We start from the raw sequence: 102,558 nt of genomic DNA, 5'->3' as shown, positions 1-102,558 counted from the left end.
TCTAGGTGATGCTAATAACAGAACTCCACTTATGAATAAAAAAGGCTATGAGGTTTGATAATAGCATTTTCTTTCTCGGAAAAAGGTTAAGATTTTGAAGAGTGCCCATTTTCCACAGAACACAGTTGGAATGAATTAATCAACCTTAATTCTTTGTGGAGATAACACTTAGAGTGCATTTCTGGGGAAAGGATTTGAGTGTGTCTCAGGTGTTCACATCCATGCACACTAACATGTAAAATAATATTATAAAGCCGCAGGACCAGGCGGCCTCATCAGATGCATTTGCAATGTGAGCTGTAAGAATACTGTTAAAGCTAGAGGTTCATTTAAGTAGTGAAGGGGAGGGAAGATGAACTATAGACAGTTCACAAACATATTTATATTTCTACTGTCATATAGAGAGAGGCCCCAACCCATTCATCAGATTCAAAGAATTCCAGGATCCCCAAAAGTTCAAGAACTAACTATACTCCACACAGTAAAAATAATCTCTACAAAAGTGATTGAAACACTAAATTCAGACCCTGCTTTTAATTTCAGACAAATCACAGTTTCTCTGGGGTATAGTTTCCTCATCTGAATATTCTTTATCCTGTGTACTGTGTAGAGGTAATATGACAATGAAGAAACAGAACAGAAAAGAGAAACTCTGATAAAGGGCTATCATATTATTAATATTTTAACACTGAATTGTATTTCCACCATCAGAGGCAATACAGGAAAGGAAAAAAATCTGTAACAGTTTGAGTAAGGTGTGTCTGAAAGCCTCCACAAACTACAAAATAATGGAAGATCATCAAAGAAGAACTAAAATCAAAGCAAAGTTCTCTGTCAGGCAAGGTAAAGATAACAATTAGGTTATTTGATGAATCCATCTGAACTGAGGCAGGAATTCATTGATCTTAAGTACCTATTGCAAAACATCAACATTTTAAGTGAAAATGGCATTTAAGTTTTGCTCTTTTAAAGTAATGTTAGTAATAGTCCAGCTATCCATATATATTTTCAAAGAAAACACATCTAGCATAATGGTGGAAGCTTAAGAATACCTTCAATTACAATTTGTTATAAATGATAATAGCTCTGTGGCCTTGCTGCTCTGAAATAGAAACCATTCACTAACAGTGCTATTCAGAGAATAAAGCTGCTTATAAAATAAAAGAGTTGATAGCAGTTACCAAAGGTGGGGGAGGGCAGGTGGGGAGGCAGGGAGAAGGGGATTAAGGGGTATTATGATTGGCACACATGGTGTCAGGGGGGAACATGGGGAACACAGTGTAGCACAGAGAGGGCAAATAGTGACTCTGTGGCATCTTACTACACTGATGGACAGTGACTACAATGGGGTATCGGGGGGACTTGATACTATCGGTGAACGTAGTAACCACACTGTTTTTCATGTGAAACCTTCCTAAGAGTGTACATCAATAATACCTTAATTAAAATAATAATAATAATAAGAGTCGAGTGTCTACCACTACCAGACAGATTTCATGCATGGTCATATTTAACCCTGTGAAACAGAAATTATTATTCCTGATTTACAGATAAGGACACCCAGGTTCAGAGAGGTGTGACTAAGTTCATACAACCAGTAATATCAAAGAGAGAATTAAAAGTCTGGTCTCTTTGATTCCAAAATCTTTCCCCCTTCAACACATCTGCTATTTCTAGGATTTTTTTAAAAACTAAAAACAAATGTTTGTGGTGATATAATATGAAATCTAAAAGTGTTAGTACCTGAAAAAAAGCTTACAGTAAATTTTCAATAAAACATTTCTATAGTTATCCCCAAAACTTATTTCATAATTGTATACATAGGAGAAATTTCAGAAGGAAAATTACTTTTAACACAAGTACCACTTAGTGAGTGGCAGTGTAAGTGGTAAATGAAAGAGATAATATAACTCATGATTTATTTTTTTTTCTTTTTGTTGATGTGGTATATGATGTTGATGGATTATCAAATATTGTACCAACCTTGCATCCCTGGATATAACTCATGATTTAAAACTTAATGGCTAATACTTATTGTTTGACTGACAATACACCAACACTAAAAAAATGCAAATGTTATATTTAATCAGATGTTCCCTGCTCAATATTACCTATTTTTATACTGATCTTGAAATAACACTGGCAAGTTCTGTATTTTAAAATGAGGTTAAAGGATGATCTATTTTCCTCTAACCTTTGAGTCCTTTTCAAGAAACTTTTTTACCTTCATAAGTTCTGTGAGGATACCTCACAAATCATTCATTTCAGCTCTGATAAACAAAGCATTCAAGGAAGGCACTTCCTATTATTTATTCATCAGCAAAAAAAAAACGAAATACCACCTTCAAAAATACCTTTCCCTGAATATCCATCCACCACTAGTTCTTCAGCGAATGAGTGAGATGAGAGCCCACACCAGCCTCCTGGGGAGAAACTCCAGTTCTGTCGGGTGATCCTTCAAGCCTGAGACCCACAGCACAAATAGGAGCCAATGAGGAGCTCCCCCGGGAAATCAGGCTGGATACTTGTGAATGTGAAGAATTACCCGCTTCCCCAAAGTCCATATGCCATTCCCTTGTGGAGGCATGGGTCACTTGAGCAGCTTAAAGATGCGGGGAAGCCCCACAAAGATGAGGAAATCACAGGAATCTTAATCCTCTCAGCAAAAGGCAGAGGTCTGCGGCGTCCCGCCCGCAGGCCCCAGGCCTGAGCAGGGACAGCTCACCTGGGCAAACGGGCTGTCCAAGAAGAGAGAGCCCCATCGGGCCAGCTCACGTGCAGGGCCCACTTCAAAGCTCAGAGCACCCCCTTCTTTGATTCCCCAGGCCTAGTGGCCTTATGCATCTTTCTTTTCTGTCTTCCTCTGCGATACACCCAGCCTCCCAACCTCCCCAAGCTTCTCTCCACCGAAGCCCAGTACGAAAATAGCTTCCCTCCCTCTGCCCTGCCAGTCCAGTCCCAAAGCCACCTCCGAAAAGGGAGAAGCTAGAGCATAGGCCTGAAATTGTTTCAGTTCCTCCTTCCCTGCAACAAGTGGGCGCACTCTAGAGCACGGTTAAGAATGCATAACAATGAAAGAACGAGCAGACAGCTCTGCTTGGGCTTTTTTCATAAAACGCAGCTACCTAAATAATGTTAACAATGGTCACGGCTCCTGCTGGTGACAAGAGTTAGGTAACACCCTCCCTTCTGGTTTTCACAGAAGCAAGGGAATCTCTTGGGAGAAAAAATGATTTAGCCGTATTTTCCTCTTGAATTTTTGAGAATTTTTGTTATGATAACAACATTTAACATGAGCTCTATCCTCTTAACAATGAAACTTTAAGCCTGTTGATTAACAACTCCCTATTTCCCCTCCCCCTGGCACCTGGCAACCACCATCCCATTCTTTGATTTGTGATTATGACTATTTTAGATACTGCTAGATAAGATACCTTTAGATAAATGGAATCATGCAGAAAAAATAAAAGGCAATTATTGGTGAGGATGTGGAGAAAGTGGGACCTATGTGAACTGTTGGTCCGAATGCAAACGGTGCAGCCAGTATGGAAAACAATATGGGGAGTCCTCAAATAATTAAAAATAGAACTGTTACATGATCCAGCAATCCCACTTTAGGGTATTTATCAAAAGAATTAAAATCAGAATATTGAAGATATATCTGCACTTCTCTTTTTCATAGCAGCATTATTCACAATAGTCAAGAAACAGAAACACCCTGTCTGTCTGCTGGGGGGTGAATGAATAGAGAGAAGGTGCCACATACATACAATGGCATATTATTCAAAAATGAAGGAAATTTTGCAATCTGTGACAACATAGATGAACCTGGAGGACACTATGCTAAGTGAAATCATACTGCATGATTCCTCTTGCATTTGACATATAGAGAGACATCTGGAAGAATAGTGGAGGACAGTCGCCAAGAGGCAGAGTTGGACATCAGAATCTGGATTGCAAAGGGGCCCACTGGGGATGGCTGAATCAGTTAGTTTGCCTTAGTTGATAGTAAATGAAAGCAACGCAAAAAGGTTTGCACAGCTAAGAAAAGTGATTAATACATGTTATCGAGAAGCCCCAAGGAAGTGGGACTCCAAGGAGATGTGCTGTTTCAGCACCTACAGTTGTCATCTTGGACCATATTTCCACTTCTGCCTCACGCGCCCAGCACTCTCCTCTCTTCTCATGTTACTCCCTCTCAGGGTAACTTTATTAGTTTGTTAGGACTATCATAATAACAAAGTACCACAGACTTGGTGGCCTAAACAACAGAAACTTTGTGTCTCACAGTTTTGGAGGCTAGAAGGCCGAGATCAAGGTGGCAGAGAGCTGTGAGGGACGCTCTGTCCACGCCTTTCCCTTAGCTTCTGGTGGTTTACTGGCAATCTTTGGCATTCCTTGACTTGTAAAAGTATCACTGCAATCTCTGCCTTCATCTTTTCATAGTGTTCTTGCTGTGTGCATATCTGTAACCAGATTCTCCTTTTTTATAAGAACACTAGTCATATTGGATTAGGAACCCACTCTACTCCAGTATGATGTCATTTTAACTAATTACATCTGCAATGACCTGTTTCCAAATAGGGTCTTATTCTGAGGTACTGAGGATTAGGACTCCACTGTATTTTTTTGGTGGGAAGACACATTTCAACCTCTGTCATTAGCAAAGTAGCAGCTCCAGACATCACACTAGCTATGATGTCCCAAGGACATAGAGGTTCTCTCTTCCTCACTGCTTTTAAGAAACTTGTCTTATCTCAGTGATCAGAACTGTGTCATATGCCTACCGCTAACCAATTATTGGCCAAAGAGTTGTAATTGCAGATAACTGGAGGTGAAATGCTCCAGCAAATGCAATTACTACCCTGATTGATACACAAGAGGAAGGAACACAGAAAGTGTTGTGCATCTCAGATGCTCTGCTCTCCTAAGTCTTCCGGACCTCTAAGTTGTGAGCTTTGCTTCTTTTTTCTAACTGCACTTATTACCCTATTAAGATAAATGTTGGCTGAAGAAAATTCAGCAAGTATTAAAAAACATTTTTGAATGATTCAAATCCCACCGAGATTTCTTCTTCCTAAAGCATTGATACACATATTTATTGAAGGAAATTGTAAAATGTTAATATTTTACAAACCAATTAAAACAAATCTGCTCAATCCCAGAGGGACAGCCCCTACTACTACATGCATTAGAAAATATATTTCCCATCTGTATAAATTATACATACATACATATATAAATACACACACACACACACACACACACATATATATATGTTTCTGGGATTATAGAGTGCATAGTGCTGAGTAGACTGCTTTTTACAGTTAATATTAATTTGTTTATATTTCTAATTGTAGCATAAGAGTAGTCAAATTATCTGAAACACCTCACCTCCAACATAATTACACTCTATAGTGTAAATGATACCAAAAGGTGTACATTTGGTATCAGTGGATAGCCATCAAATAAATATAGTGTAAATGGGAATGTGTAATGATACCAAAAGTATCCTTCTGGTGATACCAAATGTGTTATTTGCTATCATTAATTGCAGTAGAGTTCCGTCTCAAGTTAAGTCACAGAATGAAGTTCTTGGTTCCAGCCATGGGAAGGGAGAAAAGGTCTGGTCAGAAAGGAATTAAACATTTCACTAAAACCAGAGTCAAGTCATCAAACGCTACCTCCTCTGACTCTCTCACTAAGGAGGACTCTCCCACTTGTGCTCAATTACTATTTGTCTGTGTTTCTGTCTTTCTGACCCCCTGTGTCTTCTATCATAACCCCTTGAATAGTGCTATCATTGGTTTTTTACATGACAATCCCCCTAAGAGCAGCCATGAGTCTGGCCTGCTGGTCTGAACCTGACATCAGTAGATACCAAATACGTGTTTTATTGAGCATATGAATTCATTCATTCATTCACAGGAAAATGAGCTCAGATTTTTGTTTTCTCATTCCCCACAATGATTTCCTGCAACTACCTTACATTAAAAAAGATAAAGTTTGAATGGTTAATTTTTAAAGTATCACTTGGAAGAAAGTTAACTGTAATTATTCCAACACTGACCTGGATATTATGCTTAAGTATTAGTGAGACATGTGCCTAAAAAAGCCAGGTGTCTATGAAAATCAAGTAATAACCTGACAGCCAGGTGATGGTTGCTAAGAAACTGCATTTTTCTGTGAACACATGGTGTATGAAGCATGGCCTAGATTCATATCCTACATAAGACGTCTTCCTTAGAGTTACCGAAAAAGTCTGATTTTGCATGGCTTGTCAAGGCATGCGTTACTCCCTCCACCATCCTGCTCCTGATATTCTGTATGTTTCTATTCCTAGAATGTCATTCAACACCTTTGTTTGTCTGAACCCCAGGTTATGTAGATTACAGACTGAGGCCCCCTTCAGCTCCAAAGCCTTCCAGTGGCCTTGAGTGTCACCCTCTCCCCGAGTTACCTGAGAAATCAGCCAGCACTTCTGATATACCAGCCGCTAAACACAAGAATTAAATATCTACGGTGTTTCCATTCCAAAGAGAAATAAAATAAATTGGATATCATCTGCAAGTTTTGAAGACTTTTGCCCACAAGTGGACCGTAATGGAGATTTTATTATACTCTGCTCAAATAGGAAGTTGACCCCAACCCTTGACAATGGGAGGTCCAAAAAGTACTTAGGGACTGTGCTAAATTCAAGAGCTAGGAATTGTTTTTTAAATAAACATCTTAATATTTAACTGTTGTTAGGCACAAAGTTTTTATTGCAAGTAACAGAAACTCAAATCAGATTATCTGAAGCAAAATGCTAAAAGGACTTTTGGAGACATCAGAATAACTTGAACAATGCACAAAATTGAAAGGATTGCAGAAAAATCAGAAACATACTGCGGATGTCAGGGGCTAAAACCACTGACACTAGATAATTCTCCCTCCACCCTTGTCTCCAACCTTATCATCCTCTCCTCTCTGGTCTTCAGTCTCATTTTCTCAGGTTTGTACCCAGGCCAAGGAAGTAAGTGCTGGCAACTTTAGAGTCACTCCCTGAAGACAGGAGCTCTGGCTCTTCACCCTGGTGTGGGAGGCTCTGTGGCAAGATCATGACTATCCCGGCGCAGGTGGCTTGTCTAGCTGTGGCACAGGGGTGGGGTGGGTGCAGTGGTTGACAGGCCTTCTGGAACCACTGTGGGTGGGCGCACCCAGCATCTAAGAGGAAGAGTGAAGCTGTTACAAGATGAGTAGAACCCAAGATAAGCAGGAAAAGTCACTAAGTCCATTACTTTAACCATGTTGGAAATAATTTTAATATCACTTTCATCAATTTGTCACTGCAAAGATACAGGGTAACCTAACCCCCATATTATACAACATTGTCTCTAATACTCACTATTCTAAAACTGTTTAAACTTTTTCACTTTGAAACAGCAAGGGATCACTGTGACAATGTAGTTGATTATTCTTACACATGTCCTTCTCTAAAACACTCACATAAAATTCTAAGATTTACTTTTTACCAATTTAAAGAAGATTTTTTTATGGAAAGACAAAAAGCAAAAGTGGAAAAGGAGAAAGATGCATATGAAGCACCTCCCCAGCAGTTTCTAATAGTTCTAAAATCATTGTTTCCAAGTTCTTAACAATCTCTCATTTAATTACAAGAGTAACAACATTCAGGCTAACAAATGTAAGGAATCCCAAAGGAAAAACGTTGTGGGTTTGCAGGTGTTTGCCGCAAACTGCAGGAGCCTCTCAGCTTTGTGGTTACAGCTGGAGTCCCTGGGTTCTCATTCACCTGTGCCTCCTAAATTCATAGTACATTTGCAGTGAAGGAATATGACACATCTATATGGGAAAAGTTCTCTTAAGGCACAAACTGTTTATTCAGTAAGTATTTATAGAAATATATTCACTCTTTCTCACATAGAAATCTATGTCTGTATTTTTTTTCAAAAATTATGTTTAAGGAAGTGTTACCACACAGCTAGTTGGAATTTTTCAGCTGTTCATAAAATATTTATGTACCAGAAGTGTGGTAAGTCCACTTCATCGCTAGTCTTTCAAAACATCCTGGATATTCTTCTCTGTCTGAATAGTTACTCATACAAATTAATCTAACCCAATTCCATCCTGTTAATTTAAGAACATTTCATGCAGGCCTTCTAATCATCTCTAGCCTCTGCAAGTTTTCGGTTTGCTTTCAAATTGTACTAACTCCAGTCCCATTTATCCACTTTAGTGTCTTACTCCTGCAAATTCGCATAGAGTCAACTCCTCTTCCAGGATTAGACATTTACTCCTAATCAGTCACAATCACATGAAACAAATGGCCCACTGAAACCAGCATAGTGTGAGGTGAGTTCATTTACTTACAAAGCTTCACATTCCCAATATGCATACGGGAGGTAGGGAACCCAAAGATGTTGTGTGAACCTGGGGCTTCCTGCAGAGCTGCTGTTACCCCTAGGCCAGGGGGAGGGAGAGTGATGCCAGAAGCAAAGGCTAGGAGTCCGCAGACCAGTGCAGATCCAGTAACTGTCAGATGAGTTGGGTACCAAAATCAAAAGTTTACTCTGAAATGCAATTTTATAGAATAATTGTGTGTTTGTTTTATCTAATGATGAAAATGGTTTGGATTATCTCTGTATTTTAAATTTTATTTTTCTAGTAATTCCTTTGCATTCTATTTACAAAAGTACCAACCTGTGACAACCTGTGACAAGCTGGAAATAAGAAAAATAAGCTGGCCCTTCACAACTGATAGTGTGAGAAGCTCTGCTCTGGAGAAGGCTTTCTGGAGAGGAGCTGCCCTTCAGTCACACAACACAGACAGTGCAGGGGAACCCAGTGGGAAGACGGGCAAGGAACTGGGTAACCTGTCCTCACCCACCTCCCTCCTCTAATCTCCTGCTGAAATTCCCATTGGCTAAGACCTTTGATGTCCATACAGGTCAGTCCTCTGGGACAAAGGGTGGAGAGTGAATCTCCATTCTGTACAATTGAAAGTTCATTTCCCCAGTATATCAAACGCACAAAATCCATCATCACAGAGCATCATCATTTTGGGCATAGCCCCTGTGCCTCTCAGCCCCACAGGACTCTGGGGGAACACAAAGCCTTACAACCACCTCAAGACACAAACACAGTGTCAGGTCAGTTGCTGAAAGCATCCAGTCCAATATGTCAATCAGTACTTTCATCTTTAATTAGAAATAAGCCTTCTGAGAGGGAATCTTTCTCTTCTCCTCTCTTACTCCCCATTGCTAATTGTGGCTTCTGGCCCCTCCAGGGTTAAGTACTTGGGTAGACGAGGGCGTAGAGGGTATAGAAAAGTTCTTGCTTGCCAGGTACAGTAAAAAATATGGTGTCTTGCTCTCTGGACTGACAAGTGCTTAAAAGCAACCCTTTCTCTTGTCAACACTTTAGGTTCTCTGGAGGGGCTCCTCCCCAGGACTCCTCTAGTTCTCCCTCTGTCCCGCCCGACTCAGACCTTGGGTTTCTGGAAGTCCACTCAGTACTGTCTTTAAGATGGTACACCTCTTAAATGATTTTTAAGTTGTTCCAGACCAGATTTCTCACCCCCATGTTTCACACTAGACTGAGGGAATAGTCATGTGTCCTTCGTCCCAACGAACTCTAGGACTGAAGGTCAAGCCAAGGCAGCCACAACACTCCTCACTTGATCCCCAGCACCATTTGTCGGCACCTCTCAGCCTCTCTGTTTCCCGGGAGAGGGTCAGACACCAGTCCGCTGTGCCTGTCCTGCCTGCCACAGCCCCTGCCAACATTCTGCGGGCCCACCATGCAGCTGGCTGCAAAACACAGGATGAGACAGCTCTTATCAACTTCCTCAGCCTTTTCAGGGAGGAAAATATTTCTGATTTGAATTCTTCCTAAGAGACTTTCCCCTGTAATTCATAATTTTACATCTTTACTTTTCTTTCCAATGAGCCCTGCTCAAACATCCCTTTAGTGACGGCAAGCACGGTGGCAAATAATCCACATGTTGCTTTGCGGGGTTTTTCCCGCAGATGAGGCTATAGAATTGTAGGATAACAGGCACCACCACTGAAATAGGAATGAGGCCATTACATAAAGTTTAAAAAAACATGAAGGACCTACCCGCTACAGTCACTCTTTGATAATCTCCCTGTGTACATCCAAACTAAACAACAGCGAGATCTGAAATCACCACTAGCCCATTTTATTATCTACAAACATCCAATAACAACACTTAAAGGGCCATAATGACCCTTACAGAGAGAGGGGGGAAAAAGAAATAAACAATTTTTTATTTTATTTTTGTCAATTGCTGCTAACAGTACTTAGTTTCACAGTTCTAGATAGGAGCCGGTTAATCAGAAGAATTTTAAAGAGAAAGATCAGAGTCTGTAGAAAAAAGAGCTTGTTTTCAATTTCCTTAGAATTTAGGCCATCCTGTGAAAAACATAGAATGTCTTCAAGGCAAATAGTGCTCCCAACAGGCTGAGACAAAGAAACCGTAAGTACGATTGTGTAGGAGCAATACTGTTTGTAGGGTAAGACTGGTCAAGGTGGACGAGTGTAATTAAAATAGTCATAAAGTGACAAGAAGTAAACTAAAATGTCATGAAAATCCCAAAGAGAAGCAGTTCCCTGAACTGACCACGTCAGAACCAATGAGAAGAATAAGTTCTCCAATGAAACAGGTGCAAACCCCTCTATACCTGAGAGGGCCACCAGTCTAACGAGGTGGAACAAGACCCTAATTTTATTGGTGGTGGTGTATCCAGCTAAAAACATTTCCCAGCTTCTTTTGTAAGCAGGTGTGTCTGCGTGTGTAATTCTGTCGGTGAATACAAGTGGAGATTGTTGTCTATGACTTCTGAGAAAGCTCTTGTAAGAGGGATGCAGAGAGCTGGGTGTGAATTTTTTTTGTTTTTCTGCCCATTCCTCCCTCCTGCTATCTGAATTTACACTATAAGGCTGGATCTCTCTAGCAAAGATCTTAGAACATGAAGTAATCTCGAAGTCAGAAGCCATGACAGAGTAAAGGAGGCTGGGTTCCCACCAGCCACGGAATAGCCATGTCACCCCGTCCTGCTTCTTCCATACTTTTTTATAGGAAGCAAAGAAAACCCGACATGTTTAAGCACCCGTTATTATACTAGTAAATCCCAAACACGATCCTGGCATCTTCTTGGTCTTAGCAGATTCCAACAGGTGATTTTCATTTTCACTCAACTTCAACTACCTCAGCAATGCCGCCTGCTTGCCCGGTGTCATTGGTTCATAGACTGGCAGCCTGTCACCTGGAAATGTTAAATATGGGGAGAAAGTCTGTCTTAGAATTAATGGAAGAGGTATTCAGTTTTCAGTTTATCTCACTGCCTTAGCTTACCTGAACTCTTACTAGTAAAGTCAATGATTATGAGACATACAGAAGTTGGGTACCTCTGATACGGAAAGCGAATGGCTGTGAGAGAATGCTTTATGCATATTCAGCACAGAAAGGGAGGGGAGCGACATGCAGTCTGACATGGTATTGCAACCACAGCTGAGGAAAGGCAGTGTCCCCGAGAAGGCGGCTGAGTGTTAGGGAATCCACTTATTCCCAGGCGAAGAACCCCTTGTACTGTATCGGACCTTAAGTAAACACAGAGGGTGTCTGTAAGTCATGGCAGCCAACTGATGAAAACCAAAGTGAGACCCAAAGGAAGACAATGCCAATCAGAGCATGGACGGCCACCTGGCAGCTAATGGTCCCCTGGCACAGGCCATCAGTAGTTACCACACCTACGCCAATGAGATGGTAAATTCATAGTGCTGCTTCGGTTCTTCTCAATTCATTCCTCTTTTTAATTTGAGCTCCTAAAGAAACCTTTTTATATGTGGTTGGTCAGAAATACCTTTGTAAGGCTTTATGAAGCATCTGGAGTTCATTGTAAAATGCTCTTTGGGGACTGTTACACAACTGGACTCTCATGCTGGCTATGCTGAGCCACTGCTACAGAAACGAGCATGGCAGGATTTAGGTGCACAGTCTGAAGACACAGGTTATCCTGACTCAGGTCATTCAGTGTCACATCCACACATCTACACTAAATGACTTATACTGGTAAAAGAAAATAACATTCTCATAAAAAGGAGCAAGCATAAATATTAGAGTTCAAACAAGGAAGTGGTACTGGAAGTTTTGGGTGAATTACTATTGATATTTGCTGTCTCTAGAGACTACTTAAGATAGATTGAATCCCTCTGTACTTCTTCACTCTCCCCCGTATTAGAATTGCCCATCTGTGCCCTTTGCCACATGACCCACTGCATGTCCTACTGCCGTGGCCCCAACCCAGATGACTCCCAGCCTGATGCTGAGCCTCCCAGCAGAGCTCTGGCTAGATCGGCTGAACTTCCTCCACAGACCTGTGAGCCTCAGGTTCTTGGTGTTCTTACTCTGCATTAGTATGGTAACAGGATCTGCTTTGGTCTGAACTCTATGTCCCCCGAAATTCTTATGTTGAAATCCTAACCCCCAAAGATGATGGTATCAGGAGGTGGGACTCTTGGGAGATGCTTAGATCATGAGGATGGAGCCCTCAGGAATGACTTGTGCTCTTATGAAAGGATCCAGAGAGGTCCCTGGCCTTTCCACCATGTGAGGACACAGAGAGAAGTCACCATCTATGAACCAGACACCAATCTGCCGGTGCTTTGATCTTGGACTTCCGGCTTCCAGAATTGTAAGGAGTGAATTCCTGTTGTTCATAAGTTACCCAGTCTGTGTTAATTTGTTATAGCAGACTGACAGACTATGACAGGGTCTCAGCTACTAGTAGGTATTTTTAAAAGATCAATAATGCAAAAATAAAAATATATAAACTGATATAGAATTCACTGAAATCATTTTTGGTTTGTCACAGTGGCATCTTTAAAGTCTGCAATTATAGAATACCCAAATGGTATAAGGAGTGCTCCAGTGTAAGGTATCCTGGTGTAATGACAGGTTTATACTTTTTCAAACAGTTATCTAGGGATAGAAAGGACAATTTAAATTTAATCTCAGCTTTCCATATCCTACCTTGAACCTGCAACCTGAGTGTCGAGTAAGTAGCAATTTTCTTTTTGCTTTTTGGGCCTTGATGCCCTCCTGCCTCTGCTCCCTTGAGACTGAGGAAAACGGCCAAAACAGCAACACACAGAGAGAGTGACATGAAGCACCCCGACAGTTCGCACATGCACAGTGATCTACCGATGGAGGGTCTGTTGAGCAATCTTGTTTTTATATCACATTGTAAACAGCTTCTTGACCCAGACATACAATCTGGGCTTTAAAAAGGCAAAGATTATTTCTTAAGATTCAATGTAAACAGATGAAATGATAAAAACAGATTCTATATTTACTGACTTAAATGAACAATGATTAGTCTCTACAGTATTTATTTGCTGTAAATACCCTTGAAATAAACACATCACCAGTTTCCTGTTTCTCTTTCTTCCCCATAAAACCAGGTACATGGAAGTCACTTGAAAAGATACACAGTAAGATGAATAATGAGTAACACAATACATGGTTTCAAAGGTTTTTACTAGTAGGTCAAACAATAATTTTTAAGTTGTCAGTCATAAAGTGAAATGTACATAAAATGTTAAATATTCATAAAATCTGCATTATTGCTATGTGACACCACTTTATGGTCCATGGGAAAATACAATTCCTGAGATCATTATTGGCTTTTATCAATCATTTTCCTCACTGTCCCATCATCTTTCCTTAAGTGACTTGGGAGTGTGAATTGGGGTCAGGATGTTCAATTATAGACAACTTTCTATATCTGCTAAATGAGAAAACAGGTTCTATCTTTTATGAAAGGTAGAAAAATAACCACAGTGTGCAGAATTTTTCTTCCAAGGAAAGCCATATAGGGAAAATGTAGACCGAACACAAAAGAGGTCTTTCCTGAATGACTCTCAATCACCCATAAGGAATCTATGCTTTCTAGTTCATCAGTCCTTGACTGACAGCAGTCCAGCTATTATTTTGCATTTATTTAAAATATCCCCTTCTAAATAATTGTGTTCATCTTTAAAAGATAATTGCTTAACATTACATTCAACTTCTTTCTACAAACCAACACATTCTTTGCCTTCACAGAGCAAATGCATTGTATCGTGAAACTGAGTTGTCAGCTTTACATACTCTTCAACCATCTGTCATGGTACAACCACAACAGAAGTCATTTTACAGAAGCAATCCTGGCTTTTTATGGAATCTGGCAGAGTTTATACTTAGAGATAAAGTATCAGACAAAGTCTGAACTTAGTGGGGCTAACAAACATTTACTGACCTCATAATTCATTCATATTATCTTAGGCTGGTTTTCAAAACAATCGTACAAGTCCCTAACAAATACAAAACAGTACAAAAGCTGTGAGCAATCTTTCTTTCCTGGGTTCATTAAGGCCTTGGAATCATTTATATCTGTGTTATATATGTTTTGATTCCATTTCTCTGGTATAGAAATACAAAATACATTTTGATGTACTTGCTCGTGAAAGCAAGAGAACAAATTAATTGAAAGAAAACCAGTGTGAGACCACTTGGCCTTTTGAAACTACCATAGAGTTTTAAAGGCTTATACAACCTAGCCTGTATTCTTTTCTGGGTCTTCGTGTCCACATGATTATAGAATAAACATTTCTTTCTTTGCAGTGATTTTCTAGTACGCATGAAACATGGAAGAGTGGGTATTTACTAAAGATCTCATATACCAGGCTTTTCAGACTGGAATTGAAAACCTTTTGAAGCATTTTAAACAACAAACAATGGCTTATTCCACAGATCTGAAACCAATAATCAGTTTTCTTGACCTACAGTTCAAAAAAAAATGATCTTTCCACTAAACAGGATCAGCTTAAAAATCCCTTCGGAGATGTTTTTATTCGCTTGCCTTCATTAGCAATGCCTCCTTTCATTTCCTATTATTCCAATTCAATTTCTCCTGCATACAAAGTAATGAGCAGAATGGCTGTGAATCCCGTTAACATTCCAGCATTCTGAATCATGAAGAAGGTGAAATCGGTTTTTCTTCCAGTTACCTTCTCTCTCAGCATATCGTTCATCTCTGGAAACTAGAAGAAAGATATATTGTTAGATTACTGTTGCCCCCTTGTGGTAAAACATAAAACAGCCATGCATAGATTTCTGTGGAGATGGGGAGATGACCATTTATTTCAGATGTTTAAATGTTTTGACATAGATAGCATAATAGAGACATCTAGCCCTCTCAGACATAAAATAGAGTTCCCCAAGTGACTATCCCCAGTGGGATAGGATTTACCTCATTTTATGTCCCTTTCCGTCTCTTTCTTACTTTCTGTGCTCCATCCACACCATTCTTTCAGGACCTCAAATACATCCAGCCTCTCTCCATCCTCAGAATCTTCAAACCCATTAAAATCTCTATATGAACTCTTCTTTTTCCAATTTTTCAATGAGCTAAAACCTTCAGGTTTCAGCTTAAATCATATTTTTCTGGAAAGACTTTCTTAGACCCTCCTAACTTACATTGGATTCTCCTATTATCATCTCTCATCATTATATATTGCTCTTCCTTTTATTTCACAGATTTGTTTTTACCTGTAACTATTTAGCCATGTGTGTGTTTGGTTTGTCTGATGGATCAGACTTCACTCTTTGTAGATGGAAAGACCCAGAAAAGGGAGACCGGGCCTCTCTTGCTTGCTCCAGGGTCCACAGTACCTTACCAGTTCCCAGGCCTGGTATAGAAATGTCGGTCAATAGTAGCTGAATAAATAAATGTTTAGACATCACTATACATCTAACACCTGTTCTCTTCAATTCGTTTCCTTTTGCTTGCTCTGCCCCTCACAAAATTTTAAGATTTTTAAAGAAATTCTGCACTGTTCTAGGATTGTATAACAACCTCATTACAGTGAGAGAACACCAAGTTCTATACTTAAAAGCTACTCTTTCTCAGCAGCTAACATCTATTGAAAAGGCTCCATAAGGAAATCTGTAAATGCTAGCTTTTCAAAAGATACTCCAAAATGATTTGCTATACATGCAGTGGTGCACTGTACCAAAGCATCCCAGAGGTCTCCAGAATTCAGTCAATCCCTGTGCCTAAGTTAAGAAAACTGTTACTAGGATAAAATGAGTCAAAGTTAGGAAACCATTCTGAAACATGCTGCTATAAGTCCATGCAGCTCCAGTTATTAGTATTACTTATTTAAACCAAGCAACTCTAACAGATTCTGTTTTCATCAGAGAAAGAAGTGATAGCCTAGTATAAACATGGCGTGAGACACGAATTCTGCAAAGAAAAACATAAACGCAGTGATGGTTCTAAGAGATGAAATCCAAGTTACTGAACAATGGACATGAAGTTAAACAGTTATTTGAAGCTAAGAATGCAGATGAAGGAAATTAAATCATTAAATTATATATGTAACACATATTTCATTCTATATAGAAAAGATTCGCATACACTTAGCACATTTTCATTTTCTAGAAAGCTGCTCATGATTCATTTGAAAATGTGCAAGGCCATTGATACTCTGTTATACACACACACACACACACAGAACAGACACACAAAGACCTAGACTTAGCTTAGACATTAACAAAGCTACAAATATATATTGACCCAAGTAAATATTGCCCAATTTAAATTTACAAGTTTTAGTTTAACCCAAAAGTCTCTCACTCTTTAGAACTTTGACAACACAAAATGCTATTTAATCTAACAAGTTAATCCCTTTCAAATGTGACAGCCTTCACAAAAGAGGGAGGGAACCCCTCTGAGGACATATTATAGTATACAAGGTTTACCCACCCCAGAGCCAAAAACCTGGGAAAATATCTCGATTTAAGCATATCTAAACTTTAAATTAAAACAAGATAACATTTTTAAATTTCTCACCATATCTGCCAGAGAAATATAGAGAAACATGCCTCCAGCAAGGGCAAATATAATATTTGGAGCAAAATTGTTGCCCACCAAAATGCCAAAAGCCATCCCGACATAACAGGAACAGGCAGAGAGGAAATTGAACAACAGGGCTTGTCGAGTGCTCATTCCGGCATTGAGGAGGATCACAAAGTCCCCTGAAAGAAGAAGAAAAAGATCAAGTGAATAGCTTTTTTCTATTTGGGGATGAGATCAAAGAGAATCATCAATATCCAACAAGGGCTCCTTCACTTTAATGCACCCATAGGATTTTTAGGAGTGTGTCACCTGAAATGCCTCACCCCCCTGAAACCAAGTGAGCGCCTTGGACAGGGTGAGCTGAGCCCCTTACCCAACTCGTGAGGAAACTCCTCACACAGGATGGCTATGGAAGTGCTGAGTCCCTGAAGAAGAGACAAGGTGCAGGAGGCCCCAATTGCCAGGCCATCGATGAAATTGTGGAGGGCGTCACTGAGGGTTATCATCCAGGCAATTGTCCCTATTTCTGCCAGTTTGGGCCCCTTCAAACAGGTACATGAACTGGGCTCCTTTTTTCCATCCTGTAAAATAAGAGAAAAGCAATCAATAGGGGAACCAACATTTCTTGAACATCTAAGAGATACAGAGAGATAAGAGATATGTTATGTATTGAGAGAGACAAATAGTTCCAATTTTCAGAGTGGATGTCCTATTGCCTCTGGTCTCATCATGGTTGAGGAAAGAAGAGAATATTGTATATATAGAATGATATGTAGCAGAGCGAGAAGGGAAAAGAACAGATTGGCAGGCCTTGAACAAGACACATAAAACACACTTTTTGTTTTTCCCTTAAACCAATCCTTTAGAATGAACAAATTCTTACTATTGCCTTCCTAAAATGTAACAGGTTCATTGAAGAATTTGATTTGCTCACATATTTTCAAATAAAGGAATTTTTCAAAGACTAAATTTAAAGTCTTTTCCATGTTACGATTTAAACGTGAAATTCACATTTAAAGCATGATGACATCAAGAATCATTTATTCTAATCCCTCCTATTTTCTATCAACTTAAGTAAATTTCCACTGTGTTCCAGGTGGTGTTCAGGCTGTAATGATGTGGTCCCTGCTAGCCCTAAATTTCAATAATCTGCTTAACAAATTTCAGGAAGTATGACCGAGACATGCTTGTCTTTACACTAGCATTTTTTTCCATTTTGAAGCAATAATAAAACCAGAAAATCCTACAATGGACCCTTTGTTAGAATTTAGATTTCTGTAAAATTTACAAAATTGTATAAAATCAAATGACAAATGCCAACTAAAGCATTTTCCAAAAACTATAGAAAAACACAGCAAAACACGAATTTATTTTTAAGTAGGGAAGCAATTTGCACTGAACTGGGGAACATTTTATTCCTAATTCTATTAAATCTCAACTCTACCTCAGCAGCTAATCAACATATTCATTAAACATCTGCGATTTGTAAAACAGTGTTAAGGGATGCTATGCGAAGTACGTAGAAGTGGGAAATACAGCTTATATCTTCAAAGGGTGTACTTAGTTGGAGGAAGAAGAGGTCAAGAATATGAAGGACTTTTTAAAACACGGGCAGTGTATATCCGACTGACAGGGCCTTCCTTCACAGAACCACCCAAGAGGTTCTACATTTATACCAACATCGGTATTTGCTCAAACCACTTCTGGGACTGTTTCTTCAGAATTGACTTAATGATTTCGCACTACATCTTTTCACTGTTTCCTTAGTGGCAAATCTTTGGAGTATGTTTTTGTTTATAAGCACAGATGGGTTGTTAGTTAACAGTAGTAGTTTAAAATAACAGCAAAATGGTCAGAGCAAAGGTATATAGTATATATTACATGCCAGACACTGCTCTAAGCACTTTGAATATTTAATTCCTTTAGAACAATTCTGAGTTGAGTACTACTATTATCATCACTTTGTAGGTGAGGGAACTCAAGTGCAAAAAGGTTTGTGAGCTCACTCAGGGATGCAGATGTGGGCTTCTTTTAGTAACTGTTCTACTACTCCACACCTATGATGCAAGGAAGGACTGCTCCTTGTTTGTCTTAGGATCTGAAGGCAGTTTGCAAGAACACCCCTTCCTCTCAAAAAGTTCTTCTAAATATTTGTAACAATGGTGCAATAAGTGTTTAATCTCCTTTTATTTGAAAAGGCAAATCTCATGAGGATAAACAAAATTCCAACTGGTCTTAAAATGTGGACTTTCATTTTATACTGTTAAAGATAAACTGGGGCAAATTAAATATTTAAGACTTTATTTGAGCAGAAATAAATCAAATCAGGCAGCATCAAACTGGAAGTGGTTAGGAGTGTTGTCAGGCAGCTGCATCTGAAGCGGTCTCTGCCTGCACAGTAGGCAAAACCTCAACCCAGAAGGGAGGATTCCTGATTCTGATAAGAGAAAATCTTGACCAGGTTGGATGAGTATAGGTAAGGATGGAATTCATTAGAGCAAGTGTAGTTGCGAATGGCAGCAGCCATGCGGGCAGCAGAGAGCAAGGAAAAGCAGAACAAGGAAAAGGAAGTTCACTGAACTCCCTCTCAGCACAGGACAGATCCCTTGCCAGCTCCTGAAGCCAGGGTCACCCGGAATTCAGTGTCCATTTGAATCTGTGCTGTGTGGGAACTAAGCCCCTACCACCCCAGGATTTGGGGGAGCTGCAGAGCACTAGATGGAGTAAGATTATGTTCTGAGAAATTCCCAAAGCAAAGAGAGATTTTCATCAAGGAGGCTACTAAAAAGCATGATCATATAGTTGCAGTCCTGTCTGGATCGCCCAGATGAAGGGAGCTTGCAAGTCCAAGTCAGAGATCTTAGCCCTTCCTTACTTATCTGAAGTAGGACAGAGAGAGTGAAGACTTGTACTTAAGTCTAGAAAATTGAATTAAATAGCAAAGTAACAAAGATGCTTCCCATTGGGAAAAGAGGTCTCTTATTTACCTCCCAAGAGCCTTGGAAAAGCACAGAGATAAAACACAGTAAGTGAAGTAGCAAGAAGTCATTATTTAAAGCAAAGTACACACTCAAAGAAAGGGAAGTACTAGCAACCTCAGAGAGGAGGCCCTCTTAAAAGCTTAGGATTCTGTCTTTGAGGGATTTCAAGTATGGGGCAAAGGGCTGGAGGTGGGGTGGGGGGTCACGTAGGTTTGACATGTGGTCTCATGATGTCTTTCTCTGGTGAAAGACATGTTATTATCCATAGTCAGTCCTCTAGATAATTCTGTAAGAGAAACTTAACACAAGACATCTTTTGATCCTGTTCTCTAAGATAGTGGTTAACCTTAACCAGTGGGAACATATCATTTAGGACTACTTGCCCTGCCTTAATTGAGGGTTGGTTATTGGCTGATTACCATAAAATATGTTAAGAATCTTATCTCCTAACTCCCTGGTTTTTAAGATGGAATCTTAGCCTTAACATGGAGTTGCTTCTGTTCTTACTATACTATTTATATCTCGGCATTTTTCATTATAGGCAGGAAAAACTAATCATGATAGTTTGTCCCATGTCCCTGCCCTACCTCAGGAGTGAGCCACCAACAGAAGCCCAGGGAGAGACTTACAGACAAAAGGCGGAAGCAAAGTGAGAAAATTATTGATTGGCTATAGCATAAAACCTCACTGGCTTTTTGAGACTGTCTTTGGGTTCCAGTTTGACACCCCTGATGCATTTATGGGCTTGGATTTTGGTTTGCTTTTGCGTGCAGCCATGGCATTAGAGGCACCATAGTCTAAAAGCCTCTTTGTTTAATTAATTTAAGAATTGATATATTTTAAATGCATTCATAATTTAATACTTGTCAAATGGGTGGCTTGGGTGAGAAATGCCCCAGAGCAGGAAGGAATTACTGCCAAAGGAGAAAAAAAAGGGTCATGTGAAAAGCTGTCAGGACCTTGGCTTTGCAAAAACTAACTGCAAGATATGAGTAATAAGACCAGTTGTTTTCATCTTCTGACCTGGTTAACCTAATCACACATTTATAATTTCTTTATTTACTTGGAATGATTTAGGAAAAAGATTACAAGACCAAGTCTTAACTACCTGATATTATATACAGAGTCTGTTTATAAACTACTTTAATTCTGAAAAAGAAGTTAAGTTAATATATCAGATATGATTCTCTTACCTCTAAGTACAGATATTATTAACTCTATTTATTATGCTTCCTTTTAGCTTAGGTCTTCTTTTAAGCTTAGGTTTCAAACAACACTGTTGGGTAGGTCAAAAGTCATAGATTTTTAATAGGTTTGGAACAAATGAAAGTAGGCAAATGCTCACAAAGAGCTCTTTCTTAATTCACCTGGAACCAAGTCATGAAGCAGAGAACACTAAATTCAAGTTCTTCTAGTTAAGTTAATGAGTAGTCTTCTGTCCCCCTTTTTTTTTCTTTTTTTTTTCAAATAGACTTTATTTTTTATAGAAGTTTTCATTTTCACAGAAAAATTGAGTGGAAGATACAGAGATTTCCTGTCTTCACTTAGGCACATCCTCCTACATTAGTAACATCCATTTCCAAACTGGTATATTTCTTACAATCGATGAATGTACATTGACAACAGCATTATCCTCTAAATTCATAGTTTACATTAGGTTCACTCTCGGTGTTATCCATTCTGTGGGTTTAGACAAATGTATAATGACATGTACCCACCATTACAGTATCATGCAGAGTATTCTCACTGCCCTAAAAACCCTCTGGGCTCTGCCTATTCATCCTGCCTCTCTCTCACCTCTAGTCCCTGGTAACCACTGGTCTTTTCACCCTATCCATGGTCTTGCTTTTTCCAGAATGTTATATATCCCTTCCTCTTTCTATCCACTATATATTGCACTTAACTCAAGTCTCCTTTCAACATCAAAATTTGGGGCGCTATACCCTTTTCTTTTTATTTTGTTGCTATTGCTCTTTGTTTGCTTGCTCGCTTGTTTGTCTTGTATGCTGAATGTTGGCCGTGTCTAACCTCAGCCATGATGAGACAACTCCATCTAGTGAAATGACCTCAGGTCTGAAAGTCAGGAGAACTGAGCTCTAACTTGGCTCTGACAAGAATCACTTAGTAATCATCAGAAAGGCTCCTAACATCTCTCACCTTAGTTATTAATGGAAATGAAAGTCAAAGCAAAGTGCAGATTAATTAGAATGGGGGGAGAAAGAATATCATGGAAAAGCTGTAAGAGCAGAGAAGAGACTAAAATAGAATCCCAACATAAGCATGCAGGGGAAGAAGCAAAAAAGAAAGGGGGGAAAAAAAGGCACTAAGAAATCAAAATGAAGAAAGCAAGTGGGCTCACTGCAGAATATTTCACGTTTAAGCAAAGAGGAGGAAAAACAAAAAGAGGAGGTGGGCATGAGGGGAAAGGAAGAGGAAGACAAGGAGAAGGGCATGAGGCGGGAGGAGGAGGAGGATAAAAAGAGAGAAGAAGAAGGAAGGGTAGGGGGTGAGAAGGAGGGCAAGCAGGAGGAGGAGGAAGCCTGGGGAGGAAGAAGATGGGAAAGAAAAAGGAAGGACTTGACTGTCCTTCTGTAGGATGCGGGTCACGTGAACACGGCTTACACCTGCAACGAGATAGTATGCAGAGTACTAGAGAAGATGGACATATTTTCCACATAAGATGTCCAAACCATAGTGTTTAAGTAAAAAAAAGAAAAGTTATAAAACAACATATCTAGAGGACACCTTTTCATAAAAATAACAATTATTGTAGTTCCATGACGGTCTAAGCACAAATATATTTGGCAGGATATACACAAAAAATGCTAATTGTGGTTTTCCCTCGGAGATGGTACTGTGGATGATCCTTGGGATTTTTCTTTGGCCTTTCATGGGTATTCTGGATTTTATTTTTTGCACTTGCTATATATTATTTTACACAAAAGAAAACATTGAAGCCATGGGAACCAGCAAGAGAGAAAAGTCCACCTGTGATGATCAGCAAATGAGGCAAAGCTGGAGAAGCAGGTTGTCTGCCAGGTCTGGTCTGCTTTGGAAAAAGGGTGTATCGTCCTACTAAAGTGAATCTTTTTTATTAGGTTAATGGTGCAGAGACCAGCATGAGCATAGTCAGACCTAATCTGCACTGGGGGAGGCAAGATGAGCCATGATTAATGAAAATGTTCTTATGGTTTATTGTCAATATGTTTTATTGATAAGAAGGTAAAAGTAAACAACCATTGCAGGTTAAAGTTAAATTCCAAATTCCACATCCCATGATGAAATAATTTTGCAGAGGAAGAGCTCTAATAAAAAGAAACCCAAGCCAAAAAGGAAAGTAGCAACCCACAAAAAACACAATGATCATGGAAAAAGGAGTAAAAATGACAACAGAAGATGAAAATTATATAAAATGAACCATATAAAATATCATTGTAAGAAGCTTAAAATAAAGGCAAGAGGGTGCTGAGGTTTAAGGAAAGGAACACTGAATGCAAGTAGCTTAATGATTAAAGGTATGTGCCTTGGCATCATATGGGCATGAGTTTGAGTAATGGCTCTGCTACTTAAAAGTTATGCATCCTTAGGAAAGTTCCTTGGGTCTTAGCTAATGCAGTAAGACAAGAAAAGAAAATTAAAGACATATATACATTAGGAAGGAAGAAGTAAAACGGTTTTTTTTGGCAAATGACATGATTGTCAATGTAGAAAATCCAAAAGAATCAACAAAAAAGCCCCTAGAACTAATAAGCAATTAGAGCAAGGTTGTAGGACACAGGGTGACATGCAAAAGTCAATTTCTTTCCTATATTCCAGCAGTGAACCAGCGGAATTTGAAATTAAAATCACAATACCATTTACATTAGCACCACCCACAAAATGAAATAGTTAAGTATAAATCTAACAAAATATGTACAACATATATATGAGGAAAAGCACCAAACTATGATGAAAGAAATCAAAGAACAACAAAAAAATGGAGAAATACCCCATGTTCATGGATTAGAAAACTCAATATTGTCACAATGTTAGTCTTCCCAATTTGATCTATAAATTCAGTGCAATCCTAATAGAAATCCCAGCAAGTTATTTTGTGGATATTCTGTGATCCTAAAGTTTATATGGAAAGGCAAAAGACATAGAATAGCTAACACAACATTCAAGGAAAGGAACAAAGTTGGGAGACTGACAGTACCTGACTTAAAGACTTATTGTGAAGCTACAGTAATCAAAACAATGAGGTATTGAAGAAAGAGTAGACAAATAGGTCAATAGAACAGAACAGAGAGCCCAGGAATACTCATATAAATATGGCAACTCATGTTTGGCAAAGGAGCAAAGTCAATGAGAATGGGGAAAGATAGTCTTTTCAACAAAAGTGCTGGGACACTTTTGTTGTGTTGGACATCCACATGCCAAAAAGAAACAAATATAAACAAAGAGCTGATACCCTTCACAAGAATTAACTCAAAATGGATCACAGACCTAAATGTAAATGCAAAACTATAAAAGTCCTTGAAGATAACAGGAGAAAACCTAGATAACCCTAGATATGGAAATGACTTTTTAGATATAACACCAAAGGCACGATTCATTCAACAATAACTGATAACCTCAACTTCATTAAAATTAAAAACTTTTTCTTTAAAAGACAATATCAATGGAATGAGAAGACAAGCCACAGACCGGAAGAAAATATTTGTAAGAGACATCTGATAAAATGCTATTAAACAAAATATGCAAATGTCCATGTGACATTAAGTGTTATGAGATCATGCCCAACATGAATTAGATCCCACAATGACTCTCTACTTTGGGGGATTATGATGGGTCAATGTAGGTTCATCAATTGTAACAAATTTATTAACCTAGTGGTGGATGTTGATAAGAAGTGAGGCTACATATGTGTAGAGGCAGGGGATATATGGGAAACTATATAACTTTTTTCTCAATTTTGCTGTGAACCTAAACTGTTCTAAAAAAATAAGGTCCCTTCCAAACAATAAGAAAACAAACAATCTAATTAAAAAAATAAGCCAGACATTAACAGACACCTCACCAAAGAAGATACACAGATGGCAAATATGCATATAAAGAGATGCTCCACATCATATGTCATCAGGGAAATGCACATTAAAACAACAGTGAGATACCACTATACATCTACTGGAATGACCAAAATCAGGAACACTGACAATACCAAATACTGGTGAGGATGTGGAGCAACAGGAGCACTCATCATTGCTTCACATCATTGCTTCACATGCAAAATGGTCCAGCCACTTTGGAAGACAGTCTCTTTGGCAGTTTCTTAAAAAGGAAACATACTCTTATCATATGATCCTGCAAGCATGCTCCTTGGTATTCACTCGAAAGAATTGGAAACTTATTTTCACAAATTTGCACATAGACATTTACAGCAACTTTATTCATAACTGCTAAAATGTGGAGCAATCAAGATATCCTTCAGTAGGTGAATGGATAAATAAACTGTGATACATCCAGGCAATGGAATATCATTAACCCTCCACAAAATGAGCTATAAAGCCAAGAAAAGACACAGAATAATCTTAAATGGATTTTACTAAGTAAAAGCCACTCTCAAAAGGCAACATACTATATGATTCTAATTATATGACATTCTGGAAAAGGCAAAACTGTGGAGACAGTACAAAGATCAATGATGGCCAGGACTTGGAGGAGGGAGAAGGGTGGACAGAGACAGAACACAGAGAATTTTTAGGGCAGTGAAAATACTGTATGTGATACTACACTGATGGATATATTACATATTTGTCCAAACCCATGGAATTTACACCACCAAGAATGACCTGTAAACTATGGACTTTGGGGGATTATGATGTGTCAATGTAGGTTCATCAATTGTTAACAAATTTATTAACCTAGTGGTGGATGTTGATAAGAAGTGAGGCTACACACGTGTGGAGGCAGAGGATATATGGGAAACTCAATAACTTTTTCCTCAATTTTGCTGTGAACCTAAACTGTTCTAAAAAAAAATAAGGTCCCTTTAAAAAAAGTTACTTGGAATCTGACTTCAGATTCTTTATCTGAAGAAGAATATTCTGAATGGAGAAAATAATACTACGAACTTCATAGGATTGCTGTAATGATTAAATGAGATGTTTGAGATGTTTATAAACCACTAAATGCTCCATGAATGATTATTATGTCACATAGATCATTTTCTCTAACAAAGTGCAGATAAACACAGCACTATCACAGGGAAGAAAAAAAAAATTACCTAAGAGAAAACTGCATAAGACAAAAGATTTCTCATGCACGATCCCTGAATATATTCAGAAGTATACTGATCATGATTATTGGAAAAAATCTACTGAAAAAGAGCTTTAGAAAAGTGAGGGGGTGCAGAGCTTTGTTAGCAAGAGAAAAACTTTTAACAAGGGTTCTTGAGCTTGGGCATAAACATACTCTTGAAAAAAGCTACTGAACTTTCAATTACTGAAATTCAAGATATATGAAAGAGTCAGGAGAATAATTAGCCAGAAAGTAAAACCCACTATGAAAGTTTTTAAGTTAAAAAGTTTTTATGAATCAGATAGTTGACTGGATATAGGAGGGAAGGAATCTTAAAGAGGTAAAGGAACATCTTGCATATTCAGCACTTGACAGTTTACAAAGCACTTCCATATGTTAGTGTCTTCATTTTCTTCTGACTTTTACAACATCCTCACAAGTGAAACAGAACAGATACTGGAATCCTAACTTTAGAGATGAGGAAAGTGACAACCCATGAATATAAATGACTTGCTCAAAGTCACACTGGAACTGTTGGGATTAGGCTACTTAATTATTTACTGAACACCTATTTTATAGCAGACAGGAACAGTGCTAATATTTGAGGAAAGAATGTAAATTTTTAAAAATCTCCATCTTATTGGAACCCATAGTCTAGAAAGGAACACCCAGGATTCAGACTTCAGGCCTGCGATGAATGGCTCCTGTCTGTCCTTCCACAATGACTCTCTACCGTCTCACCCAGCTCTCTGCTCTGAAGCTGTCTGGAATGGGCCACCTCTGTAGGCTCCTTGCTCTCTGGCTTCCATCTGAGATCGACCAGAGGGGAGCCCTAGAGGGAGTCCAGGGAAAGAGAAGTGGAAGAAGACAGAGCACTTATACCTCTGATACTCCTCAGACTGTCCATGACCATCCAGTGAAGACCATGGCTCTTCTCAAGACAACTAACTCTCTTCCTAGGCTCTTGGAACTGCTCTTCCCCTCCACCCTTTGTGTCCAAGGGTGCTAACAACTTTGCCATTATTGGTCCTTTGTTCAAGCACTACCCCTGTGGTTCTCTTACACCTCACTCACGCCTTGTAAATAAATCTTCCTGAAATTATTCTAATTTCAGTGTTCCATCTGTTTCCTATTGGGATCCAACTCATACAATCATTCATGCTGGGGGTGGCCATAAGAAACACCCTCAAATGGGATTTAATTGGGTTTTTCACATATTTTAGTATGGGAAAGTGGGACATTGGTTAATAGGTGGGCTGCATTTTTCAGTGAAGCCCAGAACATGGTAGGGCTCTGCAAGGTCTAGGCTGCGTTGCAAGCTGTCCTGTTACTTGGTTCTTACAACGCAGCAGACCCACTGGAATTGGAAGGGTCTTTGTCAGACAGAGATGCAAAAGGAGACTTCTGACAAGCCCTGATCAGAGAATCACAGTGCAGACCCCTAAGACGTTAAGATAAAGCCATGTCCTCTTTTGCTGTTAACTATTCTTTTTCCTAAAAGCAGGCTTTTACTCATTCCTGGGTCCTTGTAGAGACTTATCTTGTGTCCATGTGACATTAAGTGTTATGAGATCATGCCCTTAGATGCCATAAAATCAGCTGTTCACATCAGCAATTCATTATTAAATTGTAAACAAGAATGGGCCCACGCCAGTCTTGAAGACACAAACAAATTGCAACAGCAGGTGCTTCAGATTCCCATAGTATCTAAACCTGAACCTAAAGCTTCATTTCTTTTCCCTCAATAACAATAAGGCTTCATGGGAAGTTCCCTATGGCCAGTTAACTGCAAATAGATCTGCATGTCAGCACCAGCCAGCTACACAATTCTGCTCCCAATGAACTTAAAGTACAGCAATAAAGAGAAATCCTCGAAGTGGGCAGAACTTTGATTGTAGTGTGCAACTGTGTAAGACATGGCCTAAGATATAGATCTACACTAACTCATGGTCAGGTGCTAAAAAGTTTGCCAGGTAGTCAGAGGCTTTCAAAAAATGAAACTGGAAATTGGTAGCAAAGAGATGTGGAAAGAAAGAAATAGATGGACCTCTTATAAAAGGCACAGAGTGTGAAGGTAATCTTACTTCAGTAATCTCATAAAAGGCTGTCACAGAGGATAGTCTCATTTATAAACTGAACAAGAAGACCTGACTATAAACGCCACTTGTTCTCTTTCATCAGCCATCCCCTTGTTTGCTTAACAGACCCATACACAAAGGGGTCAAAGTGGTGGGGTGGAGACTATTCATGGCTTCAGCATTCTCTTCCTCTACCAAGGCTGATCTGGCTTACCAGCACTGAAGAAGTTCCATTCTGTCAATAAGCCAAGGCTGACACTGAACACCAAAAAGGTGCCATCGCCCAGTGGGGCAGGAGGGCCCACCTGGCTATATGTACTAGCAGGATGATTACACTGGATCCTTCCCATCGTAAAGAAGTACTCTTTAGATTCACAAAGACAGACACATATAATATGCTTTACCTGATTTCAGTGGTTCTGCCAGCACCAACAGTCACATATTTATAGTGTGCCTGAAACACACCCACTAGAACCTGCATAAATTTCCTCCAAACCATTTTTCAGCAAAGGAAGTGAGACGATAGGCTCAATCTTTAGAATTTGCATGTCACTTGTTCTCACACAGAAGCAACCAGCTTGACAGAACTGTGGAATGCTCAGCTGAAGCCTCATCTAGGGTGGACACCAGGCCACAGCACAGAGTGGTCGGACTTCTGCCACAGGATGTGGTTGTATACCTTACAGCCGCCGCCAAATATACAGGCTGCCACTGCTATGGAGGATGCACAGGTCCTGGACCAAGGGCTGGTGCTTAGCGGGGCCCATCTCATGTTCACCTGAAGAATTCCTCCTTCCTTTGCCCAGCACCTTAGACTTGGTAGGTCTGGAAAGGTCCTAACATACAAGGAAGTAATTTTTCCACCAGGAAATATGACCATTTTCTGATTCATTGGAAGTGTAGTAATACTAACCCCTGGAAATTTAGGGTTCTTTATGTCCCTAAACCAACAGGTAGATGAGGAAGTCACTATACTGACTGAGATAATGGCATCCCATGCTTTGGAGGCCCTGAGTTTCTGCTACAGAAGGAAGACAAAAATAATGCTTGGAACTCAGGGAGCTCAGAGGGGACATATCTTGTACTCCCTTCCCAGCGGACACAGTCAGGGAAGAATGGCAGCAACCCAGTGAAGACAAGGCCACAAGGACTCAGATGTTGCTGGAATGAAGGTCTGGGCCACCCCAACTGTCAGGGGATGCTAGACAGTGATGTAAACACAGAGTGTGTAGTGGGAGGAGGCGCCTACAATTACCAGCTTAGGCCTTATAACCAGCTATACAAGTGAGGAGCAGCTATAATTTAAATTTATGTTCTTTGATTGCATCTTTTCTCCATCTCCCTTTCCCCCATATTTTACAGGAAGAATACCAGTGGTGGCCAACATTTTAGTTTTAGGTTGCAACATTACTGAACTGATGATACAGTAGTTGATGAGATGGTAGTTAAAGGGGCTTTGTGCATTCCCTGTGCTGGGGACATGAATTTTTCATGCATATGAAGGAGAAGAGTAGAGGCTGACAAGAAAAAGAAGTGGGGGTGGGGGTGGAATATGCTATTATTTCATTCCCTCTTTCAAAAACAATTTCCACCCTTCTATTCCTAGTTTTTTGCTCCATGAGACCTGTATGCACTTTATCAAAGGGTTCCATGTGCCAGGATTCCAGCTGGTTCCAAACAAAATGCTCTAACATAAAACTGGAGAGAAAGACCACAGTACTTATGCTCTTGGCTCTGTCCATGAGGGGTAACTTAGGCTTGCTATGTCCCTAATTAAAAGTCACTGCTCCACTTACAGTGGCTTTCTGTATAAGACTAGCTCCTAGGTTCTACTAACTTCCTCCTTCCTTTTTCCCTTTGGACATAATACATTTCCACTACTCGAAGTTCCAGTCTTACTGCAGTCTCCCCCAGGTTTCACCTACACATTGCACAGAGTTCTGTAAATTGTCTCTTTTCTGTTTATAATTTATCCTTCTCTGAATGTTCCCTCTCTTTCTGGAGAGGACATGACTGATTCAAAGTCTAATGCTCATTCCACATACAACTCTATAGATACCATTAAATATATTTTAATGGAATAACTTACAGAGAGGATTACATAGATGTGAAGATATTACAGAGTTAAAGGCACTACACAAAGAAAAAATTTCTATGGGCTTTGCATTTTAAGGCTATATTTTCCAGTGAGCTCAATGTACTTGACAGCTGGTGGTCCTTTTGTCCTATGTCTAGCCCTGAAGAGTCAGTCTTGATCTACCATAACCAAAATGAAACTTCAGATAAGAAAGTAGAAATTAAAGGGGGCGGAGCCAAGATGACAGCGTGAGTAGAGCAGTGGAAATCTCCTCCCAAAACCACATATATTTTTGAAAATACAACAAAGAAAACTCTTCCTAAAAGAGAGACCAGAAGACACAGGACAATAGCCAGACCACATCCACACCAGCGAGAACTCAGTGCCTCATGAAGGGGGTAAGATACAAGCCCCGGCCTGGCGGGACCTGAGCGCCCCACACCCCAGTTCCAGGTGGGAGGAGAGGAGTCGGAGTAGGGAGGGAGAGGGAGCCCAGGACTGCTAAATACCCAGCCCCAGCCATCCGCACCAGAGTGCAGACGCAGTGCATGCGTGAGGTGCTGGAAACTAGGGAAACAGGATAGTAAGACCTGTGAGTGGGTCCATGCAGATGTTGCACCCGGGACAAAGAAAAGAGAGTGCTTTTGGGAAGTCTTAAAGGGACAGGGACCTCACAGCCCAATGGAAATGTCCTGAGACACTTAGTACAGCAGCAGGGAATCTGAGGATCTCTGTGCACTCTAAGCCCCTGGGCAGCAGGGAGCATGGAGGCCCCTCACAGAGATAAAAAGCCTCCCAGCCGTTCCCCCTCCAACACAGCTCCACCATATAGGAGCAGCAGCCCGAGGCAGGCCACACCCACAGGAAAAGTGGAGATAAACTCCATAGCAGCCAGGCAAGAATCAGAAGCCCTTTCTGCAAACAGCTGCCCAGCACAAACCACTAGAGGTCACTGTTCTCCCAGGAGAGGAAGGCCACAAACCAACAAGAAGGGAAGTTCTTCCAGCTGTCACTCATCCCAGCTCTGCAAACTATCTCTATCACCATAAAAGGCAAAATTACAGGGAGACAAAGATCACAGAGACAACACCGGAGAAGGAGACAGACCTAACCAGTCTTCCTGAAAAAGAATTCAAAATAAAAATCATAAACATGCTGAAGGAGATGCAGAGAAATATGCAACAGCTAAGGGATGAAGTCCAGATGGAGATTACAGATGTCAGGAAGGAGATCACAGAAGTGAAACAAACTCTGTAAGGATTTATAAGCAGAATAGATAAGATGCAAGAGGCCATTGATGGAACAGAAAACAGAGAACAGGAATGCACAGAAGCTGACACAGAGAGAGATAAAAGGATCTCCAGGAATGAAACAATATTAAGAGAACTGTATGACCAATCCAAAAGGAACAATATCCATATTATTGCGGTACCAGAAGAAGAAGAGAGAGAAAAAGGGAAAGTGTTTTTGAAGAAATAATTGCTGAAAACTTCCCCAAACTGGGGGAGGAAATAATTGAACACATCATGGAAATACACAGAACCCCCAACAAAAAGGACCCAAGGAGGACAACACCAAGACACATAGTAATTAAAATGGCAAGGATCAAGGACAAGGAAAGACTTTTAAAGGCAGCTAGAGAGAAAAAGGTCACCTATAAAGGAAAACCCATCAGGCTAACATCAGACTTCTCGACAGAAATCCTACAGGCCAGAAGAGAATGGCATGATATATTTAATGCAATGAAACAGAAGGGCCTTGAACCAAGGATACTGTATCCAGCACGACTATCATTTAAATATGATGGCGGGATTAAACAATTCCCAGAAAAGCAAAAGCTGAGGGAATTTGCTTCCCACAAACCACCTCTACAGGGCACTTTACAGGGACTGCTCTAGATGGGAGCACTCCTAAGACTAAACAGATGTCACCAGAGAAAATAAAATCACAGCAAAGAAAGCAGACCAACAAAATACTAACTAAGGCAAAAAATAAAATCAACTACCCACTAAAAGCAATTAAAGGAAACACAAAAGAGCACAAAATAAAACAACCAACATATAAAGAATGGAGGAGGAGGAATGAGAAGGGAGAGAAGAAAAGATCTCCAGACAGTGTATATAACAGCTCAATAAGTGAGCTAAGTTAGGCAGTAAGATACTAAAGAAGCTAACCGTGAACCTTTGGTAACCACGAATCTAAAGCCTGCAATGGCAATAAATACATATCATTCAATAGTCACCCTAAATGTAAATGGACTGAATGCACCAATCAAAAGACACAGAGTAACAGAATGGATAAAAAAGCAAGACCCATCTATATGCTGTTTACAAGAAATTCACCTCAAACCCAAAGACATGTACAGACTAAAAGTCAAGGGATAGAAAAACATATTTCAGGCAAACAACAGAGAGAAGAAAGCAGGGGCTGCAGTACTAGTATCAGACAAAATAGAATTCAAAACAAAGAAAGTAATAAGAGATAAAGAAGGACATTACATAATGATAAAGGGCTCAGTCCAACAAGAGGATATAACCATTCTAAATATATATGCACCCAACACAGGAGCACCAGCATATGTGAAACAAATACTAACAGAACTAAAAGAGGAAATAGAATGCAATGCATTCATTTTAGGAGAATTCAACACGCCACTCACCCCAAAGGATAGATCCACTGGGCAGAAAATAAGACACGGAGGCACTGAACAACACACTAGAACAGATGGACCTAATAGACATCTATACAACTCTACATCCAAAAGAAGGAGGATACAGATTCTTCTCAAGTGCACATGGAACATTCTCCAGAACAGACCACATAGTAGCTCACAAAAAGAGCCTCAGTAAATTCCAAAATATTGAAATTCTACCAACCAACTTTTCAGACCACAAAGGTATAAAACTAGAAATAAATTCTACAAAGAAAACAAAATGGCTCACAAACAAATGGAGGCTTAACAACATGCTCCTAAATAATCAATGGACCAACAAACAAATTAAAATAGAGATCAAGGAATATATGGCAACTAATGACAATAACACAAAGCCCCAACTTCTGTGGGACACAGTGAAAGCAGTCTTAAGAGGAAAGTATATAGGGATTCAGGCACACTTAAAGAAGGAAGAACAATCCCAAATGAATAGTCTAACATCACAATTATCGAAACTGGAAAAAGAAGAACAAATGAGGCCTAAAGTCAGCAGAAGGAGGGACATAATAAAGATTAGAGAAGAAATAAACAAAATTGAGCAGAATAAAACAATAGAAAAAATCAATGAAACCAAGAGCTGGTTCTTTGACAAAATAAACAAAATAGATACCCCTCTAGCCAAACTTATTAAGAGAAAAAGAGAATCAACACACATCAACAGAATTAGAAATGAGAAAGGAAAAATTATGACAGACTCCCAGAGATACAAAGAATTATTAAAGACTACTATGAAAACCTATATGCTAACAAGCTCGAAAACCTAGGAGAAATGGACAACTTCCTAGAAAAATACAACCTTCCACGACTGACTAAGGAAGAAACAAAAGTTAAACAAATCAATTACGAGCAAAGAAACTGAAGCGGTAATCAAAAAACTACCCAAGACAAAAAACCCCGGGCCAGACGGATTTACCTCGGAATTTTATCAGACATAGAGAAAGACAGAATACCTATTCTCCTTAATGTTTTCCAAAAAATAGAAGAGGAGGGAATACTCCCAAACTCATTCCATGAAGCCAACATCACCCTAATGCCAAAACCAGGCAAAAACCCCACCAAAAAAGAAAATTACAGACCAATATCCCTGATGAACATAGATGCAAAAATACTCAATAAAATATTAGCAAACTGAATTCAAAAATATATCAAAAGGATCATACACCACGACCAAGTGGGATTCATCCCACGGATGCAAGGATGGTACAACATTCAAAAATCCATCAACATCATCCACCACATCAACAAAAAGAAGGATCAAAAACCACATGATCTTCTCCATAGATGCTGAAAAAGCATTCGACAAAATTCAACATCCATTCATGATAAAAACTCTCAGCAAAATGGGTATAGAGTGCAAGTACCTCAACATAATAAAGGCCATATATGATAAACCCACAGCCAACATCATACTGAACAGCGAGAAGCTGAAAGCTTTTCCTCAGAGATCGGGAACAAGAAAGGGGTGCCCACTCTCCCCACTGTTATTTAACATAGTACTGGAGGTCCTAGCCATGGCAATTAGACAAAACAAAGAAATACAAGGAATCCAGATTGGTAAAGAAGAAGTTAACCTGTCACTATTTGCAGATGACATGATATTGTACATAAAAAACCCTAAAGAGTCTACTCCAAAACTACTAGAACTGATATCGGAATACAGCAAAGTTTCAGGATACAAAATTAACACACAGAAATCTGTGGCTTTCCTATACACTAACAATGAACCAACAGAAGGAGAAATCAGGGAAACAACTCCATTCACAATTGCATCAAAAAGAATAAAATACCTAGGAATAAACCTAACCAAAGAAGTGAAAGACCTATACCCTGAAAACTACAAGACACTCTTAAGAGAAATTAAAGGGGACACTAACAAATGGAAACTCCTCCCATGCTCTTGGCTAGGAAGAATTAATATTGTCAAAATGGCCATCTTGCGCAAAGCAATATACAGATTTGATGCAATCCCTATCAAATTACCAACAACATTCTTCAATGAACTGGAACAAATAGTTCAAAAATTCATATGGAAACATCAAAGACCCCAAATAGCCAAAGCAATCCTGAGAAAGAAGAATAAAGTGGCAGGGATCTCACTCCCCAATGTCAAGCTCTACTACAAAGCCATAGTAATCAAGACAATTTGGTACTGGCACAAGAGCAGAGCCACAGACCAGTGGAACAGATTAGAGACTCCAGAAATTAACCCAAACAAGTATGGTCAATTAATATTTGATAAAGGAGCCATGGACATACAATGGCAAAATGACAGTCTCTTCAACAGATGGTGCTGGCAAAACTGGACAGCTACATGTAAGAGAATGAAACTGGACCACTGTCTAACCCCATACACAAAAGTAAATTCAAAATGGATCAAAGACCTGAATGTAAGTCATGAAACAATAAAACTCTTAGAAAAAAACATAGGCAAAAATCTCTTAGACATAAACCTGAGTGACCTCTTCTTGAACATATCTCCCCAGGCAAGGAAAACAAAAGCAAAAATGAACAAGTGGGACTATTTCAAGCTGAAAAGAAAAGCTTCTGTACAGCAAAAGACACCATCAATAGAACAAAAAGGTACCCACCCTATAGTATGAGAGAATATATTTGTAAGTGACAGATCCAATAAAGGCTTGACATCCAAAATATATAAAGAGCTCACCCACCTCAACAAACAAAAAACAAATAATCCAATTAAAAAATGGGCAGAGGAACTGAACAGACAGTTCTCCATAAAAGAAATTCAGATGGCCAACAGACACATGAAAAGATGCTCCACATCGCTAATCATCAGAGAAATGCAAATTAAAACCACAATGAGATATCACCTCACACCAGTAAGGATGGCCACCATCCAAAAGACAAACAACAACAAATGTTGGCGAGGTTGTGGAGAAAGGGGAACCCTCCTACACTGCTGGTGGGAATGTAAACTAGTTCAACCATTGTGGAAAGCAGTATGGAGGTTCCTCAAAATGCTCAAAATAGACTTACCATTTGACCCAGGAATTCCACTCCTAGGAATTTACCCTAAGGATGCAGCATTCCAGTTTGAAAAAGACAGATGCACTCCTATGTTTATCGCAGCACTATTTACAATAGCCAAGAAATGGAAGGAACCTAAGTGTCCATCAGTAGATGAATGGATAAAGAAGATGTGGTACATATACACAATGGAATATTATTCAGCCATAAGAAGAAAACAAATCCTACCATTTGCAACAATATGGATGGAGCTAGAGGTATTATGCTCAGTGAAATAAGCCAAGCAGAGAAAGAGAAATACCAAATGATTTCACTCATCTGTGAAGTATAAGAACAAAGGAAAAACTGAAGGAACAAAACAGCAGCAGAATCACAGAACCCAAGAATGGACTACCAGGTACCAAAGGGAAAGGGACTGGGAAGGATGGGTGGGTAGGGAGGGATAAGGGGTGGGAAGAAGAAAAGGGGTATTATAATTGGCATGCATAATGGGGGGTTGGGGAAAGGGGAGGGCTGTGCAACACAGAGAAGACAAGTAGTGATTCTACAACATTTTGCTATGCTGATGGACAGCGACTATAAGGGGGTTTGTGTGGGAGACTTGGTATAGGGGAGAGCCTAGTAAACATAATATTCTTCATGTAATTGTAGATTAATGATAACAAAAAAAAAGAGAAAGAAAAGGGGTATTACTCCCTGATAGGATAAAACTAACTGCAAATCAACAATTAATGCATGCTTTACATATCCTTAATTTTTACTTTTAAAGGGTGTCAGATGATCAGCTATGGAAGTACACTTTTCTGATAATATTCCTTTCTCTTAAAAAAAAAAAAAGCAGTTCCTGGTGCTTTCCAATAGGTGGTCCCCAATAGGTTCTTCACAATTGTATAAAGGTTGTATCAAAGTGTGGGCAAAGGGTTTGTTTGTGTTTATACAGAGGATCAAAACCTAATTTGGCTACACAGAAAACGAATTAAGATACGATATGAAGAACTTCCAACATCAACATCCTCTGGAAGAGTCATTCCAGAAGATGAACATCAAAAAACTTCAACAAAGATCCTGGCACTGCTGCAGTTGTAGCTGCATTCATCCCACCGGTTCCTGGACTTGCCATTGGAATGAAGAAGGAGATATGTAAGCTGGCCTGTGCATACAGTAAAACAACAAATTTGACTGGATCTATACTGTCCGAACTCAACCAAGAATTAGGAGAAGTGCAAGTTGCAGTGCTCCAAAATCATGCGACTATAGACTATCTACTGTTAAAAGAACACACGGGATGTGAACAATTCCCAGGAATGTGTTGTTTTAATTTGTCTAATTTTTCTCAAACTATTCAAATTCAGTTAGACAATATCCATCATATCATTGATAAGTTTTCACAAATACCTAGGGTACCTAACTGGTTTTCTTGGTTTCACTGGATATGGCTGGTAATTGTAGGTCTGCTTTTGTTATGTAGCTGTATTCCTGTTATGTTAATGTATGTGTGCAATTTAATCAGTAGTTTAAAACCTATACATGCTTATGTTACTCTACAAGAAGATGTCAAAGAAATAATCAATCTTCCCATGTTTTCTTCCATCTGCTACTTCTATAGTGTTTCTTTTTCCTTCCTAATTACAGCCCTTTAGTAGAATTAGTGCCTCATATTGAAAATTACTGAGTATCACAATTCTTCCAAGTGGTAAAGATACCTCAAGATAAATGCTGGGCATAGAAGCCACAGGGCATAAATCTGCAAAGAAGTAAAAAGCTAACCTTTTCAAACAATATTGCTTCTCTCTCACTTACCAACTTTACATTTCCCTGTATGGCCCCAGAAGGTGACTGGTTAGCCAGAGACGGGCAAGATTCCTCAAGGGAGGAACAACCTAAGACAGGCACAGTCGCAGGGGGGCCATCAGGAGAGAATTTGGGGACCAACAGAGGGGAGGCTTAGAACCTCACTCCCCCCCCTGTTTTGAGAGATCTCTTCTGCATCCGTGGATGTTTTGTTGCCCTTGTCTAGCTTGGATTAATATTTAGTCTGTAGGCACAGACCTGATCATCTACATTTGCCCTCTTACAAGACTAAATTATGTTTTCTACCTTTATCTTGCATCTACCTACCACTTAAGCATTTTATTTAAAATAATAATAATAATAATAAGGGAGAAATGTGGGACTCACATATAAATCAAGTATAAAAATCAAACGAATAATCATATCTGACTTGATTGTTTATAGTTCATGATGCGTGATCAAAACTGAAAGTTTCTGTGATATGATTGCCCTTGCACTGTTCACCATGTAAGAATTTATTCACTATGTAAGATCTTGTTCACCATGTAAGAATTTGTTTGTTATGCTTCAGAAGATTGGAGACTGTTGAGATATAGGCGTGGGGATGATTAATGACTGTGCATTGAGTCCCCTATACAGAATTTTATTGTTGTTAACAACCATTTGATCAATAAATATGAGAGATGCCCTCTCAAAAAAAAAAGGCAAGTATCAAAAACTCTTAAAAAAAAAGAGAAAGTAGAAATTATAACACACACAACCAAATATTATTCAAATGCACTTAGTCTCTAAGCATTTGGTTTCAGGAAAATCTCGCTATTTCCAAAACTGTCTTTGCTAATGAAAATAACCACTAACAGGAAAATAACAATTTCCAGAAACCTTGAAAATTGTTTCCTCTCCCTTCATCCCTTCTGTAGAATATGAGTAAAGTTGTTTTGGTGTTTAAGAGTTAAATAACGGCTTTTCATTTTCAGTTTGGGGCTGTATCATTTTACTGTCTTGGTAAAATAATTAGGGAGAAATCTGGGCTTTTTCAAGAAATATGCTATTATTTTGCCAATGGAATTTAAAGTGTGTACTAATTGCGTATTTACAGTTATCCTAATGGACTACTTGCACAACTTTAAAAGGCTTCCCACTGCTTCCACAGAGGAAGGTAGCATTAGTGCTTGAGTCATTTGGGAAGCAGATACCACTTCTCATAAAAAGCCTGTATAATGTACTTCCTAGTCACACAATTCTCATCATTACTGAGAAGTCTTAAAGGGAGTCAGAAGGCACTGGGAAATTGGTTATATTTTAATGTAAGTTGGAGAAACTTATCACTAGGCTCTTAAAAACTAGTGTTGCCAAAATGCAGAATATGTCCATTGCTGAGCATCAAGGCTTCCAGGATAACTCCGATGAACAAAGAGGGGTAGGGTGGCTGTGGTGGAGGCACCAAGCCCCTGCAGCCACTGCCTGTTGTATAATCACCACTTGACATTAATTATGTCAAAAGAACTGAAATAACAGAAAATCCTACCCATTGTACTACCAATGATTGATTAACCAACCCTGCAAAAGATGGAGGGCTCTCTGATTGGCAGAGAAGATCTGGAAAGGCAAGCTTCTAAGGGCAAGAAGCTTGGGGCAAGTTCAGGAGGCAAAGAATGACGGATAGCAACAGGGACCTAGGCAGTGCTAACTGCAGCCGCGGCCATGGAACAGACAATCAGGACACCACAGTGGGGAGTGAAGAACTAAGTAATCTGCCAGTAAAGAAGAAAGTGAGCAACTGAGAGCTAGAAATAAAAAGCCCTTCTCTTTAAGGTGGCCACCAGCACCCTGGTCTATATTTCAATAGTTTAGAAAAACAGAGGCCATTTCCAATTTGTGTACAGAGTGAGGGGTGGGAACTACACGGGGGTAAGGGTACCAGGACCTCATTCCCCCTTAAAGGTGTCACTGTGACACTCTGAAGACCTGCTCACCAACTTAAGAAAAGGAGTTTTATAAGGGGGATCTGAGCATGAAAAACATAGGATCAAACCAGAATAACAATGACGATATTAATAGTATAAGTCATTTAATCTTTCTAACCACTCTGTGTGGTTATTATTTCCATCTTAAAGACAAGGAACTGAGGTAGAAAGAGGTTAAGTAACTTACCCAAAGTCGTATCTATAGAAAGGAGCAGAGACAGGATTTGAGCCCCTATGTCAAACAAGCTAGGCCTGTGACCCCTAGGAGATGTGAGATCTTTCTTTCTTGCTCACTCCTATTCACCAGTACCTAGAGCTACAGGTACTCTGGATATTTTTGTCTAAATAAATGAAGGAGCAGCAACAGGAAAAGTGTATTTTCTCTCATGACAGGGTCACAAATCATCATCACAGAAGGCATCTATTCCGATTTTCCCAAGGAGCAAGCATGGGGGCATTCACACACAATGTAAAAAAACAACATAAAAAGTGTTCACTGATCAATTCCAAATGGGTTCATCACATGAAAAAAACTCTTGACAGTGCAGAAGTGTTTTTTGTTCTTTGTTTTCTTGCCAATTCTTTGTGACTGAAACTTGTGGCAGATCAAAAGCTCCTGGAAGACAAGGATTTTTTATTTCGTTTCAGCTCAGAGTTTAACATTGGTCATTAGCTCACTAAATGTTTCTTTCAGATGGGGAGAGGGGACTTGTTTTGCTGAACTGAATGGAGAAGGGAAATGCCGAAATGACATTCTAGTCAACAGATTTCAGAGCACGTCCATCTGCATTCCAGGGGCCACTAGACGGCAGATTTTTAACAGCAGCCGTCTTACATCTAGTTTGATGAGATTTACAGATTTTCCATAGGATTGTTGCAAGAGGACAGCAAAAAATAACAGTAGTAGAAACAAAGGTAGCTCACACTGTTGAGTGCTCACTGCTTGCCCGGTACTGTCCCCCAGGCCCTGAGGGGAGTACTTCTAACATCCTCATTACAGACGAAGTCACGAGGGTCCTGGGGATGAGGACTTGACCACACTAGAAATGGAAAAGCCAGGTTTCGGACCCAGGTGCTGGGACTCCTAAGCCGTGCAATACAGGCAGTAAAACTGCTCAAAAGAACTGAGTTTTTCAGATAAGAAATTCTGAGTTCAGTTGCTTATTGCCATAATAATGGATTGTTTTATTGCTGTTGCCAATCACCACCTGGAAGGTGCCGTGATTCAAGTACATCTACTTTTGAGTACAACACACGAAGCTGATATTCTCAGGTTTGCTAAAATTTCAAACACACTTAAAACAATACCTCCAATCATTGAGGGGAAAAAACACCATCCTTGGGCTTTCAAATCTACTCCATGTAATCTATTGTTTACAAGCTATAGCATGGATGGGAAAATACAGTTATTTTCTTGACTCTCTTCTTGTGTGTATTACATTTAATAAAATGTAATTTTAAAACCAAAGACTTATTTGAGATTATGGATACTATTTAAATATTAGAACATAATAACACTTACTTTGAAGAAAGAGTTCTACCTAGAATTTTCTCCCATGTCATTTTTTACCAGCATCCATTGTGCCTAAGCTACTCTGACCCTCCTTCTATTGCTAAAACCCACCAAACTCTTCCCTGCCCTAAAGACTTTGCACTGGCTGTTTCCTCAGCCATGATCTTCTTTTCCTTGATGTGCACAGATGGCTGTTTCTTACAGTGCAGGCTTTGGCTTCATGTGGCCCTCACCATCCAAACTCAAGTAGCCTCCGAGACAGCATCATATCACCACATTTTATTTACTAAGGCAGCATTGGTAAACACAGGATGTTGGCCTGTGTATCCACTGGGATGCAAAAAGTATCCAAGAACAGAAACATTTCCTTCTGATTTGCTGTGGTATCTCCAGGGAAAGAGATAGAACAAAGCCTGGCACTGGCAGGTCATCACAGGATACATGACAAGTGAGTGAATGACAGAATGAATAACTGAATACCATCCTCCTGCCATTTAATATAGCTTTACTGAATTAGCCTATAGACCAGCATTTCATTCAGAACATGAAATCATGAAAGAAGGCCCAATTTAAGATTGCCATTATTGTTTTAATACATAAGTAGCATGACTGAAATTCTGGTCACAAATACTACAAAGAATTTAGAGAAACTGTGGACTATTTCTGTAAAAGTGATGACTTCCTAGTAAAGGATTTTTGTGATTTTACTTTCCAAATGTAAAACAATCTCTATATTTGGGTGTTTGTTTTGCAGCCTAGAAAACAGAAAACTATTTATGACGATCCTTCACTTCAGTTTTTCTGACATGTATTTTACACCCTAGTAATAAAAGTAAAGAATGAGAAAGCATCAGAGCACAGACCTGCATGGTTTACTGGACCTTCAGAGGTAATCTTTATTGGTGCTTCTTGGCTATTGATTCTCTTTTTACTTTAATCTGCCTTCTCTAAGTTGCTATAAAAGTTTAATAAAATTGTGTTGATGAAAAAATTAGATATTCCTAAATAGAAAAGATTCAATAAAATAAAGTTTGTGGGGTTTTTTCTGTACTTTTAATATTCTGATATCTGATAACAGAAATAAAAAGCAATAATGACCCAACCACTTTAGAAATAACTGGGCCCACACATTGGGCTCTCTCCTTAGAACTCAAAACTTTCATCTGAATAAACTGAGCCTTATTAACATGGTGAGCAAAGTTAAAGACAGGAGAAAGTTATTTCCTAACTAAAATACATGAGGAGTCATTAACTTGATTGGATTGAGATCCAAAGAAAGGAACTGAAAAAATCCCCTCTCCAAAAGAGTAGACCTCTAGTAAAATCAAATCTCACCACCCAGTCAATGATCTGACTCTAGCCTCATGGTACATTTATAAGAATGAGCACTTAATTCAGCCTTCAAAGGCCTTTATATTCTTTTATTCACTAAGATTATCAGGTAAGTATTAATAGTTATAAAAGTGATATTTGTGATATGGACATTTGCTTCAGAAATAAAACTGAATAGAAATAAATATAGAGACAGATGCATACCTACAGGTGTGTATGTGTGTGTGTGAGAGAGAGAGAGGCAATCTGCTAATTCTCCACTGCACAGTGCAGTAATGTCAAACTCAAAAAGCATTTTGGCAGAATACACTTCATTTGCAAATTGACTTTGTTTTGTGAACTTTCTAATTTATCATACTGACTTTGAAACATATAAAATAAATATAGCATGGTTTTTTTGGATTACAGATGGCGGTGTGAGAGGAGAGACAGAGGCTTCCTCCTAAAACTGAATACAATTAGAAAATTTAATTGGCGCAACTAATCCTGAGAGAGCAACAGGAAAGAGGACGGCGTCAGACTGCACACACCTGAAGAAAAGAGCAGACCTCAGCGAACGGGGTAACATACTGGAGCTGTGGCTCCGTGGGACCCGAGACCCTCCCCCACCCCAGCTCACCAGCGGGAGGAAGACAAACGGAGCAGGGAGGGAGTGGAAGGCCTGGGACTACTGAATACCTAGCTCCGGAGATCTGCGCTGGGAGCACAAACCTACATTTCATGGTGCTTTCATAAGACTGGCATGACTACTGGGTTTGAAAGTTAATACAGGCAGAGTTCCTGGAGAGACTGGGATTCCGGCTGCTTGTGGAAAGCAGGGATCCATATCTGGCTGCTATGGGACAAAAACTTATACCTGTGTGCCCGGCTCACTGGCTCAGGCAGTGGAGACAGACACAGGAGCCAGGAGGCGGGGAACAGCTCTTTCCTACCCTAGTACCACTGCCCTGCGACCCCCAACATTGTTTCAAGGGCTCAGCAGCTCCAGAATAGAGCTTTCTGGACACTAGAGGACACCATATACAAACATGAAATGCCAAAGGAACCTTGTCCAGAGTAAATTTGTTAATACAACTCCCGAAAAAGATTTAAATGATATGGACCTGTGACTCTTCCTGAAAGGGAGTTGAAAATAAAAATAATCAACATCCTAATGGAGGTACAGAAAGACATTCAAGAACTCAGGAATGAATTCAGGTCAGAGATCCAATCATTAAAGAACACGATGGAGGGTATTAAAAGCAAGTTGGATATGGTGGAGGAGACAATAAATGAAATAGAAACTAGAGAAGAGGAATATAAAGAAGCTGAGGCACAGAGAGAAAAAAGGATCTCTAAAAATGAAAGAATATTGAGAGAATTGTGTGACCAATCCAAGCGGAACAATATTCGCATTATAGGGATACCAGAAGAAGAAGAGAGAGAAAAATGGATAGAAAGTGTCTTTGAGGAGGCAGTTGCTGAAAACTTCCCCAATCTGGGGAAGGAGATAGTCTCTCAGGCCATGGAGATCCACAGATGCCCCTACACAAGGGACCCAAGTAAGACAACACCAAGACACATATTAATTAAAATGGGAAAGATCAAGGATAAGGACAGACTGTTAAAAGCAGCCAGAGGCAGAAATAATATCACATACAAAGGAAAGCCCATCAGACTAACAAAAGACTTCTCAGCAGAAACCTTACAGGCCAGAAGGGAGTGGCATGATGTATTTAATGCCATGAGGCAGAAGGACCTGGAACCAAGATTACTTTATCTGGCAAGATTATCATTTAAATTTGAAGGGAGGATTAAACAATTTCCAGATAAGCAAAAGCTGAGAGAGTTTACCTCCCACAAACCATCTCTGCAGTCTATTTTGGAGGGACTGCTATAGATGGAAGTGTTCCTAGGGTTGGATAGCTGTCATCAGAGGTAGTAAAATCATGGTAGGGAGGATGGAGCAGCTAATTGCGAGGCAAATGCAAAATTAAATAGACTATCCCCACAGTCAATCAAAGGATAGAGAAAAAGTATAGAATGTTATACCTAATATATAAAGAATGAAGGAGGAGAAATAGAAAAGAACATTTAGATTGTGTTTGTAACAGCATACTAAGTGAGTTAAATTAGACTCTTAGATAGTAAGGAAAGTAACCTGGAACCTTTGGCAAGCACAAACCTAAAGCCTGAAATGGCAATAAGTACATACCTATCAATAACCACCCTAAATGTAAATGGACTGAATGCACCAATCAAAAGACATAGACTCACTGAATGGATAAAAAAACAAGACCCATCTATATGCTGCTTACAAAAGACTCACCTTAAACCCAAAGACATGCACAGACTAAGGGATGGAAAAAGATATTTCATGCAAACAATAGGGAGAAAAAAGCAGGTGTTGCAGAAGTAGTATCATACAAAATAGACTTCAAAACAAAGAAAGTAACAAGAGATAAAGAAGGACATTACATAATGATAAAGGGCTCAGTCCAAAAAGAGGATATAACCATTCTAAATATATATGCATCCAAAACAGGAGCACCAGCATATGTGAAACAAATGCTAACAGAACTAAAGGAGGAAATAGAATGCAATGCATTCATTTTAGGAGACTTCAACACACCATTCAGTCCAAAGCACAGATCCACCATACAGAAAATAAGTAAGGACACAGAGGCACTAAACAACACACTAAAACAGATGGACCTAATAGACATCTATAGAAATCAACACCCAAAAGCAACAGGATACACATTCTTCTCAAGTGCACGTGGAACATTCTCCAGAATAGACCACAAACTAGGCCACAAAAAGAGCCTCAGTAAATTCAAAAAGACTGAAATCCTACCAACCAACTTTTCAGATGACAAAGGTATAAAACTAGAAATAAATTGTACCAAGAAAGCAAAAAGGCTCACAAACACATGGAGGCTTAACAACACGCTTCTAAATAGTCAATGGATCAATGACCAAATTAAAACGGAGATCCAGCAATATATGGAAATAAATGACAACAACAACACAAAGCCCCAACTTCTGTGGGACGCAGCGAAAGCAGTCTTAACAGGAAAGTATATAGCAATCCAGGCATATTTAAAGAGGGAAGAACAAACTCAAATGAATAGTCTAACGTCACAGTTATCAAAATTGGAAAAAGAAGAACAAAGGAGGCCTAAAGTTAGCAGAAGAAGGGACATAATAAAGATCAGAGAGGAAATAAACAAAATTGAGCAGAATAAAACAATAGAAAAAAATCGATGAAACCAAGAGCTGGTTCTTCGAGAAAATAAATAAAATAGATAAGCCTCTAGCCACACTTATTAAGAGAAAAAGAGAATCAACACACATCAACAGAATCAGAAATGAGAAAGGAAACATCATGACAGATCCAACAGAAATACAAAGAATTATTAGAGACTACTACGAAAACCTATATGCCAACAAGCTGGAAAACCTAGGAGAAATGGACCACTTCCTAGAAAAATACAACCTTCCAAGATTGACCAAGGAAGAAACACAAAATCTAAACAAACTAATTATGAGCAAAGAAATTGAAGCGGTAATCAAAAAACTACCCAAGAAAAAATTCCCTGGGCCAGATGGATTTACCTCAGAATTTTATCAGACATACAGAAAAGATATAATACCCATTCTCCTTAAAGTTTTCCAAACAATAGAAGAGGAGGGAATACTCCCAAACTCATTCCATGAAGCCAACATCACCCTAATACCAAAACCAGGCAAAGACCCCACCAAAAAAGAAAATTACAGACCAATATCCCTGATGAACATAGATGCAAAAATACTCAATAAAATATTAGCAAACTGAATTCAAAAATATATCAAAAGGATCATACACCACGACCAAGTGGGATTCATCCCACGGATGCAAGGATGGTACAACATTCAAAAATCCATCAACATCATCCACCACATCAACAAAAAGAAGGATCAAAAACCACATGATCTTCTCCATAGATGCTGAAAAAGCATTTGACAAAATTCAACATCCATTCATGATAAAAACTCTCAGCAAAATGGGTATAGAGTGCAAGTACCTCAACATAATAAAGGCCATATACGATAAACCCACAGCCAACATCATACTTAATAGCGAGAAGCTGAAAGCTTTTCCTCTGAGATCAGGAACAAGACAGGGATGCCTACTCTCCCCACTGTTATTTAACATAGTACTGGAGGTCCTAGCCATGGCAATTAGACAAAACAAAGAAATATAAGGAATCCAGATTGGTAAAGAAGTTAAACTGTCACTATTTGCAGATGATATGATATTGTACATAAAAAACCCTACAGACTCCACTCCAAAACTACTAGAACTGATATCGGAATACAGCAAAGTTTCAGGATACAAAATTAAAACACAGAAATCTGTGGCTTTCCTATACACTAACAATGAACCAATACAAAGAGAAATCAGGAAAACAACTCCACTCACAATTGCATCAAAAAGAATAAAATACCTAGGAATAAACCTAACCAAGGCAGTGAAAGACCTATATCCTGAAAACTATAAGACACTCTTAAGAGAAATTAAAGGGGACACTAACAAATGGAAACTCCTCCCATGCTCTTGGCTAGGAAGAATTAATATTGTCAAAATGGCCATCTTGCCCAAAGCAATATACAGATTTGATGCAATCCCTACCAAATTACCAACAACATTCTTCAATGAACTGGAACAAATAGTTCAAAAATTCATATGGAAACATCAAAGACCCCAAATAGCCAAAGCAATCCTGAGAAAGAAGAATAAAGTGGCGGGGATCTCACTCCCCAACTTCACGCTCTACTACAAAGCCATAGCAATCAAGACAATTTGGTACTGGCACAAGAACAGAGCCACAGACCAGTGGAACAGATTACAGACTCCAGACATTAACCCAAACATATATGGTCAATTAATATTTGATAAAGGAGCCATGGACATACAATGAGGAAATGACAGTCTATTCAACAGATGGTGCTGGCAGAACTGGACAGCTACATGTAAGAGAATGAAACTGGACCACTGTCTAACCCCATACACAAAAGTAAATTCAAAATGGATCAAAGACCTGAATGTAAGTCATGAAACAATAAAACTCTTAGAAAAAAACATAGGCAAAAATCTCTTAGACATAAACCTGAGTGACCTCTTCTTGAACATATCTCCCCAGGCAAGGAAAACAAAAGCAAAAATGAACAAGTGGGACTATTTCAAGCTGAAAAGAAAAGCTTCTGTACAGCAAAAGACACCATCAATAGAACAAAAAGGTACCCACCTTATAGTATGAGAGAATATATTTGTAAATGACAGATCCAATAAAGGCTTGACATCCAAAATATATAAAGAGCTCACCCACCTCAACAAACAAAAAACAAATAATCCAATTAAAAAATGGGCAGAGAAACTGAACAGACAGTTCTCCAAAAAAGAAATTCAGATGGCCAACAGACACATGAAAAGATGCTCCACATCACTAATCATCAGAGAAATGCAAATTAAAACCACAATGAGATATCACCTCACACCAGTAAGGATGGCCACCATCCAAAAGACAAACAACAACAAATGTTGGCGAGGTTGTGGAGAAAGGGGAACCCTCCTACACTGCTGGTGGGAATGTAAACTAGTTCAACCATTGTGGAAAGCAGTATGGAGGTTCCTCAAAATAGACTTACCATTTGACCCAGGAATTCCACTCCTAGGAATTGACCCTAAGTATGCAGCACTCCAGTTTGAAAAAGACAGATGCACTCCTATGTTTATCGCAGCACTATTTACAATAGTCGAGAAATGGAAGGAACCTAAGTGTTCATCAGTAGATGAATGGATAAAGAAGATGTGGTACATATACACAATGGAATATTATTCAGCCATAAGAAGAAAACAAATCCTACCATTTGCAACAACATGGATGGAGCTACAGGGTATTATGCTCAGTGAAATAAGCCAAGCGGGGAAAGACAAATACCAAATGATTTCACTCATCTGTGGAGTATAAGAACATAAGAAAAACTGAAGGAACAAAACAGCAGCAGAATCACAGAACACAAGAATGGACTAACAGTTACCAAAGGGAAAGAGACTGGGGACAATGGGAGGGTAGGGAAAGATAAGGGCAGTGAAGAAGAAAGGGGGTATTATGATTAGCATGTATAATGTGGGGGTGGGGGAGAGGGGAGGGCTTTGCAACACAGAGAAGACAGTAGTGATTCTACATCTTACTATGCTGATGGACACTGACTGTAATGGGGGTTGTGGGGGGCACTTGGGGTAGGGGAGAGCCTAGTAAACATAACGTTCTTCAAAAAAACATAAATAAATAAATAAATAAAAATGAAAAAATAAAATAAAATGTGAGAGATGCCACACATGCTGCATTACTCAGGTTGTGTTATTAATTTAAATGTTTCTTAACTAATTATAAAGACTAAATGGGGAAAAATACATAAAATACAATAAAAAAATAAATATAGCATGAAATAATAGAATGTAGAATAAATTCTACCTTCCCAAATGCTTCTCTGAGACATGAATTTCATTTATTATAGTAAAATACCTCATGCTTTGGCAAATTTTCTATCATGCAATCAATCCACTGAGTAAAAACTACTCACCAGATCTTGATCCAGTATTCCCAAACTGCAGGATGTAGCATGTAAAGAATATAGCACCATATAAATATTTCCAAATGAGCAAATAAGAGAAGAGAAAAGAAGAAGAGAAGAAGAGAAAGAAAAAGAGAAGAGAAGAAGAGAAAAAAAAAAGAAGAGAAAAAAAAAGAAAAGAAAGAGGCCTATTTTGGCAAGTCTAATATTTATGACATGGACATCCTTTATAATGCAACCCTTAAAAGAAAACTTGAAAAAGCTGATGTTAAAGACACACCAGCAATAGAAATTGTATTTAAATTTTTCCATTGCTTATGCTGGCTTACAACACAGGTTTCTACAAAATAGAATTCAGCAACTCCTTCTGATGCCCAGAATAATTTAGTTGAACCTCGTAAGTTTTTTTTCCTCATTTATCAAAAGAAACATATGTTGGCATTCATTCTAAATTGTTTTTAATCAATCAGCATGCATAGCACTTCTTCATATACTAATAGTGGGAAAATTAACTTGACATCAACCCTAATCAAACCTCACTAATTCTTCTAAACAGCGCTAAGTCCTGCTTGATTAGTGAAAACAATTTAGTACAGAACATGTTTAGATAAATACACTTTTACTGCTTTCCAGAACTCACACTAACAAAAGGCTCTCCCAGCAAGCACATGGTGGTGATTGAGGTCCTTAAGAAAAAACGCCACATTGTATGGATAAGATTAACATAAAGTACCAATTACATATTAACAACTTGGTATTTCTTCAGATAACTTAAAACTTTAAGTGCATCTTGCCTACCAGTTGTTTCAAAAGCAGTTTGTAGATACTGCCAAGATGCCCTATAGCCCAGCCTATACACAAAATATAACAAATCATAATTTATCAGCTATGATAGACTAGTGGAATCAAAATTATTAAGGTTTCATTATGCAGGCAATCCTTAAGTCACTATAAATTGTATTCCAAAAGATTTTTTGCAAGTTATTAGAAATCAGAACTGATCAGAGCAATGTTCACATTAGGAAGTCAGTGTCATGTATATGGAAAGAAGGTAGACCTGGGATTCAAGAGCCTAGGAGGGAAATGTCATCATAGTTTTGCCATTTATTATCTGTGTGAATCTGAGTGAGTTACTTAACTGAGTCTTTATTTATTGGTCTTTAAATAAACTTTTCATACTCATTTCATGGGGCTGTTGTTGGAAACGAACAGAAAATAGCTGTAAGGCACCTACTACGATGCATTTACTCTTACCCCTAGGTATTAATTTTCCTTTTTCAAGTACCTCTACATCAGAGAGGGTTAGCTAGGAAGTTGTAGAGGCGCTTCAGTAGATTCATGAGCCCCTCTAAGTTATATGCAATAGTTGGTGGTTCTGTATATTGTTCTGTTGCAGAAGTTAATGTGCTTCATTAAACAGCTTCCTGAGGGAAATGATGAAGAATCACTGCTCCATGGAGACACTTCCCTCAATTTTTCAAAATTAGAGATTGCCAAACGTGTAAAAATAATCACTGGAGCTATCCTCTGCACTTAGGTTACTGTTTCACCCAATCTTATTTACCTAGCAACCTCCCACCCATCCTTCAAGATGGGGACAAGTATTACCTTCTCAGGAAAGCACCCAGAGCCACTTCACTTGCATCACTTCCCAAACCCAGTTTGTGACATATCTTTCTCAACACAGCAACCTGCGTATACTTTCACTATAAAACTAATCATTCCATACAGCAACATTTTTTACATTTCCACAAGTATCTTTAAGGAATACCAAGTGCATAATGGATGCTTGTTGAGTGGTTAAGAACTTTTCTCACAAAAATGTATTTGGATTTGGATTTCACTGAAAGCAGTCATTTTTGTGTGTGAGAAACATGCAAATGCTGAAGCAACTTAGCTTTCTGCAAAGAACTTTGAGTGTGACCACTCTAAGTTCAAATAAATTCTGACCACTCTAGAACTCAGTTTCCTCATCTACAAAATGGAACTCATCACACCTACCAATCAAGGCTGCACATGAATAATATTCATAAAGTATTGAGTGTATTCTCTGCACATGACAGGCACCACCACCGTCACACCACCAGCCACCACCATCACTGTGATGATGTTAATGATTCAGGAAGGACAGGTAACAGAAATCTGGCATGCCGATTAACAGGTTTCCCTACCTGACACTGACAAAGGTTTAGAAACCAGAGAAAAGAAAATCTGTTCAGAGACAGACTTCCAGAAGGTGCAGGACAAAACGTTTCTGGACCTTTGTACACAAGAGCAGACTACCTTCAAACGTGACCGTCTGGACCCCTGAACCCTGCAAACGTTGCAGGCATGCCATTCTCCCCATCTGCAATGGCTGGGCCTCTACCCAGATGCACCGTCACTCTGCGCCTCACATCTGTGAAGAGTGGTGCCCAAGCTGGTGGGCTCCAGGCTGTAAAGATCAACATTTCCAGCCTTGAAAGTAAAGACACAGGCTCAGGGCTGATCAGCAACCATGTACCATCCTTAATCACCTCCAAAAGGCATTAACAGAGAGCCCAACCCAAGCCTTTCCACTTTCACCACCCCACTGTCCTTCAGAGTGAATCCCCCTGCCCAGAGGCCACCTGACACACACTCCCTCTCCCCCAACACAGACACGTTCTCCACCTTCCACTCCATCTCAAAGAGCCCTTCTCCTTTTCAAGATCCAAAGCTCCACGTGTTCAAATTCTTTTTCATTTCTTCTCTAGGAATTTGCTGCATCAGACGCCCTTTCCATGACATCTGTTCTCTGCTGCATCTACCTTTTCTTGTCCCCTGGGCCTTGCTTCCCTGTCTGAAATCTTTCTTAGATCAACAAAATCCCAAAGAATCCTGTTGTCCCACTGAACTGCCATCCTCCCTCATTTTTCTTCCCTTCACTGACAAATTCCTTTAAGTAAATTCACCTTTCTAGTTCTTATTTTCTGTATTTATTAAATTTACTCGATCTGTATTTTTCTATTTATTAAATCTTAGAGCCCATTGGAGCATAATAATGCCTCCAGAAGTAGCTGTATCTGACTTCAGAAGCATTGAGAATTTATGTATTCTTTTCTGAAGCCTTTTCAACAACAGAGGGAGGGGTTATTCAGCATACACACATAGCACCACTTTTAAATACTTCTCAGACTACTCTCCTTGCCCAGTGTCAGCCTTCAGGGCACATCCTCTCAATCTCCTCTTCCCTGAAAATTCTTCCAAAATTTTGTCTCCCACCCTCCACAGTTCTCCATCTTCACGTAAAGTCGTTATTATGGAAGCTGATCTATGATTCTCATGCATTACCTTATATTGATGGATGTAGACAGAGACACACTTATCAAGTTGGGTCTACTACATACTGGGGGCTCCGGGTTTCTGCTATTCACAGCTGCAACACAGCACCACCCCAGTCCAGCTGCTGGCCACTTTCTTCTGCTTTTCTTCTCTTTGCCCCTGAAGACAGCAATGCCTCATGCACCAGATTTTGGCTACCAAAGTCTCTTCCAAGGAACCTTGACACTGGGAAATTTGTTCTAAAGTGAAAGCTAATCAACATCAAAACTCAATCCAATTGCCTTCATAACACTGTGTTCAAACTTGCCATTCGGTTTTATTCTCTGCCAACTGCCGTGAAAGCTGTGTTCTCCTCATCTGGTCTGCAAAACTTCATTAATATAACCCCAGCTATAAACTGCTCCTGCACTAAAATCACCCATCCGTTTTGGAATTTTTTAAATGTTCCCCACAGTATCTTCATAGAAAAACCACTTCATAAATGCTTTCCTCTTTCCAGTTGACATGCTTATAAACCTGGCATATGATCCCACTGCTTGATACCACGTCTCTCCTACTCTTTCAAAAGCAGCTCAAAATTCTGTCACTGAAATAGAGGACGTTCTGGCTTTGAGTCCATACACACTTTGGCACTGTTACTCTCACCTAGTACCGACTGCTTCTCAGGAATATAGTGGCATTTGATAGTACAATAGTGGTAATAGTAACAGTTAATACTCACTGCTTACTTACACTTATTCATTACCTTTATATTTCATTGTCTTCGTAATAATCCTAACGGGTAGAGATTTTTGTCAATTTATAGATGATGGGAAGTAACATGATTATTTATCAGTCAAAATAAATTCATATCTGACTCAAGCTCCTTAACAAAACAGAGTTGCTTTAATTTTCATGTTACTAATCAATTAATAGCTAATGAATAATACTGTAGATATGACACAATTTTTGAGAGAAAATATGCTTATTTATTCACACTGCTTTAAGGCTCCCCAATTCTACAAGTAGAAAAATTAACTGAGTATAGATAGTCCATACCTGGTTATAGCATAGAAAAAGAAAAAATGCCAATAATATTCAACACTGAGAAAAATACTTAGAAAATTCTGAATATGAAGGAACTTCCCTAATTTAATTAGAGCATCTATTTTTTTAAAAAAAACTAAAGCAACCTATTGAACTTAGAAGCTTTCCCATCAAAGTCAGAAACAAGAGAAAATGCTGACAATCACTACTTCTAGGCAGCATTATCACGTGAGTCCTTACCAATGGAATAAGACAAGAAAAATAAGAGTTATAACAATTGGAAAAATTTTTAATGTGCTCCTTGATGTCCACCTGGAAAATCCAAGAGTAAGCAAGCAAAATACAAACAATAGTAGGAAAGTTCAGCAATACTACTGGATACAAAATCAATATACTGAAATCTATGCTCCTACACATCAGTAATAATCAATTAGAAAATAAAGCAGGAAAAACAGATAGCATTTAGAATACCTTCAGAGCTACAAAGTAATTAGGAATAAATCTGGCAGAACAGTTTAAAGACATTTATTTGGGAAATTATGAAACAAAGAAAACCTGAAATATAAAGATGTCAGCTATCCCTCAACTGATGTCTAAGTTCAGTGCAATATTAATAAAAATCCCTAAAATGATACTGTTATGGAAAAACAAAGATAATTTTCAAAGAAAAAAGAAAGTGAGGAGCTTGTCTTGGGAGATTCAATGTTTACAAAAAACTATAATAATTAAGGTAGTGTGATATTAGGTCAGGAATTTTTCTTAAACAGACAAAAGAGAATAGAAAGCCTAGAAATAGACAGTGATAAACAGAAATGATATAAGGCAGAGATAAAATAATATATCCAATTTAAAAAGCTAGGATAACTTCTTACCTATACAGAAGCTAGAGAAAATTTAATTATTTTCCCTCCTCTTCACTTGCCTCCCTTTCCAGGGATCTTTCTTGACTGCCCATTTCTGTTAATCACACCATATTTTTTTCTACAAACCAGGCTCCTGTACTCGTTTTCGGTCTTTCAATCCCAGCAAACCAACTCTTGCCAAGACCAATGAATAGTAACTGGAACTTTCACCAAATTTGTCTTTCCTTCTTTCCCACCAACATCAAACAGACCTTCTATTTTCTGTCTTACTCTACTTTTATAAATCAGTTTAGAAACCAAGAAGTTTTTGGCATTTTATCCTGATAACTCAAAAGGCTTCTGTTCACTGTAAGTAGAACTCTTTGAGTACATTTTTAAAGATTCTTTGGTAAACATTATGTGGAATAGGAACTAGTCAAGATTTCTCTGACGATTTCTAGGAAGACTGAGAGGATTTCTCTTGGAGTATCTTGTCTTCGAACACCTTTCTTTCTTTTCTTTTTTACTTTAACATTCTTTTATTCAATAGAAATTAAATTGAATTTCTCTGTGTGTGTGTCGCTATATACAGAGAGAAAATAAACCCTAAAAATCTACAAGTTATACCAGAAGTCAAATTCAGAACATTTTAAGTATGTTTGCATGGACCGCCACCTATCAATAGATTAAATAGATAAAATTAATAGATTAAATAGATTAAAATTATAAGCTCCACAAAAAGCTTATTAACCAATTAAATGTTTATCAGATGCTTAACTAAAATGTTCCCTTTTCATTTGAATATCATAAACAGTCCATGATTGAAACCCTTAGGCAACTGTCTGTCCTTCAAAAAGATTAAATGGTACAAATTTGGGTACATTTCAAAGCACTTCCATATACATTCTCTTATTTGATTCTCCCAGCCAACTAGTAGTTGGTAATACTATTGTTTTTTTCTTTATGAATTTTCTCTGTCAGTGGTGATGTTACCAGCCTCTGCGTGTGAGATCAAGAATGTCCTTGCTGGTAAAAGGATTGGCTACTTTTAGAAGTCAAAACACATAGCCCTAAGTCCCTCGTCACTTTGGGTGTCAAATAAAATACTTTTGTCAAAAAAAACACAGTTTTATCTGAAAATGCAAAAATTGTTTTTAATGGAGAATTTTCCTTTCTGGCAAGTTGCTCTGGACCATATTCAAACCTTTCCATTTTCATTCTCATTTAATTTAGATTAAATGTACTCTCTCTAGTAGTGTGATTTTATTCACCAGTATTCTAATTATGAATTTTCATATTCTAATTATGAATTCTAATTATGAATCTTTCAAATTATGAATTTTATGTTTTATACCACTGAATTTCTCATCTTTATAATTAATTTGTATAAAATTTCTGTATCCAGATTTAAAAATTAACAGCACTAACTGCAACCCTTAATTCACTTTGAAGAGATTTTATGCACCCCAATTATTTCAATAATATGAGAATCAAGTACCTTTTGCACATATTTAAATGTACTTTCAAATGAACTGAATGTGTCAGAGTGTAACAGGTATCACTGGGCTTATGAGTGCATAGATGAACAACTCTATAGAGAATCTGTTGTACAAACACTGGTATCATTCAAATGGCAAATTAAATTGGTCTTTAAAGTTTTATTCCATTAAGTGAGAGTAAATGTTTCAACTTCTCTTAGTCTCTCTGACTGAAGGTCAATGGCAGGCTGTATGCATTTACACTCCAAAGGCTGTCTTCATTATCAAATGGTCTTCAAGTTTTAAAAATCAAACTTTGATTTCTAGGAAAAGTACTCAAGTTGTTAAAAAAAAAAAAAAACAGGTGAGTAATAGACATAAGAAAGCATGGAATTTCATGTGTTCCAGCCTCTCATTGTGTTACTCAATCCCAGTGGAAAAACACAAATAGATCCAAAAGCTTTATGACTTACTATGAGAAACTCTCTTCTAAATGGCAATCTACAAATAATTAACCATATAGATTTAGAAGTCATTCCCAGAGGAGTAAAAGTTGAAATGGCAGGACTTGATGAGACCACTATGGTTAAAAACTAAGGAAGAAGAAAATAAATCAGTGAGTAGAAGAGGGAGGGAAATACCTATTTATCACACACACACAATGTGTCAGGCACACTGTTACATAGATGACCCACTAAACAAATCACTAAGTGTTTACTGAATAAATGAATGAAAGCCTGTATACTAACCCTCCCATCCAAAGTAGAGTAAAAATGGCCTTTTGATTGATAGTCCTAAATTATGTAAAACAGGATCATGTCCAGGAGCCCATATTTGTCATGGTGCTTTTATTTACTGTAAACATGTATTCTGGCCATAGTGAATCATAAGCCCTAAACTTTAAAACCAAAATCAAACTTTTGAACAGTTCAACTTTTTTTTTTTTTTGAGAGGGCATCTCTCATATTTATTGATCAAATGGTTGTTAACAACAATAAAATTCTGTATAGGGAACTCAATGCGCAATCATTAATCAACCCCAAGCCTAATTCTCAACAGTCTCCAATCTTCTGGAGCATAACAAACAAGTTCTTACATGGTGAACAAATTCTTACATAGTGAATAAGTTCTTACATGGTGAACAGTGCAAGGGCAGTCATCACAGAAACTTTCGGTTTTGATCACGCATTATGGAACAGTTCAACTTTTTGTCCTCAGAAAGAAACTCCCTTGGGCCAAATTATCTTTGTCCCCACAAAAAAAATTAATACTTATTAAGTCAATGTCATCATCTTGATTCTAGTAAAGCAGAAGAAGGCAATCCAGCAAGACATAGAAGAGTGCAGGCTTTAGCAGCCAGCGGCCTCAGTCCTGATCCAAGCTTCACCATTTAAGAGCTGTGTGTGCTTGGGTTTGTTATATAGCATCTCTAAGCTACAGACTCCTAATTATAACACTTTTGTCTACTAGGCTACTATGAAGGTCATTTGCCTAAAGTTCTAAGCATAGTCCTTGAGCATTTAATAAATGTTAGCTGTAAATATTATAAGAAATTATCTATTTGAACATTTCCATATTCTTTGCAAAATCTTGGCTGAAAGCATCATTTATTACATTGACATGAAATAATTTCCCCTCTTAGTTTAGTGCTAACACAACACAAAACTGTCTCTTCAAACACACTTAAAAATTTCCTTAATCAAGTGGGGAGAAGTATACAAATAATCATGTTTTCTACCAGAAGAAAACTCAGGTCATTTGCCATAATAACCTCTTCCAGATATCTTTTTAAACAATTTCTTTTCTTAGCTGGCTTTCCTTTTGATTTCATTTTTAATTTTCCTCATTATATTGTGTTTAACTTTGTAGTTTGTGTATCTTCCATTTACAAGCAGAGTGACCCCCAGAGAAGTTATTTAACATCTAAAGCTCCACTTTCTTCGTCTGTCAAATGAGAATCGTCATGGACATCAATGATACTGTTACCTCAGCACCTTTTTTCAGTAACCACTCTTCTCTATTCCACCCATATTCCTGTGGAGCCATATAAGGGGCCTGATCCTCTAAGCACTTAGATTAGTCTAGAATAGACATCTAATTCAAGCTGGACCAAAGAGACACTTACCAGGAATTTTGGTTTTAGGACTGAAAGAGCCAATTCAATTTCCTTTTGAAACTATAAACTGAAATTATAAGCCATAAACCTCAGGGGTTGCTAGTAGCTGTTTTCAACTTAGGGAAGGAGACAGTTCACAGTGAAAGAAAAGAATGACTCTAAGACACAGGGAGGAGAAGGAGGGGTCAGTCCTAACGGTTCCAATGGTTCCTAGGCTCTTGCCCTTCCTGCAGCTTGGCTGTTCCACTAGACAGCCCACTCTCTTTCCAATAAAGTCTCTTTTTTGCATGCATTCAGGTTTGATTTCCATTACCTAAAACCACAATAGCTCTAATACATACAAGATAAACCCTGCTCTGAATAGTTGTTGTAGAAAGTAAATGAGATAAAAGTGCCTAGCATATCACCTGGCATGTAGTATTCACTCATGAAATAATACATAGTAATAATATTTAGAAGATGGGAATACAAATTCTAAAGCAATTAATTAATGAATACAGTTTTAATAGCTTACAAATCTTTTTTCTTCTTGCTGTTTCAGAATCACTCAAGGGGGTTGTTTGGTTTGGGATCTTGAAAGGATTGTAAATAGGAGAAATGCTCTGATTAATTTTGCTACATATTATTGTATAAATCTAAGTAACTCTTATATAGTTAAACAATCTTAGAGAACAGTGAAACCTCAGACCCAGTAACCCACAATTTCTTGCTTAACTCAATTACTGAAAAATATGGAAAGTAGAAAAAAAATTTAGACTTACGTACACTTATCCCCTATATAAGAATAAGTCTTGACACATTTAAATGCACAAAATACGAGGTTGGCTGCATTTACAGCAGCTTTCACACAGTGTAAAGGATGCCCTATAGTAAAGAGAAAATGGAGTCCTCATACCTGTAGAGACACCACACTGACATTATCAAAGTGGATATGTCCATTAGGCTCTGTAACAGCTGGATTTGCATAGCATGTCACACCATTGATCGCAGGTAAAGTTTTAGGTTGATGAGTTTTTTGCTGAGGAGGACCAAAGTCATCATTTGCAAAGTGGGTGTGATCATTCTACATGAAAAACATTTAAAAAGGAAGAAGAGGTTATAAGAAGAAAAGAAAAAGATGGCTTACATAAGCAAGAAAATAGAGTGTAAGTGCTTTTTAGTTATAAGAGAAAAATTGAATGTCTGTTCTATGTGTAATGTAATCTTTATAAATTTATCAATGTATCCTCATTTACTAGATTCTGATGTTTTTCTTTCTTCATTTTAGGGCACATATATCTTCTTATTTTGATGGATATGAATGGAATACAAATTATGTTCATCTGTTATTTGACATTAAATTGTTAGTACTTACTCCAAATTCTATAATACAAATCAAGTGTTTCTCTAATACATCATTATATTGAAACTTTTCTTTTTCCTCACAAGTCTGAAAAACAGACTGGTCATGTAATTGTCAGAATAAACTTCCTACCTTTATTTGCCTACATAAAATAGCTTTAGTGGGTCAAATATTAAATACTTTAAATAAAGTCCATTTACCTGGCCATACGTCTTTAATAACATCTTAAGTACTCTTTCAAAAAAGAAAAGTACGTAAAATCCACCAAACACAGCAACTGCTTTCTCAACATAGTTGTCAATTTTGGGATTGAATCCAAATGCCTAAGGGAAAGAAAAAGGTGATTCAGGTAAAAAAATGTAATAATAATAATAATAATAACCAAAATTTTTCAGTATACAATTTTCACCAAAATCCATCTTTACATCCAGGTAATATTTGGAATTTACCTGCTAAAAAACCACAAACCAAAAACTGAAATTTGGGTAACCAAACTGTAAGAAATGGCAAAGAAGTCATAACCAGAGGAAGTTCTATTAAATAAAGTCCCAGAGTGCCTTATACTTTCCTACCTACAACACCTTCAGAAATAGTTGCCTTGAAAGAGTAAGTTTCTAGTAGTATGGAAGCAGCACTGATTCCCACCTTTAAAGATAGTATTTGATTTAGATAAACAATAAAAATGAGATATTGATTACCCATTTTCTCTAAAAGCAATGTATTTGCCCATAATATCCACGGTCAAAATGTTTAAAGCAAACATATAGGCAACTTGTATCACTTCTTCCAAAGAGAGATCCTTTTGAACCTAGAGGATCCTGTTAAGGCCTGAAGAGATAAATCAATCAAGGACTGGGCTCAAGAATAAAGAAGGAAAGAAGATTTCTTACACATACAATGATGAAAATGAAATAATGCAGTGTTTCAAGGACATAGAGCAAGAGCTGGAGTTTGAAATCATAAAAAGAGGTCAAGGTATCCCTAACAGACAAGAAACACAAACATAAATAGCAGGAGAGAATATGTGAAAAGCCACATCCACCATTCCGGACATTGTAAATCTTCCCTCTGAACATCAGTCTAGAATAGAGCGCACCTGGATTCCCATCCTGCATCTGCCTCTGGAGAGATGGCATGGCCACTCTTCATTTGAGTGACTTCTCTGTGCCCATTTACAGTGTGTGAAAATGGTACACAAATACCTACTCCATATACTTAACACAGAGATTATGGCTAAAACAAAATAAAATAAGAGAAGGGAAAGAATTTTGTTGGAGAAAGAAATAACTGTCTATGGAAATTTGAAGTAGTATTGCAAAGACAGATTCTTTAGGGCTTATATAATTTTCTGATCATGTCCATAATACTTAATTATCACAGAAAGGCAAAAGAGCATTCCTAAGTGCTGCTGAAGAAATTTCTTATTCTCTTGATCGACATTTCTTATGTATTACCACATTTGCAATAAAATAAAAAATATCAAAATCATGAATGTGGAATCTCCAATCCACATACAGTATCAGTTTGTTTAATTTAATTTGATCCATAAATCAAATGAGTTAATATACATTTATATGTACATTAAATATATCACATGTATAACACTGCATGTAACACATTTTTTAACCAAAAAATTTGTAATGTCATCCTAGCTTTGTTACTAGCTGATTGTATAGCTATAAACAAGTTACTTAATCCCTCTGGATTTTAATGTTTTTTTTCCCATCACTAGAGCTGAGGGTTTGAAGTAGCCTCCTGGGTCCTTTCTAGGTATAATAATAATAATAATGAGTCTAAGAAATTACATCCCCCCCTTTTTATCTAGTTGTAAAAACTAAAAGAAGACTTCTCTATAATTTCTAAAAGTTTTAAGATAAGGGTGGTACTCCCTAAAATACTATTTACTCTTCCTTGGGGCTTGCCCCTCTGTCTTTGGGGGTGCATGGGGTTGGGGGACACAGTCCATGTGTATGTGTATTTCCCTGGTTCCCCTTTGTGGCTCCCTCCTATTCATGTTTCTTCTCCTTCCCCTCCCTTTTCCTCTTACTTATTCACCTTGCTCTTTCTCTTTTCCTTATATGGCCACAATATAGATTTGAAATAAAACATGTATTCCTTGTTGGTTAACTGAATAGCACACTATTGTTCATGTCAGATCTATAACACATTTTGTTAAAGGAAAAAAATAAGCTGCTGCTTATTGGCCCTCAACTGACTTTTCTCAGTCAAAAAAGAAATGAAAAGGTTTGTCAGCCAGGCTCGAATTTAGCCTTTAATCTTCTACAGCTGTAGTAAAGATATGAGAAAATTCTTTGGTATATCTTCACTAAATTTGACACTGCAAACTCTTTATAATAAATAAATAAACAATAGAAGTGTGAAGACCAATTAAATAGCCCAAATGTGAGACAGAATAAAGTTTTAAGGCCCTCAGAGGTGTCCCAGAACTGTCTGAGCACGCCCCGGTGACTGGCCTCATAGAATATTAATTTTATCTTGAAACTGACAGCCCTGTAGCTTGGGATAAGCTTTTTCATTCTCTGTGATTCTGCTTTCTCTTTTTCCAAACACCATAAACCAGACTATAAAATGTGAGAATTATGGAGGCTTAAAATGTACAAAGTGCTAAAACATTTAAAATAAACAGTTATTCACAGAAACAAATAGCCAACATCCTTACCTCTGGAATAAGTTGGAAAATTGCATTGGAAAAAAGAGTCCCAATAGCCAGCCCTACAAAATAGGTCAAAATCTTAGGGAAGTAAGATTTCTTTATCAATGGAGTCAAAATGAGTCCAAGGAGAGATGCCAAATTAATAATTGTCACTGACAGGAATCCATATCCCCAAACTGTAGATCAGAGGGAAAAGAATAGAAATTAATCACAGCAAAGGAACTAAATGTAATCTTACTGTACATCAAGGTGGAAAGAATTTTTTTAGTAACTTGAAACAGGTATCTTCTTTAAAATAAAATCTTCTCAATGAAAATTATAAGGAAAACTGAGAACATAAATACAGCATAATAAATTAATTGTAACACTGCCTATGTTTTCATCAGTCCTAAATCATCATTATGGGAACAAAGAATTTCATAGCTTGTAGGAAATTTGGAAAAGATCTAAAATGGTGACAAACAATCTGAGACCCACAGGCTCCAAGCCGCCTAGTTTCATCTATGGCTCAAAGCCTACCTTAAAACTCAGCCTTTCAGAGGAACACTGAGGCAGTGTGTATTTCAAGGTGCAGGAGGATGGGGGGAGGGTCAGTGTGGAGATGGGTTAGCTTCAAGGTGACCACAGTTGCTGACACTAAACTTATCATAATCCCTTGTCTGCAGGAGCCTGGAGCACACTTCTTTGGAAAAGGTAGGACCTGAGCCCTCCAGCAGGGCCTCCTGGGTCCTGGGCTCAGCCCAGGGCAGGGAGCACTCAGGAAGTGAGCACAGGCCGCAGGTGGAAGTGGCTGCATTGCACAATTCATCTGCTGGGCCCAGATTAAGGCAAACATCCTGTGCAGTGGAGACCCTGGGGACAGAAGCAGATAGTGTATCTTTCATCTCTCCATCCCGGGGGCCTGGCACCCAATAAAGTGCTTAAAAATGTTGCTTAGAATGAAATGAATAAATGTTATCCTAAGCTCTCCAGCTAATGGGAAGTGTGACCTGCTGCCTCTGGGCCTCAGTTTTCCCCAGTTGTCCAAGAGTGGTTGATTGAAAGACACAATGGGTATGGAAGAGCTCCATACTTTGTGAACCCAGGACAGGATGGCAGTGCTGACTGAGTGGAAAGGGGCCTCTGGAACTGAGCAGCCTGAGGCTTTGTCTGTGGCCCCCCACACTGCACAAAGGATAACGTGAAAGGTTAGACAAGCTGCCTCTTCACCGCAGCTTCTTTAAAATGGCACTCCCAGGGGAGCACGGAAGGAACACTTCACGCTCAGTGACTGAATGCCCTGTGCCAGGCCCTGTACTGTGCAACCCACATATATTAATGCTTTTGATCCTCACAAAACCCTACGAGGTAAGGAGCACTGTTACTGCCTTCACAACAACTGAGGAAACTGAAGCACTGGGAGCTCCAGTGAGCAGCCCAAGTCACGCAGACAGAGAGCTGGACTTCAGACCCAGACAGGCTGGCTCCAGGGCCCACGCTTCTCAGCAATAAGCTTCATTACTCTTACAGAGGTGATCTAACTTTTAAGAGTCCCAAGGGGCTCAACAAAACTATACATATTTTATATTGTGCTTCATGAATACAAGATTGCTCACCATTATTCTAGTTCAAGCAATTCTATCTATAAATAAACAACCTCAGCAAATGTTTATGGAGCCTAGGATGTGGACCAAATCATGGTTCCGGCCAACAAAGAGCTTGGATCTCTTGCTTGGGGAGCTGGGGAATGTGTGGGTGTACACAAACACAAAGCAATACAAGAGACCATGGGCTGGCTACCAAATGGAAAAAAACAGATACTGAATGTTACTATGTTACCACAAGGATCGTCACAGCACTGACCATGGCTTTATCTTCTCCAGCCGCTTTCCTATCAGTTCCAGACTCCTGACCATGCCCTACAAAGTCATCCCTGTGGGCCTATAAAGGTCCACCTCATTGCCATTCATCACCTTATCACCCGAAACAATACTCACTACGCCCCTCAGACTTACCACTTGGAGAAAATTCTCAATCCCACACCTTCCTCCATGACCTATCTATGCGTAATTTCCCTGAACTTAAACAGTCTTCTATCCCATCACGAGCGTACATGCATTCATTCATTCAACAAATACTTACAATCTCGTTGGATAGACAGGACACATACATGTTGAAACTAAAGTAAAAATGGCAAACTTTGGAATACCAAATAGAGGCAAAGACACATACATATATTGAAATGCATCCCTTCTCCTGAGAAATGCTGCTCTACTACCTTTGTTCACTATCTCCATAACAGAAAAAGCCTTAGGATCAATGCGAATTTCTCTTCTCACCAACAGTCAAGTCCATAGAGGACTGGTGATCAAACTATCAAGTCTGCTTATCCTCACTCTGGCTTCTCCATATGCCTTGAGTTCAGGCCCTCATCATCTCTCACCCCCTCACCTAGCACACAGTTATCTGACTGGTCTTCCACTACTTGACACAGCCACCAGACTCATTATCCGAACACACCTCTGATCACCTACTGCCTGTATTCAAAACGGCCCTTCATAAGCCAGCCCCCACACACAACCGCTCCAGTGTTATTTCGCCCCTTCTCAACACGGCCTTTATGCAGACACAATGTCCACCAAATACAAAATTGCTTTTATTTGTGGTTGTCTATCTGGAAACATCTGCCTTCATTGCCTGAGAGACTCCCAAGGGGCTCTCCAGGCCGACTCAGACTCCTCTACAGAGCTCTGCTAGCCCCTCCGGAGGGCAGTCTCTTGCTTCTCAAGTTCCCCATAGCTTTCAGTTAAAGGTAATTGTACCACTTTCCATTTCTTTGTGCTCCAGTAATATTATCACTTATATATTTGCCTATGTAATACAAATTATGAGATTTTCAAGGAAAGGGGCTATGTTTTACTCATCTTCAGTGTCTAGAATATTGCCCAGCAAATAGCACACCTTCTTTGATGAATGAATTAATGAATGTCATATTTCAAGGTGCTGCTCAGAAAACTCTGTCAGAAAAACACCAATTCATTTGCTTATCTGGTCTTTCTAACCTTCCTTACTTACTGTGCACATTTACCAGAACAATTTGGGGAACTCTGGGAATGTGAATCATTAGGCTCTAGGCACACTGCATAGTGTCCCCTTCTTGTATTTTGGGTCATTATTCAGAAAAAAATAATCCATTCACCCACTCAACTAGCACACCAAAGAACGTACCAGTATAAAAATATTCCTTGCACATCTCCATGTATACATGGAGCTCCCTCTAATGATCTGTTTCAGATAGACTCCTTCTCTCTGCTACTTAGTGAACTCTAAAGATTTTAATCAATTTCCAAGTAATATTAGTTGGACACCCACTAGGTATTAAGATTCTTCTAACAACTTCACCTATTTTAACTCACTTAATTCTCATATTTCATAGAGTTTTTATGAGAATAAAATAAAACCAGTTAATGCAGTCCCTGAAATATAGTAGGTCTTCAACAAATGTTGTTATTATTTTCAAAAAAATTTGTAAGTAGTCCATAATATAAATTTCAGTTCATTTAGCTAATTGTTATACAGTAAATGAATAACACACTAGAAGCCAGGAGCCCTGGGCTCTCCTTTTATCTCAGGTATTGTTCCTAGAAGAAGCCATTTAACCTCTCCACAAGCTTAGACTTAATGTCATCACTTCTATTGAAAAGTTGGACAATGTGGTCTCAGGGATGCTACAAGTAGAATTCCTTTATTCCTACCTATTATTTGAATTAAACACCATCCTTTGACCTCCTCAAAAAAAATTTGAGGCAATTTTGGGTGAATAAATTATTGCTAAAACTTTACTTATCTCCTAAAGAATTTAATTTACCATCAGTTTATTGCATCATCAATATGAGTTTATAAAGCACCTGAAAGGCAATTTCAAAAACACCTCAAAATGTGAGGTCTTTGGCAAATGAGACTATTTTATCCAGCCACTGATATATCAGTGTAAATGTGTTCATAAAATCCTAGTATCGTGAGTCTTTGGGATTACTTTTTTGTTGTTTTTCATTTCTTCAAATGAGCTCAGAATTGACTCTATATTAAATGAACTTTTATATCAAGAATCCAGTGCATTATTTAAAAAATAATTTCTTTGTGGGAAAATAATAGGCTTATGCAGGGACCAGGAAATGGAGTGAATCTATGGACACAAGTATAAGAAGAGCAAAAGACATAGTCTCCCTGCTCTGTGCCAGGTGCTGTTCTAGGCACTCTTACATAGTAACTCATTTGGCACCCCTAACAATTCTCTAAGGAAAGTACTATTATTATTTCCATTTTACAGATGAGATAGCTGTGGTACAGAGACATTAAATAAGCTGCTCAACATCACCTGTACTAAAGTGAAACAATTTGTATGTTAAACCAAATAAAGGCAATATATTGTTAAGTTAAACCTCTTAGATCAGTAATAATGAGCATTCTACTAGTTTCCCTAATTCTCCAGATACTTTTCTATACCTTTTCCTATGCCATCCCATCCACTGCAGCCCCATTTCAATTCCTAAGATAATGTGCACCCTAAGAGGCATTTCTCTCTTTCTTGGGGCCTCTGTCCAAATATTTGGTGCATTTCTGATCTTCTAATTTAGAATATTGATTTTTCCATTTTACGACTTTGCAGTGTTGACCTTAAAAATTCTCACTTCCTTTTTCCCCCTTCTTTTTCTACCTCCTAGTTTCTGAGATAGAGTACCCATGGGAACTCAGGTTAAAAACACTACTGAGTATCCATAATTAACTTGCACAGAATATATTTGCTTTTTCTGAGCCTCTCCTCCTGTACAGAATTATGCACATATCAGATAAATTGTATTTAACAGACATATATATATATATATATATAGCATCTAACTCTGAGCCAGATAACATTTTAAATGCTTTACAAATATTGAGTTATTTAATCCTTATAGCAACCTTATGAGAAAGGCACTACTTTAGGTGAAAAAACTGAGGCAGAAAAACATAAAGTTATGTGCCTAACATAGCTGGAAAATTACAGAGCTGGGATTTGAACCCAGGTGGGCTGACTTCAGAATCTATGCTTTACTATGTTATACTTAGTAAATGTTAGTATATAAGCCATTTGCTGATTTTTTTAATCTAAAGTGCAAACTATGTTAAACAGGCTTGTAAAAATATAAACATATTTCCATTTAGTACATACTGTAGAAAAATATTTGCTCTAACAATCATCTCTGAAATTACTGTTACTCACAAAATTGCTATTTATATTGATAAAGTATGCTTGGTGATTTCTCTTTGCATATATAAATACAGAAAATAAAAAAGAACATGAGTTCTGAAGCTAAGACAGCCCTAGTCTGAACTTGGCTCTACCATATATACACGTTGCATACATGGGAGCAAAATGACTAAACTCTCTGTACCTCAGGTCTGTTGGCTATAAAACAGGAATAACATAGTTCCTATTTCATACAGTTGTACAAAGATTAAATGAGTTAATATGTGTAAAGACCTTGGAATAGCACCTGCCACACAGTAAGTACTACATAAGAGTCAGCTATTATTAATTTTGTTACAGCTGCTTATTTTGTTACTACTGTTATTCATACACAGTTAACCTCTGTACAACTTGGGTTTCAACTGTGTGAGTCCACTTACCCATGGGTTTTTCAATAAATCTACTGGAAAATTTTTTTGGAGATTTGCCACTATTTGAAAAAACATTTTCGTTTCTCTAGCTTACTTTATTGTAAGAATACAGTATATAATACATATAACATACAAAATGGGGGTTAATTGGCTGTTTATGCTATCAGTAAGGCTTCAGTAAGTATCAGTAGTTAAGTTCTGGGGGAGTCAAAAGTTATATGTAGATATTCAGCTGCACAGAAAGTCAGTGCCCGACCCCTGTGTTGTTCAAGGATCAACTGTATAGAGAGATCAGAGTATTTATATATACACAAAGGAATCCAAAAGTGAGTAAAACAGGCACTTCCTTTGTTAAGGTTTCCCTTTTCTTCTCTATCTTTATTTTCTTTATATTCTCTATTTATACTCACATTAGAGATGCTCACTTAAACCAGTGGCTTCTAAGATGACAAATCTCTGGATTCGGCCTGTTCTTTGAGCTCCCAATGTGTGCTTGCCACTGCCTGTTGGACATCTCTCTTTGTTGGTCTACATCAATGCCTCAAACTCACCATGTCAAAAAATATCCTCTTGGACCTCACCACTCACTTCCTCTGCCACAAACCACTCGTCCCCAGTCTTCTCCATCCTGAGAAGTGGTGCAACCATTTGTCCATTTCCAATGGCTCAAACCTTGATCACTTTACTTTCTCCCACGTCCAATCCAAAGGCAACTGTTTTAGCAGTCTCCAAAATCCACCCCGAAACTGGTCATGTCTCCTCACTCCTACTTCTCCCACTCAATCCAACTCCCCATCATTCTGAGCACCAACACCGAGCAGCAGCCTCCTCACCAATTTCCTTGCTTCTGCTATTACCCCATTACAATCTATTCTTCAAAGCGCAGGTAGAAGAATCTTTTACAAACAAGTAAAATCACATAACTCCCTGTTGAGAGCCTCCAGTGTCTTCTTACCACATCTGAATACAATCCAATCAGTTCACCACACCCTACAAGGCTGCGGGCTCCCCCAAAGCGTCCTCCCCTTCTAGTCTCTCTTCTGCTCACTGTGCTCCAGACACACAGGCTCTCTTGCTGCTCCTTACGAATGCCACTCATTCCCAGGCTTATGCTGACTGTTCCCTCCACCAACACTGCTCATCCCTCACAGACCTTGCCATGGCCTTCTCTCTCCGTCAGGACTTGGTTCAAATGTAATATCAGAAAGGCCTCCCTTAACCTGTCTGAAATCACACTCACTCCCTACCCCTTTCTATCCCTTACCTACTTTATTTTGTTCATGGCATTTATCACTGTGAAGTTATACTATTTATCTGCTTGTTTATATAAATGTTTATTATTTCTCTTCCCTATTATATTGTAAGGCCTAAAAGGACAGGGAATTTTTCTTCCTGTTTGTTACTGGTTTCTCAATGCACAGAACAGTACTTGAAATTTTGTTCAATAAACATTTATTAAATGAACAAATGAACAAAAGGTAAGAATTAAAATATCCATGTGGGGCAAGTTAACAATTTGGAGATACCAAGAAACTGCACACAGCTAGCAGACAGACTCCATGAACAACTGGTTCATCTCATTTGTGAAACAAACTCCTCTTTTCTACTTTTTTAAGTATGTGAACTATACAGTAAGTACCCACTTGTTCTATTGCATTTTAAAATTGTAGCAGATTATACCTTTAGAATGCAATATCTATGGCAATACCATCAAAAGTAATTAAAATAGTCCCTGGCATTTTCTTTCATTTATGAAAATCAAAGAGGTAATAATTAGGTACCTTAAGATTCAATCTGAAACCTCCCTAGTTCCCTTACCCCTTACTGACAATTACAGATAAACTGACTGATTTTGAAATAACGTAAGCACAGGGTAGTGGAAATGAACTGATCAATTATAAGCCAAATACTTAATGTGCAATCCAATATGCACAGCATAAACATATGTTGTTTAAAATCAAGAATTGCATTTTACAGTTTTTAAATGGTACCAACTATAATTTTGAGTCTACAAATATGAGAGTATAACTTATGAAGCTTATATGAGTTCTAATTATTCCTATTCTAAATACTTGCAGAACATAAGTAGTTTACCAAGGGGTTCAAATGTAGATTATTAAAAGGCAATAAAGCAGAACAAGAAGTATGTTAACTTCATTTCCGACTAGCCCATAGACTTTCAAACAAATGGGAGGGAAAGCTTCCAACATACCTTCTGAAAGACTTGGTTTTGTTTTGTGTTTGGGCCGATCCTCACAGGGGTGAAAGTTCAGTTGCTGTAAGACTGCTGGACAGATGACAGAGAAGTTTGAGCTGGTTATCTGGGTAGCATTTGAAAAGCCATGAAGGGAAAAGATCTCTTCAGCAGATAAACACTGAAATAGAAGAAACAAAGTAAACATATATGTGCTGGCCTAAAAAGAGAAGTCAAGCAAAGATACTACAAAGAGACACAGAATATTTCATCTAGACACACAGCACTAATTCTATACAAAAGCTCACTACAGAAATGTATGGACCCCTAAAATTGTAAAGCAGCCCCCACTTCTGTAAACGTAGAAACCAGAATGGTATTGAGAACTCAAAAGGTGATGTTAATTGTCTGACCATAAGGTACTGTAATTTCCTTTACAACAGAACCAACAAAACTACAACTGTAAGATTTTGGTCCAAGGAAATCACCACCGATCATAAAGGAGAGACAAAAACAGATCAGATACACCATGACCTACACAGTTGTCAAAAACTAGAACTGCAACTGCCTTAAAGAAAATGAACCTTTCAACTTCTTTTTTTTTCAAATGTCTAAGTATGTGCTTAAAGTTGTTCCTCGTACAACACATGTTCCTTCCTTTGAGATCATGACGATGAGAGTGGTATGCTGTACCTAGCAGAAGTGACACCGCGGTCCGTACTGTTAACAGTCTTCCCTCTGGCAGAGAACAGGGGATAATAAATGAGTGGAGGGAAAAAACAGCTAAGCAGCCAACTGCCCGGGGGAAAGTATGTGCAGTTTACTCAGTGCCGTGAAGCCGCCCAGGAGCATAATTGCTAGGCTCAAAAATTGGAAAGTCCATGTGGTTAAACTGCCCACTGCATGATTCCAGGAATAAACGGGTGCATAGCATAAACACAAAACAGCCTTGTGTACCTGCAAGGAAGTCTTAATCTACTTAGACTTCAAGTTCCTCCAGCTTTAAAACAGGAGGAAAAGGGGAAGCTGCCCAGGGATAATTTCCAAAGTCTTCTCAGAATTAACATTCTAACACTTCCTAAAACTTGACAACTGGTAGCAATTCTCTTTAGACACAAATTTTGACTCATTAGTGAGTCAGGAAGCCCACTTACAATGTGACAGTCAGCATTTTATAAGGAAGTAAAAAACAATGTAATAGAAATTATAGAGGGAATTACACATAAAAATAAATATTGTTTACTCAAACTTTTTCCTCAGTTACACATTTTACATTCCACACACATTATACTGGATCAGTGTAAAATCCATCTTTTTCTGTAAATAGCAGTCCAAGTGGCAAAGTCACTACCCTTAAGGGTGCCCAAATCGCCCACTGTACATCACTGAAGACACTCTCCTTCACACAATTAGGAAAAAGAAAAAAAAAACAGTGCAGTCAAAAGAATATATAATTGATCCTGTAAAATAGCTTAGAGTCTTGGTCTGCTCAGCATCTGTGCAGAAGCTGGGCAGTGGTCATGGATACTACTACTTTGACAGGAGTAACTCCTCAATGTCCAGAAAAAAACAAGGAGGTGGAGAGATGACAGAACTCTAGGCCTTGCTTGTTGATAAGAGAATGAGGACAGAATAATAGTATGGCAGAGCTGAACTAAGGCAGGCCTGATTTTTTAAAAATAGCTCTCTCCCACCATGGAGAATGAAGTTTTATACAGCAGCCTGTCTGACTTTACAACCTTGATGCTTTATTATGCTTTAATTTAACAAAGTGGAACCTGAAACAAAGACAGCAGTTGTCTAAGAAAGGGCGGTGTTTCCCCTGAACAGGGACAAACAGGATGAGAGCCAGAGCAGTGAGGGTGACCTAGACTGGCAGAACCACGGAGGATGTTCAAACATCCCCCAACACACGTTAACCCCCAAAACAAACAACAAGTTATGAAACTAGCAGGATCCACAAGGGCTCCTTAGAAAACCACTCAGAGTGACTAGCCTGAACAGTATGTGCCTGCATAAAACTTCCTGGGCTTTCATCATCTGCTCCACATCGAGGTACTGAGCTTTTCTCCCTTCCATCTATTTGTTTTTATAGCATTGCTGTTCTTAAGAGTGCCACCCTGGTGGCTGCTGAGGCCTTTTGAGCTTCGTGCTATCAGAGGCAAATTCCAGCCAGCAGGCATCCTAATGTTCAGTGGGTTGACTTTTTCCCAAAGGCATATTTTTCAATTTTGAGTTCAACTCCTATTTGTTAGTGTCTTGCCACATTAATATGATCTCAAATGGGCACTATATATACATGAAATGCCAAGGTAAGGGGATTTAGACACCTATGATAGATGAGACCCCAAGTTATGTTCAAAATCATTTTAGCAAATAGTTCCACACATTTCTTCTTTTGCTTCCTCTACTCCTTCCTCCCCAGTTCTTACTAGTCAGAAGTCTTTTTTTGCTTCTTTCCTAAACATATCTCCATGGGAAAGCTGGGGGCTGGTGCAGGGAGTGGACAGAGGGAAGGCTGAATGATTAGGGCAGGTTCCTCCTTCAACACGTTATATAGCTGAAATCTACTTACAATAAATGCCAAAGAGGCAAGACTTGAAATTATAGTTTAGATAAAGACACAGAGTCACTCGATTAAACTACAGTCAGGTCCTCCTAAGCCCACGAGGAACTGGGGAATGTGAATCCGTCCTCATGAGGCCTGCATTCCCAAGTCTAGCAAGAAGGGGTGCTGAGTCAGTTTACAGAGAATCCCCCACCCTGCATATCTGATCCCCCTGGTCTGCCATCCGCCAGAATGCTGTTAAGCCCGTTTAACCAAAATACCGGCCTCCCTCTGATATCCTCTCAGTAATATTCCATCCACTGACTCACCCTGCTCCATGGCTAGAAGCCCCACTTGGCCAGGATGCATTACGAATTGAGTCCATTTCTATACTGAGGTCTCTTTTCCTCTATTTCAATAGTTCTTGAATGAAATGTTTTTTATCACTTTAGCTATTGACAAGCTCTGGTGTTCTTTAGCAATACCAAGTTTAATGACCATGTAATTATATCCATGTAACCATATTATTACATATCACATAATTCTTTCCTTCATTATTGTATCATACAATATCAGTGGGAGAAGTGGAAGGTGGGGAAGGTGGAGGACAATCAAGAGAGAAATAGTACAAAGACATTAAGTCATGACACTTTCCTTCAAGAAACCTAAATAACTGTGGGAGAAATAAATCAGATACACCTGTATCTATAAAACCATAGAGAAAACCATAAATTCAAAGAGACATAATGATAAAGAACTATGAGAACTATGAGAGTTCATTAAAAGGAGAAATGATATGCAAGGAAATTGTCAAAAACAGCTTTGAGGTCAGAACTCCAGGAAAGTCGAAAGAGGACGTTGCTGCTGGTATGACTCGGGAGTTAAGGAAAAGAAACACATTTGGGTGGGTGGTGGTCAGCTTGGTTTTAGACATTTTGAGTTGCAATGCCTGTGGCTTACCAGGGGAGGAGATCATCAGGACAGAGCCTAGGAAGAAGGGAAAAGCTCTGAGAATGCACATATGTTTGTGCAAAAGCAGGAACGGGAGCTGGAGAACAAGAGAGCAAGATAAGCCCAAAGCATAAGAAAAAATCCAGTGAACTGAAGTGAATGCCTACTGTTCTGTCCACCTGAGACCCCTTCCCCGCCATTTGGTAACAGGCCGCCCTCCTGCCACGGGAGCTTCCTTCTTTGCGCATCAGTTGAGGCTGACCCGGGGACACAGGACCCAGACCTGTCCACTTTCTGGCAGTTACTGAAGAAATCTTTTTCCACTAGGATTGCTGTGAGTCTGGCGGACTTTTAGGCCATTTTTTCCACCATTCAAGAGAAGATGAACTACAAGCAGAGAAAGAGAAGCTGCCAATAGCATCCCTAACCCCCAGACACAGCTGTGCCAAAAGCTGGCCCGGCTCTTTGGTCACCTGAGCCAATGAATTCCCTTATTGAGTGAAGCTAATTAAAGTTTAGTTTCTTTCACTTACAAATAAAGAATCCTGACTGAAATATGAAGTTATTATTTATAAGGCATTTTTAAATGAATGCCTTATAGCTAGCAAATGAATGCTACATCCAGAACCCATGGGAAGACAAAACGATAAGCTTTCTTGCTCTTAAAACCATCTCCATTCTTCTTTTCTCAACACATGAGCTGTTTTCTCTGCTTTGCTGTCTTGTCAAATGGCTCCCATTAAATAATACAAAACAATTGGACTATGTGATCCTGTGTGCTTTATGCTAAGGCCTTCACACCATATCAGCAGTGAAATATCACCCCATTCAGAAGTCACCCCAGAAATGGTTTCAGATTCCATTTTGCTATGACCTGACAGTGCTTCTGTGGAAGCTGAGCAGTTCACATGTTCAATCAGGACCGTGGTAGAGCTGTGTTCTCTCCTGTGGAGGTAAAGGTAGGGAGAGAGAGCTCCTCTCAATGCATTGAGACTCGGTGACAATCAACATTAGAATGAAGCATTAAGTCCAGTCAGTTTTCTATATTGTTAAGTAAAAGAGCTACACAAACTAACTTTCATTACAAAGTCCCAAAGAGAGCCAGAGGTAGAACTGAGGTTAGAATCAAGTCTGAAAGAGCCCCATCTAACTTTCTTTAGGGACTTCTCTGCCCTGCACTGCTTTGCCACGGCTGTTGTTTTTCAGTTAGAGCTACACCCACCTTCTGGAATCTGCCAAAGGAAATGAAATGAAGTGAAACGAAACAAAAGGAAATGAAACAAAATGAAGTGAAATTATGAAATGACATGAAAGCCATGTAGCTGAGATGACAAGCCCTGTAGCTTATCCTTCCTCAGGTGAATGACAGGTCTCCTGTTCTTTGAAGAGATGCCACAGGTAAGAGGTTGAATAAGAATCCACCAAAAATCTTCATCTATCCTGTTCTTATTGAAACTAGTTCCACTTCTCTCTACCTCTCATTCATTTATTCATTCACTAAACAAAGGCTGATCTCATCTTCTCTGGGCCAGGTGTTCCAATATAGGACATGGTTTCATATTCAATAAGCTCCCCATTCAGTATCGAAAGTATATAGATGCAATGCAGGTAACTATAATACAATGTGGCAAGAAAAATCACACAGATGTGCAAGCATTGTGAGGGAAGAGGTCAGGAAGGCTTCTTGGAGGGCCAGATACCTGTGCTGAGTCTGAAGTCTAAAGAGATAAGACATGAGCCATAGAAACTTAAGTAAGACAGAAATCAGGAAAGCAAGTAAGTTATGTGATTAGTAGACAAATAAATTTAATAAAAAACAGTTAATATAGGAGTTCTGAGAAGCACATAAAAGCTATATGCTTAACATATATAATCTTTTTCAATCCCCACATCAACTACTGAAGTAGATTTTAGCAGAAAATTGAGATGAGGAAATCATATCTTAGGTTAGTTATCCAAGATGAAACAATCTATAAATGCTAAACACAGAATTCAAACCATTGTCTTGTGCCCACTGACTTGTAAGCCAATACTCTTCCTGCTATACTTTTCTGTTTTGGTGAGTTGAACACTGAGAAGAATACAAATAATGAAAGAGAGAACCATTCAGACACTGGCAAGGTATGTATATTTGTTGCCCCAATAGTGACTCAAGTCATAGAATTATATTACTCTTAGACCACATTTAGCAAAGAGATACCTCAAAAACAAAACATCAGCCAAGCTTTCTCATGGTAAGATTCAAGAGGGAAATAGAAGGTAGTCCTGATTCTTTGCCCCCAGGAGGCCCTCCTACCCAACACACAAACAGCAGTAACAGGCAGGTGCCACAGCCACACTCAGGCAGCAAACAGCCCAGAACCTGGTACCATGTGCCAATAGTTGCTGACATTGCCCTCAAGTACTCCTGTAACAGAATCACCAAACCCAGAATATCTGAGTGTGTGCCATCTTGAATGCTTTGCTTCCCTATTTTAAACCCAGTATTTTTGCTGTACAAGTAGAGAAACCAGATTGTTGGTTCATCCACTTGAGCTGCCATCACATAACCATACAACTATGAGACCAAATACAACAGTAGATTGTTAGGAATATTATTAAGAGGAGGAAAAAGTGAAGACTCAAAATAGTTATTTAATGGGAAAGAAACCTCTGGAATCCTTGAGATTATATCTACCTTAGTATTTACTAATGTTAATACAAATAATACAGTGTGCCTGGCACACAGTAGGGCTCAGTAAATACTTGTTGAATGAATAAATGAGTAAATGAATGAATGAACCCCTCACTTGTCTTCACACTATTCTTAAAAACCAATTCAAATTTTAAGTTCATAGTAGTAGCTTAAACAAAATTATGAAAAAGCAAAAGAAGTGCAAAAAGTAAAATAGACAAGTGTTTCAAATATGGCAACTAGCCAAAGATCTCAAGATAACAAATTAAATATTTAAATTTGAAAAGGGTGGTTTGAGTTTAACCATCTGAAACAACTGAACCATCCCTCTAACTCATCTGTACATGGGTGATGGCACAGTGTCCTGGACTAGTAATTTAAATGCTCCACACTGGCAGCAGGTGCAACAAAGACATGGGGGTGGTTGAGGACATCACTTCCAGGTTTACTATTGATCAATAATAGAACTTCCTAGTTTGTTCATTCAAGGTTTATTCATTATTATTACAATAAGATAAAACAGAATTTTCTAAGGTTTGAGCAAAGAACATTCTAGATAGAAGTTCCCTAGGTTTAAGAGGTGGCTAATCACATGATCCCAACTCTGTTTCCCCAAGATTCATATTTTTCATTTTTCCCTCCTTATACTTATACTTTATATAAGGTTTCCTTATACTTCTTACCAAGCCACTATGACAATGAGGCACCACCACCCATAAATGCACACTCACGCGCGCACGCGCGCACACACGTGCACATACTCACATTCACTCTCAAAACTTTTCCTAGAGAGGAAATAAAAAGTGCCCTTCCTAGATATATTATTTAAAACAGAAAGATACCTTGTTTCATGATACATTGTTAAGGGAAGAGACTATTATGAAATAATAGCTATAGGTATGACACTTATAAATAAGGTTACATAAAATCTGGAGATACATGCTTTAAAATAACAGTATATATTTCTGGATGGTGAAGTTATGGGTGATTTTTTTTTCTCTTCTGTTTCTCTATATTGGCCAAAGTTTTAGATAATATACATGTATTCAGTTTCCAATTAGAAAAATAACATTAACTCATGGGGGGTTTAAAATCTCTTTTTCTCAGTTCCTCCAAACACAAGATAAGCTGGATGTTTTTTTTTAATTTTGTTAAAGAAAAAGAAATTTTAAAAGGTATGATATGCTTTTTAAAATAGGTTTACAAAATTTTCTGAGTTAACCATAGCTATTGACAAGTTTCTCAGCCCTTGCCTATTTCACATTCAGTTTCTCAAGACTAAATGCCTGGCAGTTTCAGAGCACAGATAGTCTGGATTCTTGGTTTCCTGGGCCTGACCTGCCTCCAGGTGGCAAGGGCCACCCTACTTTACTTCACCTATGAAATAGATCCCCAGACCTTCTCCCCTTGCTGCCAAGATCAAAGGCCTTTAACTTCACTGCTCACCTGAGGCCTCCTATTCAGGCCTCCCAGGGGTAAGCAAGCAGGGCGTGCCTTTCCTCTAGCTCAGGGCTGGGGGACACGGCACAAGGAGTGACCTTATCTATCCTTCTGAGTCCTCTCATTTCTGCATACTGGGGATGGCCTTGTCCACCAAAAGACCAATTATATAACAATTCTCTGTGGTTCTCAAAGTGTGGCCCAGGGACCCCAGGGGGTTACCAAGGCCCTTCCAGAGAATATGCAAGGCCAAATTATTTTTATAATAATACTAAAACTGCATTTCCCTTTTTCACTCTCATTCCTTGATGAGTGAGCTTTGAATGTTCCAGGTTACATGGCATACATCAAAACAGATGGAATGCAAAAGCATAGATGAGATCCACCTCTTGTCCTGTAAGCCAGATATTAAAGAGATTTGCAAAAATGTAAAACAATGCCTTTCTTTTAATTTTTTTTTTTGGTCACGGAAAATAGTTATTCTTCATTGAAAAAATATTAAAATGATATGGGCTTATGACTGTTTTTAATATATTTAATAAATATTATATTTCAAATTTCTCAACATTAATTTCTATAATGGTAAAATCAATAGATATTTATACTAAATATTAATCTATATACTAAAGCTCTTTTATATCCTCAATAATTTTTAAGAGTACAAAGGGATCCTGGGACCAAAAGGTTTGATCTGGCACTTAAGAATGTTACATAGCCTTATATACCTCTTCACTGGTGAGTTGGGAGCTTCTAATCAATTTTATCTACTACATCTCTTATCCTGTTTATCCTAGACCCCCACAAGATTGTTTCTACTGAAACATTGCTATTGTCACTCTTCTAATCAAATTGGCCCCTTGACAAAAACAAACAACAAAAAAGCTTCCCTTGTGCTAGGAGTGTAAAGTCCTAACACTGAAGAACTTCAGATCTCTCCCTTTACCGTCTTCTTCGCATTTGCCTTCAGTGGAACTTTGCATGCTCCATGACCCCTGCCTAGAATTCTGATAGACCTGCTCTCAAAGTACCCTACTCCTATCTGTCCTACATTTGGTTCCAAACTCCTCTGCTTCATACTGCTACACTCTCCAGACTTGCACACAAAGTATTTATTTGTTTAGCACTTATCCTGTGCTTCTTTGTATTACCATCTGTTCATGAAAATAGGTATCTCTTTAAGGAGAGCATGAAGATCTAGAGAGGATGGATGTGTTCCATTTATACCTCCCTAAACTATCAACAAGGCTTCAGACACATAAGATGTTTAATTTATAACAACAGCTAATTTGACAGATCAAAGAAAGGGGGTGGATGAAAGAAGATTAGAAACAAGTGCAAAGTGTCTGAGCATAATTCTGAGAAATACAAACTGATAACCTCAGAGTCACTTACCAGGACCTCTGAAGAGCCAAACTGTCCAGTCACAATGTCTCTGCTCATTCTATGAAACATTCCTGGAATCAGCTCAGTGTGGCCAATATGAAAAATAAATAAATCCTAACATCAATATTTCCAAGTTGTCCTAAAAATTATAACTGTGGACTGTAGAAAGAATCCAAATCAAATGAGGAGAAAAAAAAATCTGAAAATTCAGATATTAGTAGGAATAAAAACTTTATTTCCTTCTACTCAGATGATACATGGGTTAAATTTTAACAGACTATTTCTTTTATGCTATGTTTTAATTAATTTTTTTGTATCAGATAAAGGAATTGCTGGTTTCCCTTGAGTTAAATGAGACACCTAGTTGATTAAAGTAATTTAGAAGGTTTATGCTCACATAAATTAATTGTTTAAAAGTTGAAGTTATTCACTCATTCAACAAATATTTTGCCATAGGCTAGACACTATGCTAGCTACAGGAATAGAGAACATGACTGTGCTAAGCCCAGTCTCTAACCTCACAGATCTCACAGACTATGTATGGCAGGGTTCAGATACACACCTAAATAATCACAGTATAACCTGGTAAGTGCTAGGTAGGATCCATGAATGTGAAGAAGAAAGGATAATTACCCACCCTAAAGTAAAGGGGTTGTCAAAGGTTTCCTGGGGAAAACATATCTAGGATGAGATGTGAAGTAAAAAGAAGAGATATGGTTGGAGAAATACGGAGATAGGGGTAGATACTGCAGGGCCTTAAATATCAGGTAAGGAGTTTAGATTGTTCTCTAACAGCAATAAGAAGCCATCTGAGGATGGAGAAATGATGAGATTTGCATATTTGAGATAAAAGTCTGGCAGTGGTGTGGAGGCTCGAGAGGGACATGGAGAAAGACAGGACACAGGGGACAGCAGCAAGAACATAGCAGACAGTCCCTGAGCATTTACAGCATGCCAGGCACAAGATAGAATGGCAAGATACAATATCTAATTTCATCTACACAACAATCCCATAAAGTAGATAAAATTATCCTCCTTACATGAAAGGGCACACTGGAGTTTAGCGAGACTAACTGAGAAATATGTAGAAGTCACTGTGTCATGACTTACGTGCATCTGATCTGGGAAGGAGAGAGAGAGAAGAGGTGAGAATAACATCAAGTATTTCAGCTTAGTCAACACGTGGTGATGCTGATCACTGACATTGGCTAAACATAAGGATTTGCCAGAACATTCTGACAGAAAAGGGTGGAGGTGGAGAGTTTCATTTGGGATGGGTTTAGACCTACTGAACTAAGGAGGGAGAGAGTTAGACATCAATCAGCAGCAGGATGTGCAAGGCTGAACCTCAAAGAGAAATCTGAACCAAGCCACCCTCCTTGGGAAGCATCTACAGTAGATAACTGCAGCCAGAGTGGCTGAAATAGTACAGAGTGTATAGAGTCCAAAAAAGCATTTGACATAAAACCCTAAGGAACAACCAATATGTAAAAAGTAAGCTATGCACACAGAAACTGAAAAGAAGGAGCCAGAGAAGTAAGAAAAATAAAGGCATAATTGCAGGCAAGGAAAGGGTGTGTTTCAAGTAGGATGTGTTCCACACCATCAAACTTAACAGAGGTAAGGCCTGAGAAGTGCCCATTGCATTGAGCAATAAAGTGGTTCTGGGTGATGTCCTGTGGAGTCATTTCAAGAAAGTTCTGGGGACAGAGCCAGACCACAAGGTGTGGTGGAGTGACAGGAAGGTGAAGAAATCAGACAGGAATTCATACATTTGCACGGCTCAGTTATACATGTAAAGTGATACACGAACTCCCTGGGGTATTCAGGGAGTCACGGCAGAGGCCTCACTACGGCAGCATTTGCCTAAAACCAGCAAAGTGGAGGAGAACTGAGGATTCAAAATTGGAACATCTGTCCTTCCAGACAAATTTGGATACTTGATGTCTTTTGTCCAATGATTTATTTGTGCCTCAGTTTCTAAGGAAACTGATATGCCCTGATTTTCTCACAATACTGTTTTGAGTATCAAATGCCAATAATCAGGAAGTAATGTGGTAAAGTGAAAGCTTATGGAGGAATTCACAGCAGGATTTGGAGCTAGTCCTGACTATTGCAGAGACAGCTTGGACAGGGAAAAATAATAATCATCATTTTTTTCTTGTTTTACTGAAACAAGAGAAATATCAGTAGAGAACACTTTCCTTCATCAAATGATGGTACAGATCCCAGTAGCTTAAAGAAACTAGCATCAGTTTTGTATGAGCTCTTGGATGACATATGAGGTACTTGGCATTTTGAAAAATAAACCAGACCCTGTGTGGGATGATCCTCATCAGCATGAGCAGCAACAGTGGGAAAAGCATCAGTTTTGAAGTCCAGTGACCCTGGAGTGGAATCCTCACTCTGCTACTTCTGAGCTGTGACTTTGAGTTGGGTATTCAACCTAGCATAGATGGGGTTTCCTCGTGGGAATACCTGGAGTACATACCCAAGGAGATGAGGTGAATTGGTGGGATGGTGTGTAAGAAAGCACGAGCACAATGCCTGCCAACGGCAAGTGCTTGGTAAAATGTCAGCTCCGTTCTTCTTAGGACAGGACCTGCTTCCTCTGCTAGAGGCGAAGCCCAACCAGAACATCTACATAAATGGCATTCATCCCAAGATTAGGGACAGGGCCAATGTCTAGCTTTTCTCCTTAGTACATGTAGGTGCAACAAAAAGAATATATCTAAAGCAGCAAATCTCACCCCTGCTTCTAAAGAAAACTGTAGAGTATCATGATTGATATACAAACTCAAATTATCTGATCTGTCAATTACACGTATCCCTAAACAAAAGGCTCTGTGTGTTTTCTAGCACATGTGCTCAATATTTGTATAAAGTATTTACATAAATATTTATATAAGGGATCTATTATACAGCTCAGTATGGTCTACTGATTGTACTGCTCCCCTTCATCTGAAGTTTGCACTTTCTATTTCCTTGTCCTTGAAGAGCTGCATTTCTCTCTCATAGATCTCAGTGAGACCAAAGCAGCTCCTGTTCTCTTACCTGCTTTCAAACTAACAAGATCAGCTGTAATGGGGTGGGGTTGGGGGAGCCTGGACTCTTCCAGCTTGCAAAACTCACACAGAGGTCCTGCAGTAAATCTAAATTTAAAATCATAATTATATCAATTTCTAGAAGTCTAATAGGGACTTCCAACCATTCACATTTCAGTAGTAATGTAAATTTTGGACAAAAATAGAAAGACAGAGTCAGCTCCTAAATAGAGCCTCAGAATTCCTCTGGAAGAAAGGGAATGTTCATAATGTCAATGCATATGGAAATACTCCAATTATTTCATTAGTCTCTACACCTAAGGTTTACATTTTCAGGAATTTACTATTAGTGTTTGATGAAAGGGAAGCAGAGGCAAATGGTTAAAAGCCCTTTCTAAAGTGAGAGTCGCCAATGGAAATTAACATTGTAATCAAAATCACTGCACTGACATATTTCTTATTGAACATATTATTTCATTAATCTATCTTTTTATAGCAGTGCTTTTACTGCGTAAATTGATCAACCTAATGTGCTCAGGCTCCAATGAAGACACTTTTGTTAAGAATAGTATAGTTTTATCAAGTCACACAGTATTATAATGATAATAACTATATATTGAGCATATAATTTGGGCCAGGAATGATGCTAAGTATTTTATATGCATTGTCTTATTTGTTATTTATTATTTATTATTTGAAGCAATAAAGGTAATGGAAAATATATTTTACTTGTTTGAGTTACTACATGTAATACACCAAATACATAAGTGCCTAAAATGGAGTAAGTACTCAGTAAATGCTATCGTTCTTATTTTTTACTTCAAACAACCATCCTTTTCTCAAACCAACCATGAGAAAATTTCATGTTTTCAATGCACAGATATAAAAACTAAGGATTAAGGAGGTTAATCTTGCCTGTGATTCCCCAGCTAATAAGTGATAGAATAAGAATTTCGGCCCAGGTATGTTTGACTCCAGAGGCCAAACTGTTAACCATTACGTTGTATTCTCTACTATAGTCAGAGATCTAAGAAGCTCACCAAATAAATCAATGACAACTCTGCATTATTTTGTAGTAGGTTCACAGAACTAAAGCCTTAGAGGCCTGATCGGTGCTCACTTGTATTTTTTTCTCTAACCATTCAGTTAGTTATAAAAAAAAGTCAAGGTATTAAATATTTGGACTTGGAAGGCCTAATACTACTTTTCAGGTTAACACCTTTGACCTACATTCACAGATTTTTGTTTTTGTTCTCCTTAAACATCAGGCCAAGAGAAACAACAAACGATCTTTGGAAGGAGGCAGAAACCAGATTAAACAAGGCTCCATTCTGAAGATTTTCCATGCTTCCAAATCCCATAATCACAAAGGTAATTCAATGATAGTTGTTTCATTTCTTTTAAAAATACATCTCAAGACTCAGAGAACCCATCTGGCTCCAGAAATAGACAACTGGGAATAGTATGAGAATAAATTAATTAATTTCAGTTACAAACAAGAGTTGACTTGTTATCAGGAATTGGAAATGAGAAAGCTCTGAAAACTACATAGTTTCTTAGGTTGCCAAGAGTTCAGTATTTTTTTTAATTCTATTTTTTTTAATAAATTGCAATTTAATAAATTGCATTGTAAATTATCCTAATATTAACTGTTTCCACTTAGTAATACAGACAGTCCCTGGGGAAATGACACTCCAAGTATAAGTAACTTTCAAATTCTTATTACAACCCCATTAAGCTGCCTTCAGTGAGGGATTACTTTTCTTTTCCAAGGGGAATGTCAATCCTTCTCAACTTCAGGCCTTATTTGCTATTCCTATTATATATTTCTACTGTTCTCACCTAACCCCTACAATCACCAAAAGAAATTGATAACACAGAGGATTCAACTGTAAACTAAATTTTTTTTAAACCCTTAAACTACAGTTTTGGTTGAAAAGCAACAGGTTTTTACAATGGGGAAATGAAGTCCCTGCCCTCAACATCCCCAAGATGGGCACCTTCAGGCAAAAGGAATATGGTGTGAACCACAGTAAGTATAAGAACTACAAATCTGCCACCCAGCTACTCCAGACATCGCTGAGAGGAGTAAAGCTCTAATCCAAGCCAGGAAAACCATTTACCTCTCCCCTCTCCTGGTCACTGTGAGAGCTCAAACTCCACCCAGCAGCAATGACTTGCCAATGGTTAGAGTAAGCAATTCTGTCAAGGGACTCTGCTCACCTACTCTCCCTCTTTGGTTCAACTCATTCCCCAGTGCCTCTGCACAAACCACTTTCTTCAATGCAGTCACTTCATAGTAGTGGGACAGGCTTTACACTCTAATCGATCAGAAGAGAGAGTGCATTCATTGGCAGATCCTTACAGAGTAAAAATGAAAACAAGACTGAACATTTTCATACTAGACATAGGTGTTTCTCCTATATCCAAAGCCTATCCCTAGAAGAAAAAACGAGTTGATTAATATGCCTATCTCTGGGAAAACTTTTGGAACTCAGAATTAAGAAAACTGTTAGTGCCAAAAAGTTTTCTCCAAAAAAAATTCATCATTCTCTATAAAAAAGAAGTCACAGAACCCACAGGAAAATCCATCCTGTGAGTAACGTACAGACACAGTTGGTACAAGCAGATGCTCAATGAATATTTAAAAAAAAAAACAGATAAATAAAGTTCTCCAAAAGGAGAATGACCCAATATGCAATTCCTCCTTGAGGCATTTTCCAAAAGGGTCCCTCACTCTTCTGACCTGGTAGAACATGCTATTGACAGTATCCACCTGAGAATCACATACTCTCTTGTGATATTTTAACAGTAATTTCTTGCAGTAATTACTTAGCTGTTACAATGTTGCCTGGCATACTTTTCACAAGCTTCCATCTTATTTCTTAATTAGATGATAAGCTTTCTGAGGATCCATCATCCTCTTTGTAGTTTCCGTAGTATTAGCACTGTTCCCTTCAGGTGACTAAGCACTGCAGTTAGATAAGCAAAGATGATTAGTGACATCTACCCATGGTTCAAAAACCTGAAATACAAGTTGCACTGGTTAGAGAAAGTATGATTTTCTGGACTATAATCCAAAAACCCACAATGGCATTATGTTTAGGACTGTCTGAGGCTCTACCACTTACTTCATCACACTGGTTGAATTATCTCACCTCTGCACCACATTTTTCTCATGTGCAAAATGAGGGTGATAATGGTACCTTTATCATAGGGTTATTGTATGAAATGTGGTAATATAAATAAATTGCTTAAAAGAGTTATGGCACACAGTAGAAGACCAATAAATCCTAGATATAATTATTTATGTTTTGTCCTAATGGGTCCAATGTGAACTCCCAGTGTAGTGGGTAAAGATGCCAGTTTGGAGATTAGATAGGGAAAGAATGAAGGGTGCTTTCCCATATGGATCCCAATCATATCTGGTATGAAGGCAAACTAACCTGTTGACAGAGTCAAATGAATCAAGAGTGTCCCTCATTTTCCCCAAACCTCTTGGAAACAATGATAATACTGTACACAGTCAACTTAAATGAGAGTGATATAATAGATTAGAATAGGTCCATTGTCTTGAAAGAAAAGCAACAAGAGACCTAAGTGAAACCTCACCCTCTAACCTGCCCTTCTGTTCCACCCTCCCAGTTTCTCACCTGACAAGCAGGCTGGAAGACATTCCTGGAAAATTTGCCCTCACCATTTCTCAGAGCCTAAAGGCTAAAATACAAAATGCTCTTTCTTTTCTCTGTCCACAGTCGGTGCTTCCCAGAACCTCCCTCCTCTAATGCACCATCACCCCTACCCCAGGAAAAAGTACAATACGTGACAACAAGCTCTGCATACAACAGGTGTGTAATGAGCACACGCACACAGCTTCTGTTGCTACACACCGCTAGCCTGGCCATCCATTGAAATAAGCCAAGAGTTACATCACTGCCTCTCCCTTTGGCATCCCTGGGCAAGAAGCTTATGAAGGAAAAGATATAGCCACAGTTAAACGACCACTACAGGCAAAATAGTGAAGCTGAAAATATTTACTTTGGGGGTTTTTTCTACCTACTCTTCAGCCAGCCCTTCCAGAAGGAGCAGAGCTTATACGCTACCTCCAGACAGTCTCCAGGTTTAAGCAATCATTACATGTAGCTCATGCAAACCACTGCAGTCTCCTCCTCAGCTCCCATCTTGACCCTCTGCAACAGTCTACATTCATGCTGATAAATGTTCTGAAAACACAAGTCTGACCCCTGGCCACTTTTAATTATAATTCTTTAACCAGACATATCACACTACTGTGCATTACAGTATAAACCTCCCCCTATAAACTGCAAAGTCATGTGAGAACCAGAATTATCTTACTCATATTCAACTGTCTTCACTCACTTCACTCAAAAATTATATAATGAATAGAATTTTTGTCCAAGCAGTACACTAGGCCCGAGAGAGATGAGTCAGGTAATTCTCTTCAATTTCTTTAAAATTGTGGGGTGGAGGTGCAGCTATATAAACTGAAAATTATAATACATATAAAATTATTTACATATTATAATTGTACCAGTTAATATAGGATCACATAGAAGGGGCTCCTACCAACTCTTGAGCAGATCAAGAAAGGCTTCTCAGAAGAAGCAATGCCTTCTGAGGCATAAGCAGGTGTGTATGGAGAATCAGGAACTTCAGGCAGGCCATTAAGAGTGGAGAAGTGGCAAAGGATAAGGCTTGAGAAATATACAGGGACTAAATCAAAAAAGGGCTTAAGCCACACGGAAGTGTTTGAAGTTTATCTTGAAGGAATTTAAGTGTCTTAATAAGACGAGTGATGTGATCAGATTTGCACTTCAAACTGAGAAAATTAATTATAGTAGTCATTCAAAATATTTGTTGAACACAAAGCATCATTAGCATAATAAAAAATATTTTAGAAATTCAGTAAGAGAGAGATCGGCGTGTCAGTGCTGGCAGTAATGATGCCCCAGAAAGATTTATGGAGGAGCAAAGCTGGGCTTTTATAAATGTGGGCTTTTGATAGGCCAATTCATGGAGAATGACTTTTAAGTGGGAAACAGGAAGAGTGCATAGAAGACAATGAGCTAAGAAGTGATTGAACAAAAGTACAAGGGGAATTCATAGAAGAGTGAATAGTTTAGTGGGCACTAGGATTGAAGAGGTGGGTTGACATCTCGAGGTCCAACCGTGAGGTGCAGGTCAAGATTTAGATTAAACCAGTCAAGAGACAATTCATGGAGGACTTCTGAAAGAAGAGAGACAGATTCTAAGTATTGCTTTAGGAAGACTGAGTGCCAATGGCAAGAGGCTTAAAAACAAGATTCAGGCAACCAGGCAATAGGAACGTGAAAGGGAAAGAAAGAGTCGGTGATGTGCTGCATGACACATATCAAATGACAAAAGGAGGAGAGACAAAATTGTAACGTTAGTGATGGTGTGGAACAAAGGGTGCCTCATCGCCAGCCTGCCACACCCACTTTAAGCTCCAGGACCCCCACTAATCCTCCCTGGGAGACGGCCTTATTTGAATGGAGGCATTTCCTGCAGCTTTAGTGTGATAGTTTGGAGAATGAGAATCTTCCTTTTTATCAACCTGTTTAATCAGTGTCCACATAAGAACTTGGAGGTTAAGTGTTTTGAAGAGGAAATGAAAAGAACATTTGGAGAAGGAGAAAGGAACATATACACAAACAAAAGGTTGCACTGAGGCCCTTCGTGAATCCCCTGTCAATCACATGAGGATTCATTCAGCAGCAGCTGCCTTGTGTATTCTAGCGAACTCCCTGAGATAGGTAAGACTGACACCTAGTCCTGGGCCCCAAGACCCTGCTTGCTGAAAGAGCTCCCTCTTCTCACCGATTGGGTGCCCTCTTCTACCTGCTTTTTTATGCCCTCAGTCACCATAAGAAGCAAAATAATAAATTCGATTGTTCTAATGCGTCCAGTTTCAACTCATGTCACTGTGGTCTCCCAAAGCAACAAGTTGATTTAGTACTTAGAAATCCTGACACAACAATAGAAAGCCTTCCAAAACTGCCTTACAGACCCCCTGAGTATAATTGTCTACACCTGAGAAAGGCTGACCTTTTAGAAAATATCACAGCCCTCATCTAAAGGAACAATGTCATTTGTAAACAGATCTCATAGAAGAGTCAATAAATCCCTGGCCCATAAAAAGAAATTATATTTCTCAGCCTTTTTCAAAGTCAGAAAATCAAGCTTCCCACAATGGGCCCATACAATATTTATTCTCCTTTATTACAGGTAAGGAAACGGAAGTTGACTGCTTCAAGGTAGGGAGATACAGTGGTCCTAAATTCTGCTGCAAACGGGATGGTTTCCTGCTGAAGCAGATATGAACACCAGCAAATTAAGATTCTTGTAGAACGGCATTCCATTTGTCATCATTTAACTGAGGAAGATTGTTTTCATTTGGACTTTTTAAAACATCAAACAGATGTTTGTTAGACCTGATCGTGATAAATTTTCCTTGGCTTCCCTTTGTTTCCAAAGTAATGGGCTTCTTCCTGTCTCTTTTTGATGCCCACTGAGGCCATAAGGGTAGTTAAATAGACAAACAGGACAATGAGAAACAACGTGTTAAAACACATATAATTTACCTATTGATGAATCCTACTTACTCATAAACTGGGAATCATATCGCTAATAAACTTAACCAATTTAAACTTAACCAATTTTCCTAAATATAATTTAGGCATACTTTCCAGTGTCTTTGTCAAGGAATGGTTGTGGGTCTTTTGTCCCTTTATAATTCATCAACACCTCCAGACACTGCACGATAAGGAGATAATTTAAGTCAAAACAACATGTACACTACAGATAGGCAGCTGCAAGTCAAGTCCCCAGGCTTCTTTCCAAGCAAATGACTGCCCAGCTCCTACCTAGAAACACTTCAGTCAACTCAGCCGTTTCTCTTCAATGAAGAGACCGCAACTACACAGAAAATACTTAGGAAGCTGTTTGCTTTCTTTATTTTCAAATTATCACTATAAAACGGGGACACTTCGCTTTGTTCAACATACCATTTTCAGACATTAAACCAAATGTAATACCATGCCAGAACTGGAACTACAGATTTGTTCTAAGACCAAAGAACATTCATAGGCAGACCACAAAATCCTTCCAGATCTAAGGGAGATCACCCTTTGATTCCCCATGGTATTAGGAAGTTCTTCTTCTCGAGTATTGGGTCTACTAATTGAGCTAAGATATTTCTAACAAAAAGAAAGCCAACCTATTCATAATGTTATTAGTAAGGAATTTAAAGTTCCCCTAACTTAAAGGTCTGATATATTGGGAAATGCTAAATGTCCAAGAGCTGAGTATGGTATGCAGCATTTCCCAAACATGTTAGACCACAACACAAACTAGTATCTCTTAGAAGCGACGAACAACATGGAAAATACTGCATACTGCCCTTGGCCATCCGTTCCAGTTGTCACTGGAACAAGAACAGAAGGAAAAAAAATCTAAGATGCTGAGTTAACTGAGTTTAAAAAAGTGGGAAGGAGTTTTGGGGGTGATGTTGAATGCACTTTAGGCACTTTGCCTACTTCACAACTTTAAGAAATAAACCTAGAATATTTATTACGGAAATAACTAGGAATCTGTAATATCACCCTTTTTGAAATTTCCTAACAGGTATGATCTTAATTGCTCCTTAGTTTACAGCTGTCCTTAAAACAAACCTAGGAATTACCAAATACCTAGATAATATGGTATATGTGTACTGAGAACTCTATTTTCTTTGAGTATTAGAATGAAGTACCTGAGGACAAACTAAGCCTCTGAACCCAGTTCCGCCACCAACTGTACGTGTGGTCTTAGTCCCAAGGCCGCCTGGGTCTCCGCATCTCTGTACTTTTGGCCTTGGGCTCTAAGGATCTTAATGCAGTGTACAAAGGAAGGACAGAACTACCTTGTATCTCGTTAGCAGTTGTTACCCACCAAGCAACTATTAATGAGGGTGGCCCGTGAATCGCTCTCTTAGCTGGGGAGATTTAGGGCGCCATTGCTATCTAAACAGCATCTCTTAAGGTGTTTCCTGCCCTTGACTACTCATAAACTCTTCCATAAAATCTTCTGAGCACAACCGTCTGACCTCTCAGCTCATCAGGCGGAAAACTGCAATTCCTGGCTCCCTCAACAACAACGACCCTTCAACGACGGCCAAGCGACCTGGTCTAGTGAAAATCAAGGGCCACCAATCGTTACCACCTCATACTTGAAAAGCGTAAAAGAATTCTCTCTTCTGCACTTCTCCCAAAGAAATAGCGTTCGCATACAAATGGAAGACTAGGGACACCACAGCCTGGAAGCGCCTCCCGGGGCCCGCGCCCTACCTGGTTGAAGTGTAACTGCCCGGGCTCCGGGGCGCCCTCCACGGGGGCGGCTCCCAGCCGCTCCAGCAAACGCCCGAGCTGCGTCGCCGACAGGCTCCGATTCGTGCCGAACAGTCTCAGCACATCCTCCCCGAAGGCGAGCACGGGACCCGCCGCCGCCTCTCCGTAGCCGGCGGCCGCCAGCAGCAGAAGCGCGGCCACCGCCCAGCCGGGGGCCATCCTGGTCGGCGCTACCCCTCGAGGGCCGGACCCGGGCTGGGGCGCACAGGCACGCGCTGGGCGCACGGGTCAGGCGTGCGCGCCGGTCAGAGTCGGCGGGGGCGCAAAGTGCCCCCGGTCCGCCGCCGCCTTGGAGAGCGCAGCAGCCCGCGACCTGCGGGGCATTGAAGTGGCGGTGCGGCCGGGGGAGGGGACGACAGGCAGCGCGGGCCCCCGGGCCTCCTGAAGAGCCTGAGATAAAGAGGACAAAGGGGGACAGAGATAAAGGCCCCGGGCCACCCGCCGGCCAGCCCCAGGAGCGCCGCGTGGCCGGGGCCCTCAAACGCCCGGCCGGGCATGGGGCCAACAGCCCCGGAGTCGGGTTTGCAAACGTCCCAGGGTTTGCGCACTGTGTGGTGACACCCGCTGCTCCCGGATATAAAGCCCCATGCCACGCCACTGCTTCGGAAGAACTAAAACCACCTCCTCTTCCTGTCTTTCTGTCTAATTCCTCACAGCGAACTTCGAAGTGAGACGCGCAGACCCCACGGAGGAGCAGGAAAGGGCCGCTTCGGAGCCCTGCGCTTTGCGCGTCTACACGGGACCCTCCCTCTCCCAGATCTCCTCTCTGGGCTCGGCACGCTAATAGAAAGTACTCGCTAGCCTGCTCCTCTCTCACCTCGCCCGTCTGACTGTTTCTGTCTCTTTGCGTCTCTGTGTGTGTGTCCACGTGAGTCTCTGAGTCTCTGTCTCTGTCTCTCGTCACTACCTCTGACAAGTCCGCTGTGAGACTCCGGGAGCTGGCCCTGCGCCCTTTACAGACAGGAGGAGGAGGCTCCTGTCCCCGCCTCCGCAGCACGTGGTGACACGCACACCCCAGCCTGAAGTCCCGCGCGCGGCCGCACCGGGGCGCAGTGCGCCGGCCTCTCCTCGGGTCGGCGGGGCTCCCTCCCGGCCTCAGCCCTGCGGGTTACCCGAGTGCCACCCCTGTCGGTGTCCCTAGCCTCCTCTCCGGTCTCGGTGGTCTCTTTGTTACCTTGATGAAACCAGCTTCCTGGAATAGAGTCTGGAGCCCTTGGCATTGTCTAAGAAATTAGGAGAAACTGCTTTTTTGTCTTCTAAAACTGAGGGGAGAAAAAGGAAACCAAATCTGTAGCGAGGTGGCGGGCTAACTGAGCCAGCACGGACCAAGCCGGCCCTTCCTGACGCCGCTCAGGATATCCGCAGATCAGAGTGAATGTTTGTTTGTTCAGATGAGGGTTCGAGAAAAGCTGACTGAGGTGTGACATCAACAAGCTTGTGCAAAGTGTGGTGTTTGGGGGCAAAGGTTGTGTCTGGTGGATATAATTGTCCAGAGACAAAATGAAACCATGATTCTCTGTTACATAGCTAGGGACCGTAAGAATTCAAAGGGCTGTTCTTGCCTTTCATAGGAAGAGTGCACAGCCTCCCAAAACAGCACATTTTAAAAGAGACACTAAGTCTAGACAAGGGTAAATAGGTGGGGAAGGAGAAAGAATGTCAATCTCCCGTGAGGAACTTAATGTAACCATGAAAGGCAGACTGGCAGAGAAAATTCCAGAAGAACGAGGACCTGTGGACCGAACTGAAGGGCAGTCCTATGGAGAGGAATTAACTGTATTCTGCCTTATTATAAAGGGGCAGAAGGCAGCAGTAACAAGGCAAAGTTATCCAGAAGAGGGTTTCTGCAGAATATAAGGCACAGCTGCTTTGGGAGGCAGTGATTTCCCCATGATTGGAAGTGATTCAAACCCAACAGTATGTGGTGGAAGGGTTCCTGCCTTGGAGGGAGATCTTGATGATGAGTCCCTTCCAATAATGAAGTCTGCATATTCGTTAATTTACAGAATTACATTGGAGGAAAACAGGCAAATATTTCATCCAAGGGCCAAAAGTAAGTTCATTTCACAGTTAAGGTCTTAAATTACATAGCAGATGGGACTCTTAAAGATTTTTATTGGGTTCTTAAATGTAGTTTGTTGCCTGTTTTCCTTGTGGCCTCAGTGACACAAGCTGATTCTTAAAAATTAATGAACTCTCTAGATGGTTCACCACCAAAGTACTACTAAGATAATGCTTTAGGGCCCAAAATATGGAATTTCATCAGCTTCAACTTTACTGAAGAAAAGGACTTCGAATTTAAAATGCAGGGTATAACGTATACACTACAAATTCTTTCAGAAATTTACCTTAAAATCACATACTACAGCATTTTATTAAAAATAAAAATAATTATAATAATAAAGGGAGAAATGTGGGATCAACATATAAATCAAGTACAAAAATCAAACGAATATTCATATTTGACCTGATTGTTTATAGGTCATAATGCATGATCAAAACTGAAAGTTTCTGTGATGAATGCCCTTGTACTGTTCACCATGTAAGAATTTATTCACTATGTAAGAATTCGTTCACCATGTAAGAACTTGTTCGTTATGCTTCAGAAGATTGGAGACTGACGAGAATTAGACTTGAGATGGATTAATGATTGTACATTGAGCATTGACCCCCCCTATACTGAATTTTATTGTTGTTAACAACCATTTGATCAATAAATATGAGAGATGCCCTCTCAAAAAATAAAAAAAAAATCACATACTAAATGAAGGGAGCATTCCAAGAACACTAGCCAGAATGTTGAAAGATGTAGTTTCTGTTTCTGGCTATGGGAAAGTTATTTGACCTAACCAGTATTCAATTCCCTCATCTATGAAACAAGAAAATTGGGATAGAGCAAGTATTCATCCTAGTGCTTTTATCTCAAAATGTTCAATTTAGAAGTTATCTAACAAAACAGGAAACACCTGGGAAGACAAAAGTTCAATTCTCTAATGAAAATGACATTTAGCATCAAATCTTACTTTTTCTAATGGTGTCAAATTTTTCTAAGTCTAAATCTTTTGTTATATTGCAAATAAGGAGCAAACTGGCATCTTTTACACTTTCTCACACATTCATTTCCCAATAAGCAAATCTAAGACACAGCATGTCCCTTTGCCATCTTCCCCTTCCCTTCTCTTACTCTCCCTCCCAGTCCTAAAGCCATTACGTGGAGCACAGCACAATAAATAGTACCTGTGTAGAGGGCAGTCATAGTGGCCCAAAGAGGGGTATTGAAGCCTGAACAAAGGAAAAAGGGTATCCAAGTACAAGGGAAATTTAGTGTGGGCCATCAGAGCCCAAGCAGGGTGACAAAGGTGTCCACACTGGAGAGGGAACATGGAAAGCCAAAGGATGCATCCCTAAAGGGTAAGAGTATGTGCATACACCCTAGTGCAAAATGTCAGTGCAAGTATAGTGAGGGAAGCCTCCTTCCCAGCACTGTTCACCAGAGCCCAGACTGGAAGAGGAGGGTATCCATGCAAAGCAGTGGCCTGGTGTGAGGGTGTCAGAGCCAGAGCAAGTGTTGGTCGGCACCTGTGTGGGTCAGGGGAAAGAAAGAGGCAGTCGAGTGTGAGTGCAGGGTCAGAGCCTGGTGGGTGAGGGATGCACCCATGTTTGATGGTGGCCTCATACACAATGCTGGAGACGAACAAGGGTAAGGAGGGAGCCCCCACCAAACAGTAGCATAAGGTAAGGTACCACAGTGTGTGCAGTGAGGAGAGTGGCCTGATGTGGGGTGTGTGACAGTGTGATCTGTAGTAAGAAATATAGATTTAGTCTTCACCTCCTGTTTCTGGCACAAATTTTCCAAAGCCCTTGGAGTGTCCTAACTAGTGTGAGATTTTTGAGGATGCCTCTTGCCCTGTTCATGAGGTGACTTCTGGGCACCTGGGGTCTGGTTGCCAGGAAAACCAACCAGCCACTAAAGGGTTGGAACTTTCACTACTGCTCCCCTGACTTCTGGGGAGAAAAGAGAGGCTGGAGGTTGAATCAATCGCCAATGGCCAACGATTTAGCCAACCCCGTCTATGTAAAAATCCAAAAGGGCTGGGTTCAGAGAGCTTCCAGGTTGGTAAACACGTAGAGATTTGTGGAGAGTGGCATGTTTGGAGAGGACACAAAAGTTCCATGCCCTTTCTCCACACCTTTTCCTATGCATCTCTTATATCAGGCTATTCTGGAGTTACATCCTTTTGCAGTAAACTGGGGGTCTCACAAGCAAAATGTTTCTCTTCAGTTCCATGAGTCATTAGAACCTCCTGTCATTCAGAAGCAAGGTGACAGACAACTGGACTTTGTGGCTGGCATTTGATGGACTTGTAGGGCAGGGGACTTCACCTGTGGAACCTGACACCATCTCCAGGTAGATAGTGTCAGAATTGGAATGAATTGTAGGACACCCAGCTGGTCTCTCAGAATTGCTTGGAAGAGGTGGGAATCACCCCCACCCCATATGGAAATTTGTATGGAGAATTATAGTGAGACAGGGACCATGGGTATAGTCAGAGTAGGTGAGGGCCTCCGGAAAAAAACAAGGCAGGATATTTACAGTCAAAGCAATGTAACAATGTAAAGTCCCTTATCGAAACTCTGTTCAGCATTATGCAAAGTCAAGGTCACACTAATTCTCTAGGGTAAAGATACCAGACTAGGAATATAGACATCTTCAGTGAGATTAGTTAAAAGTCAAAAGGCCGGGAGCAACTTTGCCTGGAATGTTTGAGTGTTCCACAAGGGTGTCTCAGCATAACCCGTGACTTCACTGTAAACAGCCCTAGCAAACAGACAATAACCCAGCCCACCTTGAGGGCAGGGCAGGTGGTACAAGTCCACACCCTAAGCCCTTTATCAGTTCCTAAAAATCCTGAACTGCCTATAAAACCCCTAGACAACGCATCACCTGGGGCTCTCTTGTCCCCTCCTGGCATGAGCCAGGAGCTCTGTCTTCTCACTGTATCTCTCAATAAAAGCCTCTGCTCTCGCTCTCCTACCTTGACTGTTTGCTAAGTTCATTCTTCGACTCCACAACCAAGAATCCTGGCATCAATAGGGTGTCAGAACCCAAGGAGGAGAAGGAGGGAATCGGAGGGGGAAGGAGATGGCAGCAGAAATAGATGATTATTTATATATAAAGGGATTCATTAAATAAGTAAATATTTTAAAGTTAATAGTAGCCGATTTTCTCACTGTCAGAGAAGGAAGTTGCCAATATGGAGAGGGAGAAGAATAGATTTTATGTTACTTTTAAGAAACTTGTAGTTAAAGTTCAACAGAAGTGAAAAGGTTGCTATAATGGAGATTTTAAAGGTTGCACTGGAGAGAGCAGCACGTATCATCTGTAGAAGATGCTGAGCAAATAGTTGACAGAGCAGGTGACCCTTGAGTTTGAAAGATAAGTAAGTACAAGTTTGACAGAAAGAAAGATGAGCATGGAAGCACATTTCAGAGTGAAGAAATGCAAAATGAAAAGACCTAAAAGAACCAGGAGAACTACAAGGAGGTCTTTGGAACTGGAGAGGCAGGAGCAGAGAGGCAGGATGAGATAAATCAGGAAACATCTCCAGATATCTTCATCTAGTGATAATCCAGAAGTTTTGTTAGGCAGAAAGACAGATATGAGTAGGATGAAAAGAGGGTGGGGCCCACCAAGAACTCTGGGAGTTAATCAGATAATGCCAAAGAGCCAGAAAGGACTCACAGAGTTAAGGCCCTTTGCAATGTGAGTCCATTCCACAGGCTCTGAGTCTGGGCTGACCTTGAGACTTACTCTACCTAATGTAGGTGAGATAGAGCAGAGACATGGGACAAGCATTATGATTAATTTCCCTAAAAATGCCAAGATATGAGTAGCCTGATGAGAACAGGAGGGACTTACCTTAAGGCTAAGATCCCATTTTAAAAACCAGGGAGTTACGAGGTAAAATTCCGTACATATTCTTTGGTAATCAGACAAAAACCACCCTATCTTAAGGCAGGCAAGCAGTTTTTACTGACATGTTCCCAGGGCTTGAGGGAAACCACTATCTTGGAGAAGAACAGGAAGTTTATCCTACAGAATTATCTAGAGACTGACTGTAAATAGTGACGTAATGTCTCTCACCAGAGAGAGACATCATGAGACCACAAGTCAAGCCTATGCCCCACCCCCACCCTTTGCCCCATTCCTGAAAGCCTTAAAAGACAGAATCCTAAGCCCTTAAGTCCACCTCCTCTCTGAGTTTTGCCCACACTCCCCTTTTTGGAGTGTGTATTTTTAAAAGACTTCTTACTGCTCAATTTACTACAATTTGTCTCTGTTCTTTTCCAGGGGTGTCTTTGTCACTTTGCTATTTCATTCTGAGGGTAAAATTGCAATATTTCTAGAATCTCTCACCTGGCTTTAGTGCCTATCAATAGGTGTTTCCAAGGGGTGGAGAGAGGTAGTCCTTCTCCATATCAATAGGTATTTCAAGAGGTGGAGAGAAGTGGTCCAACTACATATCAGTAGGTAATTATAAGGGCAAGCGAGGGCATATCTGGACTGGAGAGGTTGGGTGGGGTCTCTTCTGTGCAGCCTGGTCAAGAGAGACATGGGACAACTGCTTATAAGAAATAAATCAGTTTCTCCCACTTTATTTTTCCCTTTGACTGATTTCTGTTTCAAAGGTATTTTGCCCCCAAGATTTTCCCCCAGAGTTATATCTGGCAGTAGTTGGCAGGACCTCTGAACCCGAAATCTGTCTACCTATGGGCAGGCTGTGTCTAGAGATGGTGGGGAGATGCCTGTAATAACCCCTGTGAATGGTGGGAACACCCCAGTGGCTGCAGAGGGCACAGCTTCACTTGGGAGCCCCCTATCTGTGAGGTTTCCAATTGGGGAGCCCATACTGGGGAATTGGTCTAGGGTAAAGCATTTCCTAGAGAGGTGGGACCTTCCCCAGAACTGGGGAAGGGTAGAGACACTGGAAGCTGTGGAATTAGCCTTCTGTGAGATAGAAGACTGCTTAGAGGCCCTGAGTGGTCATGTAGCAGCTGGGATTGCAGGATCTCTATTCTCGAGATAGTGGAAAGTGTTATTGAGGAGAGAGAGAGGATTACTGAGGAGAGAGAGAGAGACTTCCGCAAGAGAGAGACACATTTCAGCATTATTCGGAGGATCTGGGCGATGACCTACAGGATGTCCTTAAGAAAGAGAGACAGTTATTGAGAAGACAGGTCACGCTACTGGAAGATACATTAACAGTGAGGGAGGAGGCAGCTGGAGAATCCACGTTGCAGGAGGCCTTGGGGGAGGAGGAGAAAAGAGTGGTGCCTTCAGACCCGAGATAGTAGAAGAGATACCGGGAGAGAATAAGGGAGTGTGGCCAAGAGCTGATCTGTTGCCAAGACCACCACCCAAGGCACCAGTCTCTCCTGTATTAAAGGGCAACCCAGTTGTAATTAAGAAAGTGAAAACACAACAACTGCAGACTCCTCAGGGGGAGGAGCCACGCCCTCCACAACCTGGGGAGCCACCCCCTCCCCAGGTTGTGGAGCGCTCCATGATCTGCCCCTATACCCAGGATGAGCTGGTGGACTTGAGCATCCAGTTTGGGCAGAAGCCATTGGAACCTTCGCCTGCATGGTTTCTGCATCTCTGGGATATGGGGATGGAAAACATTGTTATGTCCGGTTCTGAAATGGGTAGACTGGCTTCCCTGATGACTCACCCTTCCCTCTGGCAGTGGTTACTAAGTGCCTGACACACTTCAGGGAATTAGGCACTTCTGGATTGGCTGACAGCAACCATCAGGGCAGTTTGGCCTAATCAGGGTGATTTACCATACTTACCCATTAGCTGGAAAATGTAGGCAGAGCTCCAGCAGGTGTTACAGGAGCTAGGCATGAAAAATATCATCTATAATATGGATGGAAGATGGAGAGGGGACGAGCAGCCAATGGGCTGAGTTGTGTGTGAGCAGTATGGCTTATGATCACCCAGGAGCCCTCCCCTATAGTTGTTTGTACTGACAGCTGAGCCATCTGTTGGGGCTTGACCATGTGGCTACTGACATGGTACCATGCCAACTGGACAGTTGGTCACCGGCCCCTTTGGGGGCAAGAATTGTGGCAAGATCTATGGGCCTCTGGTCAGACTAAGACAGTTACCGTATCATGTGACTGGTCATTTGCTCTTGGCCTCCCCAGGGAATGATGAAGCAGACACATTGGCCCAGGTGTGTTGGCTAGAAGGAAAGGCTGCCTCTGATGTAGCCCAATGGTTACATCAGTGTTTGTTGCACACAGGCAAAAGACAATGTGGTCTGTAGCCCATCAGTGGGTCTTGGTGTTGATCTTTGAAGAAGTCAGCAGAGCCTGGAAGGAGTGCCCTGTGTGCTCTAAGAGGGACTTACAGCAACAAGAAACAATAGTAAAGGGACTGATATCCCTTGTCAGGTGGCAGATAGACTATACTGGGCCACTGCCCATATCAGAAGGATATTGGTATGTGATGACCTGTGTGGACACAGCTACTGGCCTGTTGATTGCTTTTCCTGCACATCATGCATATCAGCAAACCACCAAGAGGGGCCTAGCACATCTCTTTGAAGCCTATGGCCAGCCGCAGGTGATTGAGAGTGATCAAGGCACCCACTTTACTGGAAACGCATTACAAGAATGGATGCAACAATTAAGAATAAAGTGAAAGGTTCATGTACCATAAAACCCTACTGGGGCAGGCATGATAGAGTACAATGGTTTGTTGAAATCTAACCTAAAGTCAGACACTAATAGTCTACAGGGCTGGTCAGTTCGTGTATGGACAGTGCTAAAGTTTTTGAATGAGAAGTCCCAAAAATGATTCTTGAGCCCTGTGGACATGCTAACACACATTTCTGCCTCTCCTATACAACTGTATGTGCAAACCAAAGAGGAATTGTTAAAGCCAGGATATGGCCAGCAGAGCAATGTCCTGCTGCTAGTCCCAGCTGCATTAAACCCTGGAGACCATGGTGAGTGGAGGTGGCCCTGGACATTTTAACACACGGACCAGCAATGGCTGGTCTTCTAGCACCTTCAGGAAAAGGCCTGGAAGCTGGCCTCCTGTGTGTTCCTGGAGTAACAGCAGAGTAGCCCCCAAAGATCACAATGGTGTACCCAAAACATCCAGGAGGTCAGAGCATCTTACAGGGAAGTTATGTTTTATGTTTACGGCCAGTATGTGTACCTCCCATAGCCCTATATATTGACCCATCTGTAACTCCCACAAGGAGGGGGTGAAAATCTGGTATTCTAGACCAGGACGAGATCCCATTCCTGCCACTGTCCTATCACAGGACTACTCTCTTGCATGCATCCTACCTGATGGACAAGATTTGCCTATGCTGGTGTCATAATAACATGTATCTTATCATCCTTAAGGTAATTTTCTTTTAAAGTCCTTGTGGCCTGGATACCCCCTGTGGCTGCAGCTGCCGCATGATGACTGCTCTGAACTCCCTACCTGTTCAGCTACTTGCTGCCTATGGAATGGGTGAGCTATGGCCTTAATCTGCATAGGACTTTGACCCTAGTTGAATCCTCTGACTTGAGGATTATCATGATTTTATTGCTGTTACTATTGTATGTTATTAGTCTGGTTACAGTGCTCCAGTTTTCTCAGCCAGGGCCATTGCAGAAGATGGGGATCTAGTATATTGTAAGGCGAGATTTCTGGAGGGATGGGCTGTGGATAAAATTGCAATATTTCAAGAATCTCTTGCCTGGCCTTAGTGCATCTCCACACCAATAGCTGTTTCCAAGGGGTGAAGTAGTTCATCTCTGTATTAACAGATAATTACAAGGGCGAGTGAGGGCATATCTGGACCAGAGAGGTTGGGTGGGGCCTCTTCTTCTGTAGCCAGGTGGGGAGAGATGCAGGATGACTGCTTGTAAGGAATAAATGGGTTTCTTCCACCTTATTTCTCACTTTGACTGATTTCAGTTTCAAAGATACTTTGTCCCTGGATTCCCCTTCCCCCAACCCGCCACCCCCACCAGAGTAACAAGGTTGCAAGTTCCCATCAATGTGCTTCCCTTCCGCTCTCTGCTTTATTCAAGTAAACCTGCCTTTGTCTACCTTGACTCTGGCCCATTCCTCCCTTACAGTGCATTCAAACAAAACTTTTGCTCTGCTTTACTACTGTGTCTCTGCCCTTCAATTCTTTATTGCGGCATAGTTAAAAACTGAAGAGAACCAACTCAATCCCCTAACAGCTTTATAATCATCTGCTGTAAAAATTTGATTTTAACCTCTTTTTTTCTTTATTATAATAAATAAGATCATTCCTTATTGTTACAAACTATTATTATATATTGTTATATATGCCACACATAAAATTCTCAAATAAGAGCAAGAAATTACTCTATCCATATCATATATGTTATTCAGCTCTCAATGCTACAGATTATGCAGGTAGCAATAAGGTTTCTGCAAGTTCTCTCTGAACTTAATTCCTAAGATATAAAATGAGGATTAAAATAATATCTGCGCAATCTACATCACTGAGTAATTGAAAATCAGATGTGATGAGGTGTGTGAAAACTCCTTTAAAACCATAAAACAGAATGTCAGTATTATTATAAGCTAAGATGGTAGAATAATGTGACCTGTATCAGCCTAGGGAACTGCCGTTGAGGAATGGACATGAACAATAGCCTAGCACAAAGACTACTATATGCCTAACAAAATTCTTGAGTTTTTTTCCCAGGAAATTAAAGCGCTAATCAGAAGTGGAAAGAACCTTAGATATCATCAAACCTAATCTGGTCATTTTTTGAGTAAGGTAAAGAAAGCTCAGGAGAGTTAAGTGAAATGGTAAAGGAACACATCTACACTGGAACACAGGCCCATATCTCTCATTCCATTTTACCACCACGAGTAAACACCAATGTTTTGAGAATAGTACTCATGTGACTTTAACTAGATTGAGTAAATAAAACTGGAAATTAGCCTATATTCTTCTTGTTCTTCTCCTTTTTCTTAAGTTGTTTTCTGATGGACCAGTATCTCCAGGCCTTTTCCTCCCTTTCAGCTCAACTCACCCAGCACAACCTCACCATGGCTTTTCTGTGCTTCATAATTCCATACAGTTTTAAACATATTCTTAGAATTTTTAGAAAATGTATGTGTACTGACATAGAAAGATGTTGAGTAAATTAACAAAATAATAAGAGCAGAGTATGTTGTAGAACAACGTAAACAACTGTGTGTGTGTCTGTGTGTCTGTGTGTGTATTTGCACTTACATTAACAAAGGCACCAAGCAATTCACAATGTTTTCCTCCTAAGGAATAGGCTTGGGGCTTCAAAGCGAAGAACATCACCTTTCTTTGGAGAGAAGAATGAGGAAACAGTATCTTTTTCTTTATATGCTTACTTCTGGTGTTTGAATTTTTCAAAAGGTTTGTCTTATTTTTAAGTTAAAGGAATAAAGGAACTATCAAAACTTAGATGGTGGTACAACTTTGGGTGGCCTCTAAACTGGGGAGTTAGAATCAGTGTGTCTCCATGAGAGCAGTGAGAATCCTGAGCAGCAGACGTGCAGATCCCACACCGTGTGGGCAGCAGGCTTCGTTACCACCAGAAGCTAACAAAAAAAGCATAGATGTATAAAAACAGCCCTGAAAGACATTCAACCCCTCTCACTCTGTGCACCCAGGATAGCCTGGGTCTTTTCTGGGGAAGAAGCTGGTAAACTGAACAACAGGTGTGAATAATTGGCCATGGAAGGGCCACTTCCCCTACCTCAACTCTCCCAATACCTGATGGTCAGAGCCCCAAAGCTTGAAAGAAATTGAGCTGCTGAGAAATAAAATCATGTGAGAACAATTAAGAGTTTTGTTTTCAAGATAAGAACTTAGTACAAAGGGTAGCCTTAGGCAAATTTATGGAATGAAACTATGACCAGAAACTCTTTTCAGCTCTGGGTTCTCAGACCCACACCCTCTTCCCTTGCCTTCCCTTCCTTAAAATCTTCTGATCCCTTTATTAAAATATAAGAGGTTAAGAACCAAAAAGTGTTAATTGACCAAGGCCTTATTTGCAATTTTTTTGGCAGATGGTATCACTGGTTTATTGAGTTCACAAAGCATTTTTAAGTTTAGAATTTAAATGAGATTCTTAGAAGTATAAAAGCAAACAGAGCAAGTGTTCTCTCTTCAGTGTATGCACTATTAGGAACTTAAATG

At 39.6% G+C, this 102,558-nt stretch overlaps 1 protein-coding gene across 2 annotated transcripts; it reads right to left on the bottom strand.

Annotated features, from left to right (window-relative positions):
- Window positions 1-13,542: 13,542 nt before the first annotated feature.
- On the bottom strand, window positions 13,543-91,298 carry SLC39A8 (solute carrier family 39 member 8). Of its 2 annotated transcripts, none has more exons than XM_017651442.3 (9): window positions 91,143-91,298; window positions 90,266-90,715; window positions 69,878-70,040; window positions 62,032-62,201; window positions 59,552-59,674; window positions 58,905-59,072; window positions 17,299-17,506; window positions 16,920-17,104; window positions 13,543-15,105 (listed from the first exon to the last, which is right to left on the bottom strand). In XM_017651442.3, exons 2-9 carry the CDS (start codon window positions 90,482-90,484, stop codon window positions 14,956-14,958), a joined length of 1,386 nt encoding a protein of 461 aa, XP_017506931.2. In that variant the 5' UTR covers window positions 90,485-90,715; window positions 91,143-91,298; the 3' UTR covers window positions 13,543-14,955. The 2 variants fall into 2 exon arrangements, with proteins under 2 accessions (XP_017506931.2, XP_036876016.1); XM_037020121.2 differs by lacking the exon at window positions 91,143-91,298 and adding an exon at window positions 90,947-91,121.
- Window positions 91,299-102,558: the final 11,260 nt, after the last annotated feature.

This window comes from Manis javanica, chromosome 5 (genome assembly GCF_040802235.1).
Source record: "Manis javanica isolate MJ-LG chromosome 5, MJ_LKY, whole genome shotgun sequence".
In the NCBI taxonomy this organism is placed as follows: Eukaryota; Metazoa; Chordata; class Mammalia; order Pholidota; family Manidae; genus Manis; species Manis javanica.
Note: the sequence above shows the minus strand (reverse complement) of the source record. Positions and strands in the feature narration are given on the sequence as shown.

Coding starts and splice junctions, on each gene's coding strand:
- SLC39A8 (XM_017651442.3), bottom strand. CDS start 90,484: ATGGCCCCCGGCTGGGCGGTGGCCGCGCTTCTGCTGCTGGCGGCCGCC. Junction 17,507..58,904: donor TCAGTGTGGTGTCTCTACAG/GTATGAGGACTC, acceptor CTTATTTTACAG/GATGGAAAAAAGGAGCCCAG. Junction 17,105..17,298: donor GGAGTTTCCTCACGAGTTGG/GTAAGGGGCTCA, acceptor TTCTTCTTTCAG/GGGACTTTGTGATCCTCCTC.